This window comes from Vanellus vanellus (genome assembly GCF_965231255.1).
Source record: "Vanellus vanellus genome assembly, chromosome: 25".
Taxonomy (NCBI): domain Eukaryota; kingdom Metazoa; phylum Chordata; class Aves; order Charadriiformes; family Charadriidae; genus Vanellus; species Vanellus vanellus.
The window spans coordinates 3,729,249-3,872,172 of NC_138930.1; the positions used below are offsets into that span (position 1 = coordinate 3,729,249).

Genomic DNA, 142,924 nt, shown 5'->3' on the forward strand with positions numbered 1-142,924 from the left:
TTGTGAGGTTCCCTGCCCTTTCCTCCCCCTGGTTATTTAGCAGTGTTGCCGTAGCCCATGGCCAGTTTCTTCTGTCTCACCATCTCTGCTTTCCCCTCCAGGAGCTCTCGGCCTGGGCAGGAGCGAATCCCCAGCTCGGCGTAGCAGCGCCGGTGGCTATGGAGTAACGCGTGCCCTGGGTGCGTGGGCACGGCGGGAGGCTGAAGCTGGCTGCCCGGGCACCGGGGCGGCCGAATGCGCCCTGCCCACACGCTCCTCGCCTCTGCCATGAATGATGCATCGACGATGGATTATGAACTGCTCTCCCCCTCCTTGGTTGAGCACCCAGCCGGCGCTGCGGGTATGGATGCTGAGCAGAAAACCGTCTTTGCCTTTGTCATCTTCCTCCTGGTCTTCTTGGTGATGCTGATGGTGCGCTGCTTTCGCATCCTGCTGGACCCCTACAGCCGCATGCCCGCCTCCTCCTGGACCGACCACAAGGAGGGGTTGGAGAGGGGCCAGTTTGACTACGCCTTGGTGTAGAGGGCAGGGATGGGGCGAGCCTGGGTGCTCTGTGTGCCTCCCACCCCGGCTGGCCCCGGCCCCGGCCCCCCCTTCCTCTGTGGTGTCGCCCCGGGCCAGCAGGGATGCTCTGGGCAGGGAGGTGAGGTTGGGCTCTTGTCCGGGGTGGGTTTTCTAGGGGTTTCTCTCTTTTCTAAGCACTTTTCAGTCCTCTTCGCAGTCTGCGGGACTCTTGGAGAGATGTGTCGGAGGGGTGATATGACTCCGCGTGGTCCCTGCTGCCCACCGTGGCCCCGGGCAGCCGCGCGTGCTGCAGTGAGGGGCAGGAGGCGATGGGGCAGGGCATGGCGGGACCTGCCCTCAGCCACGGCCCCCGGGGCTCCTGGTCTGGGTGGCTCTGCCTGGTGCCAGGCCAGAGCTTTGACCCCCACCTCCTCCTGCCCCCCACGTCGCCCCTGTCTGTGTCCACCGGGAGGTGCTGACTGTGGTCCAGTGCGTGTGTGTGTGCGTGTGTGTCCGTCCCTGTAGCTGAGCTGTGTCTCTCGGGGGGTTTGTAGGCACCAGACCCAAGTGCTGGCTTTGCTCCTCTCTGTGTGGCAGCCCCAAGTGCCCCCCACCACCCCCCAGCGCCACAAGTGAGGGGGAGATGGAGACCCCCCTACACCCCCATGCGCAGCCCCCTTTCGGCATCCAGCCCTGCAGCCTGCTCTCCGCTTTACACCGCAGTGACCTGTCCCTGCCCAACTGGTGGAAATGGTCTGAGCAAGGTGCAGTCATGCAGCTACCTACAGACCCGCCTGGGTGGCCCTGCTGGGATCCCAGGAGGGATCAAAGGTCCCCACACGACACTTAGGAGATGCCCCTCGGCCAGCCCAGACCTGGCAGCCTCCCACCGGCATCCCGCCTTGGCCAGTCCCTGCTCCAGCAGGAGCTGAGTGGCCTCCCCATGTCCAGGGGGTGGCCGGTCCTTCCCTGGCCATCCTGCATTTGGGTAGCAGAAGGGCTGTGTAAGTTGCCGAGGGGAAAACAAGGCTGTCCTCCTGCCCCCTCTGTGGGAACCATGCCTGTTGAGTAGGGGGTGCGGCAGCTAGCCACAGGGCTAGCAAAAGCCATGGTGGGTAATGGCTGTGGGCCACTGAGAGGGTTTGTACTAAGGGATTGGAGCCCGTGGGGGGAGAACCTCTTCCCCCACCATGGAAATAAAGCTGCACTGTGCTAACCCCACACAGCTCTTCTTCTGCTCTTTGACGCGTCCCAGCAGGCACTCGGAGGCGTACTGGCTGCTCGCCGGGCAGTGGTGGGCTGCCCCATCCCTCTCTGGCTGAGCCAAGACCCCCCACATCTCCCAGCACAAGCTGGAGCTGCTCCGCAGGGGATGGGGACCATGTGGGACAGGAGCATCACCACCAGGCCACGGAGCTGTGGGTGCCCCATACCCGGGCACGTGCTCTGTCAGGGACATGCGGAAGGTGCCCCTTGGCCAAAGCACGGCACCGGGGCAGTGTTGCTGGGCAGGGACAGTCCCAGCCCGGCCACGTCCGCTGTGGGATCCATGGGCTGCGCCTGGTTGTGTCTTCTACGTCAGTCTGGGTCCGCACAGGCACAGCAGGCAGCAGCCCAGTAGGTTCTGCTGCATCCAGAGAGACCTTCTGGATGTGTGGGTACAGGTCATCCCTGGAGAGCCCCCGGGGTCGCATGAGCGACACGGAGAAAGAGGCAAGGAGGTGCTGCAGAGATGTGCCTGGCAGGAGGTGGGTACCCAACGCAACCTGCTTTGGTGCCTCCTCTGCCACCGCTCCCCAAGACTGCCACCGCGCACCTACTGCCAAGCCCGGGAAGCCCTTTGGGGGACAGTTTCCAGCTGTCTGAGCTCAATGGGGGCACGTTTTCCCTTGCCCAGGTTTCATCGTGTGGTTGTCCCCCCCCGCCACCCAGCGGTGTCCCTGCTCTCCCACCACCCAGTAAGGCTGTGGGCTCCCTCCCAGTCGCAGGGATGCTGCAGCCCTGCCTGCCCTCTTGTGGCACATGGCTCAGCGTCCGGACTGGGAGGCCAAGAAGAGCTTGCGAAAACCCAGAATATCAGCCCAGAACTTGGGTTTGAGCTGAACCCAACCAGCTGGACCCTGACGCCTGGACACATGGCACGATCTCTGGCCAAGCGCCTGTACCATCACGCACCTTACACATGCCACAGTCTGGACAAGCGCAACCTCCGCTCGGCACAACCACCGCTCAGCGAAGCCACCGGCAAGCGGCACGCGTGGTGCTGCTCCTCCGAGGCGGATGAGCCAAGGGTGGCCACAGCCCAGGCAGAAGCAGTGTCTTCCCTGACCGCAGCACCAGGCAGGATCAGTGCTAACAGGAGGTTTGCCTCCGGTCTCCTGCATCCCTTCTGCCTCCTCTTCCCCCTGCCCTTCTCGTCCCCCCATCCCTGTCCTGGCCCCTGTAACCTCTCCCCAGCCCCACAGCAATGACGGGCTGCAGCCACCCCTCCGCTGGGCTCAGCGAGGTGGTCTCCAGGCTCGGATCTCTGGCATCACTCTCCTCCTGCTCCCCATGCGGGGAGAGAGCAAAGCACCAGGAGAGACTTTGGTGATGCCTCCGTTCCTCCTCCCTCATCTGCCTTCTGCTCTGAGGCTTCGGGGAGGACCCCGTGGGCACCCATGGGTGCTGTGGCAGGCAGGGACGGGAGAGCCGGGTGAGGTGTAGGAGTGGAGCTCTGTCCCTGAGGAGTACGGGCAAGACACCAAGTTGGGCTTCCTCATGTTGGAGCTTGGAGAGGTCCCAGGCCGTCTCCACCATGGGGTCCCCACCGCCCCTCGGCCCCGGCAGACGGGCAGGGGGCCGCCGCCGCTGCGCCCTGATGAGGAGGAAGACACAGACCCACTTAACCCAAAATAATTTTATTGTTGCTGTTGCTTCTGATACAAAAAGGAATTCCACAAAGAGCCACCTCTCTGTGCGGGACAAGGGAGGGAGGGGGGAGGGCACAGGTTTTGGGTTTCAACGCTTCCCCCAAAAAAAAACAACCAGCAAGAAATGTCAATATAAAAAAAAAAAAAAACCAAAACAAAACACCGCACCAGAGAGGAATGAAGGAAACCTTGAGTTTTTTCATTTGAGACTTTTGGCTCAACACACACACACAAACCCATCTCTGCTAATTTATTATTATTAATAGTTCTTTTTTTTTTTTTTTTTTTAAAAAAAAAAGCACCTGTTGGAAAAACAAAACCAAACAAAACAATAAAAAAAAAACCAACCCCAATCATCAGGCCACCCATCCTGTCACAAGCTCTGGGACTCTTGCAAAATCCAGAGTCTGGAGCTGCACTATGCAAAAAGAGTTTTCAAGTTTGACGTTAGCCCCAATACAGTATACATACGCTTCCCCCACCCCACGCGGCGGCAGCGTACCAGGAAAAAAAAACCCGAAACACAGCCTCCCCCCCCACCCAAGTACCAAAAAAAAAAAAAAAAAAAAAAAAAAAAAAGCTACAGGAATATGCACTCCTCACACCAACGAGCAATCGTAACTTTGGTGGTTATACATAAATATGAAAGGGTGGATGGATACAGTGCACTAACGCTGACGATTCGATACCAGCACCAGCTTCGGGAAGCTGAAAGCACCTTCGGTTTGTCGATAAGGTAGTCTTGTGTGTCACCAGAGTGAATTAGCACCTTTCTCGCCTGTGGCGATGCGCAGGGCTGATGCAGGACTGAAAACGGATTCATGCAAAATTCGGAAATGGCATTGCAGAGACCAGAGCTGTGTGAAGAACACTCTTGAGGGAGGAAGAAAAGCCCACCTGGACAGAAGGGTCTGGACAGGCTACTCGAGGCAGCAGGGAGACTTCCATTCACTTAATTAACATTTTCCAGACTCTTTCTAGTGCATTTCATTAACCAGAGACCGTCCATCGCCGTTGTCCCCTCGGACTGACCAAGATGTACGCGACAACCAGAGGGGAGCGACTTGCAGCCCCCCCTCCCCCCCCCTCCCCATTTTCAGATGTGCTCCTGCCTGGGGGGGACGTGGCCGTGGGCACCAGAGTCACGCGGATGGGGCGCCTCGGAGTCAAGGACTGTTCCCAAAATGAAGCTCTGCCTCTCCCTGCCTCTTTCCTCCCACCAGGCTGCAGAGATACCCTCCCCCCCACCCTCCCCATCCCCCGTCTTTGCTCCTGCTGGTGGGAAATTTTTCAACAGGATTTTCAAACGCATCGGTGGTGGCCGGGAAATCTGCCCCAGGCGTCCCGCCAAGCCCTCCATCCCCTCTGGCACGGGGAAGCACCCGGACGCTCGCCACCAGACTCACGACATTTTTCCTGCCAGTTTAGTTTGTCCAACCACGCTCAACAATGCAATTATTTGCCTTTCCCCAGAGCTCCTCCTCATTTAGAGAAGGACACCTTAACCCCCGGACTTGCTGGAGCTCTGGGAAAGCCCTTCCAGCTCCAAGCTTTGGAGGGCGTACACGTGTTCAGCGTGAAAACCCTCGGGTCCCTACGGGAGCCCATGGTGCCGGGACGTGGCTGCTTCGCGGTGTGAGGTTAGCAACCTGAACTGCCCCTTCGCTCGGAGGTGACCTTTTCTGTTTGACAGAGGAGCCCAAAAATGACCAGAGGACACGGAGAGGACAGAGAGAGACAGAGCACAGCCAGTGTAGGTATGGAATGGTTTCTGCAGCACCATCACGACAACACAGAAGCAAAGGGGGAAGGAGGGCTGTTGGGAAATGCGCTGATACCACACCGTGCCACAGCTCCTTCCAGAGCTGCCCCCGGCCCCCCCTCGTGTCTCCTGGGCTGTGGGGTGGTATATGGCCTGTGACCATGAAGGACAGGCGACTTCCCCGTGGTACCGCCCTTGCCAGCTCGGACCACCAGTACCTTGGTCAAAGGAGACGGGCAAGAGCTGAGCAGAGGGAGGGAGTCCCTGCTAACAAGGTTTGAGCCTTTGGCAAAGCTTTCACGAGCTCTTTTGCGGTGTGGCTTGGTTTTGACTCAAGCACCCCACGAAGCGGAGTACCCCTGCCCGGCCAAGGGCAGCGCGGAGCCCCGAGGGACATTTCCCATCAGTTGTACAGTGCAGTGGGGGAGGTGGTGGCGGGGTGGGGGGGGCAGCGAGAGAAGAGGCAGTTGTTTCCAGGTGTGGATGGCACGGCTAAAAGGACTGTACTGTCGGTTGGGTGGGTGGATCTCATGGACGTTAGTAGAGCTGGAGCTGGAGCTTCATCCTCAGTGCTTGGCCCAGCTCCCCCGCTAAGTAGTTGAGGTGGTTCTTGGCCTCTAGTTTCTGCAGTTCCCTCTTGCGGTACAGGGGCACGCTCACGATTTCCAGCAGGTAGGTGCCAGGCACTATTTTCTTGCGGCCGAGGTGCAGGTAGCTGAGCCCCTCTTTTTGGTGGATGCGGAAGTAGCCATCCTCATTCCCGTGGGAGATTAGGTACCGCACACGGTTCTCCAGGGGCTCCACAGCTGGCAGGAGCTCCAGGATGTGCTCCTTGTGAGCCAGGTCAGAGAGGTTCAGCATCATGGACAGAGGAGCGTCCACATCCATGCTGGCCAAGTTCACAGTGTGATCCTTCAAAAGGAACCAGGCATGTTACTTACAGAGACCAAGAAAAGCCCGTGGCCAGGTGAGGGAGGACTTGATCTAGAGGAGTTCTGCCCCATGGGCCACCCCAAAGAAGCTCTGAGAAGTGGATACGACTTCTACGGTCCATGCTTTCCTTCAAGTGTTTCTTGGTACCCCTGTTTGTGTCTCTGAGACTGAACCAGCCAGTACACAGCCCTCATCTTCAGGGGAAGACCCAAGAACTTCAGAGGCGTTTTCCTCCCAAGGCCTGAAGGGCCCACAATGATCTCCCAGTCCAATCTGTCCTGCCCAGGCCTGTGAACTTCTTGGGGGAGCCTTGGACAGAGGCCAGAACTTCCCTCCAAGGAATAACCTGTACTTATAGTGACGGGTCCAGTCTGGAGTCAGACAGTGAGCGCTGACAGTCCTCTACGGCCCTGTGGGGACTGCTCCCCCATCAGCTCCCCTTGCAAGGAAAGAAAAATGCGTCCTATATTTCTTGGGGGCGTTTATCTCCAGCCGTTTGTGGCCAAACCGCACAAGTGTGTCTCACTTATGGTTGTCCTGACCTCCTCTACTATATTCTGAAAGACCTTCCATTTCTGCGGGACGTCTGGAGTCAGTGGCACCCACAAACACCCAAGCCCCCAGCACGGGCAGGCACAGAGTGAGCTGCTCGCTCTGTCTGGACCGAGGCAGCCCCACAGGAACGGGCACACTGCACGGGATCCGCTCCAGGCGGTTCCCCCCCAAAGTGACCCAGCTCTTGCCTTGCTCCACCCCATCCAGGACCCCATGAATTTCTTACCTGGTGCTTCTCAGTGCCATTGACACTGCGTCGCTGCCGACCCCTCTTGGGGTAGCCGTTTATCTTGCACTCATAGCAGGTTTCAGGGGAGAGCAGGTTGTCTTCATCTTCTTCTTGGGGAGCAGGAAGGTAGGAACCTTTCCCAAAACCCAAGCCAGAAATACAGTGTCTGGTGGCAGAAAAGCAGAGAGACCCATCTCAGAGTCATGCTTCAAGAAGGAAATCTTACCATTGCCCTCACAGGTTCTCCATGTGGCACCAAGAAACACGTGGAGGATCATGCGTGGGTACAGGACACGGCTTGAACAGAATGGCTCGTACACAGGACATGCCTCAGAGACATCAGGCCACATCTTGTTTAGATGTGACCTTTAGGTTTAAACTGTCTGCACCCTGGAATGGATGGATCTGCAGAGCATCTGCCACAGTGCTAGCAGCTGCGCTAACCACCGGATTAGTGAAACAGGAGAGGAGATGCACGTTAGCATAAGGATCTTGTGATGGGTGAGGAACAATCTGGCATGGAGAAGCTGAGGACTCATGTGGGAATAGGAATTTACCGGCTCCTGGGGCTCCTTCAGATTATATTGGTGGCAGAGAGCGGAAGCGTGGTGATGGAGCATGCCTGGGGGCACCACGCACTCGGCAGCCCGCAACATCCCCAGGAATGTAGAGGTACCTGCTGGCTGCTCTCTTACCCTTGTCCCGCTCGGAAGTAGCCTCCAGGGCAGCCGCAGAGATACCCTCCATCAGTGTTGGAGCAGCCGTAACTGCAGGGGCTGCCACCTGCTGAGCATTCATCCACATCCTGGCACCCACCAAAGGCTTGGTCGAAATCGAAGCCGGATGGGCAGACGCACTTGAAACTTCCCAGAGTGTTGTAGCAGGAGGCAGAGCCGCAGGCAGTGGGGCTGGAGCACTCGTTTTCATCTGCACCCAAAAGACGGCAGAACTGGTCAGAAACTTCGTGGCAGGGAGCTCCTGCGCCGCCGGTGCTCCCCAGCGGGCATGGCCAAGGCCATCTGCCCACGGCCAGCAGCAGGCTCCCTTCTCCCCGCTCCCCTGCCAGAATCCATCCCATGCAGGTCCCTGAAGGACTGCCTTGATTTTTTTTTTTTTATCCTCCCGCAATGCAGGGAGCTGCTGGCGTCAGGAGCACTGGGAGCTCTGGAGAGCAGCTCCCTGATGTTCCCCATCACAGAGAGGACCTGGGGCAGGGCAGGGGCACCGACTCCGGGCACAGGCACGGTCTGCCTCTGGGGCAAGGGCAGGAAGATCAATGCTGGGTTAGCAGAGATGAACCCGGAATCCAGTGTCCAAGACGGCCAGAGGTGGCTGAAGAGGGACTTGGGTCTTAGCTGACCTCTGTCCCCCATCCCTACAGCTACGGGACACAAGACGCCGCATCCCACACTCACCCACACACTGGTTCCACTGGTAGTGCTGCACGTAGCCCTGCGGACAGCCGCAGCGGTAGCCTCCGAGCACGTTCTGGCAGCCATGCTGGCACCGATGGTTTCCATCACACTCGTCCACATCTGCAGCAACGTAACACAGATGGTGGTGAGACAACTTCTCCCCGTCTTGTGGGCAGCACAGGGTGTGCAGGGCCCACGTGCACATGGTGCATGCCTGGCAGCCAACATCCTTGAGGGTGCTCATGTGGGTGGGCGCTTCTCCTGCCTAATTATGGCTCTGCAGTTGGAATTGAGTAACACCTTCAGCCCCAAGGCCCACAGACAGCCCCTTGCAGCCCCTGCTTGGGTGTTCTTTTGATTTAAGGTCTGGCCTGGACCGTTACCAGATCTGCTGCGCTTGAGGCTGCCTGCGCTGAATGTAGGCTTTTCTTTAGCACACTACATGGTGGGTTTTGGCCAGCACGAGACCTCCCCTGATGAGCTACAGGACCATTCCTTTCCTCCCCTTGGCTGCTACGGTTGCAGCACTGAGACCTTCATTCATCTACTTGTTCAAGAGCCAGTATTTCTCCAGGCAGGTCAGGCACCGACCTCTCCTTTGCACCAGGGCTTCCCATGTGGGTTTCTGGTGCTCCACAGTACGGAGTAGTCCCTTCTTGGCTGGACTGAGTTGCCTTAGAGACTGTGAGTAAACCAGGAACAACTCCACATGGAATGTGTGTCCATCAAAGCCCCAGAGACAAAGACCCACCTTCGCAGTTGACGCCAGAGCTGTCCAGGGAGAATCCTTTCTGGCACTCGCAGTTGTAACTGCCCGGCGTGTTCAGACACTGTCCTTTGGCTCCACACAGAGAGGGCTGAGCTGTGCACTCATTATTGTCTGCAAAACACCGGCGGCCGCCTGTAAGTCCATCCCCAAGGCTGTGGCTGTGCGCAGCTTTGCAGACAGCGACGTGACATCGTGGAGCTTAGCCCGGTCTGAGCAGCAGACAGACAAGTCAGACGCACGACCCCAGGGGAACTGGAGAGGAGCAGTGCTCTAGACCCAGAGCTGGGGGGGGGGGGGGGGCTGGAAAGACTCTGCTGGGCTTAAAGCTGACCCACGGGGACCTCGCTGGTGCTGTACAGCAGAGCAGCGAACGCCTCTACTCACCGATGCAGGACGAGTGGTGCTGGGTGAAACCTGGAGGGCATTTGCAGTTGAATCCTCCGATAATGTTCACACAGAGGAACTGGCAGTTGTGCTGCTTGGTGGAACATTCATCCAGGTCTAAAGCAACAAGCACAAGAACATCTGTCTCACTTTATCATACTGAGATATCTTATATTTGTGGTCTGAGTCTGTGACACCCACACGTCCACGGTGATACACGGTGGTCCTGGGCAGACCAGGACCTGACAGGGACCAGCCTCAGGAACAACGCACACAAAATTCTTGCATGAGAATCACAAGTCCAGGGAGCCTCTCCCCACCCCAGCTGCTGATCAGATACAGACATGTTTGGAAGATACAGAGATTTTTCTCTGCCTCTCTTGTGATCCACAAATCCCAGACTCTTCCAGATTCTTAGGCCACCTTAGGCCTTTAGGGTCCTGCACCGGGGGAGGAATGACCCCTGCACCAGTACAGGTTGGGGGCTGACCTCCTGGAGGGCAGCTCTGTGGAAAGGGACCTGGGAGTCCTGGTGGACAACAGGATGCCCTGGTGGCCAAGAAGGCCAATGGCATCCTGGGGGGCATCAAGCAGAGCGTGGCCAGCAGGTGGAGGGAGGTCATCCTCCCCCTCTGCTCTGCCCTGGGGAGGCCACATCTGGAGCACTGTGGCCAGTTCGGGGCTCCCTGGGTCAAGAAGGACAGGGAACTGCTGGAGAGGGTCCAGCAAAGGGTACAAAGATGATGAGGGGACTGGAACGTCTTTCTGATGAGGAAAGGCTGAGGGACTCGGGGCTTTAGTCTGGAGAAGACTGAGGGGGGATCTTATCAACGCTTATAAATCCTTCAAGGGAGGGTGCCGGGGGGTGGGAACAGTCCTTTTTCAGTGGTGCCCAGTGACAGGACAAGAGGGAACGGGCACAAACGTGACCATAGGAAGTTCCACCTCAACCTGAGGAGGGACTTCTCTCCTGTGCGGGCGGCAGAGCACTGGCACAGCTGCCCAGAGAGGGGGGGAGTCTCCCACTCTGGAGCCATTCCAAACCCGCCTGGACGTGTCCTGTGCCACTGCTGGAGGTGCCCCTGCTCTGGCAGGGGGTGGCACTGGGGGAGCTCCAGACGGTTCCTGCCAACCCCCACCGTTCTGTGATTCTGTGGTTCCTCGCAGCCTGACACATCAGCACCGTGAGAGGTGGGTGAAGCCCCAGCCCAGCAGCTGCCAGCACCAGGAGAAGCCCTGATAATGCCCGGCCCACCTGTTGGAGAGCTGCAGGTTGAAGGCTCCCAGAGCTCAGTACAGCTTGGGATATGCTGTGGACTCTGTAGGAAAGGGCAAGGAATGTTTTGGTTTTTTCCCTGATACGATAGATCTAGAGTGTCTGTAGAGGGATGAAACCCCGATGCACCAGTCCCCGAGGGTCCAGCATAGCACCTTTTTCCATGTCTAGCTTTGTCCTGTGGCCGAACAGAAAGACTTGACTGTTCTGGCACATGTTTTTCAGCTCTTTCCACTCCCCGCCCCCACTGCTGCCAGAGCTGACACGGGGTCTCTGCTGCCTTCTCCTGGGTGAATACCTTTGCAGATCTTCCCATCTTCTTGCAGAATGTACCCTCGGGGGCAGGAGCATTGGTAGCTGCCTTCTGTGTTCTTGCAGATGAAGTTACACGGTTTAGGGGACTGGTTACACTCATCCAAATCTAGACTCGAGAGACAAGACACATCAGCATTCACAGGCTGTGCTGCTGGATGGTGTCCCCACCACCCCTTGGACCATTCAGTCCACCAAAGGCCTCCTCAATACAAGGTGATCCCAGGTGTCATGGTCCCACACAACTAAGTGGTGAGATGGCCCTATGGATCCTGGCACTCTCTGCCCCACATAAATGCATCTCTCCTGCTCTCCAGGAAGCAGGTGAGCAGAGACAGGGGCTCTGAGGGACCACCTTGGTTTGAGCCAACACAACAAATGTAGATCTCCTGCAGGTAAAGAGCTGAATTGCCTCCCTGCTCAGACACGGGATGTTGTGTGCCCTGGTGGATTGGAGTGACATCTTGCCCAGCCCCTTCCAGGCTGAAGAGATGGGTAGATGCTCCTCCTGAGTACTGGGGACATCGGGGATGGGGCCAGCTCTGTACGTCTGAAGCTTTGTCACCTCTGCCCAGCAGGAGGGGAGCAGCCATGGCTCTGACAAAACTTTGAGCCCAGCTGGAGGGCACCCAGCTGGAGAAAGAGCAAGGTTGTTTAAAGAGGAATCCTGTCCTGGTGCTCAAGGTCATATCTGCTCTACTCCTAGGCACAGAGCTTGGTTTCTGGGAGCCCAGGCCTGTAGGACACACAGCTGGCATGGTCCTGAGTACCATCTCAATACTGGAAGTACAGCACAGGCTCAACTCCTTCGGTATTTCCCCAGATGCCTGCTGCTGGGATGCCAGGGGTTCCTTTTATGTCAACATCTGGATTGCCAACGCGGTACTGCAGCTGGATAGAACCAGCTGCTCTGCCAAGGAAAGGTCTGGCTGCTCACAGACCTTCATCTCTGGATCACACTCCCTGCCAGTCCCTGTGAGGCCTGGGGCCGGCGGGAGGAGACAAGGAGCCTGGGTCTTAAGGAGTTAAACAACACGGAGTGAGACTTTGATGTATAGGGGACCACACAATAGGGCAAAGCATCCAGAGCCCCGCTACAGATGTGCAGGACAGTATGGACAGAGGTGAGGACAGGTCCCGGGTGGGGGTTAGAGGACCTTCTCTTTGCAGGCTGAAAAGTAGGGACGGAAGCCCGCCGAGGGTTTCCTTCTCCTGACTCACCCACGCAGGCTGTGCCCGTGATGTCCGCGGTGTAGCCCAGCCTGCAATGGCAGCGGAAGGAGCCGATGCTGTTGATGCACTGTCCGTTCTTGCAGAGGTTGGGCAGCACCTTGCACTCGTCGATGTCTGCGGGAGGGAGAGAAGGACCAGTTAGTGCCAATGCTGCCTCTGTCCCCACGCTCCTGTGCCAGCACTGGGCCAGGGCAGCTCAGACTCTCCCTGGGATACCAGAAACATTTAGGGAATTGTAAGACAACGTCGCAGAGGCTTCTCGTCTCCTCCAGGCACTGCGAAGGTCCACCCCAGCCAGCTCCCGGGGGAATTCTGCCCGTACCCACAGCTCTGCTTTCTGCCATCTGCATTGAAGGCGATTTGGGCCCCAGCTCACCTCTCCCGTCAGTGGAGTACCCTGGCCCATGAGGACACATTTTCTTGTACTGGGCGGTTCCGGGAAGGGGACAGAGCTCGCACTGGGGGCCCCAGCTGCGCCCGCTGTTGCAGCAGCACTCAGATTTGGTGACCAGGTTGCGGTTGGTGGAGGACATCTGGCACATGGTTTGAAGTACTTCAGTGAAGCAAAATCCTTGGCGGGTGTCTGGCCAGAGAGAGTGGGGATACAAGGTCAGGATCTGAGACAGCGTCTCTCCAGTTCTCCCCAGTTCAAGGAGGACAGGGAACTAACTGCTGGAGAGGGTCCAGCAAAGGGCTACAAAGATGATGAGGGGACTGGAGCATCTGTCTTACAAGGAAAGGCTGAGGGACTCGGGGCTTTAGTCTGGAGTAGAGAAGACTGAGGGGGGATCTTATCACTGCTTATCAATCCTTCAAGGGAGGGTGCCGGGGGGATGGGAACAGTCCTTTTTCAGTGGTGCCCAGTGACAGGACGAGAGGGAACGGGCACAAACTTGACCATGGGAAGTTCCATCTCAACCTGAGGAGGGACTTCTCTCCTGTGTGGGCGGCAGAGCACTGGCACAGCTGCCCAGAGAGGGTGGGAGTCTCCCACTCTGGAGCCATTCCAAACCCGCCTGGACGTGTCCTGTGCCACTGCTGGAGGTGCCCCTGCTCTGGCGGGGGGTGGCACTGGGGGAGCTCCAGAAGTCCCTTCCAACCCTCACCAGTCTGGGATTCTGTGACTCTGTCGGCACCAGGGATCACCGAGCAGCCTGTGCAGCCTGTGCCAGTTCCAGCATGGTGGGTAGTGTGTTTTGGATAGTGCTAAAGGTAAAGGTGATGTCCCAAAAACCTTTCCCCTCAGAAACCCTGAAACACCTGAAAAGCACCATCTGCTACTAAAGAGAGACTGCTCAGGACCCACCAGGACTCAGTACTCACCAATACACTCTGTGCCAGAGGGACTGACTTCAAAACCTTCGTTGCAGTCACAGCGGTAACTTCCCACTGTGTTGATGCAGCGGCCGTTGGGGCAGATTCCAGGTTTGGTGCGACACTCGTTCTCATCTAGGGAGGAAAGACCCACAAAGAGCTGCTGTCAGGCATAGGATAAATTTCAGCTTTCCATGAGTTCCCAACGCTACCACTCAGTTTGAAGCACCCTCAGGTAGTCCTTGAGGACCACTTCCACATACTTAGGCAGCTGAGAAACACATGCGCATGCCCTGGACCTCCCCCAAAGCAGGGTGGCTGAGCACCCAGCTTCCTGGGTTTGCACACTCTCCACCTGCAAGTGCCCGAGCCGCTGGGGCTGGAGTGGAGCTGGGCTCGTTCTGCGTTCCTGTTGTGCCTAATAGCGTGCAAGTCCGGGTTGTCCAGCACCGGCCTTTCCAAAAACAGCTCAGTGCAAAGGAGCTTGACACAGACACGGAAAGACTCAACAGAAAGGACACATGGCACAATGCTGCGTCATCCTCTGCTAGAACTGTGTAGACCCGTGGGGCCAGAGATGAACAGAGGTTTTGTTTGTGCAGGCATCTAGTAGGACATACAGGAATTTCTGACGCAAGGGAAACCCTGGAGAGGAGCTGTTTGACAGAAGGACATAAAATAAAGCTACATGGCCAATGCCTAGAAGAGGAGGATGGTCTCCTGCCCCACCAGGAACCCCTCCCAGCCTGGTCCTTAGTACCTGTGCAGCCCTCTCCATCGGGCCTGCGCTGCATTCCTGGTGGGCAGATGCACATGAAGGTGCCAATGAGATTCTTGCACAGCATCCCTCGAGTCTCGCAGTCGTGCAGTCCCTCCGCGCACTCATCCAGATCTGCAACCGAGAACCTCGTGAGACCACGTCCGACCTGCCAGCTCTGCGGCACTGGGGGGGGGGGGGAACTAGGAACCCAGTGCTCCCATCTGCGCTACTCCGCCCAGTCCCTACTGCTTTGGTGCGGGCTGGCTGGCACCCGGCACAGACACCAAGGTAGGCGAGAGTGAGCAGAAGCCCAGGGATACCAGCTCTGAAATCCCGCCTTCCCTCTGTACGGCACCAGACACCGGCTGAGCGCGGGGGCCCGGGGAGAGTGTGGGAGCTCCCTGATGGGTGCAAAAGGGGATTTTACCTCTGCACATTCTCCTGTCTTCTCGGAGGGCATATCCAGATGGGCAGGTGCACTCGTAGGAGCCAAAGGTGTTGATGCAGCGGAAGGCGCAGAGCAGGGGGTTCAACGCGCACTCATTGATATCTGGGAGGCAGGAGAGAGGAGAGAGCTCAGCTCCGCGCTCTCAGCAGTCAGCTGAGCAGTAACGGTGGTGGATCTCCCCAGGACAGACTCCCTCCCTCCTCCTGCATTCAATTCCTGCGAACTTTGTTCCACCAAGGCTTCCTGTCATGGTCTTCAGTGGCAGAGGGAGAGACACCTGGTGTCTCGGCAGCTTTGATGGGGACAGGGTCCTGGCTCCTTGGTGAGGCAGCTCCTCCATTTAGGCAGGTCTCCAGCCCTCCTCCTGGGCTCCAGCCTCAGAGGAAGCCAAAGGGGACCAGAGCTGACGTACACACTCACGTGGAGAAGAGTCCCAGCCGGCTTATCTCCACTGTCCATTGGAGGCTGACCTCACTGCTGCTCACCCAGTGGGGTCACACATATGGCCCAGTATGCGATGGGGGTGAAGGGATTGCCCCACAGCAGCATTACCTTCGCATGTCATCATGGGACCTGGCTCAAAGCCCTCATCGCAGGCGCACTCGAAGCCTCCCACCACGTTGGTGCAGGTGCCGTTCCCACAGGGGTTGCCAATGGAGCACTCATCGGTATCTGGAGGAAGCCCAGGACCACGTTAGGTGGATGAGCGAGGTAGGAAAGGCGCAGGCTGGTCTCTTCTTGCAGCCAAAGCATTCAAACAAGCCCAGCAAAGCCAGGAGCCGGGGGGGAAAAGCAAAAGGGGCAGGAGAGAAGCAGGTTCCTTCTCTCAACACACACACCCCCATGCACGTGCTCATAGCCTCTGACACAAGGAGGACAAAAGCAAGAAGGAGCAGGTGCTCCCCCGGCAGACCCTTACCCACACAGTTGACTCCTGTGTAGTCCAGGTTGTACCCAAAGGGGCACTCGCAGCGGAAGGACCCATCAGTGTTGATGCAGGCTCCGTTTATGCAGACACCCAGGTTCTCTGAGCATTCATTAACATCTAGAAGGGAAACCAAAGCAATGAAACCTCAAGTGAGCACGCGGCCAGAGACGTATCGCTGTCCTCTCAGGACTGACCCTGCAGTCAGCTCTCTCCAGAGCTGGGGGCTGAACCTTTGGTGAGCAGTCAGAGACCGTGAGCTGAGGAGGGAACCCAGTCCTACATCCCTCCACTCCTGCCACTGGGACTCAACCCTGCTCTCCAGGCAGCCCAAGTTTGGTGGCTTCTAGGCAACCACCCCCCGAAACAAATTTCTTCTCATCCCTAGATCAGACCTTACCTTCCCGGGTGTCACCTGGGCCTGGGATGGCTCCATGGCCATATGGACACAGCTCCTGGAAGGCAACTGCAAGAAAGCAGAAAAGTGAGATATGTTTACAAGTGCTTCTACTCACAGAAGCTGAACTGTCCTTTTGGAGGCTTCTAGAGCATGGCTGAGAGCTTTGCAGCTCACCGCCCATGGGAGGCCACAAAAGCCCAGCTGGTTGGAAAACACTCGTGCTTGCCTTGGATCTGGAGGCACTGAGATTCTTTTGCCTTATCTAAAGCCCCGCAGAGAACCGAGAGCAGATCCAAAGCAGAAAGAGCAATCCATTTCCCAAGAGCCCAACTGTGGTTGCTGGAGATCCACGCAATACTGCAGTCCCGTAAGGGCTACTAGGTTTCAAAGGCAGTACTCTCCAGATGGAGGAGCCCACTTTGGTGGATGGCTTGCATTGGTGGTTGACTTGCCTGACCTGCACACCTTCCCCACACCCTGCACGTGTCAGAGACACAGGCAGCCATCTCTCCTGTGGAGCTCTCTCCCAGCACACCTACCGTTTCCCTCCTGCGGGCACAGCTCGCAGGGGTCTCCCCAGCCTTCTCCTGGCATCTTGCTGCAGCAACACCGAGCCTTGGTGGTGTTGAAGGCTTTGGGGACAGAGCACTTCCCGTTGTCAAAGCGAGTGAAGCAGAAGCTCTGGCGAGTATCTGTAGGAGGATGGGGAAACGCACAGGTCATTGCAGACAGGCAGGATGGTGATGGTCCCCTCCCCACCCTGATGAGCTGCACTCACCGAAGCACCGTCGGCCGTTGTCAGACAGCACAAAGCCCGGAGGGCAGACACACTGGAAGCTGCCAGGGGTATTGGTGCACGTCCCAAAGAGGCAGATGTTGGGCTCCTCTTCGCACTCGTTGATATCTGGGAGCAGCAGGGACATACTACTTACACAGCAGCCAAAGGTCGCTCCTTTCATCATTGTATTAAAAGCAGCTGAAGTTGTGATGTCTGGGGAGCTCTGATGCCTGCAGGACATCACCTCGGCCCTAACCCTCAACCCACCCGCAGGGCAAAGGGGACAACGAAGAGGCCAGGGCACAGCAAAACCACCGAGCCTCCTCCGTCATGGGAGCAGGCCTTGCCTTGCTCCACGTCCAATTGCTTTCAAGAAGATATCTGGGGGTGGCGATGCATGCCCCAGCCCACTCAGGAAGAATATGGTTGTTCTGGGAATGGTCCAAGGTGACCGCATGCTGTGCTGGAAATGGAGGAGGCAGAGAGGCAACATTACCGATGCAGTTGTCGTTCTGCACCTCGTACCCAGGGGGGCAGATACAGCGGAAGGAGCCCTCCAGGTTCTGGCAGGTGCCCGGGGAGCAGGTCCCAGGCAGGCTCACGCACTCGTTGATGTCTGCAGAGGAGGAGAAATAACCAGCGGTAGCGTCTGTGCTCAGAGGACTTTGGTGCAGGGTACCTTGCTGCACCCAGGGCCAACCTGTAGCTGAGCCCTGCTTTGCCCAAAAGACGCAAGGGAAGCAGATAAGACATTTTCCAGGACGCTCTGCCTTGCGTGCCCTGGGAACGTGGACTCAGCCCTGCAGGACCTGCTGCTGCAGGAGGCGGAGTGGTGGCCACAAGTAACCGGGGCACAACGTGCCTGTCTGCCCCCACGGCCCCTGCCTGCAGGGGGGTCCCCAACGCACCCCTGGTACAACTCTCCATGCTTTAGGGGTATGGACAGGACATTTCTCCTTGCTCCCTGCATGTCTCAGCACAGGGAAAGGGACTGGCTTGACTGTTCCCTGCATTGCTGGAAGGGAGATGCAGGCATAATGGGGCCCAGTCCAGCTTTCCATGGGCGGTCAAATGACCAGCCTTTGGTTCCAGATGACTTGGGGTCTTGTGAGTGGTTCTGGAGAGTTCACTGCCTGGTTGCCTCTGATGGTACCAGCCTGGGGATCAGGTCTCATAGCACTGCCCAGTGCCAACCATGCCAGCAGACAGCTCAGCTCACTGGGAAGGTCCAGCCCACTGCCCGGACACTCACCTACACAGTTCTTCCCATCAGGGGTCCGGTCATACCCCTCTTGGCACAGGCACTGGAAGGAGCCGATGCTGTTGATGCACTGACCGTTCCGACACACCTGCCCCACCAGGGATGAACACTCATCAATGTCTGTGGGAGGGAAACGATAAGCACAGCGGGAAGAGATATGCACAGCGTGAGTGTCAGCGTGCCGCCTTAGCCGGCCCTACACCTCTGACACATACAACCACCCCTACAGCCACCGCCAGGTGACACCCAGAGCTGACCTCCTGCATGCCACTGTGTGACACCCCGTGCCCCACAGCCATTGCCACGTTGACCCCAATCAGCAATCCGCACGGTCAGGATTCCATGCAACTCACCCATGCAGTCGTTATTGTGCGTTAGCTCAAAGCCAGGGAAGCAGAGGCAGTTGTAGGAGCCAACTGTGTTCTTGCAGGTCCCGTTTCCACAGGGCTGTCGGTCACACTCATCAATATCTGCGGAGAGAAGGTCAGAGCTGATTCAGGGGCTGAGTGAGCAGAAAGTCCCTGTCTTGGGTGTGCAGACAGGGTCCAGGCAGCTGCACAACACCCCTGTGGCTTGCAGGTGATGCGGGAGCCCTTTTGGGGCAACACAGGGGCAGCTGGGGATCAAGAGGACACCGTGGCTCTTGGCTGTCCTTGGCACTACCCAGCGGGTGCTGGAGAGAGCTCACGTCCATCCTGATATCTGATTCCCGGCAGGGCCGTGGCAGTCACACTGACCCATGCACATGGTCTGCTCCCCCGTGGCCTTGAAGCCGTTGTGGCAGATGCAGACGTAGCTGCCCTCGGTGTCCACGCAGTCCCCATGGCTGCAGACGTTGGGGATCTCCTGGCATTCATTGCGACCTACAACAAAGCAAAGAGGACACTGGTGAGAAGAAGGGATGGACCCACAGTCCCCACATTTGACCAAAAAACAGGAACCCACACATGGGACTGGCATGTCCTTCATGCCGTCCTTCCTCAGGTCCACCCAGGGTGGTCTGCAAATGCATCGGAAGCACCTAGGCAGGGGTGTCAGTGCCTCCCACACGTGTCTCTGGAATAGGTAGCAAAGAGCTCCCATCTTACCCACGCAGGCTCCGCTAGGCGACAGCTTGTATCCGGTTGAGCATTCGCACCTGTAACTGCCCGGGATGTTGATGCAGTCAGCGTTGCGCTGGCAGAGGTTCTCCCCGCTGCTGCACTCATCGATGTCTGTGGGAGGAGAGCAATGCAAACCCGGAGTGCGCAGAGGGCCAAGGGCTCCCCCAGGCACCCGCCATCCTGGTAGGGCCGGAGTGGCTCAACGGAATTTTAACCCTTGGTTTGCTCCAATCGGGGTCAATTTTCAACCTTTTTCTGTTGCTTTGCAATAAAGTAATGAATTTCAGTTTCAAGTCAAAACTTCGACAGACATTTGCAAACTTTTTCTAAAAAAAAAACCAAACCCACCCCGAAACAGAGGATGGGAAAACCAGACAGGAATGTGAAAATCAGCAATCTTTGTCCAACTATTGATGCGGAAAATGAAGATGATTTCAAGATGGCTGAGAACAGGCAGACTCTGTCCCTGTCCAGCCCTTACCCTGGTGCCCCATGAGCTGGGACATGTTGGGAACCCCCACCCTGCTGGGCGCCCTTGGCAGCGCTGCCCTGGCTGCCCCGTTACCTTCGCAGATGAGCAGGATGTTGTTGTAGCTGAATCCAATGGGACACTCGCACCTGAAGCTGCCGATTTGGTTGATGCAGACGCCGTTGGTGCAGATAGCAGGGATCTCACTGCACTCATCAATATCTGCACAGAGACAACAGCTCTCAGCATCCCGGGAAGGCAGCAGTGAGGAAAGCATCCCCCAGAGCTGGGAGACTGCTGCCCTTGTTCGTTCTAAAAAGAAGACCAGCAGGAAAGGGCCACCAGACAAACAATGGAGGAACTCTTGGAGGATTGACACTGGCTCCTGCAGGTCACACCAGGCTAGGGCCGCTCCGCAGAGGTCTGGGTACCCAACAGAGCCGCACAAGGCTCCAAGTCACAGGAGCCATGGGGCTGCTGGCAGAGCCCGCACAGCACATGCTGGGAGGGATCCTACCCAGGACATCCACCTTGTTTCCTCCAAGTGTGCCTCTGCAGTAACGTGGGCACCTGCTCAGGCTCTGGGACCAGGCTGCAAAGTCCAGGGGGCCACTGAAATATTGAGATGGCTCCAGAGTCCCTGACTCTGTCGCTGTGCCCAGCACAATCCACCACCAGCCCTGCACCGATATCCTCTGTCGCACTTTCTTCCTGGGAGTGGAAGACGAACTCATCTCCCTCCTCTTCAGTCCCCTGGCTGGCACTGCCATGGCCAGGTGAAGCAATGAATCTGTTTGTCTCACAAACTACCAGCGAGTCCATCTTTCAAGACTGCAAAACATCTGTGGACAGCCCATAAATCCCAGGACACTCAACAGCTCCTCTGGCTTTCCATCTCCCAAAACACAAACCCGAAACCTTGGCCCTGCGTGGTGCCCCGCTGCCGTCAGGTGGGCAGCGCGGGCAGTGTGAGCACCAGGGCTATCACGGGTCTGGATCTACCTGGCCACTGGCCGCTCTCTGTGGTCACTGGCCACCTCTCTCTCTCTCCTGGTGGGACAGAAACCAAGGCACAGTTGCAAATGAGAGGAGGTCCGAGCAGCCCAGCCACTCGGGACATGGGCTTGAAGGCTCGGCCGGCTGCTTGCAGCCATGTCTGCCACCTCTTCTCCTTGTCTCTCCTCTGCTCAGGGCTTAATTTACTAAGGGAGGGGAAGGGAACGAGCTCACAGGCACTGTGGGAAGAAAGCAGAGGGGCAGAGAGAAGACCTGGCTCCACAGGGTGTGGGGGACTCTACTCACCGATCGGCTTCCCCGTGTGGATGTCGATGATAAACCCGGGGGCCTGGTTCCCGCACAGGATCTGGTACTCGGCTGCAAGGGGAACAGCAAGGTCACGGCCGTGCCCAGCGGGCAGAGCGGGAGTTCTCCAACACAGCTGGAGTGAGCGGAGGGGGGGTCTGACAGGCAGGAGGGGATGGGCATGGTGCTCGGCTGGGGATTGCACGGGGGCAGCATATGGGGAACCCCAAGAACGCGTACGGCACCAGGCAAAGGGCTCACACACGCCCGCACTGCAGGGCACCTACACGCACACTAAAAGGCACATGCGCACACGTGGCACCTGCGTACTGGTACAGACTCAGCCCGACACGCAGCGCTCCCCACTGCAACGCCGCCACCCGTGCTCAGCCCGCACATCACCTCCTCTCCGCAGATACTGTCCCGATCCCCTGTGTCCTTCCAACGCATGTCCCCACAGCGCTCACCCACAAGCGCTGCCCATCGGACACCGTGCTCTCCCTTCTCCCCCTCTATTTCGTTAGCGCTCTGCCTCAAAGCGCACGAAATTGCTGGAGAAGCGAAGGGGCAGCCGGGATATGAAGATGCCGTTCCAGAAAGGTTGACTTACGGCTGGCTGGCGTGGGGCAGGGCTCACACGGCTTGTTCCAGGCTTTGCCAATGTTGTAGGAGCAGCAGCACATCTTCTTGGTCATGTTGAAGGAGAGCTCGTTTTCACACGTGTCATTGTAGTTGCGATAACACACGCTCTTCCTCATGTCTGCAAAAGCAGCCCAGACAGTGTCTCGTACCAGCCCGGGGAATGGGTGCTGCTTACCCCAGGAATGGGTGCCACCAGCCCCAGGGCGCTCATTGCTGGAGATACGCCGGTCTGCCCTGTCCTGGTGCTCAGGGACTGCGGGTGATCCACAGGGGAGCCCAGCAAAAGTGGCTGCAGTGATGGGCTGAAGCTCTGCTGCAGTAAGTGTTGGGTCCTGCCCCATAGCAGGCAGTGACAATGCTCTGGTGGGTCTCCCACCGCCCCGTGCCAGCTCCTCTCCCGACAACTGCTGCCAGAGCAAGCGTCAGCCCCGCTGGCACGGGCAACGTGTGCAGCGTAGGGACAGGGACGTGGTGAGGCACTGGTGAACTCAGGCATCCCGTGTCCCAGCCCTGGCTCCAAGCGCTTCTGCTCCGTCCGCTCAGCCCCGTTGCCCACACCGCGCTGCCCACAACCCCGGGGCTGGGCACAGGCAGGGCATGGCCAGACCCCTTCCCGCGGATTCGGACCGTGCCGTACCCATGCAGTTATTTCCTCCGTTGACTTGCATGTACTCAGGGGGGCACACGCAGGTGTAGTTGCCGAGGGTGTTGTAGCAGGTCCCGGGGCCGCAGATCCCAATGTGAGCAGAGCACTCATCAATATCTGCCAAATAAAGGCAACTGGAGGTCAAAGCACTGCGCGCAGGTAAAAAAGGGCCTGACACGGGGCTGGGGGTAGGCTTGGCACAAGGTATGGACGGGACTTTGTGCAGTGGCAGTATCGTAGCCCATGAGGTTAATTCAAGGCGCAATTATTGCTAGTTGAATTATTTTTTTTTGACAATGTGCGGTCACAGACCAGAAAGCCACCCGCATCCTGAGCTGCATCAGAAGCAACGTGGCCAGCAGGGCGAGGGGGGGGGATTCTGCCCCTCTGCTCCACTCTGGGGAGACCCCACCTGGAGTACTGCCTCCAGCTCTGGAGCCCCCAACATAGGAAAGACATGGACCTGTTGGAGTGGGGCCAGAGGAGGGCCACAGAGATGCTGGAAGGGCTGGAGCCCCTCTGCTGGGACGACAGGCTGGGAAAGTTGGGGGGTTCAGCCTGGAGAAGAGAAGGCTCCAGAGAGACCTTAGAGCCTCTTCCAGTCCCTAAAGGGGCTCCAGGAGAGCTGGGGAGGGACTTTTTATAAGGGCATGTAGTGATAGGATGAGGGGGAATGGCTTCAAACTGGAAAAGGGGAGATTTAGATGAGATTTGAGGAAGAAATTGTTGACTGTGAGGGCGGTGAGCCCCTGGCGCAGGTTGCTGCATCCCTGCAGGCTGCCCCCCATCCCTGGAGGTGTTCAAGGCCAGGTTGGACGGGGCTTGGAGCAACCTGGGCTGGGGGGAGGTGTCCCTGCCCAGGGCAGGGGGTGGGACCGGGTGATCTTCAACATCCCTTCCAACCTAAATCATTCTATGATTCTACGACTGGCACAGGGACCGGGCAGGCCTGGCACTGGGAAAGGGGACAGGGTTTGTGATGAGGATGGGAAGGTTGGAAAAGGGAAGGGATTCTGCCAACTGGTCCTAGGGCAGCCCAGACACACGTAGAACCCTGTTGCACACACACGCATGCACACAGACGTGTGCCATACACACCAGGCACACAGACAAGCGCAGGCACCAGGGTGTAGCTACCTTCGCAGATGCGTGTGTCCTCATTGAGGTAGTAGCCAAGGGGGCACTCACACTGGAAGCTGCCAAAAGTGTTCACGCAGTTGCCGCCCTGGCAGAGGCCCGGCAGCTCCTGGCACTCGTCGATATCTGAGGAGGGAGAGCAGGCGGGAGGTGTTCACTGCCCGTCAGACCAGCCCAGGCAGTGCCCACCACCTCCAGTTCATCCCACCACCTCCAGCCCTTACTGGTGCCCAAGCGGCTCGGCCAGGTGGCCAGAGCACATCCAAAGAGAGCATATGCCGTTTATCTTTCAGTGGTGAGGGGCTCAGCGGGCATCCAGCCAGTGTGGCACCATGGCAGACAGTGCCCACACCCAAGTTCCTGGCGAGGGGGCACGGGGGCCAAGGTTGGCTTACCTTCCAGGATGACAGTGATGGGGTTGGGACGGAAACCTTCTCCTCCAGGGCACAAGGTCTTGTACTCGGCTGTGGAAAAAGTCAGACAGGGGGATCCTGAGCTGAGCGGGCTCCCATGAAATAGGAGGGGTAGGGAAAACCAGGAGAAACCCAGGAGAAACAGGCCATGGGGATGGTCACAATGGTCCAGATGGTGCAGTCTGACTCCCATCGTGTGCCAAGCAAATTTAACCATCCTGTCTCTGCTTGCCCACCCCCCTGATCAGGATTATTCTACGTCCCCTGCCCTCCCCCAACCTACTGTGACCAGGAACAAAGGATCCCAACCTGGACATCCCCCCAGACACAACCAGCCTAGCCTCTCCCACCTCTCCCCTGCCCTGGTCCACCTGTCCAGCCCTGCACTGACACAACAGGGTTGCCACCTTCTCCCTCAGCTTCCCTTGTTCCATCGTGATGATAGGATATGCTGGACCAAGAACCCCCAGCCCGAGTTGAGAAGCCACAGGGAAGCGGTCCCGTCTCTCTTCTCTGCTCCGTGCTGCCCATCTGCCCATGCCCAAGTTGAACCCAGACATTTGCCCAACTCACTTGTGTTGGCTGGAGGACAAAGCTCGCAGGGGTTGCCCCATGCTCGACCCAGCGAGCAGCAGCAGGATGCCCGAGTGACCCCAACTCCAATTTCTGCGCTGCAGGAGATCCCCCCGTCTCCTCGATCCTGGGTGTCCAGGAAGCAGTTCCCAACACGGGTATCTGCACAAAGACAGTAGTGGATGAGCAAAGCCTCTCCAGTAAAGACTTGCACGCACAGGAGGAATGAATGGGACTATGGCCTCAAGAAGCACAGAGAGGGATAAGGCCATGGTCCTGTCGCAGATGTCCACGCTGTCAGCTACTTGTGTTGTAGTAAACCACATCCAGACTGTCCTTGCAGCTCATGACTTTGGGAACCCTTCAAGAACAAAGTGTGCCCAGCTTGTTTGGTAAAAGCCACACTAGATCATTCAGAGGTCGTAGCATACTGGCCTGTCTTTGGTGTGGCTATCAGTAACCCAGGGCCTTTCAAGAAACAAACACCTAAGAATAGCTGTAGAGGTGCCCAGGAATAACACTGCTTCAACCAGGAGAGCACCCACACTGGTGACACAAGGTGGTCCAGGCTTAACAGGAGGCAGGTACTCTTCTACTGCTGCAGGGTTAAAGCCCATCATGGATGGCCATGTGTTTGGCAGAGCAGATAGTGGTCAGTCACCCCAGTCTGGTAGTGGCCAGTTCCAGCTATGTGGGACCAAGAGGAAGGACCACCAAGCTCTTGGATGGAAGGTGTGCTCTCCACACAGGTCCCCACTCACCCACGCAGCCCACACCAGTGGGATTCAGCTCGAAGTCCTGTGGACAGTTGCACAGGTAGCTGCCAGGGGTGTTGACACACAGGCCGTTGATACAGTTCACAGGGTCTGCACATTCATTGATGTCTGAAAAGATGAAAAGATGGAAAGATGAAGACTGAAGAGAAAGATGAAGATTGCCACAGAAACCGCGGCCACAGCCTTAAACTCTGCACTGTGTTCAGGGTGTATCCTCATGACCATGGTGTTTCTAAGGCTCTTCGCGTGATGGTAGGCAAAGCTGTTCTAGAAACAGACCTTGCTTTGTCCTACCTCACACCACCCTGCCCAGAGTCAGCAGAAAGAAGCAGAGCCAGACCGAGCTTTCCCTCCTACCCACTGAAGTCCCACCTTCCAGCAGCATTGAGGCCTTGCCAGGAGCAAAGAGACATCACCGCATCTCCCAGGGATGCTTAATTGGCTTTAGGCTGCTAATGCCACTCCCCGTCATGGTTGGGGCAAGCTCACACCAGAAGACCACAGAGCAGTGATCCTCATCCAACAGCCCTGTGAAAGTTCTATACCTGTGCAGTTGCCTCCACTCCTGTCCAGTTCGTAGCCATCATCACAGGCGCAGCGGAACATCCCAGGCAGGTTCTGGCAGGTCCCAAAGACACAGATATTCTGGAAGGTGCATTCATCAATGTCTGCAAAACAAGGAGAGCTGGGTACTTAGGATCTGGCAGAGCGAGGGCCAAGACAGGCCTCTCCTGCTCCCGTCACAAAGCAGAGCCACAGCCCAGCTGTGGGTAACCCATCTGCTCAGGGTAGTTCTGGTGCCTTAGGACACCACCTCCTGGGTGAGCAGGATCAGGCGTGCTGTGTGTATGCCCTCTGCCCTCAGCCCTGTTTTGCTGATTGTCCACATCTGGATGGATCTTTGGTTTAGCCCAACCTTTCTCCAGGCTGGAGACCAGCTCCAGTAAGTGGAAGAGCTAGCACCTCAGGAGCCTTACACCACCAGGTGATGGTGAATCTTGCTTAGGTGGGTCTCGCTTAGTAATGGATCAGGTGGTGACAGTGCAGCGGAGAGATCAAGGACAGAAAGAATGTGGACACTGGATCTCCTGGAGCAGCAGTCAAAACTCAGGGCACTTACCCTGGCAGGCCTTGCTGTCCTCTGTGGGATTGAAGCCCATCTCGCACTCACAGCGGTAACCCCCAGGTGCATTGAGACACTGTCCATTCTCACAGAGGTTCACGTTGTCTGCACACTCGTCCACATCTAAAGAGAGTCAAGCATAAAACTGACATGGTGTCCACCCAAAGATGGAAGCTTCCCTCAGCTTGCCCAGAGAATTCCCGCAAGCTTATTCCCACCCCTCTGCTGGGGGGTGAGGAGGGGGCTGCAATGCTTCTCATCGCCTCAATCCTCCTCAACCACCTGCTGAGAAGAAGGTGCGTCTCTGCTGAAGGCATCTGAGCAGGCTGTGGTGCAGGGCAGTTTGGGGGACATCTGGTTTGGGGAACCCCAGACATGGGTAGCCAGATGCTGGGCCAGGCTGGTGGTTAAGAGGGGTTGACTCCATGTCCCGGTAGGATGCCCAAGCCACGTTCCTGCTGCTAATTGAGTCTACAGGCCTCACCTGAGCAGGAGAAGCCATCCCCATTGAAGCCTTCTCGGCAGGCACAGCGGTAGGAGCCCGGTGTGTTGACGCAGTTGGCATTCAGGTTGCACTTGTGCTCTTCAGTTGCACACTCGTCCAGGTCTGGACAAGAAGAACACCCTTGTCAGTGTTTTGCCTCTGACCTTCCCTCTAAGCCTGGGCAGCTAGTGTAGGGCTCTGGGGGGCACGCAAATGGCCCAGGAGACTGCAGCCTCCGAGCACTTGGAGCACTTGTGAGGCTCCAACACACCTCTGTGAGCCTCAGTGGCCATGAGACACTCCCCTGGCAGCGCTGGCACAGACAATACGGCAGCGAGACACTTTCACACGCACATACCCCCATTGCTAACATCTCCCCAGTTCAGACACACGTATCCATACACATACCCTTACGTCCCTTCGTACGCACCACACACGTGCCACTAAGTCCCTACACTCATTTACACACACCAACACACCCTACACACCTCCCACACCCGTGTATCCCTGCAGACGTACCGCACCATGCCCCACCACATCGCCACATCGCCAATCTGACAATGACATTCATCCACGCTCATCTCGATACCATGCCCACACACTCCACATCCCACAAATACACACCCTCGCTCCCACATTCATGGCTTCACAGACGCGGTTGCAGATCCTGACAGCGCAACGTATGTGTGCCCACACCGAGAGTCCCCCTCTGCCACACACCCACATCTCTCCACGCTTCCATAAATCCTCATGCAGAGTTTCTGGGGTTCAAGAGCATTTTAAGTGCAAGTGTCAGCTCAGCTCAGCCTTCACAGGTGCCCACAGAGCACCCGGACACACGAACATCGTCTCCTGGGATGAGGACTCACCGTTGCACTTCAGCCCATCTCCAAGCCAGCCTGTGCGACACTTGCATTTGAAGCTGCCGGGCACATTGATGCAGGAGGCGTGCATGTCGCAGTTGTGAGCCCCGATCTCACATTCATCAATGTCTGCAGGAAGGAAGGACATCAGAGGTGACGCAGCTCGGCTCCTCCAGGAGCCAATCCTGCTAACGGGTCTGGGTACCAATGGCTCCTGGGAGTCTGAGCCCCAGGGGGTGGGAACAGAGTGCTCGGGGAACGGGCTGCCTGGGGTTGTGCCCTCGAGCTGAGGAGCTGACGTGTGCTCAGCCCTGGAAGATGAAGACAAAAGGAAGGGCAGACCCATCCTTGGCTATAAACTAGGGAGGTGTCTGTCCCTGCCTGCAGCCTGCCTTCCTGGCAACCTGCCTGCCCAGGAGGGGTTCCCAGGTTCCCAGCACACAACCACATCCCCGCTGTCCCCAACATCCCCCAGGACAGGGACGGTGTTCCCTCCATGGCAGCTGCGGGTGTTTGTGAGGGCTCCCACCAGCACCCCTAACTCCAGGTCTGGTGCGTCCTCACCTGTGCAGCCCGTGGTTCCCTTCTTGACGAAGTAGCCCAGCTGGCAGTGACAGATGAAGGAGCCCTTCGTGTTTTCACACTCGCCGTGCAGGCAGATGTTAGGGTTGAGATCACATTCATTCACATCTGCAGGAGAAAAAGGACTTGCTCGGAACACCACAGGAACCATGACATGACTCTGGGGCACCCCTCTGTATCCCTTCCTCCCTCTAAGAGCAGCCTGGGGATGCAGCGCCGGCACGTGCCCGGGGCACAGCCTTGTCCTCACCAATACAGGTCTTCATGTCCAGGGACGCCATGAAGCCATCGAAGCAGAGGCAGCGGTACTCCCCAGGGATGTTGGTGCACTGCCCACCGTCACAGATGTCTGGATTATCCTCACATTCATCGATATCTGGAGAGAGGAGAACGTAAAGACGTTAGAGCCAGTGAAAGGGTATTGTGGGAGCAGGAGGGAATCACAGGAGGGGCTTCGCTCCAAATCATAGTTACAGGAATCTGGAGCCTGTGATGAGGGGCTGGACATTGCAGTGCAAAGCAAAAATATCTGTCCAGGGAAATCACCTCTCTGGAAGCGACTTTATAAGAGACCCCCCTCACCCTACGGCAGCCTGGCCATGGGTGCAGAGGTCCCCGGGGCAGCACCTCTGAGCTGACTGCTCACCTGCGCACGATCTCTTGTCTGGCATCAATGCGTAGCCTTCACTGCAGCTGCATTCGTAGCTGCCCTCCGAGTTGGAGCAGTGCGTGTCACAGCCGCCGTTGGTTATGGTGCACTCGTCAATGTCTGAGGGAGAAGGGAGAAGTCAGAGAGCTGCCGGGGGTGCAGGGTGGGATACGTGCCTTGCAGCAGAGCTGCTCAGACACAATTTGGGTACACAGAGACAGAGTGGGAGAGGTGCTGAAGAGAAAACAAAGCTCCCCCCAGCCAGAAGAAAGCACATCTTGCCTTCTCTGTTCACCACTTGCAGCTCAGAGCTGATGACAGCCCCTGACCAGTAGTGCCAATCTGGGTGTAGCGCAGCCGGGAGGTTCCCCCCTCGCCTCACCCTCAGGCACCCCACCCTGCGTTATAAGAGGAATGAAGCCAGGAGGGTTCTGGATGTGTACCGTGGCCTTGGCATGGCTACGTGGCAAAGGCGAGCACTCACCGACACAGCCCTGCCTGTCCAGTGTGGCCTGGAAGCCCGAATCACACGCGCACTGGTAGGTACCGATGACATTGACGCAACGTCCGTTGCGACACAGGTTGTCACTAAGGGAGCATTCGTTGATATCTGCGGTGAGAAGAAGAGTTTGAGCAGCCAGCCATGCTGATGTCACGTTAAGAATCATTCGGTACCCAACGCTGGGTAGCCCCACCTACTGCCGTCGCCACACTCAATTTGTCATTGCCCCATTGGCCAGTCCCAGAGGACAGCAGGTAGAACAACAGACATCATAAATGCAATGAAACCCTGGGAGTGACCTCAGTCCCTCCTGGATGAATGTTTTCTACCCACACATGGGATTGGAAGGTGAGATTCGTGTGCCCAGCATGAGCTCCAGGTCTCCCTGTAGCATTACCCTTGAATGGGCTCTGGTCATAATAGAGCTTTCCATCATCTCACCTATGCAAGTGTTCCCTTCAGAAGTCAGCTCGTGTCCAGGGGGGCAGATGCATTCAAAGCTGCCATCTGTGTTCATGCAGATCCCACCTCGGCACAGCAGCGGGTCCCGCTCACACTCGTTGATATCTGCAGAGAACAATATGAAATATGGTGGATTCTCCCCTTCAGCTGGGTTTTCCAGGTAACGGGGTGGTGCTGGTGCCGTGCCCTACAGTCCCATCACCAGAGATATATCCCAAAACAGAGGGGCATCACAAAATTAACAGGGCAGCAAATTCAGGGCTTGGGTGAGTCCAATGGACTTGTGGTTGAAGTACGTGTTTTGGGAAATCGCAACTCTTGCCTTGATCTCAGTAGAACGTAAAGTGTAACGTCAGGAGGAAAGAAGTTCTTAGCTTTGCGCAGGTAAGCCAGCAAGGACTAGAAGGATAGTTCCTCGCTCACGCATCCCACCTGTCTTAGTACATTTTCACAAGTCCCATCAGCAGAGGGAGAGTTCCTCGGAAACCGTGTATTTTGATTGATAGAAGAGCGACAGACAAGCTTTCTTGGTAACAGCCTTCGGGCTAGTTCCAGTATCACACACAGGGCTGGGAAATAAGTCTTTACATTTCTGAGAAAAACACATATGGACAAAGGGATCGAATATACTAGGAACTGGAGAAATTCCTGAAATTGGTGATACTGCTGTGAGAGAGATGTGAACCAGCCAAACAAAGATGAAACCAGGCTGCTGGCATTAAAAAATGAACAAAAGCGATAGAAAAGTTTATAAACGCAAGACTAAAAAAATATACACACTCCCAATGGAACCACTGGAATGGTGCACTGGTGATGGTTGGAAACTAAAACCAACAGCAGGCGGAGGTGAAGCACTGCAAGTACCGGAACTGAGAAACTTCGTTATCGCATCATTATCTGTAGTTCCTGGAGAAAGCTCTTTGTGATCTACTATGACATTACACAGGTAACAGTCTTTGTGATACTTGCCGTGTTTCACAGCCCCAGTTACGCTCTTTGAAAGGGCAAGTGCTGGATGAATCCGATCCTCTAACTTTGGAAATGAGAATCTGAGAAGGAGGTTCTCTATTTTGGTCCCAGAATAGATTTTGCATTCTTGCACGCCTCTAGAATTGATTCAAGATGTCCCACACTGACAGCGAGAGCGCAGAAAAGGAAGAGCCTCCCTGGAACTGCGTGGAGAATTCATCTCTCCGCGGCTGTCCTCTGAGAAAGGTGCGTTCAGAATACAAAGCCACAGAGCATGAGACAAACGAACTGAGAGAGCTAAAAAAAACCCACCCCCAAGAGCCCCTTAGTGACAGCGGACAAAGGGAGTGATGTCAGACATAAAGAATCCATTTTCTTCACACGTGTTTACTTTTTCTGATTCCAACCTTGTAATTAAGAGTGGAATCTTTCACCTTACTCGGATAAAACGCTCTGTTGAGATTTTCAGCTCATCTACAGCCAAAGTGGACTGGACTACATCTGACAGTGGGGGTGACGGGCCCTTATCAAACTGTCCCGCGGGACCAGTGCTTCCACTTCTCCATGGTGGGAGCTTGTTCCTAATGAAGTGCAGGATGCAGGTCCAGTGCTGATGTTGCTGATTGCCAGGGGCTGGCGAGAATTCCTCCACCACGAGGCCGAAGCCAAGTTCTTTTGCCAAACACAGGCAGGAAGAAGTTAATCCTTGACCACGGGAAACGCCAGAGTGTCACAACACCCTTTGGTGTGAAATGACTCAATCCCCTCTCACCTCAAAAAAAGGATAAAGGTGGAATCGTGCAGGTAATAGTGAGCATTAAAACAAAAGACCAATGAAACGCAACATCCTTATATAAAGATATCAGAAACCTCATTACTGAAAGAAGTTAGCGGGCCGTCAGTGGGGACTGTGACATTCTCAGTATCTCAGAAATGGAGGAGGAGAAGGGGGAAGACGATCAGCGTGAGCTGCGGTAACCCGCACTACAATTTGCATGGAAAAGACCAAAAACCACGCCAGGGCAGGGTGCTGATATATTTTAAAGAAGCCAGAGAATCAAATATGAAAAATAAATAAACGGTGTTGAATCCTGCCACAGATTGATGTGGTTTGAAAGTCCAAGCCAAAGCAGAAAGAGCAGAATATTAAGACTAGGTCAGTCAGACAAGTTAGTCTGGCTAGACAGACGGGGAGAGGAACATGGTATGCCAGGAATTAGAGGACAGCAACAGTCTGGCTGACTTGTTGGAGACGAACTGAGGTACTGAGGTCATTGATGGGATTTTTTTTAAGCTACAAACAAGAATTATTAAATTGAAAACAGATGAGAATCTGACAGAACAAAAACAAGCCTCGGCCAGATGGGAGGAGCTGCAAAGATTTATCTGAGGATAAAGGAAGATTAAATGGGCAGGTGAAAGGGAGCCATTACAATTCTAACTGGAAACAGGGTGGGGTAGAAGAATGCAGGTGGTCTACCAGAACTTCTCATGAAGGACTTGATCTGTGCAAGTGTTTGGGGAACTGGACAGGGGCCTGACTGGTGGTTGAAGCTGGTATAAAGTTGCTGTGGATTCCCATCCCAAGGAAAGATGTTGCAGAAACAGCAACAGTTGATTAGATACCACATACGAGTGAGACCAGGTTGAGGGTCATTTTAGAAAAGATTCTGTGGAAAGCAGCCCAAGGAAAACTGGATGAATCAGCAAGATTCAGAGCTAGAAGAGACACAAGCTATCAAACAGTGAACCTCTTGCTGAGCAAGGTATGACATATCTCCATGTTCTCCTGCCAGTGGAAGCATCTGCTTTAATGACCCATGGCTATAGGATGTGCAATGAGAGCAGGAGGCCAAGCAGCGCTATAAAGACCAAAGCTTAATATGTCTCCTAATATAGGAGAGGAAATAATAGATCTACTAATCTCAGCAGTGATCTAATGATGATATACCTGACAGCTACTTGCAGGGAACATATATTACCTAGAAAAGGGACCAAGCTACATGTAACTGGATTAAAATGACTGATGCGGTATGTGAGACAGCATTTATGGCAGGTAGATGTACCACGTTAAGAAGATAACTATGGATAGGGGACCACACAAAAAGATCTACAAGTTGAGAAACATTCTGAAATGGTGTTTGAAAATACATGGCTTAATGTAAGGGTTGAACATATGATATTAAAAATGTCTGGAGATGGGTGCACATTTGGAGTGTGGATATGTAAATAATCAGTGGCAGAATAAACAATAGATGGGCAACACAAGGCTGTAAAAGAAGTAGATGGAGATGAGACATCGCACAAAGGAAAGAGCCAAGTGTGTATGAGAACTGGAGCTCACAGCCACTGAGTTGAAGCTGCTGACCTGGCAGAGCTCCGCTGTCTACTAGCCAACCCCCAGTATAAAGGTTGCTGCCTCCTTATATAGCGGGAATGAAAATACCAGGCATGGATCCTGTCCCAGCTCAGTGGCAATGCCAGGCTCAAGCTCCAGCTGCTGGTGGCTGAAACAAGAGGAAAGGTTAGTGGCCAAGGTTTGGTGCGAGGGAAGGTCCAAGTCAAGGAAGAGTACAAAATGAAGAAGAATGAACATTGTACAAGTACAAGATGAAAAAGGAAATACAAGGCCTTAGTGTTATGTAAAAAAAGTAAGGCAACATCGCACTGGGGTTGCAGGGAAATGCCCTTTGGGTATAGCAAGCAGGAAAGGGATGGGAAAGAACTTGAGCTGGTTGGTGGCCCCATGGGGTCCCAGCATGGGCTCCCCTGTGGGCTCCCACAGCTGAGGTAAGGGTAGCCAGGAGGTGGCAGGGCAGGACCAACGATGTCCCAGGAATGTCACGGTAGGAAGAGCCCAGGATGCTCCCCTGGGCCAGGCGCTAGACCCAGAGCCCTCCCTGCTGCTGCCCTGGGATGCCCATCTCCCTCCCCAGCTCGTGGGGCACCACCACCCCAGCACAGGCTCTGGCCTCTGGTCCGCGAGGTGCTCATGAATTGAGGTGTCTGAGAGAAGGCTCTCAGTTTTGACCCCAAGTCTGGCAACATTTTCACACTCTGTCTTTGCTCTGCACGGTACAGAGCCCTGGGGCACCGCTAGCAGAGACAGCACGGGGCCCATCACTGATGGGCTGTTGGCCCACACAAGGCACAGCATCCACAAAGGAAGCAGAAGCTACAGCTCCATCTCTTTGCCCTCCTTCTCTGGAGGGGTCTGGGGCTCAAGCGAAGCCTTGCTGGGAACGTGGCCTCTCCCTTTGCGTCCTCCAGCTTAGAGAGCCCGTGCTGCATCTCATGAACCCCTGACTTCATTTTGCATCTGCAATGCTGTCCTCCCAGGATCACATCCGTGATGCTCTCAGCTACACACACAGCGCTTCCTCTCTCTACAAGCGCTGCCCTTCAGCCCAGCTCTGCCTCTGCAATCAAAGCACAGCAGAAGACTCACTGCACTGGGGCGAGCAGAGGCTGCCAGGGCTCTCTGCAGCCCAGGGACTCCCACAACTCCCCCAGAGGGCAATGAAGAGATTTGGATTGGTACCAGGGAACAGAGAGGCAGACAGGCAGGTAGACAGACAGCCAGACGTGTGGAGAACAGCTCAGCGTGAAGCCCTTTGTCAGGTCTGACACCAGCTACTTTCTTCCCCGTTGCGAAAGACTAAGGGTGCTGCCCTACCCCGGAGACATGTCCTTACCCATGCAGTTCTTCATCATCATGAAGCCACTCTCGTAGCCTTCAAAGCACTCACACTCGAAGCTGCCCGGCGTGTTGACACAGGTGCCGTGGCCACACAGGTCTGGCGAGATGCGGCACTCATCGATGTCTGTGGGGATGAAGACCAACTAGTGAAGGCAGGACAGGCTACAAGCACCACTACAGCTGGCACTGGGCTGCCTGCACTGCACATCAAATTCATTGAACAAGTCTGACCCAGCAGACCAAGGAACTCCTCTTGTGAAGGGAGAGACAGCAGTTAAACTTTCTTTCTGCTGTAGGACAGATCCTTCACCCCACAAGCAGGAGGAGCCTTCTGCTCATGGTCCTGCCCTTGGCTTCTCAACATGTCCCCAAGATAACTTCCATGACTCCTCTGGGTACCACCACCGTGCTAAGCACCCCACTAGGCAGGCAGGGCAGCAAGATGGGCAAGAGCGGTCTGGAGGGGGACTATTCTTCCCTTACCTGTGCAGTTCCTTTCCTCAGCATCCAGAGCAAAGCCGTTGCCACAAAGACACCTGAAGCTGCCAATGGTGTTTCGACAAGTCCCATGAGTGCACAGGCCAGAGAAGACCTTACATTCATTCACATCTGCGGGTGAAGGCAGAACAGGAGTGTTTGAGGAAGGGGACGGCTGCAATGAACCCAGGCTCCCAGGACAGGCAGCAGGTTCCTTGGGATGTAGCTGAGATGGGCTGAGCACAGCCCACAATCAGCAGCTCCGCTCTTTCTTCTCACCTTTGTAGAAGGGCCTTCCTGAAAGCACGTCTCCTCGGTTGGCAAAGCCAGGTCCCCTCGGGCAGATGGCCTTGTACTCGCTGGAGCCGACTTTGGGACATTCTTCGCAGTCGATGCCCCACGCTGAGCCCACAGAACAGCAGCACATGTCGATCCGGTACTTGCCTGGCAGAGGCTCCGTGCACTCATCTTCATCCCATTTCATGTAGCACTGTTCCACACGCACGTCTGGTGAGAGAGCAGAGCTGAGCCCTTGCCTGCAGCGCCTAACCTCTGGTAAAGCTAGAGAGATCAGTTTCTGTGACACAGTTAGCAAGATTCCTGCAACAGCTTCGGCTGGGGCATCCTCCAAACAGTGCCCAGGTACGGGCCAGTTGGATGCGGCCACCGTGGTTGGGATGCCACGAGACATTTAACAGTATGGACATGGTCAGCCTGTGACTGTTGGCAACAGGGCTAGAGAATGGACCCTCTATGGTGTAGTCAGTAGGGCAGATGGCCCCTATGAAGGGCAGAGGTTTGTCACTGTGTGCCCAGAAAGCAGCCAGGAGTTGTTTTAGGGCTGCTGGGCCGTGTCATTAACCAGTTAGGTTATCTACTGAAAGTCTAATCCCCGTAAACAGAGTCAATCAAGATCAGAAGCAGTGGACCCTTGAAAATGGAGCCCACAAAACTGGCTACCCCTGAAGTCCACCCAAGGAGAATAATTGCACTACAGGCTGGAGCCGGGGACATGAAGCCGTGGCAGCCTTGCCTTGGTTAGGCTGTTGGGTTTGGCGGCCCCTCCCAGTGCCATCACTCCATTCCCAAGACTGCTGCACGTGGTTGTGGGTAGGGGGTGGTTAGACTGCTGTAGAGAGGGCTGGACAGAGGCTAGGGGCCAGGCGAGATGAGGTGTCCTTACCCACACATGTCCTAGCAGTGCCGTCAAGAGTCAGACCTTCCGGACACTCGCACCGAAAGGAGCCAGCCGTGTTCACACAGCGTCCGTTTGGGCAGACACCAGGGAAGACCTCACACTCATTCACATCTGTCGGCACAAAAGCAAGAGACGGGCATGAGAGAGGTAAATGGCCAAGCCTAGTATGACCTTGAGGGGCTCCTGGAGGAGGCAGAAGGAGCCCAGAGCTGCCCACCAGAGTAAAACTGGCAACTTGTCGCAATGAAAAACACATGCTCCACGCGCAAGCCACAGCCGTGCCCAGACACTTTTGCAAGGAGGCTGCGTTGCAAAGCCTCGGCAGAGAGGGACAGACAGGGTGGTCCTGCTGCACAAGTCCATAGTCAGCACAGCGCTGGCAGAGCGGCACCAGGGCTCACAAACATGAGTACTTCTGATGGAGCAGCTAAACCTGGAAACCCATTTCCAGGAACACGAATGACAAGAAAATCATCAGTAGTAGTCAGCATGGATTGACCAAAGGGAAGTCAGGCTTGATGAGCATGGGGCGACAAAACTGGTGAGGGGTCTGGAGCACATGTCTTATGAGGAGTGGCTGAGGGACCTGGGGGTGTTCAGCCTGGAGAAAAGGAGGCTCAGGGGAGACCTTCTCGCTCTCTACAACTGTCTGAAAGGAGGTTGCAGAGAGGTGGGAGTTGACCTGTTCTGTCAAGTAACAGGTGATAGAACAAGAGGAAACGGCTTCAAGTTGCGCCAAGGGAAGATTAGACTGGATATTAGGAAGAATTTCTTTACTGAAAGGGTCATCAGGCACTGGAACATGTTACCCAGCGCGGTGGTGGGGTCCCCATCCCTGGAAGTATTTAATGGTCATGCAGCTATAGTGCTCAGGGACATGGTTTAGTGGTGGGCTTGGCAGTGTTAGGTTCATGATTGGACTAGATGATCTTACAGGTCTTTTCCAATCTGGGAGATTCTGTGATTCTGTGGGATTCCTCGATAAAATTCTACGATGCAATGACTAGCCTGGTAGATGAGGGAGGAATGGCAAATACCATCTCCTTAGCCTTTGGTAAGGCCTTTGCACTGTCTCCTGTAAGATCCTCATAGACACGCTGTCGGTGTACAGGCTGGACGAGCGGACAGTGAGGTAGATTGAAAACTGGCTGAATGGCCAGGCCCAGAGAGGGGTGTTCCGTGGCAAGGTCTAACTGGACGCCAGCAACTAGCAGTGAGCCCCAGCGGTCAATACTGGGTCTGATCCTATTTAACATCTTCATTAGTTATCTGGATGATGAGGTAAAGTGTATCATCAGAAAATTTACTGATGATACAAAACTGGGAGGAGGAGTGGCTGATATACCAGAAGGTCTTGCTGCCATCCAGAGGGACCCTGGCAGGCTGGAGAAATGGGCCGCCAGGGACCTCATGCAGTTCAACAAGGAGAAGTGGAAAGTGCTGCACCTGGGGAGGATGAACTCCATCCACTAATATATGTTGGGGGTCACCCAGCTGGAAAGCAGCTTGGCAGAAAAGGACCCCGGGGTCCTGGTGGACACTGAGTTGAATATGAGGCAGCAATGTGCCCTTGCTGCGAAGCTAATGACATCCTGGGCTGCGTTAAGAGGAGTGTTGGCAGAAGGTCAAGGGAGGTGATCCTTCCCCTCTACTCAGCACTGGCGAGGCCACACCTGGAGTGCTGTGTCCAGTTCTGGGCTCCTCAGTGTGAGAGAGAGATGGACATACCAGAGACAGTCCAACAAAGAGCCAAACTCAAAGATGCAGGATAGCAACAAATAAGCAATAACCACGTTCCCAATTAAAAAAAAAAAAAAGGCGTCTACGTCCTGCAGCACTTTACCTTCACACGTGACACCCTTCATCCTCGCATATCCCCGGGGACAGGCAGTGTCTGCAAGAAAACAGAGGAATGTCAGTAAAGAAATGGGCTGCATCCCGCTGGCCTGATGGCCTGATCTCTGTGCCCAGCAGAGCCTTACCGATCTCACAGCGCTCACAGGGACTGCCCCACGCCGCCCCCAGCGTAGCACAGCACTCCGACTTCAGCGTGGCCCCGTTGATGTTCACCTCGCAACGCCCATCCTGGATGTTCAGCCAGCACGTCCCTTTCATGCTGTCTGTAGGGGCAAAGACAAGGCGTGAGTGAAGAGCTGCTCCTTGGCACAGGATGCCAGCTTCGTGGCGGCCAGGACACCATGAGAAGCAGCTAGGAGAAACAATCCCTGAGCTGCAACGCGACTTTTGCTCTCTGGTGTTCTTTTAGGCTGTGGGGCCAAGCACTTTGCAGGACGGACACAAACTGTGCTGCTCCCTAGAGCCCTGTCCCACTGCTGTGCTGTGGAGCAGCATTTCTGCACTCTCTGATACAACTGCTATCACATCAGTTCCGTGTCCTGCCCTTTCCCTGGTCCCAGCCCGCTCCTCTTCTGGGTAAAAATAGTCCTTTCTCTCCAGCTGCCCCTGTGATGCTCTGCAAGGCCCTGACCATGTAGGAGTGGGAAGTGGGTACCTTCTTATCATCTTGATGAGAAGGAATCTACTTCTCTTGATGTGCCTTAATGTCAGCACACTACAGCCCTATCTGGTGAGTGAGGACCCACCATCCTGATGCCCTGCAGGATCTCCTGGGACCACGTGTCTGTGCTTTATCTTGCTGCAGCACAGTTGGGCATTTCTGTGCCTGACACACACTGCTCAGAGCGCTGCCCGAGGTTGCAGCTTTTCAGGCTCCCTAGATGCGTAAGAGAGACGTTAAGTGTTGCCAACAACCAAGAAAACACTAGGTGAGAGAGAGAGGCCTCAAAGGATCCCCATCCCTAAGGCAGGAGCATGGGACTTGATCCAGGTGAACAACAAGGGGTGATGATGCTGATATCAGAGCTGCCTGTGGAAGGCCACATCCTTACCCACACAGATGGTGCCACTGGGGTCCAGCTTGCTCCCTGGGGAGCACTCGCAAGCAAAGGAGCCAGCGTTGTTCCTGCAGACACCGTTCACGCAAGGGTTAGAGGTGCACTCATTGATATCTGCGGGAAGAAAGGGACTGCCGCTGTAGCGAGTGCCACAGGACACGGCTTTCTGGGCTAGAGACTGGGGGAGGTGAGAAGCAAAGAACACAAGGAAAGGAGTTTTTCAACTGTTCAGGGGACCACCAGTCCAGCCCACAGGAGTCCTGCACGTACAACTCAAGTATGCGCCATCTCAAGGGGGTGGGCACCCACAGCAGACACCATGAAACTGCTGAGCTGCTTCAGGGCTGAGGGAAGGGATGGGTTGAGGCTGGTGCCGCTACGGGGGAATGATGGACTCACTCGCTCGGGGCTGCTCCTGGCTAAGATGGGAGCAGCCACAGCGCTGAATACGGCTTTCGTGTACCAGAACATCTGAACCAGATGGGAGGCTACGTAGCATTTGCCATTTTTCACCTTCTTTAAGAAAATCCAGTTTTTTCTCTAAACAGATATTTATGTGCGAAGTGCCAGTTCTCAAATGTTTGAGGACTTTGTGGTCAGGAAACAATTTCACCCACTCCAAACTGTAAGCTTTCAATCAAATCCCCCAAACTTGCAATTTTGGTCAGGTTTTAGTTAAAATTTTGGGGGCCTAGAGGAAATCGTTCTGGTTTTCAGTCATTGAAAAGCCCAGATGTTCTGGATTTGGTTGTCCACTATTTTGAATGAAGTGTGAAATTTCCCCCCAGGAAAAAAAAAAAAAACAAACACAAACCCACAAACCCAAAGCCTGGACCTGCTCCAGTTCAAACCACTGTGGTGAAAAGGGAACCAAAGACACATTAGACCTTGAGCTCCCTTTCAGGCAGGACCTCAGGCCATAGCTCCTTACATCGTGTGAAGATGTTCTCCGTTGCCTTCAGAATCACATTACCTTCACAGGTATCTGTCTCTGTCCTGAAGACAAAGCCCTTGGGGCAGGTGCAGGTGTAGCTGCCGGGTGTGTTGCGGCACAGTCCGTTGTCACACAGCAAACGATTGACAGTGCATTCATCGACATCTGTGGGCAGAGAGATGGGGTTTCTGAGCTACACCACCAGCGTCCGCTCTTCTACTCTGCCAGCCCTACAGAGCTCTGGCAGCACCGTCCTCAAAGCTATACAACATCAAATGTAGGTTAAATCACAAACGCGTAGTCTCTTGCACAGTACCTTGTGCTCTTCCATGTGACAAGACAGCCCTGAACGGGGACAGTGCCCGAGGGCATCGGCTGCTGTGTCACCTCACGGTGCCCCTGGCTCCCAGCCTCTTCCGCTGAGCGCCTGCCACCCTCTCCCCACCAGCACTGACCTCCCTACGCCACACTGGGCTGCCCTGAACTCACCCACACAGTTCTTGCCCGTGGGATCCGACTCGTAGCCCAGGTTGCAGATGCAGCGGTAGCTCCCACGCAGGTTCTCGCACATGCCGTTGGGGCAGATGTCCGGGTTGAGGGCACATTCATTGATGTCTGCACAGAGAGAGAAGTCAAATTAGATGGGCCGCAGCAAACGCAAATACAGAAAACTTCCACCCCCTAATTCTTCATTGCTCCTTGGTGTCAATAACCTGCTGGGGCACCCCTCTGCAGAAGTCCCTCCTTCTTGTCCTCCCAGTTTGACCCAGTAGGCCCCGGCTATCCTTGTTCCTCTCCTCCTGGTGCTGGGGAGCCAGGCATCTTTGACCTGGGGATACACAGCTGATCTAGCATGGGGCTCTGAGCTCAGGAGGAGAGAACTGGATAAGGGGTCGAGAGAAGCCGACTCAGTTCCATATCAACGGCTCTCAGGTCCTTCTGTTACGTTCCCGAGTCTCCTTACGGTATCTCTATCCCAGGTACTGAGGTCAGACCATTTCATTATCCCTCCCTACTGGAAAAGGTGGGAGGAAGAAGCTGTTTGTAAGGTGCTGTGAGCAGGATGCTGGGGCCAAGCGGGGTGAGGGCAGAGCAGGATGGACAACCTGCCTGTGCCCATGCAGCCCTCCCGCGTGGGACCATCGCCGGGGGCAGAACAGGGCAAGGAGTACTCAGACACACTGGAGAGCACGTTGTGGGCAGCTGGGCTGGCAGAGGGTCACGTCCGTGGCTAGATGGTCACAGCAAAGCACCTGTATCTCCTAGCCCAGGCATTGTCCCCAAGCTGAGAGCTTGCACGGGCTCCCTGACCACACTGCTGCCAGGCTGGAAGAAGCCCCGATCAGGCCAAAATAAATGTCCTTTCCCTATCGATCACAAAAAGAACCGTCTGAAAGCAGCTGGGGCAGCCTGGGAAGAGCAAAGTGAGGACCTGTGGCCTCTGCCCAGTTCCTGGCCCTGGAGAAGATGCGGTGGTGGTAGGGCAGGGACAGAGGAGTGTTATGTTTGGGTGAGGGCAGAGCCCAGGACAGGAGCCAACTTCTGCAGGATGTCAAAACCTCCGTTTCAAAAATTTGCAAAGTGCCTTGGACAAACTTGCCCCAAACCGAGAGATTTTGGGAGGGTTCTGCAGCAACGCGCAGCGGGTACCCACCGCTCCTGCTGCCCGTGGACGTGGTGGTTGGGCTCAGGTCCGCAGGGACAGCCCTGGGCACCTCTGCCATCCCGCATCTCCTGCCCAGCCCCAGGTGCCCGGTGTGTGGGTGCGGTAACCCAGAAGGGCGGCAGCCACGTGGGCAGCATCTCTTCCTCCGCGCCAGCATCATCTCACTGCCTTTTTGGAGCGGAGCTCTGGTGCCCAGGCAAAGAGTTTTCACCAGGGCGAGAAGCAGCCTCCCCGCGGAACAGGGCAGGTTTGCATTTGTACAGCAGCGTCCTCGCGGTGCTGTGGTGCCAGATGGCAAGCAGCCCAGGCCAGGGCTTCCCAGACACTGCTGGCCTTTGTCTCCGTGCAGTCGGAGTTCAGTTACATCCCCCGGGAAACGCAGCCCTGGAGAGCGCTGAGCGCATATAACCCTGGCTGCGGGCAGCGCCGGGCTGACCAGCGCACGTGTGACGTTAGCTTCTTGCTAGAAAGCGTCTTATCGTTAGCCTGAGACTGACTTCGGCCAAGACACGGTGCCCTGGACGGAAGCCCAAGAAGCCACCAGGGTTTTTGCCTCTGGCTCATTCCCACTTGGAAAGTTTTGAAAGGCCGTCGCTATCTGGCTGCTTCGTGCTTTTCCTGCTGATCCCAGCACTGCCCAGGGCTGGCAGCGCAGCCGCCTGCCTGACCTCTCGCACAGCTGCCTAATTCAAAGCAGCCCCTTGGCAACACATCCCAACACGCGCTTATCACCTCCCTCTCCCTCCCTGGAAGATTGCGAACCCTCTTCTCCCGCGACCGAGGGAGCTGGAGGGCAGAGGAGGGAAACAAGCAAGAGGATGCAATTGGTCACGCTCTTCATTCCCATCAAAGCAGGGAGTAAAGCCAAACTCTGTGTGTGCATCCCCCGAAATGGAGCTCTCACAGGGTGCCAGGAATCAATCACTTGATTCAGCCCGCGCTCCTCGGGGATGCTTGCTCAACGATAACTCGTGGTGCTTTAGGGAGGAGAAAAGACGCCCAACATCCCTCTCCCGCTGCGCCCGAGCTCACGTCCCACCCGCAGGCACTGGCTAACGCAGAGGCAGGTTCTTACACGCTCTTACACCCACCCAGGCTGGGCACGCCACCCTGCGCTTACTCCCAAACAGCTCTCGTGTACACGGGCGTAAACGCGTTAACTCTCCAGCACACCCTCCGCAGCGCCAAGCCTCTCACGGCACACGCTCCCCCAGGCACACAGAGGCACGCACACTCCATTAAAAGCAGCCGAAAGAAAGAGCTGAGAGTGACATTAGATGTTCTTCTCTAGAATCTGGTACACGGGATGCACATACCTCTGCCATCAGCTGTTATCCCAATGCCGCTGCTGCAGAGAGCCTGGAATTCAGCTGTGTAGAAAGCACAACAGAGCCATTAGCTTTTCTAGACAGTTCACACGCAGGGACATTAATTCTGGGTAACGTTAGATTTATTGTTTGTTTGTTAAAATGTCATCTGTGGGCTTCCAAGCAGTGTCTGTTTATACTTATGCGGTGTGTATTTTAGAGCTGATACTCGCAGTTCGTGGTCCAACACTGTGAGAATCCCTACAATGAGATCAGCATGAGTTCTGTGGATCCATCCTAAGTTTGCTGACTGCATGGCATCCCTTTCCCCCTGCCTATGGCTCCCACATCACTGCCACACTGCCTACGCCACCTCAGGGACCTGTCACTGACCCAGAACGTCTCTGAGCACCTTCCTGGCTTTTTGCAAACTCAGATGGAAGGGGAGCTCACCAGAGTTTTTGGCCGGACAGGGTTGGCAGGGCTCTCCGAAGCCATGGTCCGGGTTAGCACAGCAGCACTCGGACTTGGTGACCGCTCCCGGAAAGGGACGAGCGCACGTGCCCTTTTTAATGCCTCCGTAGCAGGTGCTGCGCATATGGGTGTCCACACAGACGCGTCCATCCACCCCGATAGCCAGGCCCCCGAGGCACTCGCAGCGGAAGGAGCCCTCTGTGTTAATGCACCAGCCGTTCATACAGATTCCTGGCGTCTCGCACTCGTCGATGTCTGAAAGAAGAAGCGCAAACTGGCTGTTACCTACCCACGGGCAGCAGGACACACAGACGGGGGCTTTGGACTATTTTGCATGGAGACTTGGAGACTAAGAGGGAGCCAGAGGTGCAGTTTAGAGCATCACATCCCCTGCACGCTCCGCTGACTGGCCCTGATACTTCAAGGGAAGGAACGGGGACCTGGGCTTCTTTAGCCTCCTGAGAGCCGGCCCCTTCTCGGAGGAGCAGGGTCTGGTCTCTGCTCTGTTAACAGGGCAGTGACCCAGAGAATTCATCCTATGTCACAGCAACATAGTGAAGAAACGCTGCCTTCTCCTCCTCCTCCTTTCTCCATTCTGCCTTCACATCATTACCTGCCCGACTTTGGGAGGTGGCACACAAACTGTGGTGGAACGCGCTGTAGAGGCTGGGAAAGCTGTGGAGATGACTGCTGCCAGCTCACGTTGGCCACACAGAGCTTCACAGCCCTGCAGAACCTCCGTCAGAAAGGGAATTTAAGCTCCAATTTGTGCTGAAGTAGTGGAGGGGCAAAAACATTTTCCCTCGTGCCCATTCTGCTGTGAGGGGGCAATTTCTGGTGGCAGAGCAGGAGACGCCTGGCAAACAGCCTTGGTTTTTCTCAGCTCCCCTTGGAGCTCAGAGACATGGCAAGTCCCCAGGAATGTGGATGGCGGGCTGGGAAGAGATCAGGGACCAAGCTTGGGGACCTACGCACCGACACAGTACCGCCCGTTGGGAGCCAGCACAAAACCGGGCTTGCAGATGCATTTGAAGCTGCCGTCCTCATTGATACACATCCCGTTGAGGCACATGTTGGTCGTGGCACATTCATCATGGTCTGGGGAAGACAAATAGAAAACATGAGCTGAGCCCCGAGAGCTGCAGCAAGACTCTCCTGTGTTCAAAGACTCTCTGTCCCCCATTTCTTGGTCAAATTGCTTCTTACGGCAGCAGGCGCTAATCCTCGAGGCAGAGTTCCCACTGCTTCTCCTGGTGCGAGCTGTCCTGCTGTGTCCCTGCCGCTCTCGGAACGCCAGTCAGCCGGTGCAGCTCGCAGCAGGGCTCAGACAGTGGCTGCTGCAGAATGTCATGTTTCCAGCCCTGCTCGTGCTCCTGGACCCCAAAACCTACAGCAGCCCTCCAGAAGCACTAGCACCCTTATAAAAACCCCTTCCTATTTCAGTCCTCTCCACAGTGGGATCGAGTGCACCCTCAGCAGGTTTGTTGATGATACCAAGCTGTGTGGTCAGGTAAAATAAACACGCTGGAGGGATGGGAGGGATGCCATCCCGAGGGACCTGGACAGGCTGGAGAGGTGGGGGTGTTCAGCCTGGAGAAGAGAAGGCTCCGGGGAGACCTTATTGAGGCCTTCCAGTCCCTAAAGGGGCTGCAGGAGAGCTGGGGAGGGACTTTTTACAAGGGCATGGAGTGATAGGATGAGGGGGAATGGCTTCAAACTGGAAGAGGGGAGATTTAGATGAGATACGAGGAAGAACTTCTTGGCTGCGAGGGTAGTGAGCCCCTGGCGCAGGTTGCCCTGAGAAGCTGTGGCTGCCCCATCCCTGGAGGTGTTCAAGGCCAGGTTGGACGGGGCTTGGAGCAACCTGGGCTGGGGGGAGGTGGCCCTGCCCAGGGCAGGGGGGGTGGGACTCAATGATCTTCAAAGTCCCTTCTGACCTAAACCATTCTATGATTCTATGATTTTAAGATGTACTCTGCCCCAGAGATGAAGGGAGTACAGCACCAGATTAAAGTAACCACCAATCCCCGGGGAGCGGCTCAGTCCCAACCTCCCCACAGCACATCAGGAAACAACTCACCAACGCAGTTCTTGCCATCAGGGGTGATTTCAAAGCCAGCGTTGCAGATACACTGGAAGCTGCCATCGGTGTTAACACAGCGGCCGTTCCTACACATCACTCCGTTCATGATGCACTCATCAATATCTGGCAGGGAAATAAACATAAGAAAAGTAGCAGCAGGTGGAGCGAGAAGCAGTTGCAGCTTAATCTGCTCCGTGGGAAAACATGGCAAGTGCTCTCAGACACTGAGAGAGTGCCCTGCTCCGGGAGCAGACTCTTCCCCTCCGTACAAACCACAGGAGATGGAAAAGATGTGGAAAAAGCTTTCTGCATGCTCTGGAAGCGGTAAGACCTTTGGGAGGTTACAGCTCTGGGATCTCAGGCCCTCCATGACGTCTTTATCAACCTCCTGCCCCAGGGCCCCCTTTGCAACTCAAATTATCCTAGGGCTGTTTGAGCCCACAGGAGACAGCAAAAGCCCTCCGACCACCAGCCATGCACTCAGGCGCCCCACAGCAATGTGGTCCCAGTGCCTCAGCAAAATGAAGTCCAGGACAGAAGTTGGGGCACAACGTGAGTGAAGTACGGCAGCAATGGAGGTGCTGCGTTGCACATCAAGAACGTGACATCCACTCGCTCTGGGAGACAGAATGAGCTGTGGAATGCCTCTGGGTAAAGACCAAAGAGGAAAGGAAGAGGACTATCTCAGGCAGGGGGCTCTTACTGACCCTTTGTCAAGCACTGGGGAACACAGGATGAGCTATTTTATGAGCAAATTACAGAAAACCAATAGTCTGGCCCCAGGAGCAACGGACGATCCAGACAGTTTGTAGACTTCTCCTGACGTGAAGATAGCTTGAGAGCATCCTGGCAGAAAAAGGTCTGAATCACAGATGAAACGGGGTGGCCCTGCACAGAAGCAAACCTCCTTTTGGGCTGTATCAACAGAAGAGCTGTGTGTAAGGCACATGGGGCAGCTTCTTGTCCTGACAGCTAGAGAGGCCACAGCTGAAGAATGACATCCCATTTTTGGCACCACACATTAGAAAAGATAAAGACAAAATGGAGGAAGTTGAGAAGATAAAAACCAGGACAATGAGAACCTTAGAAACGTTATCAACGAGAGGAGATTGAGAGACTCGCAGTTGTTTAGTCTAGAAGGGAGATGACAGGGGGGTTACAAGTTGCAGTGTCCCAACACGTAAAAAATGTTGTAAAGGAGACAGCGATGAACCAATTTTCACAGCCAGAAAGAGAACCGCAAGAAGAATTCAGCTTGAAAGACTTAGTTTGGAAAATTAGGAAGGCCCTTCACGTTGCCAGGCAATCAGGGGGCGTCCTTTGGAAACCCCTTCATCAGAAGCCACTTGACAGAAAAATTAAAAAAAAACAATCAAAGGTCAGCCACTGACAGGGAAATCTGCCTTTGCTTCTTGTTCATATGGGAAATTACCTTCCCATCACTCTTTTTTAGCAGTCCCTCACCCAGAGCACCATCTTGCTGCAAGACACTGACAGAACAACTCTGCTAGAAATCAGTCCCCACATTGATACAAACATTCCCCCAAATCCTATCTTTTGTCAGAACAAAATGTTGTCATCTTTAAATCGACTTCTGCTCTTGAAAAGGACTCCTTAGGTTCCTTGATTGCCACTAGCCCATTTTAAGGTAGAGGAACCTTCTCCTAGACAGATTTCAGGACACTGCTGAACAACTGAGTCGTTCTGAAATCCCATCACACACCTGGCTGGGAGGTTGGTTGGTGCTGGGGACTCCCCGCTCTGTTTCCCCTTTAAAACCATTTTCCTTTGGTACGTGGGTCTCTGATAACCCTGCGGACACTCTCGCAGCACGCTGTGTCCTCCCAAAAGGAGAGAGAGAAACTACTCACCGATGCAAGCCTGCTTTGTGGGGGTGCTCTGGAAGCCTTCGTGGCACTTGCAGTGGTAGGAGCCAGGTGTGTTCACGCAGTCGCCGTGCACGCAGGGGCTGCTGGAGCACTCATCCACATCTGCAAGAAGAAAAGCCTAAATCTGTGAGTCACCATTATAGACAGCAAGCTACCAGGACAGGCAACAAAGGCTGCATCCCGTGAGCTTGACACCGCTCATCGCAGGTTTCCACTTGGACACTGAGCCGTTGACTGTAACCCTTTGGATACAGTCCTCCAGCCAATTCCATATCCATCCAACAGTCCGTCCACCAAACCTGCATCACTCCAACTTAGAGTTAAAAACATTGTGGGGACCTATATCAAAGGCCTTACAGAAGTCCACGTAGATGACATCCGTAGCCCATCTCTTTTTCACTGACACAGTCACTCTGTCATCAAAGGCCACTACGTTAACTCAGGCACAATTTGCCCTCGGAGAAGCCATGTTTGCTGTCTCTAATCACCTCCATCTTCCATGAATTTCATATCTTCCCTTCTGAGCAGTTTATAGCCATCGATTGCAGTGCTCCAGTCATGTGATTAGTCCCACCACACTTCAGTGCAGCTTTCCAGCTGCACAGTGGCTTCCAGCTCCTCCTGTTTGTTCCCTGCACTGCCTGCATTGGCACAGAGGCACTTCAGCTTTTCAGAGGAACACACCCTCATTCCTCTCAGGCATTTCACAGGTGTTTCCTTTTTGGTTCCTAATACATCAGCAGCCCTTGGCTCTTCTCTGTTGCTCAAAATTCCATCCCCTTCTCTCACTAAATCTAGTTTAAAGCTCTCCATATAAGTCTGTCCACCTTTTGGCAAAGACCTTCTTGCTCCACTTGATCAGGTGAATCCCATCAGCTCCCAACAGAACCAGCTTCTCAAAGGTAGATCCGTGATCACAGAAACCAAAACCTTGAGTATGGCACCAGGCACACAGCCAGCCATTCATCTGTTCAAATCCTCTCCTCCTTCCCGAACCCCTTCCTCTGACTGGGAGGACAGAGGAGAACACCACCTGTGCTCCAGATTCTTTTAACACTGTTCTTAGTGACATATAGTATCTTTTGGTGGTTCTAGGTTGCCTTTGTCGCAGTATTATTAGACCCTCCATGGAACAGTAGAGTGGATGATAACCTGCAGGGTTCGCCAGTCTCAGCAGTCTCTCAGTGCTGTTGCAAATGTGAGCTCCTGGTAGGCAGCAAACCTCTCTGGAGAAATCCAGGGGGACCTTATAGTGGTCTTCCAGTACCCAAGGGGGGCCTACAGGAGAGCTGGTGAAGGACTTTTTGCAAGGGCATGTAGTGATAGGACGAGGGGGAATGGCTTCAAACTGAAAGAGGGGAGATTTAGATGAGATATGAGGAAGAAATTGTTGGCTGCGAGGGCGGTGAGCCCCCGGCGCAGGTTGCCCCGAGAAGCTGTGGCTGCCCCATCCCTGGAGGTGTTCAAGGCCAGGTTGGACGGGGCTTGGAGCAACCTGGGCAGGGGGGTTGGAACACGATGATCTTCCAGGTCCCTTCCAACCCAAACCATTTTATGATTCTATGAAATTGGATGGTAGTTGGGTGCTTCAGTACCCTCCATAAGGAATCTGCAATTACTGATACTTTATGTGCTTTTCTGGTGGCACTGGTTCTAATGCACGTTGGGGGCTGAATCAAGGTTGCACGGATTGGCTTTTCCTGGATCTTGCCTGTTACTCACATGCCATTCATTCTCCAAACCCAGAGCGTCATCTCTCTTACAGAGGAGCACTTCAGAGGAAGGTTTTTCCTCCTGCCCTGAGCAGAGACAAGCGTCCAGTCTCCCTCATCTTCTGAGTTACTTGTGTCAGTCAACTCAAGGATGACTACCTCCCCGTCGCACAGCCTTAAGGTAGGGCTGTCACTCAGCGTGGGACAGCACACAATACCACGTGCATCTCCGTATAGCTCCTTGCAAAGGGCTGAAGCCTGTGAAAATGCACGTACCAATCTCTCACGTTCCCAGACACTGCACTGGCTGTTGAGCTCCTTTTATAACACAGCTACTTGTTTGAGAAGTTCTTCTAGCTGGGCATACTTCCAGCTATGACATCCACCACTGCCTCCAGGGGCTAAGGGGACTTCCAGATGCTGGATCTCCATGCAACCTAAGGTCTGGACAGTTACTTCAGCCCTTGGGACGTCTGCTTGGGTGGAGCTGTCAGCATAGGAAGGCTGTTCTTTGCAGATGAAGTGGGGGGACACCATTTTCTTTCAGCAGGACACAGTCTCCTTAGAGCTCTCAGAAAAAATAGCCCACTTACTCATCAAATGGTAATTCTTTTGAAAGATGCCATCCTTCTAATTCTAATTCCTCGGAGACCTCAAGCTTCTGAGTAGGCTTGCACAGCCACCAGCTAGCCGGGGTGGCTGTCGGGGCTGCAGCCTGCGCCTGCGGGGTAAGGAGAGCAGGCAGCAGCCCCATAACTGGCACAGCGTCCTCCCCAGGGGGTGGTTCTATGGGGCCTCCCACAGAGTGAACTGGCCACCGCTAAGCCAATGGGAATGTTGTGGCTACCAGAGTTGTCCCCCTGGGTGTTCCTTGCGAGGCAGACACATCCTTTCCACCACGCTGCTTCGTTACCGGACACAAGCCCTCAATCTCCAGCCTCTTGTGGGGAGCTCTGACTGGGATGGGGGCTGTCAGAGCTGTTAGGAGCAGGCGTGGGGCACAGTGGGAGCTGACCCGTGTGTGCGTCGAGCAGAGCCTACTCACCAATGCATTCTCCGCGCACGTCCTGCTTGTAGCCCATGTTGCACTCGCAGCGGTAGCTGGACGGGGTGGGGATGCAGCGTCCGTTCAGGCAGAGGTTAGTGAAATGCTTGCAGATGTCGATGGTCTGATTCAAAGTGGCGGTTCCTGGAAAGCACAGAGACAGCATCAGGTAGAGGGTTACAACTCCCTTGATTCCCTGGGGACGGAAGCAGGGTCGGGAAGTCCACACACCCTGACGGGTGGTGATGCTCCTTGGGCCCTGGACAGCCGTGGGGCTGCAGACACAAACTCAGCTGCCTCAGAAATTTCGGCAGGCTGCCGCATGTTCCCACCCCTCTGACATGCACAAGATGGCCCAACCTCTCAGAAGCAAGGTGGGAATCGATATTTATTGACATCCAGTGCATTTTCATAGGCTTCAGCCCTTCGCAAGGAGCTATACGGAGATGCACATGAGCGGGGTGCCCAAGGCGGTGGGAAAAACAGTTATGTTTTGGGGAGGCAGAGAGTGAGGCGGTGACGTGAAAGCTTCATTCCTATTTGGTAATTAGAAAGATATTCTGTACCGGAGCCAGCCTCGTCTCCCTTGCTCTGCCAGCAGACGTTGTTTGATCTGCTTCTGGGCTCAGCATCCTGCACAGCATTAGTGTCACATCCCATCGCTCCCCCCCGTGTCAAAATAAACCTCGTAGCTGGCGAAGAGCACGGGCGCTTTGCTCATGTGTGCACGGCTCGGGGGAAGCGGGCCGGCACGCAGGCAGACACGCTGCCCGTGTTCTGAGACAGGCGGCCAAATTGGGTCAGCACAGTAAGAAAGTAATTTTAATTACCAATGCTTGAACTTCCTGGGCCCATTCCAGGCAGACCTGGGATCCCGCCTTGTCCATTTGCCCCATTTGGTCCGATGCCTCCAGGCCCGTTGAGTCCCGGCCCAACACCATTGGGCCCGAATCCAGGAATTCCTGGAAAGCTCCCAGGGAACCCTGGCACGACTGGGAGACCTTCGATGCAAAGCCTGCGGTACTCATCTGAAACGAAACAGCTGCCTTAGTGCTTTTCCAAGAGTTCCTGAATCCCCCTCCTGCCTCTGCCAGAGTGCAAAGAACAGCGGGATGGAGATGTACCGGCAGGGAGCAAAGAGGGTGGGTGCTGGTGGGAACAGGGCAGACGGGCGAGGAGGGCTTTAACACCCTCCACGCCGGAGCAGACGATGAGACACAGCTTGCCGGGCTGTTTGGCAACAGCTTCTCGGGGTACGTGGGATAACTGGTACCGTGGGCTCCCTTCATGCAGGAAAGGATGGGACACAGGAGGGTGCCAGACACTGTAAAGCTCTGCCCTGCTCAGAGCTGGTGATGAAAGAAGAGAGGCAGAGAGATATATCTACAGTGCTGTCCCTCCTCAAGGCCTCCTGTGGCCTGGGCTCACCCTCATTTGGCCCCAAGGTTCAGTTATGGTGGGAGCCAACGCGAGCTGGAGGTTTAGGAGGAAAGGGATAAATTCTTGCCTTGGCTGAACTCATCTGGCTCAACTTCAGATGAGACCCAGGCAGGAGAGCCAGCATCCCCATGTGACCTTTCTCGGGGTGTTATGTTGATGATTCTCCACGTCAAGCCTGGGGTACCACTAGGGCCGTCAGAGCCACAAGTTGGCTCAGCAGCAGGTGGAGGTCCTTTGTGTTGCACTCACCAGAGCCCCGGACGGGGCACATCTCTGGAGTCTGGCCAATGGCCCAGCAACGCCCCGAGTCACAGCAGCACTGCATCTTGGTGTACTGGCCAGGGAGGTCCCCAGCGCAGCGGCCCCCGATCAGAGCAGAGAAACACGTCCCAATCCGCTGGTCTGCAGAGAGGGAGAGGAGAAGGAGACGCGTTCACCATGTGTTATCACCATACTCTTGGTCAGGTCCTGAGTGGCCGTTCCCAATGGTGTCTCTTCCGGCTGTCCAATGTCCCAATCTGACCTCCTGTTCTGCCTCATCCTCCCAGATCATGAGGTTCTCCAGCACCTCCATCTGGAGCACAACAAGGCTGTAGGGCCAGGCTTTATTCCCCAGTATTAGATCTCACATTCCCATTTAGGCTCCTAAATACTATAAGCAGCCTGACCGAGAGCCAGAGACAGGCAGTAGGTGGGCAATGCCTCTCCATCGGATTCTCCACTGGGAGCTGCCTTTCTTGCCCTGCAGGAAGGACAAGCTGACCCAGCAGATTCTGGCTGAATTCACCGAGCAGAAAACAGATGAGATCCCCCACCTCATCCCATCTTTCCTCACCTTCCCAAAGTCTCCTCTCACAAGAGTTCCTGTGCTAATGAGAGATGTCAGGGATGGGTTCCCCCAGTGACCCAACACACCAGCTGGGAGAGGAGCAGGCTATGGGGAGGCGGTCTGCAGGAAACCACTACGAACACTTGACACTTCCACTACTGGACAGCCTGAGCCATCCCCTCAGCGGGGACAGATAAACTGCTCTGGTCTAAATATATTATTCAACAAAATTGCATCCTGGGGCCGAGATCTCCATTTTTCAAGTTCCTCCTCTGATGTTAGAGTCCGTCTTGCTTATTTGGATTACATTTGTGACCAAGGGTTGGCCATCAGCGCCAATATAACAGTACAACAGGTCCTTGAACTTGGCCACAAGGAATGGCAGTCTTCTCCTCTCTTGGGCTGTTGGACCCAGCATGATACATTTTCCTCTAAGTTCTGCCACTAAAAACACTTCCTTGTGATAAAAACAACCCAGCGCTGCCTGCTACTATTTTGAGGGTTCCCAGACAGTGAGCGGGCATTCCCCAGCCGGGCCTGCTCTAGGCTGAAGCCTTGGCTGCAACACTCCTTTCCCTTCTTCTCACTTGCTGCAGGACAGAGCCGGCAGAGCGAGGCGGTCAGCCGTCTCCTACACCACTTTGGTCAGGCTGGGCATCCAGTCGGTGATCCCTGATGCTGTGCTAAGCAAGGTCCTTTCCACAGCCATCGCTGCCTGGTGTGGTCCTGCACACCTCAGGCCTGGCAAGGACCTGCCTCTCCTTCCCATGGCAAATGTCCCACATCACAGGCTTCCCATGAGGAAGCATTCCCTGCCAGGTCCCAGCACCTCTCGCTAAACAAATGGAGCTGTTCTCAATTCCACATCCCTCCAGCCTGATCGCTCCCGTTCCCAGTGGATGCCTGTTTCAGGTCATGGGTTAGTTCCCACAGCCTGGACTGAGCTGGGAGAACGAGCCCTGGATGGTGGTCAAAGTCCGCGCACCCGGCCAAAGCCACAGACACCAAGCCTGGCAGCGGTGTTTGGTGTGTGTGGCTTCTGGACAAGGCCCAGGAGACTGAGGGTCCTTCACATGTCTAGCAGGCTCTGTCTGGCACCAAGTCCTCCAGGAAAACCTGGAATCTTCCACTCATTCATCTCCTGTCCTTGTTTCTCAAGTAAATTAATGAGGGGGAAAGTCTGGTCTGATTTGTCATCTGTGCCTCTCAACTGACATTAGCCAGCAGGCTGACACTTTCCTGAAATATAATTGAAATTAATTGCATGGAGCTGTTTGATCTGTGGGCTGTGGTTACTTTTCTTCTCTAATCACAGCTCAGTGACTTGCAGAGGACAGTGACCCCATTTAAAGCCAGGGTGACTAAACCAGCAGGTTTTTCTCCCGATATATCCTTTTCCGCCATTCTGCAGCACCGGGTTCAGCACAAACTATTCCGTTTTACAAAACTTTCGCCACCAAAGAGACTCGCAGAGAGACAGACAGACTCGGGGAAGGGAAACTGGAGCGAGGGGATGGAATGCAACACTGGATTAGCTCCTCATCCTAATGAAGTACGAGCCACACGGGTGTTTGGGTCATCCCAAGCCCTCGATGTCTGGCAAGTGGCAAGGGTGCAAGAGCAATGCCCACATCTTTGCAGGTTTCAGCGGCTTCTGGAGTGTAGAAGAGGGCCGTGTTTCCACAGCACATCGCCAGGTTGATGTTCCATGGCATCTCGTATTCCAGACAGCAGCTGCTCTCTGAAGAAGCCAGGGCACGATCGCGGGGACATTTGGAAAAGCTGCAGCTCAACCCCTCGATGGGAGTTCAGCTCAGTGAGGGCTTAGCACTGAGCTTAAATGATCTTCTGGATTTGAGGGTGGTAGTGCGGAATAAACCCTTTGGGCATCAGAGAGGACGGATCCCACCCGGCTCCTTCTGTTCTTCTGTGGGATGCTTGCTGTCCCAAAAGCTGTGAGATACGGTGACAGCCAGCCAGTTAACGGGCAAGGAGTGATTTGGAGAACACAACCTCCTTCCCCACAGCCAGCTATGTGCTGACAAGTTTGACAGGGTAGGGAGGTCACAGCAGTTTGTGTAAGGGAGGGAATGGTCCAGCCCTTGTTCATCTGGACAAACGTTTATTAAATTCAGCTGTCTTTGCTGCAGTTTGTAATAATCTCTCTCAGAAATGAAGGTCAGAACTAATTGAAAACTCATCTGGAGCTGCCTTGGGCAGAGAGAGGGGTGGATGGAAAGAACAGTGGGTCCCTGCAGTCCCTCTGTGACCTCCTGCAGGACCACCCACACGCTGGAGGTAGGAGCACAAAGCCGTTGTGGTTTTGTTCTGCCTTCCTCCACAGCTGTTAAGGGAACAGGTTCGCACAATAACCTCAGTAAATCAGAAATGCTGCAGGCGAGAAAGGAGGTAAAATTCCACATGAGATTAGGCAGCACGCAGAGGTGGGGGAAAGAGCCACAGGTTTGCCTGAGGTCTCCGATTCAGAGAAGCTGTGGATGCTTTAAGAGGTCCTGCCAGGAACCGTAGAGCAGGAGATTGAGTTTGGCCTCCCTTATGATTGTGGGACAGCTGGGCCTTCCTACTGGGGTCTGGCAGAGTCTGCACCCATCTACTGGGCCATGATGCCCCGAGGTGTGGGTCCTGATGCCCAGGAGAGGCCCCACACCAGGAGCTGCACCCTCTAAGTGACCATCCAGCATGGCTGATCTCTATCTTCCCTTTCAATGTGGGCATCTAACATCTGCTCTGCACCCACAAGGGATTTTGCAATTTTCACCCTGATGAAAACCAGGTTTGTTTCTTTGCTGGTGGGGTAGGGGTAGGGAGAGATGGAGGAACAGAAAGTGTGGAGAGAACTTTAAAGGGGATTTCTCTCACTTGTGTCTTGTACAGAAACTAAGAAGCTCAAGTGACCAAACCCAAAAGTGGTTGCAAAAGTCAGTTGGCTCTGACTACAAAGGACCTGAGAGTCCTTCTGGAGTGCTGTGTCCAGCTCTGAAGCCCCCAACATCAGAAGGACATGGACCTGTTGGAGTGGGGCCAGAGGAGGGCCATGAAGATGCTGTGGGGGCTGGAGCCCCTCTGCTGGGAGGACAGGCTGGGAGAGGTGGGGGGGTTCAGCCCGGAGAAGAGAAGGCTCCGCGGAGACCTTATTGAGGCCTTCCAGTCCCTAAAGGGGCTGCAGGAGAGCTGGGGAGGGACTTTTTACAAGGCCATGAAGTGACAGGATGAGGGGGAATGGCTTCAAACTGGAAAAGGGGAGATTTAGATGAGATCTGAGGAAGAACTTCTTGCCTGTGAGGGCAGTGAGCCCCTGGAGCAGGTTGCCCCGAGAAGCTGTGGCTGCCCCATCCCTGGAGGTGTTCAAGGCCAGGTTGGACGGGGCTTGGAGCAACCTGGGCGGGGGGGAGGTCTGCTTGGCACCATCCCCAGCTCCCTCAGTGCCTTGGGAGGTGTCGGGGTGTTCTGCTCAGGGTCCCTCCCCAGCTCCTTATCAATCTATTTTGAGCCTACGACTCTCACACCACTTCCCTTTTGTCATTTCTTGCCCTCATAAATATTATCTCCTCATATTTCCCTTTTCCTCTTGCTCTTTCCTCTCCTGGATAATGACCAAAGCGGGTAAAAAGGGTCCTCCGGGCAGGTGAGGTCCTCAGTAATACACTCACAACCTTCTCTGAGCCCAGGACTTTGCAGCGATAAGCACGATCTGGTCCTACCCGGAACTTTAGGCAGTAAATCTGCTGATGTTGCCCGAGGAGAGACAAGACCCAAATCTCCCAGAGTTTTGCTGCACTACCAGGGAAAAAGAGCAAAGAAAGCAATGCGCAGGAGTGCTGTCTTGCAGCAAACAAGGGAACACGATGTGCACGTCTGGAAACGCACCTGAAAGGCCATTTTTCTCATTTGAAAATTATTCTGTTAAGCTGTTCTTGCAAAGCAACCCATTGTACCAAAAAAAGGAAAAAAAAAAAAAAAAAAAAGCTCCCAGCCTGCTGGAGCAGATCCTTCTGCCGCCTGCAAAACACTGAGCCGGTCTTTTACAAGCATAAATGAATGAAACTGTTATGAACATGTGTGGAACTGGATTCTTTCTGTCAAGCACAGGTGGCTGAATCATTCAATAAATGTTCGTTTCAAACTATGACGGACTTTCTCCAGCTACGCGGCTGTTTGCATTTCACCGAGGAAGGCAGTGAAAGCAGCTAATGAGATTTGGGATCAAGTCAAGCTCGGTGTCGTGCTGTTTCAGCTGCAAAACTCCAGGAGATTATTCAAATGCAATAAAAAGGTGTTTACTTTACTCAAAAGGGAGGGGAAAGGGATGGGAATATATCAAGGCTGCCACCATAAAGTCACCACGTACCCAGAGCTGGTGCCCCATGATATATGAGACACTGCGGTCACTTCCAGTCTAAACACCGGAGAGGTGGCAGCGTGACAATCCCTTCTGCTCTCTCCTGACGCTGTTCGTGCTTTAAGGCCGGCCGCGTTATTTATTATTTTTCAATTTTACAAACTATTTATTTGATTTATTTCACAGGGTGTAAACTGTGAGCTTTAACTGCCACAAACTCTCCAAAGGAGCAGTAAAACCCCCTCAGACGCTAGAAGCGGGGTTTGCAAAATACGGATCCCGGGGCAACACCGCCCCGATGGTAACTCTGCGTTTTGCCAGAAAAAATATTGTCTGTCCCAAAATGTGACAGCACACTAGCAGCGTATATTAGCTCAGAGAAATGGCTACAGCATGATGTATTGAGTTCAGATGGAGTCATAGTCCACTGCAGCTAACTAAGCTTTGGACTATTTTTAAATTTGGGCTTTCTAATTTTATTTAGTTTTCATTTCTTGAAACACTTGGTTTCAAGGAAAGTGGAGAAATGTCCATATGACTCATCCGACAGCCGTCACACCCCTCCGGGCTTATGGCAGGCTCTGGGAAACGGGGTGGAAAAGAATTTCATTCTCATTAAAATCTATCAGATTCCCAAACAAGGTGACTCGTACGTTATACTTTACAAGGCTTTTCTTTCCGGAACTAGAACATGATTAATTTTTACTCTGGGTTCTGCGGATATAAAAGAATGTGGATATTATTTTTTTTTCCTGTATGAATTACCAGGACTTTCAAGAGAAAGCTGTACCTGACATTTTCCATAGCACTAACGATGATCTTTGCCTTTTCTGTTACAGTTCCTCTTTGCAAATCCTCGCATCCTTGCCTTTCGAAAGGCGAAGGAACTTTTGGATCAGTGAGACAAACCCCGGGATTCATTTCCACTGAAGTAAGTGCCCCTGCTGCGAGCAAGTAAACAGAGCGCTGATCTATTTATCACAGAAACTGTTGTCTGTTACAAAGAGAAATGGACCATCAAATATTTACAAGGCTTGGAAAGGAATTTTGATGTGTTAAACATGCAAGATTCACTCCAGGCTCTGTAATCTGGAGGCAGGAGAGCTCGTCAGTCCGGGGAAACTTGCCTGGAGTCAGGCGGGTTCTGGGAAGCTTTGAAATACGGTCACCTCGAGCCAAACTGAGCCAGGGAGGAGGGAACAGGTACGTTGGAGCCAGTGGAGCGGCACACACCAGCCCCACCAAGCCCTTCATGCAGTCTGCAGGATGGGGACTGCAGGAGTGGTGATTTCCACGTGAGCCGGGGAGTCGTTGTGTGGCCAGAATCGGGATGCTGTGGGAGGAAGGTGGGCTACGAGGTCATGCGCTTAGACGACAGCCTTGGAAAGCTGCAGGATCAGCGTTGGGGGAGGAACAGGGGGGTGCGGTGCCCCGGGCTGGGCTTGGGAAGCACCTCTACGGGGGGATCCGGACAACCAGCTCAGTGCAAAGCAACTCGCTCCCGAAAGGCTGAGTTCAACGAGATGAAGCCGATGGAGTCCACAGCCCTACTGATTATTAGCTTTGGGGCAGTAGAGTTTTATGAGCCGTTACCTGCGGCCTAAGCAGGAAGGAGGAGGAGATGATAAAAGACACCGTTTATTTGCATTGGTTATGCAAACACTGGGAGTAAACCTTTCCCCCTTCAGCTCTGCAAAGCAAGTGGATGAATGTCATGGTGGTGTTCCCCATCACTGGGTCTCTCTGCAAAGGTCTGCAAACCTTCCCTGGGACTTACACCCTCCACAACTGCACACTGTGCCTGCAGTTCAGTTGTAATGGGGGTACTGGTGCCTCCCTCCAGCTGACATCTACTGCAGGAGAAAAGGGGTAACGTCTGGGATTCTCCCACTCGCTGCTGCCGTTCTGCTTGTAGGAGCGCACAAGGATCCTTCTTCAAACAGACCACCATCCCAGCCAGACACTTTCCACCCCAGTCTGCCTCTTGGCGGCTCCAGCAACCCCTTGTCAAACACTTCAAGCACTGAGACACCTGCAGTCCAAGTTACGGAGATGGAGAAAGCCCTGGTCTGCAACAGCATCAAAACCTGTGCCCAGGACAGACCACGGTCGCCATGGCACATGCAAGCACGGCACATGGAAAAGAACATTTTCCAGCTATTGCAGAAACAATGTGCCCTTTGATTTGCAAATCTGGTGATCACCAGATAGTGCCTTGCAAATCACCAGATTTGGGTTTCAGAGTGTGATCTCTCCCTGTATTTGGGGTCCTGAGATCTCTTTAGTATCTTACCAATGCAGCGCGATCCATCAGGGCTGGTCATGAAACCGCGAGGACACGTGCACACGTAGCTGCCCGCTGTGTTGGTGCACTCGCCGCCATCACACACGCCTGGGATTGCGCCACACTCATCCACATCTAGAAAAGAACAAACCAACAATGACTATGTTTCCCTGAAACCCATCTCCTTTCCCATCTGCCGTGCGGATCCAGGCCCAGAGCTGGGATCACAGAGGACGGTAGCTGCTGTTACGGGTTGTCATGGGATGCTTGAGAGCACAAGCGGCCTCCCAGCAGCGGATCGGCACAGAAAACAAGAAAGATGAGTCCCCTGGATAGTGGCTTCAGGGAGTCCTCTGCTTATCTCTGCTGACAGCACAGCTCTTTGGGCAGGCTGATCTAAAACGTTGAGCTCCTCGGAGTACAAAGGAAGGGTCAGGACAGGAACGCGCCTGTGCGGGTGCAGGACTGGCTGGACAGCAGGTCCCTCCGCGTGACTGAACGCGAAGATGCAACATCAGAGACAACATCATGTTTTTAAAGAGCACCGGGCTCCTGCATTATTCACCGAATTTCTCCATAGAGGAAAGATTTGGTTCATTTTAAGACAAGTACATAGTGGCGGAAATGCCTCTGTACGATCAGCCAGGCAAGGGGGGTCTGGACATACCGCTCTGTGGGTTCAGCCCCTCAATCAGCAGTCCCTATTTTAGTGTGAACTGATTTGCACAGCAACACCACAACCATGCCATAGTTTGAACTATTTCTCTCCTCACAGGGAAGATTAGTGAGCCAGAGATATACTTTGAGTCCTTGGAGAGGTCACGCCTAATTATCCATTGGCAATCAAAGAAACCCCATCGCCGTCAGCAAGCCCTGCCACACGCTGCTTCTGCGGCAGCCAGCTTCCCCAGCCACCCGCTGCCATGTGCGTGACCGCGTAACGTCCCAGTGAGGTGCACCTCGCTGCGTTTAAGAGCATGGAAAATAAGGACAACGCAACAAGATTTCGTCAAGGCGCAACATCTGGACTCAGACATCAGAGGGACGGGACAGCCCCACTGCCCAGAGGTATGGTAATGACTGCAGAAGGGTTACAAAAGTACGGGAATTCTGAGGCAACCACCCCAGTGATGTAGCTCCTGTCATTTGAATTGACGATATGCTCTACAAACATCTGCCTGGTGTGGAGATACGGCAGACCCTCACCAAAATCTGCACACGGAGACTAACCCCATGGCCACGGTCCTGGATGCCCCTGAAACAGAGCATCTCTACTGGAAATCTCGCTCAGAGTTAGATTTTAATCCACGCTGGAAGAACCGAGCTGGAAAGATGAGATGCTACAGGGTTTGCTTGAGAACTGTAGAGTTCTCCAAACTTTCCAGGCCATTTTTATTACAACCTTGAGAAAATTCTTGAGTTAATTATTTCTTTGGCTCTTTTTATACTGAGTATTTAAAGAGCTTCATATCCTTGTGAAAGGTCTGGTTAACAACTGATGGGAAACCACACAGAAAGCCTGAAAGCTGCAGTTTAACGAAAGCCAAACTGTGACAGAAAAGGGTGAGAACAGAGCAGAAAATTCAACAAGTACCTATACAGATGGTACAGAGAGAGACAGCCTATAAATTCTGTGTGCAGCTGTCACTTGGGATCTGAAACTTGAGAAAGCAAAGGGAACAGAGTGGCAAATCAGTGATTTTGAAAATGGCAATCTGTTGTCCACAAATTTTGACCAAAATTGTCAATATAATTAAACGTATAGGGCCCAGCCGTGCTTGTGGGGCACCTGACTCTGAGGACTTGTCTGAGAACAGGGTTGTAGGGGTTTTTTCTGCCAACTGAAACCTGTTTCAGAAGAAATGGAATTAGATACAACCGCTAAATAATCCACCCAAAACAGTTGGTTGGTGGTCATGGTTCAGGTGGTGGTAAAAGACAGAAGGAATATTTGCCCTAGAGTTTTTACAGCGGCAAACAAAAATGTGTCTTGGCAATTGGCAAAATAAATTCTTTCTGTTAAGCTACTTTATTTATTGTCTTTTAAATCTATCATTCTGTTGTGAATGGATGAGGGGATTTTTATATGCAATTCAGATGCTGCCTGGGGCTGGCAGGAAAGTAATGAGAAGGAACTGGTCAAAGTCTGCTCCTTCGAGGGGGTTTTTCTGATGTGAACAGCCTCCCACAGCCTGACGGCATTAGCATGTGTGGTGGTTAGAGTTGCCGCAGGGCAAAGACTAATCTGCAAAAAAAAAGAAAGGCAGAACAGCACAGACCTCTCATCTGGGAGCGGGAATGGAGGATGCTCCCACTCTGGAGGCATTCCAAACCTGCCTGGATGCCGTCCTGTGCAACTGCTGTAGGTGACCCTTCTCTGGCAGGGGGTTGGACTGGATGAGCTCCAGAGGTTCCTTCCCACCCTGACCAGTCTGGGATTCTGTGAAGAGCTCATCTAGCAGAGTTCAGCGATGAAGGCAGCATACACACGTCGGAAAGAGTTCCCTGAACCCACCTCATCAGGCCAAGGAAGGGACCAGAAGAAATCTGTGCTGGGAGCCAGAAGACCTGGCTGTGATGATGGATATGAGCCACAGTAAGAAATGGGCAAGAAATTTTTGTAAGGAATAGGTGTGGGCTACCCAGAGGGGTGGTGAGCTGTGTTCTGTCCAGGGTGAAATTGAGAAAAATTTGAGTTTGGAAGGAAATCGTGAGACCCCATCTGTGTCCAGCTCTGGAGTCCCCAACATCAGAAGGACATGGACCTGTTGGAGAGTGTCCAGAGGAGGCCACAAAGATGCTGCAAGGGCTGGAGCCCCTCTGCTGGGAGGACAGGCTGGGAGAGTTGGGGGGGTTCAGCCTGGAGACAAGAAGGCTCCGCGGAGACCTCAGAGCCCCTTCCAGTGCCTAAAGGGGCTGCAGGAGAGCTGGGGAGGGACTCCAGATCAGGGAGGGGAGCGATGGGATGAGGGGGAACAGGTTTAATCTGAAAGAGGAAAGATTTAGATTAGATATTAGGAAGAAATTCTTTTCTCCGAGGGTAGTGAGCCCCTGGCGCAGGTTGCCCCGAGAAGCTGTGGCTGCCCCGTCCCTGGAGGTGTTCAAGGCCGGGTTGGACGGGGCTTGGACCAGCCTGGGCTGGGGGGAGGTGTCCCTGCCCAGGGCAGGGGGGTGGAACTGGATCTTTAAGGTGCCTTCCAACCCAACCATTCTGTGATTCTAGATGTCTGACTGCAATCTCACAGTGCCATGCAGTGGCTAGCGATGCTAGTGCAGCCCTGAAGCTGTATGGGAGAAACACTGAGCAGAAGCAGGTAGGTGATGTTACCTCTTAACCAGGATCATTCCTGGATGCCACAGCTCCATGCGGTGCCAGCTCTTACAACAGGGGTTATCAGAATGGAGGGGTTCAGAGTCCAGGGGGACGACTCGGGGCCTGGACAAACCCACCTGACCTTAAGGGAGTAGCAAGACTTAATTACATTTATCCAAGAGACTGTGAGGATGTGATGGGATCATAGAAAAGAGACACACAAAGATGATGTTGAGAGCACAGTGCAAAAAGAGAAGACGAAAACTGAAGCTTAGACATTATAAATTCAAGCCGGAATGAAGCAGACAGATTTTCACCAATGGTAAATAACCTTTGGCCTACATACCCAGGGATAGGATTAGTTCTCCAAGGCCTGGGATGGATTCAACTCGCCCAGCAATGTGAAAGGATTCCCTAGCACAGGCACAAATCCAAGGGAGGACAAGGGGGCATGACATCTGGCTGCACAGAGGTGACTCTCACGGAGTAAGCATTGTGCTCGATCCTCCAGAAACATCCTCACAAACTTCATCCTTCTCTCTAAAATTAGAGAGGCTGCCAGGAGCCTTCTGCCGTTGCGTCCCAGGCACCATGACCCCACTATGCCAGCCTTGGCTGTGGGTTGGGATAGCCACAGACATCTCATAATGACAGTTAATTTGCATCACCACAAAGCCCCCACCTTGTTCTGAGGGCAACGAGGTATAAGAGGGTCTATACTGTTTGACCCGTAGAGGAAAAGACTGCAGAAATCATCTGGGCAGTGGTGCACGTTGAGCTGTGGTCAGATGTGTGAGGTGGTTACGGAGCAGGCATCTCCATCAGAGTTTTTCTAGATGCCATTTACACTCAGCAGAAAGAGATAATCTCATCCAGGCAGCAATTCATCTCATCTGAAGGGAAATGTCTAAACAGAGCTGAAGAGTTGTGCCCTGACAGTGATGATTTTTCCCTGCAAAGTGAGACATGGTGAAATTCATCCCACTCAGCTCAGCGATAGACACTGACATTCTATGTGTTTAAGTAAGATGAGCCGAGCTGCCTTTTGAAGCCAGACTTATGGTATGGACAGAGACCTCCCATGGGTGCTTCATGTGGTCAAAGCAATAATAACCTTCCGCCTCTCCTCCTTGCCCACACAACCTGTAACAAACACAACTATCTTCTGTTTTACTTTGGCCGCAACCCTGAGTCCGGAGGAACCACGTGAAACCTCCATTTCAACACGCACAAAATTAAGCCCAAGTGCATAGGGCAGGTTTACACTCATATATCAAGAGGGGAAGAAGCATTCCTCTTTGCCTTCTTAGGAACTCTAAAACGAATCTTTCAGCTAGCCAAAGATTTCAGCCGCCTTTTGCAAGCAGCGGAGATATCGCCTCTGTCCTTGCAGTGCTCCTTTAGCTCTTTGATGCTCAGAGCCCCTGCAAAAGACAGACGAGAGTCGAAACCTTGAAAGGCAGCAATGCAAATCTACAGAAAACACTTCCCCCACCTGGGCCCCTGCAGCGAAAGAGATTTTATCACTACAGCCTACCCTGTCATTTAATTACAGGCCTGTGTTTGGTTACAATTTGCAGAACACTGGAAGGGAAAGAGCTTTATGAAGCAAAGGCTGGTCGTACTATTAGAAATAACAGCTTAAAACTTCTGCGTACCTCCCCTGAAGTTTGCTGTACCAGAGATCTGGAGCCCAGCTGACAGGCGGCATCTTATTAGATCAATACCTATGACATAGCGTCAGTCATCCAAGAAAAAGCCTACGTGTTTGTGGGGGCAGCAACCACATTCCATTCTTAAGGAAAAACAGAGTTAATTCAAAAGGTTAAATCGAACTGCAACTTTCTTCCCCCTCTTGAAAATCCTAGCTCGGATGAGAGCAGTGTCAGCGACCCAAAAAGCAGAAAAAAAAGCGCCAGAGTTTCTCAAGCCTCCTCGCACATCCTGTACTTTGAGAAACTGAGCTCTGGGCTTTGTTGTTGTTTCAGTTCTTCCCCACCACATTCTTTATTTGCTCTTTGTAAAGTGTCTCATAGTTTTGATTCATTCAGAGCCGAAGCCCACGGAGAGCCTGACACGGTGGGATGGATATGTACACCTCTCATTAACACCCAGCTGCCAGCTCCGGGCAGGGCACCCTTCCAACTCCAACCTGGCTACTTCAGGACTTTTCCAACCCTCTGTTAAAAAGCAAAGCAATATTCTGTGCACTCTGCTCTTCAGACAATGGCAGAATTCAATGCAAACGTTGATTTTGGACCCGGTCTCCAGCTCGCTGGGTTGGAGTTGGCCTCATCCTTAAGGCTGAAATTGCTGGAAGCCAAAGGCTACAGAGCTTCAGAAAGAGAGTTGCAGACTGCAAAGCCCATCCAAGTCGGGTGCCCACAGACATGTTGAAACCCCAACCTTTCCGTCTGCTAAAAAAAACAGGACTTGATGGAGAAAACATCTCTGTGTCACGTAGCAGAGGTCATGCCTCATCAGCCCTCTCCCGTGCAGCGCACGGGACTCTCAGACTTTCCCTTCCAGAAAGCACAAAGAAACCACAGAGGAGAGTAATGGAACCCTCCAAACCACACCAAATCCATGGAAATGAGCTCTTAATGGATCCAAACAATGAGCTCTTCTGTAGACATTTTGTAAGAAAATTGAAAACATGCTAATAAAATGGCTATCGTGTTCCATTCGTGAGGAAAGGGGGCCAGCCTACCCGCTCGGCTCATGGAAAACGCAGGAAAGCTCCCTCCAATTCAGAAGCATGAATGAGAGTCAACAGAGTAAAAACCAGCTTTGTCTTCATTAGCTAGTTTGGAAATTTGTGCGGTGGTGACAAGAGACTAGCCCATAGGGACGTAAGTAGCATCTTACCTGTCAGCCTACAAACGCTAAATAAAGGGGCGAGTAGGAGGTGAGATCTGTAATTAAAGGATTTGTTCTCCCTTGGCAGAATCTCCTCCTGGAGATGCCAAAGGCCATCAAGAAGGATCTGCCCTGGATGGATTTGAACAGAGCACAAAGCATGAAGCGCCTTTCACTCCTTCACCTGGTGTTTCTCTGTGTACTTTTTTGTATCTTGTATGTTATCGTTCTGGAACAATTTTGGATGCGAGGCACTTACTCCTTTTGGGGCATTGGAAAGCATCCGGGGTGAGGCACTGGCAGTACGTACCCCACCGATAACAGAGCTGCCCTAGCACTTTGTTACGCAGCAGAGGAAGGGCTATTAAGAAAAGAAGTTAAATTATTGGCGAGGAACCACTAAAATTACGGAAGGAAAAGCTTTATTCAGTCAGCGATTCCACCCTTAAGAACATGCCACGGAATGGCTCCCTTAAGTGTAATTTTTATGGTCGCTTCCAGGATAATTTAAAAATGTCACTCTGCGTAACAACCCCCCACTTCCCTACGGTTTATCGAGAAAGGTCTTTGTAGCAGGAAGATGTGTCTGATTTCAGCTTTGATGTTTCCTTTCTTCATTTTGCACCAGTTTTGCCAGGAGTGCTTTCTCGCGCCCTCCTCCATGACGCTTTTCTGCCAGCAGCGTTAGGAATTCAGCCGGATGTAAGCGTGCCCTTCTCGCAGCGCTCGCACACTTCTTCCCCTGCAAACCTCATCAGATCCTGCTCGTTTCCAGTTTCCCCATAAGGTAGGCACAGTATCACGTCAATGTAGCCCTAAACGGGCAACATCTGCCCTCCTTGCTCATCTTTTCATACAAACGATGCAATAAACGCAACCCTCTGGCACTCGCAAAGCTGGCCTCGGCCCGGCGCTGGTTGAGAGTGGCCTGCCCCTTCCCCACCCTCAATCTGACCCCCTCTGCCGCCGTGTTTCTGCCTCCATCTTTCAGAAAGCGAGCAGGCAACTCTGTGCCAGCGATTTCTCATTATATGTTGCACAGCCCCAAGCTCAGGAACTCCCGATCCCTCGAGCTCCCTCAGAATACAATGAACAAAAGCATAAAATAAGCCACTATTTGAAAGTATCACATTCATTAGAGACGAGCTGCAGAAATAACTCTGGAACTGAGCAACCCTGAACTTGGAGAACATTTGGGTTCAAATCCAAACTTGATGTCGTGTGCGCGTTTTCACGTTTTGCAGATAGAGAAAGGATACAATTTTCCTTCTGGGGTTGACCAAAATTCATCCAGTGGATCCAGCTGCAGCCCCCTCACGTGCTTGGGAGATCAGGGCCTGAACTGGCCTCCGCTATCAGCAGAGAAGATCTCGTGTAAGAAAAGCATCTTTATTCTTCAGGGATTCAGGGACTGAAAATGGAGCCTTAATTCCAGGTGCCATTTGTGTTAAGAGATAAGTATCACTATGGGAAACGAACAGCATTATCTCTACTCCCACCTATTCCCACCAATAAACAGTCCGGAGAAGATTAGTGGTACACGCTGCTGCTGTTAATGAGGGAGACATCATTAATCAGCAGACGGAGTGACATGGGCTCTGACCTTTGGCGTAAACGCAATCCCATCTGCTGACTTCACTCCCCAGGAGGAATCTTCTAAGCAGAAAATACAAGCTCCTGGGAACTAGGGAAGAATTTAACATAGACGTTTCATCTAGTTTTAATATTTCCTGGATGTTGGGCCTGGGTAAGGAATCTAAAAACAAGAGGAAACTGTCTGCTCTTCCTAAAGCGAGATGGTCTCAGTGCAAGCTGAGAAAGCACTCCGTTCTCCAGCTATAAAGTCAGCGCAAACAGACGCAACGAGGGAACTCCTGCAGCTTTGAGATTTTCGGCTTGGAGAACACCTGGCTAAAGAAAATATCTTCTTACGCTTTGTGGTCCTTATTTTGGTTAAAACCCTTGGCTCGGTGAGGAGGTTACTTGGACTGATACAGCGACTTCGGCAGTACAGACAATTTCAGCAAAGCAGGAATTCGGCGCTATCAGCTATACCAAAGAGTTCGCTCCCGATGTATCAAAGCATGGAGCAAACTCTGAGACAGGGCCCAGATCCTCCTGTGTTTATAAAGCATTAGCATCAGATGAACTCCTTACAAGATGCTGGCTCTCTGTTCTCCCCCGTTCTCATAGTTTTAGCGATTCGCACGGGGTACACGTGCAGAGGGGAGCAGTGATAACACAGACAAAGGCATCTTCTTCACCTTCTGGCTGCCTGGTGGGGACGTGCTGGTGATTCACGTCTGGGAAAAAAAGCCCTCAAAAAGGCTCTCAACCCGGTCAGTTTAGAGCATCCCTCATGTTTATGTCATTCTCACAGAAGGTCCCTTTGGTCAGTAAATCATAGCAAAGGAAAGCACCCTCTTTTGGTGGTCTCCTTAGCACTTGAGGTAAGATAAGTGATGGAACAGACACCGTAGATGCTGGAGATGTCTCTTTTTATGGCCATCCAGGAAGGAGAGTGAAAGGAAGCTGTTTATGGCCACATCATGCTGCTTTTGCAGGCGTTCTGGGAAGCGGGGACCTACGCAGAGGCCCCTCGCATCTGGATGACAGATTCGGACAACGGATTGTTTTTAATCTTGGTATATAGGAGATTCCAGCCAAACTGATTTCATATGTGCTTTGCCTGGTCCCCAGCCAGCCCGGGTGAAGCAGACCAAGGCAAGACGGATTTTTTTTTGCGTGTGTGTGTGTCCTGAGGTTGGGCCCGTGGTTCTCGTGCAGTCCAGCTTTAGACCATTGGCCAGTCAAACTGGCACGGGATATCATTGGGTATGGGGAACTGGTTCTTCACCCGAGATGCACGTAAAAAGGCTGGTTTGGCTTCTAGCAGTTCCAAGTGCCAGAGCACTGCGAGAAACCCTGCTGTTAAAATTTTAGAAAGTGTCCTGGCATCCTGCCAAGGAAGATCCACTCACACAAATGTCTTCTCAACATAAAAGAACGTCCATCCCCCACCAAAGGATTAACCTCTGTAGCTGGTGTCTCGCTTTGGAAGAGTTTTTCTGAAGGGCTGAACCCAGGTCACACGGCATCCACTGACACAGAGACTACCACAATTATACTAACAAGGAAAACGTCTGGATTGCAAGGGGATGGAGGTACGGGAAGTCACCTGGAAGCAGGGATGCTCCTTTCCCCGAGAACTGACTGTTGGGAGAATCCCCACGGGACAACGTGGGCTGTCAAACCCACCATGCCATGGGGGTGGGTTGCTGTGACGCTGACTGCTTTAACTGCTCTCTCTCTCTGTGTAACTTTGCCACCTGGAAACAAATTCCAGGTTAAACATCTGGATTCTGGTGCATTCATCATGCCTTGTCTTGGTTACAAGAGAGCCTTGGAGAGGAATGAAAGGGAAGTGGAGTTCCTGAAACCCAGCTAGGTGGGATGCAGTCACACCAGCACAACAAACACATTTTATCCCAAAAATGGCAAACGCAGGTCAGCAGGGTTTCATTAGGGTACGTGGGAAAGAGCTTTAACAACCAAGGCAGGAAAAGTTTAATGCTGTTTTCCTTTTCATTTGCCAGATGTTTGGAAAATACAACAAATGCTTAGTCCCCTACTGCTGAGAGGTGCGGCCTGCCTGGCAAGGTATGCCAAGGTCCACGAGAACTGCTGCAAAAAGCCTGGGGAGAACGTGTCCTTCCCATAGCGGTCTGCACACCTCTCAGAGACGTGCCCAGCAGGGATGAAGGAGATGCTGGAACTGGAACCAGACTATCACAAAGACAGCTCAGATTGGTGACACTGTGAATGTTTAACATCCAGACTGCACCTCATCCTGCCTCAGCTCTGCACTTTACACTTGGTCTACGGCATGGACCAAGACACCAAGACATTGCCTCTCGCTGTGTAGGCACGTCCGGAATTTAACTAAGTAATACAGTGGACCAACCTAGCCCAAGTCCAGGAACAAAGAACAGTTCTAGGAGCTTCCAGAACCAGGAAGAATTCTGCCTTAACTACCACAACTGGTCTTTACGTTGTTAAATTTTCACACCTCGGATGAAACTCATCCTCTGGTCTGAGGATCAGGTATTTGGCCATTTCTAAGCAACTCCGCTGACCACCTGGAAAGTATTTCCCCTGAAAATGGCAGAGCTCTCCGCACCATTTTACCAGACCCTGCTGGGCTGTTGAGACCAGTCCTTTCCGTTTCCTGCAGTCCTACCTCCAGACCCGGGGATCTGCCTGCCGACACCGCAGATCAGCTTGCCCACATGTTCAGAGCAGAGCTGCACCTGCAACTCATCGTCTGGGTCCTCCACTGAACTGTTTTTAGACGGTAATTAATAGTTAAACTCCTCAACTTCCATGCTGAAGAAGAGGCAAAGAGTAGTTTCTGCCAAGTTCCCTTCCATCAGGTTGGGAACTTCTCCAGAGGGTTTGAAAGTCGACTGCACTCGCCAGGTTGCCCACAGCACCCGGCTAAGGCTGATGCTGCGATGAGGCAGACCGCATTCCTCGCTGCTTGGCTTCAAGCTACAGTAGCTCCGTAGCTACTGCTAAGGCAGAAATGTTTGCGAGCATCCCTAACTGCGAGCACAAACCGGGCCTCTGCAGCACTGTGTCATTTCCAAGAGAGATGCTGAGGCTGAAAAGGTCACTCCCATTTACAACTCGGTTGAAGATGAGCAAAACGCATCCTACAAAGCAACCAGAAGGACGGGAAAAGCAGGCACAGCAGGCAGGCCGTCTGCGGACCACCCTGGACTGGCAGGGAGGTATGGTCCCCCTGTGGGGCCGGGATGGTATCAGGCCACTGGCACAAAGGAGGGATGCTCACAGGCGTGCTGCTGACTGGCATTTCAGTCCCCAATACCAAATCTTCCTTTGTGCCTGGCTTTGTAATCAAGGATGAAGTTCAGGTTCTGGCCAACACATCAGTTTGGAAAAATATCACCAAGTCAGTGAAGCAACACTGCATTTACTTGCTCCATACCCTCATCTCACGGAATCAGACCTTCTGCAGTGCACAGAGAGCCACGATGTTATTTCTGGTTGTCTTATTCCATCACCATCCCAGCTAGTCTGACTCCACCTGCTCTGCCTTCCTGCCAGTTACTCTAGTGAACTAGAGGCAACAAGTTGCAAGCGGCAAAAAGATAAATATCAAGTGGATATAAGGAAAATATTCCACATCATGATAGCGGTGTAACCCTGGGACAAGAGCCCAAAAAGAAAAGGCCTTGAGTTTTCAAAACTCAATCAAACTGAGCAACATGAGCAACCTAATCTAGCTTTGACGCCAGCCCTGATCTAAGCAGGAGGTTGAACTAAAGCCCTCCAGAGGTCCCTTCTGTTCAATGAGTCTGTGTTGCCATTATGAAATATCTTTCAGAAACATCTGCATGAAATAAAGAACTCTTTTCTAGTTTAAGAGAAGATCGGGCACCGTCTAGTCCTCATTTCCTTGCCTTGGACTGTGGGAAGCAGATAAACAGGTCAGAGATTCATATTGCAGTACATTTTCTAACACGCCTTGATGCCTGCAGTATTCCCTCCTACCTGGAAGCTGGGATCGAGGCTGGCATGGGAGCTCTTTCCCACCTCTACTTCGCCAGCCTCGGAGATGCCCTGTGAGCAGAGAGATTCTTGAGTTTTTAAATGCCTTTGTGCTCTCAGAGCGTATCGGGGAGCCCAGTGCAGAGCGGTCTGGTAAAGCCGTGCAGAAGTCTGCTATCTTACCTTCACACCTGTGGCTGGTCTCGCTCTGCTTGTGTCCCGCCGGGCATTTGCACTCATAAGAACCCACTGTGTTGATGCAGTTACCACCTTGACAGAGGCCAGGGATGGCTTGACATTCATCCACATCTACAGGAAGAAGAGCAAAGCCATTAGAAAGTGAAGCCATTGCAACAAATGAAGGTTCAATCCCAGCACGGTGGGCGGTGCTGTAAGAAAGAAACAGCTTTGTTCCACGTAGGTGGATTTATATTTTGTAAGGCAATTGGCCATCAGATTACATGAGAGATAAGGTGAAGGACAGAAAATGGATATAAAGGTATTGCTGGCTTATCTACGCAAGCAAGAGGGAGAGAAAAGTATAGTCATGCTTTCCAAAGCAAACAACAATGTGTCTGCCCCGCCATGATTCATTCCAGGTTGGCAGCTGAGTTGAGGACGAGAATTGGTTCGGTGGGATGTCCTCCTGCAGCCGTCAGAGAGCAACATCTGCTGCAGGGCAGCGAGGGGAACCCATGGGCTGCAAGCTTCTGCTCTTCAGCCCTGTCCCAGGAAGGCTCTCCCTGCAGCCGTGGTATCCTCATCTGCGAGGAGACACTCTGCTTTCCAAAGCACCTCAGGAAGGCCTCGGTGCTTGCTGCTAGAACCAGCACGTTCCTGCGCTGCGGATGTTATTTATACTCCTGTTCTGCTTGCAGTAACAGTGAGTGACAGATCTATTAAACAGGCCAAGCTCTCCTGAAGAGATTGGGGCCGTAAAACGCAGATTACAATAGACAGTAAGAGAGTTCTCCCCTTCAGCCTTCCCAATTTTATCCTACAGACACCAGCCAATGTGGGATTTGGACTGTAATTTTGGCTTTTGATTGTGGCAGGTAAAGGCTGAAATTAGTTGCAGGTGCAGAAAGGAATTCATGCAACTCTACAGGGAGATCTCTGCAACCCATCAGTGGGAAGAAGCAACAGCAGCTCCAGAAAGGCCGCCAGTGGGATCTGCTGACGGGAACTCAGTGGATGATTCTGCTATTTTTGTCTGGGTCTCCTAGACATTGAATGCAACCTCTAAGCATGTGATTTATGTACATTTTAATTGCTTGTGTGATCTCAAAGGAGTTATGCCTTCTGTTTTGAACCAATAATACAATTTGCAGAGCACTAGTCACCTGATACAAGCACCGATCACGCTCCAGTTCTGGGACAGAAGCTCCAACAACAACAGCAGCACCACAGAATGAGGGTGTCTGGAAGGCTCTAATTTAGTTTTAAACCTGGAGAAACACCGGCCTGATTCACTACATCTTGTGGGGTGGAGGAATGTCACAGCATGGCCAGAATATTTAAGTGAGCTAAGATGATCTTAGGTCATGGTCCATGGTGATGCTCTGGGACATACAATGATGGATTTAGCAAAGTTTACACAGAGAACTCTTCTCTGTATTGATGCTCCTGGTAGGCATTCATCACTTGCCCTCTCAGGGCACATCAGGATGGATAAGGGAAAACCCTCTTAGATGTTCACAGTATTTACCTTGACAGGCTCCAGTACGAATGTTGGGAATGAAACCTCGGCGGCAGGGGTGAGGTTGGGCAGGGCACATCTCACACGGGTGACCCCAGGCCCGCCCAATGGTGGCACAACACATGGTCTTGGTGCAGACGATCCCACTGAGTTGGCCCTGGCACATCTGGTTATTTACTTGGCTAAAGCAGGGACCAGTACGATAGTCTGAAGGAGAACAAAAACATCCACAGGTTAGATCAAGACAAAACCACAAGGTTTTCTGTCTAACACACAGAGTGCCTATTCCTCCTCCTACCAGTACAGCCATTCAAGTGTAAAGTCAACAAATTCTGGATAAAAAAAATCTGCAATCATAAAAAGAACAAAAATTTAAGCCCAAGCTGGAGAGCAGCGCTGGACGTGGTAACCTTCTTTCTGCTGTATGCTTCACAAGATCACCTAGAGGTTCTCCAAGCCAGCTCTTCCTGGTCTCCCTCAGGTTCATCCCATGAAATATAGTTATTCTATGCCTTGAGCCAGTCCCTTTAAGTACTGGCCCTAGAATGAACTCAAAACATGAAACATCAGGCAAAAAGGCAATTTTAGGGCTGCAAGTTCACCCATTCTGTGGAACTGCTGGGGTCAGACTTCTGCAATCAAACTTCAGTTTAGTTAGGGGCAGAGATTACTATGGAGATGACGCAGTACGAGCATCTCATGGACAGTCTTAGGGCCTGACAGTCCATGTAACCTAAACATAGAGGATGATGGAGATATATTCCTGCCGGATCTCTTCTACTTGGCTTGCAGCCAAAGAGTCCTACATCTCAGCCACAAAATGTTCTGGGAGAGAATTTCCAAACCTTCGCCCGTGATGTCTACTGTAAATCCTGCAATGGGATTTCTACACTCTCTGACAGCCTCTGTAAAAGCAGCCTCCTACAATAATACGCATCATTGTGATTAATTGCTTTGGTTTAACTCTTAAAGGTCCCCTGGCGATTTAAACTGGATCTTTAAAACCCAGATGCTGCAGAAACGACCAGCCTGTTTCTCATTCCCAACAAGGATTCTCCTATCCCTTAAAACCAAAAGGATTTTGAAGGGCTTGTTTGCGCTAAGGAATGTGGGTTTGCCACTGTCTGGGCTCTCATGACCCTTGATTAGGGATATTAGCACAGCAGGCATTCATCAGGAAGCAAAATTCTTAAACAAGAGGGGTTTTTTTCCCTTCTACTGGGAATAGATGATTGCATGCAAGTGTTTGATCTGCGGCTGGAAAAAGGACCTTTAACCACGTTATTGCCAGACCAGAAAATTGCACATTAACCGTCTAAGGAAGTTAGGTGTTGGTCAAATAGCTGTTATTTCAGATAGTCTGGCCGAGATTTGCAGAGTTGCTTAGGGAATTTCGATGTTGGAGTGCCCGGTAATTAGTAATTGACTGTGAACCCAAATCCCTGCATCAGTACTCAGATTAGCCCACGGCTGTCTTTGCAGTGCAACATTTGGATTTGACATGTGAAGCAACAAAAAACTTGTGTGAAAAGTGGCGATACCCAAATCCTGAGCCACGGGCAGCACTGGCACCCACATCCACTGACTGATAGGTCTGTTTCCAGAAATGCCTTAGTACAATATCGGCTCTCAACAAAGCAAACTCCATTTCTTGGCCTGCAAATTCTCCGATATAAGTCTTTCCACACATGATCTTCGCAATCAACTGCCTTCTATTTAAATCCCGACACACATGTGCAAAGAATAAAAAGCAAGGAAAAGCATTACATAGGCGGTTTGAGACAGAAAGCTTTCTCCCTGAGGGTATGTTTGCATGATAGCCGCATTGGCAGAAGCTACAATGGCATGAAACCATGACAGAGAGCCTTTATTGGGCTGTAAAAGATCATCTGGAATCTGGTAATTACTGCAGGCTCTAGACTGACAATGCCTGTGTTGATGTGCCTTCCTCACTGCTGGTGTTTGTGCCCAGTCAAAGCCGCCTGAGGTTGTCCCACCTGGCAGTGGGGTAAGCATAAGCTATATGGAAACCACACAAGAAACCCTCCTCTGTCTCCGGGAGAGAACCAATTAGCACAATAATTGCTTATTTCCAGCAACGCTCCCTCTGATTTGTATTTCTTGAGCAGTTGGGAGCACAGTCATACTTAAAAACTAACGCTGATAAAAGCGTCAAAAGAAGTTTGGTCTGTGGATATCACCAAGAGGTAAACAGCAAGAGGGATTTGAGAAATAAAAAGGGCAACAATTTTGAAGTCACGTTGGCGTAAAGGTGACATGATCTCATAAAAATGCCTTTGTTTGGAAATCAGAACAGAAATATGTACTGTGTTTGCAATGTTGAGTTACCAACTAATCATATTTTGGGGGTTTTGACCCAAATTTTAGCAAGATACCAAAGCACATGGTTCTCATCAATGTCTCTTGCCATGCCAAGTTTAATGCTTTAGTTACTTCTAGTTTATTCCTAGAAAAGAAACAAAATTTGTGTTGTCTCACCCACTGTCTTTTTTTGTAAAACTGAGAGGCTCTTGCTTAAGTTTTCAACTTTGAAGAAAAGACCAAGGAGAGCTCTTTATAACCACAGCAGTCACCAATTTACATCTCCTCGATAACCATACCCAAAGAACCATGAAAGAAATCGCTTCGTGACCCTATTTCAATGGGGAAATGAACTCTATAAAGACAAAGACTGTAGTCTTTAGTACAAAGACTGTACTAAAGCATTAGGAGAGGAATAAAGAGCAAAAGACAGAGCATCATCACTAAACTCACGGTTTGCTTCCATCCTGAGGGCTGCTGGCAGCCCTCGCCCCAACTCAGAAAGCAGCCAGCAGAACTGGGAGAGGAGGAGAAAGGGCAGGAAGAATGCTCAAAGGTGGGGAAGGGTTTATGCGTGAGGAGCAGCTGCATTGGTTTAGCAGTCTTCAGGCTGAAAAAGAAACACCTGGAGGAAGACCTGATAGCAGGGTGCAAAATCATGAGTGGCTGGAGGTGGAACGGCCTTGTAGAACCAGGAGACATCACTGGTAGACAGGAAGCGATGCTGGCTCCGGATAAATTGAGGGATGTGGTTCTTCAGGCAACACACGAGTTAAGGGGAATTCTACCCATGGAGGATGTTGTGAATTGTCAAAGATTGTGAACTACTGGTACCAGGAGCCTGGGAGTGTTTTATGGAGGAGGATCATGTGGGATTGCCCTGTTCCTGTGCTGTTCCCCAGACATTAGCTTATGGACACTGCCGGGAGCTTTGAGGCACAAACTCCTCTCAGGCAGCGGCCCTCGAGCCAACCTCGTACCACTTTGTAAGCCATGCAGGCAAGTAAATTTTAGAGCTGGTTTAGGCTCAGCAGCATCACTGCCGCTGGAGCCTCGGCGTTAGGTAGCTGTGGTCAGGTGGGCTGCAGCTCTGATTGAATGTGGCAGCACCTATGTGCTTGTAGTGAAACATCAGACATTTGATGAGCTATTCTGAAGCCTTGTGAACCCTGGGATGATGCAGAAGCACCTAATAAAGAGGGCTTGCTTTCCCCCTTTCCTAGTCAAAAGGAGCACGGAGAGGAACACGTGTCTGACGTCATCGTGGTTGTACCTACAAAGGGCTCTGATTGACTTGGAAAGTCGGATCACATAAATGTTTAACCCAAAATCGAGGCACGGCAGCACTGTACAGAGAGGAAAGGGGTAAACTTGTGCCTCCCACGTTATCCTGCCGAGGCAAGGCTGGATACACTGCAGCAAGAATTCCTCCGGATTGATAATGAAAGTGCGATTATAAGGAGAACACCCCCTTTTAAACAAATAATTGACAAAAATAGATTTTCGTATGTAGATTACTTCTTTGGAGGGAATGAAGCCAAGGAAACTGCAGTCTGGAATCCAGAGAGCCTGGCTGCACTCCAGCTTCCATCTGTTGCTAATTCTAATGGTCAAATTATTAAATTTTTAATGAGGCACCAATCAAATTTTATTAAGGAAATATGCATGCTGAGGAGATGTCTAAAGCCCTTTTACAGTCTATGTACGGGATCCCATCTTCCAGGAACCCTGTCGCAGGTAGTTGTCCATCCGAAGTTTGGTCTTTGCTTTCTTAGAAAAACAGAGAGGCGGTGGCTTCCCCGCTGAAAGCTGAGATTTGTTCCTGTTCCCTCCTTCAAGCTCGCTCAGCCTCACAATAACAGTGGCCAGTGGTAGGACGTGGATGAGTTCCACCTTTCCATCTGCAGGTGAAGTTCTCAGTAACGAGAATGCAAGAAACACTGGATCAGGCTTTATTTTGGGCATCAGTCAGAATCTTTTCACCTCTACGGAAGAGGCTTTTAACCCAGCGGGGCCAGGCACATCTGGGCCTTTACCAATCACTTGTAGCTGCAAAAAGCAACATGTCAGCTCACTGCCTGACTTAACCTTTCCAATCACCATTTTTCAAACGGTAAATACACGGCGTAGGGCAGACATCAGCTTCTCTCCCAGCATCTATCATCAGCCTCATCCGTGCACTGATCTCATTTTTCTTTCTCGCCCTATTAATTTCGAAGTCGACTGTGCTCAGCGCATTCAGTCGGTAGATTTCTTATCGCCGTGGAATTGGGTTACTATTCATGCCTACTTGTCTTGAGCAGCCAGCAAAGAGTGAGAGCTCTCAAATTGCACAAGGCACCGAGGAATCGGAGTTGAAGCGTCAACGTGTTTGCATTAACCGCAAGAAATCTGACTCCTTGCTATGCTCTTTGTTTCCAAGCCCTCGCCTCCCCCCACGAATGAAGCACCACCTAGCCTGGACCCGGGATTCCTGCAGATGCTGCAGAGTCAGGTTGGGGCTACAGTGAGTCTTATCTACCCAACCCTGCAGCCAACACAGGCTCCAGATGTGCTCAGAAGATGAAGCGTAACAGGAATAGACCTCGTTCCCAGTTTCCATGTTTGGCTGGTTGTCACGGAGATCGTCAGGAACCCCTATAGCTAATGAATGGTCATTCCTGACAATTCCAAGCCGCAGACCCTTGGGGAGTTAATGGGTGGGATCTATGCCATGACATATGCTCTTACACTGAGCAACGCTATTCTGCTTGCAAACAGCTTCCTGAAAATATCCCTGCAGGCATTTTTAACTTTCCTAATTAGCGCGTCTAGGGTGTAAGCGGAGGAACGATTCACGGTTGCTGTGGACATCTGCCTTCACCCACGTGCTGCATGGAGTCCTGCTGGAAGGGGTGGGACATTTAAGTGCAGTGAGTGGGTTGAAATACTTCTGGTCCAGCCGAGCCAACACACAAAACCTCATCGTTTCCCCATTTCCAGCACTTGGGGTGCTGGGCTGAGCGGGGATACTGCCCGGGCTTTGCCTACCCTACTTAACCCAAGATCACCTTGCCAAAACCTGGTCTCACCTCCTACAAGAGGTAACAAAGATGGATGCGCTCCTCTATGACAACCACGGCTATAATTTATGCCAGAAATGCAGCTTGGACTCATTAAAAAAGAATAATCAGTTTCAGACTATTTAAAATTCCCACTCTGAGGCTATCAAACGTTTATGTACAAGAGTTGGAAGGCACCTTCCCTATTGCTCCGTTTCCCCAATGCTAAATGAAAACAATGGAATCTTCTGTAGGGCATGTTTCCCCGGGATATACAGCATAACTTAATGCCATGATTTTGCAGGGAAATGTTAATTTCAGCAACTCAGTCTGATTTCTTTGAAGGAGATCTCAAACTGAACATTTCTATAAACAAGGGCATTTTTCAAATGTTTTGTAACACCTGAATTTGAAGCAGTATCTGAACCTGAAATATTTACGACTTTATTTCATATCCAATTTAAATTATTGCTTGGCTTTGGGGAGGGGGAAGAAAAAGGCATTTAAAATTAACATTTTATTCCCTTTCAACTGGTTCTTACTATCCCTTTGGGAAAATGGGTAGGTTTTGCCGAAGAACTTTTGAAAAAAAGCATTTTGCTTGAAAATCTTCACCAGAAAAAGCATAGCTCCCCCCGCTTCTGTAACTTCCCTCTACCCAGCAGGGCGCCACCGAGGAAATTAATGCTCGCAATGGGAATTCAGCTCCCGGGTGAAGATGCAGGAGCAGGAACAATTGCGCTACTTTCGTTGCTGGTTAAAACGCAGCCCTAGAACCACGAATATGCCTGACGTGTCAGTAGAGCCGCGGAGTCCAGGCTAAAAGGAAGGTGAAGGGACTGAAGAGCTCTCCCCTCCGCTCTCAGCCCGGCGTTCAGCCCGTCCTTTCTCTGGCTGGAATCCCCTCGGGAGACAGGCCACGGGCTGGGCGAATTCCTTCTTTACCAAATAAATAAATAGAGCAGCGAGGAAGAAGAGATATTTTTTTTTTTCTCTTTGCTGAAAATCAAATTCCTTCTCATAATAAACAATGCTTTCGCCGAAGGCTTTTTCTTGAAGCAGTAAGGACAAACGTTGCTTGTAAGTAATCCCCGGGGAGCTGCGGACCTCGCTGGGATGAGGTCACTGCAACACATGCCCCAGGCTTTGGCAGCCTTCCACGGTGCTTTCTAAAAGCTCCAGTCACCGAGTACAGACAGGAGAGCGAGGAGAGTGGCTATCAAGCCCCATATCGCAGAGTCCCAGACTGGTCAGGGCTGGAAGGGCCCTCTGGAGCTCCCCCAGTCCCACCCCCCGCCAGAGCAGGGGCACCTCCAGCAGTGGCACAGGACACGTCCAGGAGGGTTTGGAATGGCTCCAGAGGGGGAGACTCCCCCCATTCTCTGGGCAGCTGTGCCAGTGCTCTGCCGCCCGCACAGGAGAGAAGTCCCTCCTCAGGTTGAGATGGAACTTCCTATGGTCACGTTTGTGCCTGTTCCCTCTTGTCCTGTCACTGGGCACCACTGAAAAAGGACTGTTCCCATCCCCCGGCACCCTCCCTTTGGGGATTGATAAGCGTTGATAAGATCCCCCCTCAGTCTTCTCTTTCTCCAGACTAAAGCCCCGAGTCCCTCAGCCTTTCCTCATCAGAAAGATGCTCCAGTCCCCTCATCATCTTCGTAGCCCTTTGCTGGACCCTCTCCAGCAGTTCCCTGTCCTTCTATTTTTCCCTTTTTGATGGATGATTTCCATCAGCAGGAGACGTGGTCCCCAGGCCGCAGGAGCGCAGCCTGGCAATTCTTTCTGTCTGTGACCTTCTGGGCTTTTGGAGCAAGGCAAAGAGCCAGCTCTGGGAGAGAGCGAGAGCTCCTGCAACCACAGCAAGGCACTGAGCTGGCTGATCCATCGGCAAACTTCTACCCCAAGAGATTCCCACACAACTCCGGCTGCCTGTGATGGGGCTGCTCCCTAGAGAGCCCACGGAGAAGGCTGTGCCTTCTGGGACCTGCCGGGAGAGCTGAAGACTTACAAATTAAATGCTTAATGGAGCAATTAGATATAACATAACTGTAAAACTAGATATAAGGAAGAGATTTTTTTATGCTGAGGGTGGTGAAACCCCGGCCCAGGTTGCCCAGAGAGGCGGTGGCTGCCCCATCCCTGGAAACATCCCGGGTCAGGTTGGACGGGGCTCCTAGCAACCTGAGCCAGTTGAAGATGTCCCTGCTCATGGCAGGGGGTTGGACTAGATGGCCTTTAGAGGTCACTTCCCACCCAACCCATTCTGTGATTCATGCCCTACTCATAGCAAGACCATGAACGAACGGGAAAGCGCACAGGGGGGCAGCACCCAAAAGCCACCAGCCAAACAACGAACCTGAAAGGAGCCAACCCCAAATCCTGCGATAATTTCTGTTGCACTAAACGTGATTGCAGAGATCTTACAGCACTGACCGTAGGTCTCGGCAGACAACGCACCTCTACATTTCTGCTAAGCCTCTCCGGCTGCGGCGACACGTGACAGCTTTGGGGGGGGGTGGGGGGGGTGGATGCAGGGAGAACAGTGTGAGGGTCTCAGTAAAGCACTCCTTTCTCATGGAATACTTTCTCCACCTAGTCATTTCCTTACCTCATACAAACACAGCCGCATTCCTCATGTTTAACTGTTTGGACTTTTGCAGAAAAGAAAAAGCTGGCGGGGACAGTTTATAAGGCCAGACATTCCAAGTGCTGAAAAAACATATTCAAAGGAAATAGTAAAGGGAGAACTTTTTTAAGTTTTCCTGTCCTATTTTTACAGTTTCCTGTCAAAGTCTTAGCCTGATGAAACCTGAGATAGAGCTCCATGCACAATCCCTTCTCCAAGGACTCTCCATTCCAACAGCATCTGAGGCACAAAGCACACGCTCGGCGACATGGGGCCAGTAGCTCCAGCAGTGGAAACGTCTGGGAGGGTTGGAGCAGGGGGCTGGCACTGCCACGCTGTGTCCCCCTTCTGGAAGAGACCATGGGGTCAGAATACCGTGAATCACCGCCTGGTCAGTCAGGGCAGAGATGGAGGTGCAGGAGTGGAGGTGCTGGGGGTGGCATGGGGGTTTGATAGCTCCAGACTCGTCCCCATGCACACGCTTGCCCCAGGTGGAAGCCTTGCACCTCTCAAGACTCCTTTGGCAGAGATCTTGGCTGTGGGCACGCTCCTGGATTTCGGGAGAAAGAGAATGGGGAGACGGGGGCTGGGCTGGGCTGAGCTATGACTGAATTTGGGGGGTTCCTCCTGGACAGCTGATTGCATGTTCCTGATAGCACTGAGTAAGGCAAGGAGACGCGTCGGCCAGGTGGGAAGCATTTTTGGGTAGAGGGTTTGTGGACTTTGCCTACCTTCCTTCTGGGACAATGAGCTTGGAGGAGGCAATGGCAAGGACGCTACTGAGCAAGGACTTCCAAACAACATGGTTGGTTTTACAGGTCTTGCCGGATTGTATTAATGTTACTGTGCAAGAGCTGCAGTCATCATCATCTGTCCATTGCTGCATTCAGCAAAGGTTTTGTGTTTCAAAAGTGGCAATGAAGCGCACGGCTTGTGCTAGGGAGGGCAAGGTGTTCTTTAGAAGAGGCTTATCCAAAGCGAAAGTATCTTGAAACGGAAGGAAGAAGTCTCAGAAGTGGCCAAGCAGACACAAATAGCATGTTATCAGATTCTTCTCAGAATGAATTAATAGAAGTGGAAACATCGCACTCTCAGCATCTTCTTATCCCAGTACACTCTGGCAGGCTTTGTCTTTGCATTCAATGGGAAGTGTTCCAGGTCTCTGCCACAAATGGGTATGTGGACCCTACTTGGTAGGACAAGCCTGGAGCTGCTAAGCCACCACGAGCTGAGCACCCGTTAACAGAACTGCCCAAGGGCCTCGAGTAGATGTGGACCAAGCAATGCCTCTCCTGCCAGTCTGCGTTCCTCCTCGTCCATCTTCATGGGCTTACAGAGAACAGAAGTTGATGCGCAGCCTTGGGTTGATATCAGTGCACCTGAACTGCAGATGTTCATGCATCTACCTCCAAACATGCGCCACCGAGCCTGTGACTGTGACGTGATGTCCCATTGCACTCCTACAGTCAGCTGGCAGAGGGCTCCTTACAGCCCTTGCAGAGGGAATCTCCAGATTTGAGTGAAAAGCGAAACCGGGCATTTATCTTCATGCCACTTTTCTCCCACAAGGATCAGCAGGTTCAACAACGTCAGGGTACTCTTGCTCGTGGACACCCCTCCCCGCAGTGAGAATGAGAGAGAAAAAGCCGCATGTCACTGCATCCAAGAGCGACGAAGATAAGACAGTCACCTTTCTGCCCAACCCAGAGCAGGCAATGAGGTGCCCACTGCAGAGACCAGAAGGTCCCAACCCATGCTGGCCATGCCTCCTTGGCTCCCGCAGCTACAGCTGACTCAAATGCTCCTTTTTCTCAGTGGCAATGCAAATGGCTTGCCTTTGGATGAGGTTGACTCCTCCATCTCTTTGCAAAGACCCTTTTTGCTGTTGCTTGTACCTTCGCCAAATTTTACCTATTGAGGCTGAAACAGGTTTGTACCCAGGCTAAGCAGTTTCGGAAAATTCCAGTCAAAACATTCCTGTCAGATGTAAAGATAAACTCTTGGGAATGCTGTTTCTGTGAAGGTCTCTGGAGGAAATTAATTCTGATTCCGGAGGCTGGTTCCCATTGTGCGCAGTGAACTGGCCTCCGAGCCACATGCTGAACGCCAAGCAGAAAACAAAGGTATTAAGTAGCTGTGCTTTGGGAGTGCTGCCCACCCTCTGGCAGGGGGAAAAGTAGTATGTGATTGTCTCATTAAAGACCGTACCATAAAGCCCACGGGCAAGCAGGAAAATTATATGCGCAGGATGCGTCTACTTCCCACCAGTACTCCCAGCAGACTATGACTGGCTTTCTGCAGAGATCAGAGGGAACTGTGGTTTCACAAAACTATAATTATTTTATCAAGTAAACCTGTCTGCAGGAGAAAAATGGCAACCTACAATTGAGTACGGAATTGAACTCCACTCATGGTGAAATTTCTGCCAGACCTTTCTGCATAAACGCAGGCAAGTTATCGCAGTAGAAGTCAGAGCTCTTCGGACTACAGCTGATTATCAAAACGCTTTCTCTGCCACAATGTAGGGAAATGGGAGCTTATGCCTCACCTTTGGAGGCAGGATGAGGAGAAGGAACTCCGTCACATCTCTCAGCTACGAGCTCTGCTTTATGTCTCAACATCTGGACTAGCAGAGCGCTAGGAAAAACCAGCCGAACGCCTGGTTTCTAACGATGATGAGAAATCCCTTTGTAAACACAGTCTTCTATTAAAAAGCTCATCTGGGGGTGGTGGTGGGGGAAATCTTAACCACTGCCAATAGAATTCCTCTATAAGATTTTTTTGGTTGAAGTAATTTCAAGCTTAATCTGGAATTGATAGGAAGAACAGCTTACCAAGAGTCGGGCAAACTCCTGTCTCAGCTGCGTACTATAGTCCCACCACCCAAGCGGCTCTGAGCGGTCACAGCAGAAAGGAGCCACCATCGCCAGGGCTCTCCCTTGTCTTTTTCCTACCCCAGAGAACTGAAACTCAAGAAACGAATAAGAGTTCCTGACACCCTGCACCAGCCTTGCATCTCAGGGGATGCATGTGGCGGTTCAGGCAATGCAAATCTCAGCTCGGTCTCAGGAGCCACAGCCCAGTCCGTGTTTCTGGGATCTCTCCATTCCTCTGGGAGTGTTGTTGTGTGTTGCTCTTCTTTCAGGAGAGCAGCTGGACTGGGGCTCAGTTTCAAAACATGCGTGGACCTCAGGCATAGCCAGAGGTTATACGGAGGAGATATTTTTGCCAACCTGACATTTATCACCAGAACAAAAATTCTACCGGGCAGCTCAAATTAATGAATTTGATGTATCTTCAACTGAAATGCAAAGGCTGAGATTATCATAGAATCACAGAATCATAGAATGGTTTAGGTTGAAAGGGACCTTGAAGATCATCGAATTTCAACCCCCCTGCCCTGGGCAGGGACACCTCCCACCAGCCCAGGTCGCCCCAAGCCCCATCCAACCTGGCCTTGAACACCTCCAGGGATGGAGCTTTAAAGACCTTTCCTAATTATCCCAGATATCGTGGAATTTCCATGAACTATTTGTGGTCCCTTTCTTGCTAGCATGATGTACGTTCTTGCGTGCCTGGGCTCTGGGGGAGTTTCTAGCTAAAGGTATGAAATATGTACATCCCTACCGATTACATCGCTAGGAGCAGCACTTTGGAAGTTCAGGCTTTTGCATGCATGCACGGGGATCAGACACATCCTGTGTGGCTGCTTCGTTTCTCCTAAGCCTTCCAAATTAGACCGAAAATTTAGAGAAAAAAAAAAAATCATTATGAAGAGGAAACAGAAAAGCTGAGACAAAGCCACTCTTAATAACTCTTCTCGGAAGGGGGGTTGGAGAAGCTTTACAAGCAAGAATAATGGGGTATTCTGCAATATTCCCACCATCTGGAAAGCTGAGTGGATTAAAGTGGAGTTTATGCTGAGACACTCACTCGCATCCATCTGTATGTCACAAGATGGTGGTTTGGATCATGTATTCTGTTTATATATGGCCTGGGGTGTCTGTCACTAGAAAAGCTACGGCTGGAGGGAACACTAGAGATAATTTGGGATTTCTCCTTCCTTTAGACATGACTGACTACCAGAATTAGACCTAACTAATAACTTCGCTCTCAAACACCTACAGATATGAAAATCCACAGCCTCCTTACACAATTCATCTAACGGGACAATGGATGAGCGGCCGTTAGACTGATAGAAATTAGGTGAAATTATGAGGATGAGAGGAACTGCTGTCCTGTACTGTAAGGATCTTTGAGAAATTGATATAGCATATAAAATTATGTTCATCTGGGGACTTGCATTAGTCCGACTCATTGTCAATGGAGATTTCTTCCAGGACTGGAATTGTACCAGTTGCAAGGAACCCTAGGTTCACTAGCACCCCCTCCCAAAAGACATCCAAATCCTTTTGAAACTTAGAAGAATCTATGGACACAGACATGCTACGGAGACTCAGAAATCCTCCCTGAGTGCACATCAAAGGAGATTTTCATGTTATGTACATGCTAAAATCTAAACAGGTGTATCTTGATACAAGCAGAATAAGGAAGATGCAGGAAGAACACAGAAACAGATGAGCAACAGTTTTAAAGTAAAAGGTACAGAGTAGTAATTTAGATGCTGTCTGTCCCTTGCACTATGTCCTCATGTATTATGCCTCGGACCTGCTTTTGCCCACTCTGGGTATATCCCAAGGTCCTGATACTTATGGCGCTTCTGGGGAAGCACTGGATGCGCAGAACATGATCTGCTCTTCACCGACTGTTGCTGTGTTTCATCTGGAGACCTGCTGCAAAAGACTGACCGAGGCTCTGCCGTGGGATGGGATCAAGGTCCACACACAGGCTCCCAGAATTCCCCTTTGTCATGTGTTTAACCCCTCTAAGCACGGCAATTGTTGAAAGCCCACGTCCTCCCACTCAATGGTTGACAGTCCCTGAGGTATTTGGAAAGAAATAGGAGAAATAAGAGTCTCCTGAAAACAGCAGTGAATTGTTGAAAGACATGGCTTCTGTTGGTGAGAAGCTGCTGTTTGGGAGGAATGTCACTTCAATCCAACCCAGTCCTGGCCATGGTTTTGGAAAGAGCGCAGTGCAGCAGTGACGACTATGGAAGAACAGGAGATACTCCCTGCCTTTTCCATAGACACTGCATGTCTAGGACCTGCTGTGGCTCTAATCCTTGCTGGTTTTCCTGTGTTCAAAACACTGTGCGCAACAATAGGGCTTTGTTTTCTTGTACTGGCTAACGAAGAGCCAGAGCTCAGACACTGGATGCCAGTTTTAAGTTTGCTATTACCTTTACAGGGACACAATCCCTTCCAAGGCTCTTCGTGAGACGTGGGAACAACTAGGCAAGGCTTCAAGAGCACAGCTGGCTTCCAGCCCAGCTCAGAAGTGTTTGCACTGACGAACACCACCCCAAGAGTTGGTTGGTTAAACTTTTGGAAACCTTGTACCATTAGGAGGAGAGGACATGCAGACCTAGAAAGGGCCTTCTGAACTGGACAAATCGTATGAACCACAGACAGTGTCCACAAAGATCAAGAATGTTACTCTAAAAATCTTTTGTTTCCAAAGTGAAAGGAGACGTTCTTTCATGAGAGGTAGCAACTGGCATCCACAGTGAAGACTTCAGCATTTGGATAGGAAAAAAAAACAAATTAAACCTCATCCTTGGAACACAGGAGGAGCTTCCACACCTTCACCTGAGTCAAACGTTGTCACTTTTTACAACAATTTTTTTCCTACTTGAAGAAGGATGAAAACAGAGACATGACATCAAAATGTTTCGTCTTTTTCTGTAAAACTATTAAAAAAACATCGGCCTCTCTCCCCACAGATTCATTTTTTCTGTACTACAGCTTTTACTCCAACACTGATGTAATGTTACTGAGGGCTGCTGGGGTTATACAATATATTCACTAATTCTTCATCCCTGAAGATGTCAAGCAGAGGGAGGAAATGATGCTAAGGTTCTCTGAGTACCTAGCTATTAAAGTATTTACCTCTGAAGTGGAGTATTTCCTGAATGAAGTGTGAAGGCAGTTAGATTGCTTCCATTACAAAGCAGCCTCTTACTGGAGCCCTAAGCTGTTGAACATGCAGCTTGTTGAGCGTTGGGCAGCAGAAGGAACTCAGTTTATTATAGTTTAAAAATAAAATTATCTCTTTTTACAATTATAGCAAAAGAAATCCAAAATAAAGGAAAATTAAAACCCCAAACAAATCTGTAATCTGGTCAATTTGTAGGGTTTGAACGCCTTCTTTTCGTCAACACAGATGGGCACATTTTTCAGCGCTCACCAGTCTGAACTGACACCCCAAACCCTATAGGAAAGCACATCTCCGGAGAGCAAAGGAGCAGCTAATGGCCACACTAGAAGCAACAGCAATTGTACAAAGCTAATGAGCTTTCCTGAGAATCCTGGCTTCTCAGCGCAGATACTAGCTGGACTAATGCAGCTCTGTGTTCTTTCAAATAAGTTCGTATCTTTGCGTGGTGTTACCTTCTGTACATACAACAATCTGAGAGCGTGGCACCGCGCTGTGCCTTGCAGCAGAGAGAAACCTACAGACAACCACCTTTACACTGTTCAGGCATTTACAGATTCCAAACCTGTAAGAATGAATTGGTCTGAAGTCCAACATCAAACAAGCCAATGCATGACAACCAGAGACCCTTGCCTAAACCCTACAACATATGGAATAGCCACAACACATCCTCAGGAAGCCCTTTCCTCCTGATCTGAGGACTCCAGAGATGGGATTCACGTGGTTAAATGTAGAGAAGTCCATAGTCCATATGTCTGCGGCAGAACTGACCACCCCTCCGCGTGCATTCATCCTAAAGGCAATGTCTGCGTTTGGTCAGTGAATCCTGCCCCTCTGCTGTTACCACTCCATCATCTAGAAGGTTTCACGGTGTGCTGTGCTCAGCTGGACACATCTACCCCACAGGAGCGTAACATAAGGCAGGAGGGTCCAGCATGTCCCTGTGGAAGACAGCCAGTCGGACGGGACCTCTGGAGATCATCTCCTCCACCCCCCCTCCCCCAGAGCAGGGGCACCCAGAGCAGGTCGCACAGGATGGCGTCCAGGCAGCATTTGAATCTCTCCAGAGAAGGAGACTCCACCGCCTCTCTGGGCAGCCTCTTCCAGTGCTCTGCCACCCGCACAGGAAAGAAGTTTTTCCTCATGTTCAGATGGAATTTCCCATGTTCCAGTTTGTGCCCATCACCCCTTGTCCTGTTGCCAGGCACCACTACAGAGAGCCTGGCCCCGTCCTCTTGCCACCCGCCCTGTAGATATTGATAACCATTGTACATATGACATTATCTCTGCTTTCTTTCCTGAAAGGAGGCTTAAACTACCTGTCATTTTCTTTGCACTCTGAAGCCAGGACAGCCTCGTTTTGCGCTCTGGAAGCAGGAGACACAAGGATGCTGGAGCGCGTTCTTCCTGCCTAATGCCAGAGTGCTGCAGAGTTCCATGGTTCCATGGAACCATGCTGCAAATGGTTCCTCCACGAGAGACATCACAGTAGCTACTCTGCGCAGGAAGGAGAAAGGTGAATGACGTCTCACTAGACAGTAACTGGCATTACTGGAAGCTCTCTGCCTGCAGAGACAAAGGCAGGAATCCGAGGAATTTCCAGAGAACTCAGCCAGGTACCCAGCCGTGCTACGAGAGCATCACTACAGAGCCTTGGGCTGAAACTCGTACTTCCTACATATGAAGCCACTGCGTTTCAGGCTCTGCTTTGAATTAATCTCTCTTCAAAAAAAAAAAAATCTTTAAGAACGAGACTCAGAGCTAAACTGAGAGCTATGGATGATCTGTGTTGCTTCTGAGCCTGCTACTTGAGTCTCCTGGTGCTGGAGCATCCCAAGGATGCTTGTAAACATGTCAAATACCACGGCTGCTTTCAATGGAGAAACTGAGCAGAAATTCAACAGTGGTCATGTCTCCAGTAAGTCTGGCGCTTTGGGACTTCAATCTTAACAGGCCCAGTTGATGGAGCAGGAATTCATTTTCTCCTTGGAAGGGTTAAGTTCTTTGCTGTCAGGCTAATTATTCTGGGTAGGTCAGGCACAACCACCTCACCTGGCTGCAAACTCCCAGGCTGCCCAGCCAGGAGCCTCTTTGAAAAGTGTAACTTTTAACATCTCTTAGCAAAGCAAACGCTCTGTTTGTCTTGGCAGGGAAGACCTGTGTATACACAGCTGGAGAGCTTGTTTTGTCTCTTAGTACAAGTCTGGACTAAGCCAAATCTCTAAAGGCTTTGTAAAAATGCTCTCTTTATTTAAAGAATTTTATACATTACAAGATGTCTCCAAAGTCTGCCCCTGCTCAGACCCCTTCTTTCCCTGCCCCTCTCCTACCACGCACACACAGTCGGGACAGTTGGATTTTTCAGTCCCTCCCGGCACTGCTGTATCCAGAAGTTTCTTTTCAGAAATTTCCAGCTTTCTTTTCAAACACAGCCAATGTCCGTATTGATTTATGAACCTCAATATTTCAGATCCCCGGGAGGTAGAAGAAAAGAAAGCAGCTCTACAGACGCAGTTCTGGAGCTCAGGCTTAGGGGTTTAGGGGAGGAAATCTCGCAAGGCAGAGCCTTCAAAAGAGAAGGGCCGTTATCATAATACCTTTCCGTAACTAAAGCAATATATATCTGCATACGCATGTGTGTTAGAAAAAGACAGGGAGAGGGCTTAAAGACTATATAACTGCAGTTTTCCACCAATACCTGCGTTTGTAGGAGAGTACAAAGAAAGAGGCTGGAACAACGAAAGGTCGTTTCAGTAAATGTGTGTGGAGGCTTTCAAAGAGCTTTCCCGTCCCTGCATCCAAAAAATGCGAGGCTCAAGCCACAGCAGAGCCTTTTTATGGGGCACCTGCGCCATTCGGTTCGGTAGATACTTCTGCAACCCAGGGAACATCGCACTGCTATGCTGAGTTCTGCGTATTGCTGCTGGCCGCTCTTCAAGCAGGGCTGACTGATGCCTGGGCTACCGGAAACCAACTGCTATTCCTATCTCACCCTCTAAATCACGTTGCCAAGAATCCCCAACTTGGAAAAAAAAACAAACCCAACATTAAAGGCAAGAACAGTCCAATCCTTGGACATGGAGTTAAACAGAATTAGCCCAATCTCGGGAAAGTGAGAAGCTAGAAAAGCAGAGTATTTCCACGGTGCTTTGATCTTAATCCTGCGAGTTTGCACATTGGCTTCGTGTTTCAGTTTCATTTCTGCTCCGTGCCATGCTGACCCTTGCCAAAAATCATATCAGAGCAGCGTCGTGAGATGTCCATCTAAGCCAACAGGAAAGGGAGAAATTTCCTGTCTCAGCCAAAACCTCAGTCATACCCACACTGCCCAAATGTAAATCTGATCCAGCCGCTCAGCAATCGCTGCCTGGACGAAATACAGCAAAGCCACATGTCACTATATTCACCATATTCTGAGCTGGTGAAAACTGTGGTTCTTCATGGAGCTGTTTCGATTCATACTGGGTGAGCAGCTGGCATCGAGCGGCGTGAGGTTTACAATAAACCAGAGTTGGCTTATGTTTCCCTTCTAACGTTTTTACTACAATAAGGCTCTTTCATGGAAAACCCTAAGTTCTGGTCATAATTTTCAAGGTTTTTCAAGTAAATATAGTACTAAATCATAAAAGTAAATTTGCAGAGGATGGAATATTGACTTTTGGGGTTTCAGGTCGATGTTCATTTGAAAATTATCATCTGTTAGTGTCGGTGCCATCATTAGGTTTAATTTTTGATGGTACATAGCACTGACCTCCTTCACCCAAAAGGGCACACAGGATGGGTCGAATCCAGGGAATTAATCAAGTTGCTGCAGGAGGTTGATTCTATACAGTGAGAGAGAGGAGGCTGCAGAAACGGTCTTACTGATACAGGAGCCAAGTGCTCGCCTGGTGAACTGCCGTCTCCCGTGTCTGACGGAGTTCCTGTACGAGCTGGCCAAGTCCTTAAACCAGCGTTTTGCCTGTGGTCCCTAACTGCGTGTGGTCCCCGACTCCTCAGGCATCACTCCTCTGCGAGAGCCGCAGTGAGTCGTACTTGCGGTGCTGAGCAGCATCAGCGAACGCCGAGCACCCTGCGAGTCCAGCTCAGGGGAACTCAAGATGGGCACCAAAATTAGTTGGATGTATTGGATCTGGCTGGGATGGAGTAATCTTTCCTCATCGTGGTGCTGTGTTTTGCTTTTGGTTGGTTCTCCAGCTCCAGCCTGGGATTCTGGGGCTGGGCAAGAGTCTGGGAGGGGGCACAGCAGGGACAAGTGACCCAAACTGACCAAAGGCATATTCCGTGCCGTATGACATCGTGCTCGGCAAGAAAATCTCAGGGAAAGAAAGAGGAAAGGGGGATATACAACAGTTACGGTGCTTGCCTTCCCAAGCCACCATTATGGGTGCTGAGGTCCTGTTTCCCAGGAACTGGCTGGACGTCTGCCCGCTGGTGGGAAGTAGTGAATTAATTCCTTATTCTGCTTTGCTACCACACGCAGCTTTCGCTCTCCTTATTAAACTGTCATCATCCCCACCCATGAGTCTTTCTGACTTCGTTCTATCTTCTATGCATCCCGTGGGAGAGGGGAGTGAGAGAGACGTAGGATGGGTGTTTGGCTGCTGCCCGGGGTCAGCCCATCACACTGGCACATTTGAAAACGTTGGCTCAGTTTTCTTTTCCCTTCTCTCTTGGTGTTTAGGAAGGGACTGATGGTGTCACCTTCCCTTCACGAGGGTGCTGTAGTAAGGGGCTTCCTGGAATTTTTAAGCCCCTCTCAGGCTATGAAGACAAGAAACAGGGAAATGCCCAAGAGAAAAATACCCTTTTTGTGCTCAGCACAGGGGTTTATTAGCGTTTAACAAACAGCTACCAGGGGCCATGCATGGAGAGGAGGATCCAGAGACACCGAACCGCCGTGCAGTCAGCAGGCACTTCACACCCTGCACGTGTAATAACCGGGGACCTCAGGGAGTGCTTTGGGCACGAGGTTGCCGTTACAGGCTGCATCATCAGGCAGAGGAATCGAGCAGAAATTCACATAAAATTGAGTATCCATAATACACGTGGCTCAAATATACAACTCCTGATCCAATGCTCCGTCAGCAATAATATCCCAAAAACGTGTTCCTTACCTCTCTCACACTGGGGACCCGTGAATCCATAGACACAAGCACAACGGTTTGGTCCGATGCACCGACCTCCATTCTGACAGCCGTTTTCACAGACAGCTATTTGGAAATAGAAAGAGAAGTCAGTGATTTCTGCTCTTAGTGAAACCACAGTGTGAGACGTGTGGTGCTGGCAGGACTTGGAATATCGCCTACTTTGTGTTGTTCACCCATCAAGAGTCTCCTGCACGCAGCGAACATACAGAGAAAAGTCTGATATTTTTTCCTAGAAAATTACTTCCTGTTTATGAATGAAGCCATTTATAAAAAGGCTATAAACTCTTATTTCACTTGAGGGGATTTCCTGCACTCTGGAATCTCAGTTCATTCAAGTCAGCATTGGGATTTAAATGTCAAGGTCAAGACGAACTGATACGAATGAGAAACTGCATAAAGGCAAATGTTTAACGTATGAGCACAGTGAAACGTGAGGAGAGGAGACTTGTTTGCCATTTAATCCCACATACCTGAAGCAAAGAACCGGTCTGATCAGCACACAAGTATTCATTGACTTAAAATTTGACCTGCTACCCTTTGTTGAAAACCTGCGTTTAACAGTCTAGGACTGGAGTCGAAGGAGCAGGTTGGTGATTAGGTCCTGGGTTGAGGCTGAGCTAATGGGACAGGATGTAGGAACACTTCTGTTCATCAATGACCTGGATGAAGGGATAGAGTGTACCATCAGCAAGTTTGCTGGTGACACAAAACTGGGAGGGGTGGCTGACACACCAGAAGGCTGTGCCGCCTTAAAGCATGACCTGGCCAGGCTGGAGAGTTGGGCAGAGAGAAACCTCATGAAATTCAACAAGGGCAAGTGTAGGGTAGAGCAGCTGGGGAGGAATAACCCTATGCACCAGTACAGGTTGGGGGCTGACCTCCTGGAAGGCAGCTCTGTGGAAAGGGACCTGGGAGTCCTGGGGGACAACAGGATGCCCACGAGCCAGCAATGTGACCTGGTGACCAAGAAGGCCAATGGCATCCCGGGGGGCATCAAGCAGAGTGTGGCCAGCAGGTGGAGGGAGGTCATCCTCCCCCTCTGCTCTGCCCTGGGGAGGCCACATCTGGAGCACTGTGTCCAGTTCGGGGCTCCCAAGTTCATGAAGGACCGGGAACTGCTGGAGAGAGTCCAGCAAAGGGCTACGAAGATGATGAGGGGACTGGAGCATCTTTCTGATGAGGAAAGGCTGAGGGACTCGGGGCTTTTCAGTCTGGAGAAGAGAAGACTGAGGGGGGATCTTATCAACGCTTATCAATCCCCAAAGGGAGGGTGCCGGGGGAATGGGAACAGTCCTTTTTCAGTGGTGCCCAGTGACAGGACAAGAGGGAATGGGCACAAACGTGACCATAGGAAGTCCCATCTCCCACTCTGGAGCCATTCCAAACCCTCCTGGAGGTGTCCTGTGCCACTGCTGGAGGTGCCCCTGCTCTGGCGGGGGGTGGCACTGGGGGAGCTCCAGAGGGCCCTTCCGACCCCCACCAGTCTGGGATTCTGTGTGATTCTGCATGTGACGTGAGCAATTGCTGGTCGTGACAGATGCCATTGACCTATTTAAACCTCAGCAGCTGTAATGACTAATGAGAGCAGTAGTGTTATGACACTTCCTAAAATTCCTATACAGAGCTTTACCCTCAGCGCTTCCCAGTTGCCCAACACCACCAACGCATCGAAGATGAGAAGAATATAACCTCATGAAAGGTGAGGTCCACAGCAACCTTGTGTGACCCCCACTGGTCTGGTGCCAAGCTCTGAGCTGCGGAGAGGCCAGGTACTGCTGTATTTCACAGCCTTCAAAGGCTACACCCAACTTAGAGCTGAGGAAGCCGAAATCTGCTCTGCTGGGATGCTGCCAGCGGGACTCTCCATTGTTCCCCACCCTGTCAGTGATGTCTTGCCAATATCTGAACCGTTATGAAAACTCTACTGAGGATATTATAGGTGGAGCTGGTAGCAGCACATAATTAAGGTTGCCTAGCGCGTTCCATTATAAGCCCCGGTTTGCTGTTACTTATAATTTTCCCAAGCTTTAGCTGTTCAAAATGAAATTTTCCATATGGTGTGTCTGCCTTTAGTTGAACTTTTTGGAAAGTTTCCGCAAAAATGAATCAGTCGTAGCTGAGGATAAGTTTAGGGGAAATATGGTGTTTTGCCCATCTTTAAAAAAAAATTCTCATAGACTTCACTGAGAAGTGTAGTGATTCTCACATTGATTCAGGGATCTGAAATTTGCCTGGAAAGTTCCATTTGATCAGAGATTCTTTCAAAACTATTGTTCATACTTGCTTACTAGACACTTCTTAAAGATGGCACCTAAGCTGTTTGGTTGTTAATTCTACAATGCGCATAAGCAATGATTTAAAATTGCCAAATATCTTTCATGGGAAACTAGAAGGAAAAATTAAATTCCTCCCTATGAAAGGTATAGGTGCTTTGACCAAAAGAGAAAACCAAGTCATAAAACATTATAAACTTTCTTTCAATGACTATATTGAGGTTTCTCTATAGAAAGTCAGTGTTGTCAAATAAACAGAACTAAAATTGAACACCCCCCCAAAATAACCTGCCATAATTTGCAATCAAAAAACGTTGGGTTTTTTTTTAGTTTTTTTTTTCTTCTTTTAATTGGGAGAAGAATTCATTTGAGCTAAAATGAAGGTTTTCCACAAAAAAAAAAAAACACATACCCAGAGAACGCGCTGTTTAGTTTATCTAAAACTATTTACTATATTATCTTAAACTATTTACTGTTTAATATCTAATATTTTTTTAACAGGGAAACTATATCTATATATCCCCTAACGAGAGCGAGCTGAGCTTCCAGTGATGAGGAGAATACAGCAATGACATCAAAGAGCACTTCAGTGTGTGCAAGGTGACCTCCCTCGTCATGCGGCTGCGTGAATCTAGCCTTGCCCTTGAGCTCACCGTGTATTCAGTAGGTGTTGCAGGTACTTACGCTGTCCACAGTATGTTCCAGTATAGCCTTTCTGGCAGAGGCAGGACTCCTCGTTGCAGCTCCCCCCATTCATGCACCTCACATTGCAGGTTTGCACTGCGGAGAAGAGCAGGGAAATATTACACGATGGCGCAACAAATTGTCTGTGACAGGAGGTGAACACCTCACATCTAACGGATGTTCAAAATGATGTTCTTAATCTCTTCTTGTCTCAGTGCAGAATCTAAGGGTGATGTTCAGCGTCCAGTTCCCTCACGTTAAATGGAGAGACTGCTGACTTCCCACGGCAGGATATGAGCCCATGGTGTGGTTAAAGGCTTGAACTTCAACTTTGAAGTACTGCGTCCAGCTCTAGAGCCCCTAACATAAGGAGGACGTGGACCTGTTGAAGCAGGTCCAGAGGAGGCCACAAAGGTGCCTCGAGGGCTGCTGGAGCCCCTCTGCTGGGAGAGCTGCGGGGGTTCAGCCTGGAGAAGAGAAGGCTCCGGGGAGACCTCAGAGCCCTTCCAGTCCCTAAAGGGGCTACAGAAAAGCTGGGGAAGGACTCTTGATCAGGGAGGGGAGCCACAGGACAAGGGGGGGAACAGTTTTACACTGTAAGAGGGGAGATTTAGATCCACTCTGAGGGCGGTGAGCCCCTGGTGCAGGTTGCCCAGAGAAGCTGTGGCTGCCCCATCCCTGGAGGTGTTCAAGGCCGGGTTGGACGGGGCTTGGAGCAACCTGGGCTGGGGGGAGGTGTCCCTGCTCATGATCTTCAAGGTCCCTCCCAACTCTAACCATTCTATGACTCTACAATTCAATTTTTACCGAGGTATAATTAACCCAGAGTTGCTTACAAAAGTAAATACCATGGGCTATTCTTTATTCCCTAGAGGTAAGACATTTTTGTTGTTCCTGTACCTGGTAGTATTGAGCTGCTCAGCTGGCGGAAAGCCATGACCACGATGGGCAGGGTGAAACTACCAGCAATTTAGGGAACGTGATCCTTCACATCCATCTCACACAGGGCAAGGTGTCATTGTTCTCTTACGGCAAACAGGTTTTAGAGTAATATAAATATATCTCATTCCACAGAAGCCAAAGGCACTCATTTCACCCCAATTAAACATCTGCAGCTTTGTCCTTTCTACAGGATGTCCTGTTATAGCTCATGTGACACATTTCCAGATATCTCCCTTTCTTGGATAACTTGTTCTAAACAATTCTTTCTTTTAGGTTACTACACTTTTCAAATATCTTCATACTCTTTATTATTCTTTTTGACTATTGCTCCATTTTCAAAATATGCTTTTCATATTCTGCCCTGTCTAATCTCTAACGTGCCTTCATGTTAGAAGCATGTTAAAAGACCTATGAGATGCTTTGGGGATAGAATTTCTTTGGCGGAGGAAAACCATCAACTTTTAAATTATTTCTTTTCCTTTTACAATCACTATGTGGCCTTATTGGTGAGATTCATTTAATAGGAGAGGGTTTTTTTTTAAATAAATCTGGAAAAATACCCACACATCATCTATTCTTCTTTCCATGTCAGAGCTCAGCTTTCACACTAGATTATGACACACTGAATGTGACTAATGCACTGTAGGAAAACAATAGCAATAAACAAGATTGAGGAACTTTAATACTGATGTAGACACAAAGGCAGCCTTCGTTTTAACTGTTTCATCACTATTCAAATTTTTAAGGAATGTGGAATTGAAGGAGAAGAGCCCAAAAGGGGAGATTTACTGCTGAACGCTGAGTTACAAATACAGGTCAAGCAGCTTTCATTCTCTACCAAAACGCCTGGAACAATGCATTCTTCCTTTGTAAGATGCGACGCCTCAAACTGCAAGTGCCTGAGGTTACGGCAAGTTACGCGAAAACTGTTTTTCGGCATGTACACCACACAGTTCATGTCTGCCAGGGAGAGGAGGGGCCGTGACTTGGCAGCTTGAAGAAGGAGGGGCTGGAGAGTGCGTATGTGAGGGGATGCTCAGCTGTGGCTTGTGTCTCCTCTGTGCACGCAACATCAGTTCCAAGCGGGGTAGAGTTGGGGCCAGTGCAAGTGAAATGTCTGTCCAAAAGGTAGTAGGACTCAGAAGTGTCCAAGAGGGATAATTATATGGTTGACGCCTTGTTCATAGGAAGCCTGAAAGGAAGGAGGAGTGGAATGGGAAGTCTCAGAGCTTTGCATTCAAAACGCTCGGCACACGTGCGGTACATTTAATCCATGCATTGCTCGTGTGGTTTGAATTAGTCATGATGTCTACTATCCTTCCTATTGCTCTATGGCCAGAGATCAGGCCAAATTTAGATGAAAGCTTAATCATTAAGGAAACTAAGCTTGAGGCTTCAAAGCATCGCCCAGATTGTCAGACATGAGACCAGTCTCTCTGGGAAAAAGCACTGTTTCCAGCACATGCTTACCCCACACCCCTCGCTACAATTAATCAGCCCTGGGAAAGCAATTACATACAGCAAATCTGGGAGGGCTGCCCAGAGACAGAGGTAGATAGGAAGTGTCTGTCTGTCAGAGCTGTCCATCTGTCAGAGCTCTTCCCTGCGCAGCACCCTGCGCCTCGCGTTCAGGGCATTCAGCGCAGGGTAAGGTTTAGGGAAGCAGAGAAATTTTGGGAGGTCAGGGTCTGGAGATAAGAAAGAGCCCCAGTGCTCATTCAGATACTTTCCAACTAATTAGCAAAGACTATTCCAGCACAGGGCAGGTCCCACTTCTTACGTCTGCCATGATCCCAAAGACCCTGAGGTCCCATCACCATCTGACTTATCTTCAAGTTTGGCACTGTTAGAACCCCCTGCGGATATGGAGTGCAGAAGAACATCTTTCACCCAAGAATTTAAAGGCCTGTTACTCTTTATCAGGACTTTCAGGGTAGCAGAGACCAAAGGTCTAGGAAAAAGCGAATGACAGCTCACCCTAGTTAATTTTCCCATGATTGGATTGGATTAGTTCTACGATTTATTTTTAAATGATCAGTGGCTGCAGCTCTTCTGCCAGCCATCACTAGTGGAGTTTGCAGGCAGGTTTTCTGTCTGCTTACTGCCTACTACTATCTAAACACTCACTTGCAAATTACTCCTAAAATATCTTTACTCCCCCAAGTAGGAAACCAAGCTTTTTGTTATGACAGAGAGAGGCAGAGTGGCTTTTATTGCCTCTGGAATGCGCAATTTGTCTGCTTTACCTCCCTGAAGCATTCATGATAAATGCAGATCCAAACATCCCCACAATGAATGCCAGATTTGATGAAGCCCCTGCAGAGAAACCTAGCCCCCACCCCCCCCCAGCGCACGCTGAAATCCACCCCAGGCTCAGGGGAATGCCAGGTCTGTGCCCAAATGTATATACTGCTTACAGCATTCCTTGCATTCCTCCCTGATTGCTAACATATGGACCCTCACTCCAGAAACTTTTGTGTCTCCGGCACCTTCCTCCCAGGGAAGCGCGGGGAAGGGCTGCGGAGCTGCGCACACATAGGCTCTGGTGCTGAGCACTTGGTGGGGACATCTGCAGGGCCGTAGGACAACGTGGCACTTTGGAATCAGATTCTGGGAATTTCCTTCTTCGAGTCACACCCTGAATGCGGTTTTGAGGTTTGGGGGGGCTGGTTCTCGCCTTCAGTCAGATGCCTGCAAGTCACATTATTAACAATAGCTTCCCTACAGATGGGCAATAATGGAAAATAAATTTCTGGGTTGTCCCTAGCAATGGCCATCTGAGACCTTAAAAGACTCTATAAACTCTCATTAATTTCTGCATTTCACATCGGGTACTAGCAAAATCAGCCTTCTTAAAACAATACCATGTCACAGCTCTGTCCCTTTGCCTTTACAGGGTTTTTTTTGGGGGCTGGTGTGTTTGAGTAGTGTCATCATGTATAGGTGGACTGCTCATACAGTCAGGTGGAAACCATCACCACTATCGTCACCCACATTTGGGGATCTAAAATGCAGGCCAGCCCCCATTCACACACGGTGCTCGCTTTAGAAACAACTGAAGCCCTTTCGGGCAGACCTGCACTGACCCAGGACCCCGGTGGGTCTCTGTGCCGACTAACAGGCGCGTGGGTGGAAGGGCTCCGCTGGACGTCTCCATCCAGCCTGCCCCCAGACCAGGCAGGCTATGACGTTGTCTAGCCAAGTCTTCAAACCCCTCAAGGATGGCGATCCCCACCCCAGATCTGGTTACCTGTCCCAGCACTGCACCAGCCTCCAGCATAAGAAAATTTTCTCCGTGCCTGAAGATCCCAAGCGTGAACATCCCAAGTGGCAACTTGTGGCCGCGGAACTCTGTTACATGACTATTGACTCGTATCCAGCCTGGTGTCTACGATAAATCTCAGGTCCTTTCCAGCAATACAACCCAGTGAAAAAAGGGGCACAGAGGAGCAACGATTCCCTTCCAGAGAGTACACAAGACCAGTAGCTATGGGGATTTAGACTCAAGCAAGAGGAGGGTTTTCTGTGCAGAGCCACACGCTGCAGGGTAATGGAGTGGTTGCAAGCAGGATCTGGTCTTGAATACGTCCCTGCAGGGATTACCAGAGAGACATGGGAATTGCTTTCTGGATATGCGACTTGTCACGCTGCTGAGTCCTCCATAGTGTGTTTTTCAGAAACCTCAGCCACCCAGTCCCTCTTCTCAGAGCTTTTCAGATCTTTGTTCTGAAGGTCTGAGATGGGAGAACAAAGCAAAAAAAAAAGTGGCAATGCAGTTTCTGCGTTCCCAGCTCTGCCAGCGCCTAACTTCATCGTGTCACTGCAGTTTGCTAAAAATGCCGGCCAATTCTCCCCGACATCCAGATCACAGCCTAAGAAAAACGGCATAATTTTTCCATTGGAAAAAAAATATTTGTTTGGTTAACAAACGCAGTGACAGATTTAATTCCACTTCAAAGAACAGGCAGGGGTGGGTGGAATCTTTGGCAGCAGTGTTGCTATTTGCTGCTGTGAGGTGGGGTTTCTGAGCTGCATCCTGTAGGATTTCTCCCACCGAAGTGGAAGAAATTGCAAACAGGTTGCCAATATTCTCCAGGTATCAGGGGCGGCGAGGACCCTTAGTAAAAGCACCACAAGAAATGAAAGATTTTGTGACTACTGCCCAATTCACATTAGAACCTGGCTGCCAAAACACAAAATATTTCAGAGATTTCCTTTCATTGTGAGCGGGAAGTTTTTAAGAGAGCACATAACTACTCCAGAGGGAGGAGAATCACCAGTAATGTTCTCTTACCTCCAGCTGAGCCACAGTTGGGAGAAAGTTGTCCATTGGAGCACGTACACATGTTTGGCCGTGAACAAAATCCATCACCACAAGAATTCCTGCAAATTGCTGGAGGAAGAGAAGGACACAGCGATTAGCACAATGTGCTAGTCTGTGAACTTGCTCGCAGATGTGTTTTTGGCTGCCGAGAGGGTGTGAATTAATCTCTTTTAAGAATAATAACCTGGGGGGAAGCTGGGGCACCTCTTGAGGACCCTGGCGCGGGCGGTGCAACAGTGGGAAGGACCCACTCGTTCACAGGGAGTTCCTGGGGACATCTTTGTTTTATCACAGACTGGCTAGTCCTGCTACCACATTGCTTTTTCAGCAGCAGAGGACAGGGAAGGCACATTTCACTACTTTTGCCTGCTAAAAATGTTTCTCAGCAGAGACAAGCGACATTCTCCCTGAGCCAGGTTGTTCTCTTCCTTAAATCCTGTGTGCTTCCATGGAGCATTTTGCAGTCCACGGTCTGGCATCGAGGGAACTGCCTGTTACCGAGACGCGTCTCCTGATGAACGAGGAGCCGAGCCTGAGTCAGCCAGAGATGCATCAGCAGGATGCCCTCATCTCAATCTCCATCCTTTCTTGCCTGGGACCCCTGCTAACCTCTTCCCCTTCCTGTGCCATGGGAGCCAAGAGCATAGCTGGCAGTATTGTTCCACCTGTGTAAGCACAGATTTTATGCGAGCCCCACGAAAGTATCTCATCTCTGTGTGTTTTATAAATACAATTACAACGCACAGTCCCCTGAGGACCTCCAGCCCAGATGGCATGTTTTACAGTTATGAGAAAAGTCAGCAGACAACCCCCAGTGTCGCTAACCCCGCATGCCACTGAGCAGCTCTTTGGCTGCGAGTTCCTTAACCCTTCGCTGCAGGCAGCATTAAACTCAAGCTTTGTATCCTTCGCGGGGCAACCACTGCCCGCGGGATGGCGAGGAGGATTTTGGGAGTTTCTGTGTCTCTTCTCACGGGGAAAGGAGAAGGCACAGGACTCCATGTCTTCCCATCACCTTGAGTCATCACCACCTCTTGACTGCCCTTCTTAGTGAGGCACTGGTTACTCATTGTGTGCAAGGACACATCAACCGGCCCCATCACTCATAATACAATAGACACCACTTCCTTTGAGGGGAGAATACTGAGCTCTGGGCTCAGTTTTTTTACATTGGAGGTCCCAGACAGCTCTATTTTAGGAAACGCAAGGCATTTCTCTCTAAGATGATGAAGGTTTTGACTCTGAAGGTGGAATTACTTCTGAAATGTGACCTGTATTGCGTGGGAGATCCTGCCAGAGGAGCCTATTGTTCTCCTCAATTTGAGACCTCCCAATGTCAATTAATTTTAGGCAGTTTTCATACACAATTCCAAGTGTGCTCTAATGCAGAAGATTTATTTAGAAAGCTAAAATCCTGGGAGATAGAAGCATCCCATAGTGCTGTCTGCTATTCTGTGTGTCCAGGTTACGGTTCATATCTCCAGGACAGCGCGTGTTTACTGTGTTTCAGTATGAAGCGTGACCAAATGCAGGTACAATTACCCCTATTGTCTTGAGTGAGAATCTCATTTATTTACTCCTGAGTTGACTTTCACTCCCAGGGGGAGCACCGTCCAAAGGGCAAGCTCCCTCATCTCCCTATAGCTCGTGCCTCTAACCTACAGAAATGCAAAACATCAGCCCCTTAACGGATTTTATAGGCACATATCAGCACTTGAGAGTCCAATAATGCTCTACTCCAAATAAGAAAGCCACCCGCCAAAACAGAGGGGTGGTTTATCCAAATCAGCATCCCGCTTTGGATGGTCACTCAAACGAAGATGCAAATTCCTGCTTGCGGACACTGTCTCATGACATCATGTTTGCAACGTCAGCATCTCGCTGTTGTTCTAGCAACTAACTAAACTATTTCATCTAAACGAGCAGCTCTAAAATCACTTTTTCAGGAGTCACCAATAGCCTTCCTTTGAGGCTAATCTTCTAAAGCAGGCGCACAAACTGTCAAGCAACAAGGAACACAGTGGCAATTTGGCGGAAGATAAAAGGCCGTGCGCTAAATGAGACCAATTGCAGCCACCCTGCTTTAGTCAGGACTAGCAGAGATGAGAACTCCCAGCAATCTCTGCTCCTGCCCCAGTGGATTATGCAACGTTCTGTCATCTGCTAAAGTGTGAGATATGCATTCCTTCCCATGTGGCAATTAGTTCCCTCGGTGCTCTTAACAGGAAAATGGATACTCACGGACAATGCACTGGTTCCCTCCGGGCAGCGTTTTCCAGCCGGGGCAGCAGTAGGAGTGGAACCTCGAGCCACAGACATTGGGTCTGAAAATTAAAAACAATTTTTTCTCTCTGTTTCTGTGTGGTGCCATTGGATAAATTCAGCATGTATCACTGCTGTAGGAGAGCAGCTGAATAGCTTCTTCTGTCACATTTCTCTGCCAAACTCCATTCCCTCCCCGTGAGCTTGAACCATCCGTGTTTAATTCCCACCAAAAGGAGCCACCATATGTTATTTTAATAACTGACTTTTGACCTCCCTGTGCAGAACGCTTTGGGGCTCCGATCTTACAGTGACCCTCTTAGGGCTATAGGGAGGAGTGAGGAACTGAGGCACAGCCAGGTCTACCCTGACACAAAGCCACGGCATGGGACCATAGCCACAAGGTTAGACACAGCCAGTTGAAGACCTGCATTTCCATGTGGGATGAGAGAGACCTAGATACCAGACAACCCCAGAGACCACAGGCAAGTGAATGTTTTGATAACCTGAACAGGAGGAGGAGGACATCTGTCCCTTGGGAACATAGCTTAGCAGTGCTGTTTATGCATAAGGTGGACAAAGTCATAGAATCATAGAACGGTTTGGGTTGGAAGGGACCTTGAAGATCATCCAGTTCCAACCCCTGCCACAGGTAAGGACACCTCCCCCCAGCCCAGGTTGCTCCAAGCCCCGTCCAACCTGGCCTCCCCGGAGCCTTCTCTTCTCCAGGCTGAGTCCTGCTCTTCCTTTCTGATTCTACAATTAACAAACTCCTGCACACTCCAACTTGTCCATCAGACAGGCTGCCCATGGTTTTCTTTGTCTCCATTTGCTTGTTGGATGGTTTAATCAATGTCACATAGCACAGAAGGCAGGAAACAGCCCAAGCACATGCCTCAGCACGGCATTTACACCACATTGTGCCATGCCACATACCCGTATATGAACAAACAGCCTTCCCCCAAAAAACTCCCAGAAGAAAACACAAACCTATGTAATGTTCATACTTTTGTGACGTTGTCAAGTGGGGAGTCATGAGAACGCAGCCCCTTGCAGAGATGCTGGGGCTCTAACACAGGAGCAGACAGACGGAGGAAGGCAGTAGAGAGGTAAGCGTGGATGGAGAGTTTGCCTAGACCCTGGCCAGCAATCCCCCTACCTCTTCTTGGAGGTTTGCTGAGGGATCACATCTTTTAGGAAAGCACGAGAATTTGAACTAAAACCACCAGCAAAAGAGCATACACTTTGGAGGTTTTCTAGTGAGTAACAATCCCCACTGTTAAAACTCTATGCTTTATTTGGGGTCTGAGTCAATCTAGCTTCTACTTTCAGCCATTAGATCTGGTTATTTCTTTGCTGGCTGGATCGAAGAACCATTCGTTAGCAAAGTCTCTTCCCCCAGTAGACCTGTGTAGGTTGTTACATCACCCTTTAATTTTCTCTTCGATAAGAAAAGGAAAATATCAGATTAGTTTGTCAGGATCCATTGTTTAAAATTTCTGTATCTTCATTCTAATTTTTACTAATTAAGTTTTTCATCAACCACTTCAGCAGATTGCCTGGGGCTGGTGATAGTAACAATCTTACTTACTGCAGGACTTGTCCTTCCTCAGATCCTGAGGTCTCTCTTATAATACGTGTGCCATTAGTCTGCTTTCTTGAACTTGTCTGTGTTTCTGCCTGGAAATTATACTTGAGTGGTGGGGATTTTTTTGAAGATTTTCTTCCCTACGGTTGCCACTCTCAGGTTCCTGCAGCAAGCCAGGAGTGGGAAGGCGCAGGGTGCCGGGATGGCTGCGCGCCCCAGGCACGACAACCACTGTCAGTGGCACTCTGTGAGACCCATCTACCAGATTCCAGCCTGGATTTTGGCAAGAACTTGTCACTACAAGGCCAGCAGATTCCTTTTCTGGCTGGGAGAGGCTAGTGGATCCCAGAACACCCTGAAGCCAGTACCCAGGTATACGCGAGTCTTCCACCTTCCACATGATTGCAGTAGATGCACAGGAGATACACAGAAGACATGCAGCAAAGGTGAAGCACATGTACAACGTGTGTGCAGAAAACAACAGCAAACATGAAGCAGATACGCGGCAGAGATGCAGGGGACGCACAGCAGATGTGCACGTACAGCAGTCCCAGTGAAGACGTGCCGAGCGCATCCAGCACACGCAGGGCAGAGGCACAGCAGACACAAAGCAGGGATGCAGCAGAAGTGCAGCACATGCGCAGCCATACGCCGCAGATGTGCGGCAGACATGCAGCAGCTACACTGCACCTTTCCAAAGCGGAAGCAGGAGAATGCTTTCCCATGGGAAAAGGAACTGGGCAGTGTTTGCATTAATGACAAAATCGCCGAGCTGGACTGAGAGCAAACTTTAAGGAACCCTCTCCTGAGCAATGATGTTCCCGTGTAAAAGCAATCTTAGCTTCTGCTCTTCATGGTGACTAGAAGATCCCTGAGCAGCACACACCATCTCGGATGACTTTCTGTGCAATGAAGGGTGCTGCTCTGCTTCCCAGTTCTAATTTTCCCAGAGCACACAATGACCTGCGTAGAAGCTGTGGCAACTGTTTTTCCATGACCTGCATTTACCCAGCGCAGCCTCCTTCACCAGCCCTGCAAACACAGAATCCAGGGCTCTGCTAAAATAATTTGGTGCTATGGTCGGAGGTGGAGAGTAAATCTGTATTTTGATTTCAAGAGAGCCTACATTTTCCACGAGGCTGGGCATCTGTTGCTTCTCCCGGGCTTAGAAGTTAAAAGGAGACATGGAATGCAGAGCTGTTTCTGCTGGTACGAATTAAGGTTCCCTGCAGATGGGGCCACATCTTGGGTTGCCGTTCCTGGTTGCATTAGGTTGGATAAAATACAAAGCCAGCTAGCACTGCCACTGATGTTCAAGTGTAAATCTCCAGTTAGAAGTAGACATATGTCTGTGGTTGGCATTAACTGGGAAGATAAGTTCACGCTGAGCAGATGGAGGTCCTGTAAAGCCCAAGATTCAGCCCTCAGGTTCCCAGCACGCAGGATGGATGGGCGGATGATGTAGGACTCTCCGTGCAACGCGTAGGCAGCCCAGACAACTCATAGCCAGGCACCAAACATGGCAGTTTGACTTCCCCCTGAATCTATCTGCTGGTCCCCCCCCTCCCCCTCCCCGTGTCAACAGAGGGATGGGAACAGCTATGCAAGGAAGGCTGCCATAGCACACCCTGGCCTCAGGCTATTTCAAGCCTTGTTGAAGACTAAAGACTATTATATAGCCATTTTATCAGGCAAAAGACTAAGAGGGGTGGGTTTTTTTTTTGTCAAAATCAGTGAAGGAAGAGGTATCTGACATCAAACCCGTAGACTAAAACAGAAGAAAGTGGAAGTTGAATGAAATTGATAATGAAATGTGTATTTTTAACTATGGTGGGGAGTACCACCTCTTGTCCAAAAGACAGTCAGCCAAGACTCTTCATCCAGCTCTGTGCAGGGATCCTGGGAGAGGTCCTGGGCACCCTGTTACACAGTAGGCTAAACTGCAAGATCACAATTGTTCCTCCAAAACTGAACCTTTTTAAGCATATGCTAAAAATTAGCAGAGTTTCAAAACAAAACATGGGGGAGATCCATTTTGAATGGGTTGAAATTAATGGTGTCACAGAAATGACCTAGAGGGAGAATGAAATTAGATTCCAAAGCAACTCAGTAAGGAGGATGCTGTTTTGTAAGAAAAAAAAAAAAAATGTCTTCAGCAAAGTTGTGACAAAATTGCTTTTTAAAATTAATAGCAGTTATCTCCATCCTGGGAAATAAAAGCTGGAAACCCGTATTCTCATCAGCAAGAAGGTGCGGATAAAAGGCACGTCATTTAGTTGTTAAACAGAAAACTACAACCATCGTTTGTGGTGAAGAGCTAAGAATGGAAAGGTCAAGGCTAGAGGAAAAAGCATTTAATTCAGTAAGCTTGCTCACAACCTTCTGATTATTAGCGATCATCGAAATCCACAGACATTTCAGAATTATCAAGAAACTTCAAAAGAATAAGTCCTCAATTAAAAATCAAGAGGTTTTTTCACCCTACTCACTTCTCAGCTTTGCCTCTCTGCTAGCCAGCAGTAGCAAAGGGCTCTTATCCAGACATGATCCAGTCCTGGAGAGACGTTGTACTGCTGAGATGGTGCTAACGCCTGCGTGACTTTTCCTTTGGGTGTTAGAGCCACGGAGATAAGAGCTGACATGTTTGTGCCAGTCCTTTCTAGCAATGCTTTCTGGCAGAGGATGGCATTGCTGGTCCACCCCCCTGGTTCAGCTGATGCAAAAATAGACCCGCCAATATGAAGCAGATCTTCCTTATCACCTTCTGTGCAGCTTAGGAAAAGGCTGAAAGAGCTCAGCTGCTAAAGAGAACTGTTTTCATGAAAGCGAGCAGAGCCAACAGAGGGATGCTAAGAAAGGACAGAGGGAAAAGCGATGCTGGCCATAGCGGCTTCTCTGTCCACGTTAAATAAACAATAGGATTATAAAGATAAGCAGGGACAAAGTAAGCCTGAGTTTCAACTGATGGCACCAAATGCTGCCTGCTGGCAGCAGCTCCATCTGAGAATTGGGAGATGCCAAGAAAAAAAAAAAAAACACCACTGGAGCAGAGCAGAGCTGTGGCTATGGGATGTGAAAACGCATGGCTGTTAGCGAGAGAAGCCTTTTCTCCTAAATCCACAACGGAGTCGGAGGCACGAGCAAGGACTGGGAGACGGTCCATACCACAAGACTGCCCGCAGGCTCGGGGTGCCAGCCCGCCTGCGGGGACAGAAGACAAGCGGCATCTGGCTGTTGCTGCAGCAGCCTGGGAAAGACAGCCCGGAGCACTGAATTGTTGCCTACTGGGCTGAGCAAGCAGCCAAAAAGGTCCTGCCAATTATTGTCAGATGCCTAGTGTGACCCCAGCAGAATTGTACTCATTGTTAAAGGTAGGAGAGGGCAGACAGCACAGCGTGTGAAGTCCGGGCTGAGAATGCTTTGCAGACACGGATGCTAGCCAAAACCGAAGTCAAGTCACCCCTGAGCTTCCTGCTCACCCACAGCTGTGTCCTCAATACATGCGCAGGCACGCAGGTCCTTGTCCGCTCCTCCAGCCGCGGGAGAAAGAATACTCAGCTAGAATGAACCCTCCAGACCTTCTTCCGAAAGCTCTGCACAGTCACTAAAGGGCTGATTTGTGCAGTGTCCTGCAAGGAGCACTGCTCCTGCCATCCACAGCAAGACCCACAGCTAATGAATCCCTGGCTCCACGTAGCGTGCGCTTTCCGGACAGCAGGAACAGCAGCCCAGGATTTGTCTCCCCTGTCACGAGCAATCAGTGTACCTCAGTTGTCACTGGCCTTCAGACGTGGTATTTCCATTCCCCAAATTAGAGGAAGACAGAAGTGAATGAAAACTGGTGGCTTGCCAGGGCTGGGATAATTCTCAGAGATGCTCTGGTCTGCACAGGGATTGCTCCCCTGGCTGCTCACGTGTTCTCCTTCTCACTGGCCTCATCCAGGGGGATTCAACATATTAATTCAGGGAGAAATCACTGTAGTTCATTACTTTGGGCCAATTTCCTGCTCTTCTCACCAAGCAGAGCCCCTTGACCAGCGACTGAGATTCCCTGAGCTGCGACCCTGCAACTAGTCTGCTCGGGTGCGTGATCGGCAAACGCATCTCCCAGCTCATCGCTTTCTTTGTGCCTGCCTGAGCACGGGGCCCCTTTTCCATATTTATCACAATCATTCTATATTTCCCTCCTTGATACAGCCCAAAGCTGCTTCCTGCTGGGTGAAAACAGATCCTCAGTGCTGTGACTGTCTCCTGAGCACTATTTTCCAAGATATTCCCTGTTCAATGGGAAAAGGACTCTGAGCTAAGAGGGTCCAGCTGCACGGAACTGCAGTTCTGTAGACCAGTTCGAGTCTCTTGGTAAGGGCAGAGATGCCAACACTTTACACATCTTGCAGGTCTTCTCCACTCTCTTTAGGGTGATGTAAAGATGACAGAGTAGGTGCTCTCAGAAATTCATACTGCTTCATTTTTTTTTGTAAGCTAAGACTTTGTTAATAAAAGCAGGGCTGTACTTTTACCAGATCCCAGATGTAAGTTAGGCAAGTGACCAAGCACAAATTCCTTTTTCTCCGAGTGTTTCAAACAAAACACTCAGTAAAAACCACCCCGCTGCCCTGCCAAGGTACAACCGTGCAGGCTAGTAGTAGGGCTGGAGCCCAGCGCTTCATGAAAGGGTGAGCAGCAACTTTCCCACCAGCACACGGGATCAACACCTGGTGATTTCAGGATGAGAAGCACCGCAGCTTAACTATCCAGTGACCAACCTAATAATTAAGAAATAAGAGACTTCATCCATGATACCGGTCCTCAAAACGGGTGGGAGAAATCCACAACAGCAGCAGACCACCTGGGCTAGATTAGGAGAAGCATGGCCAGCAGGTCCAGGAGAGCTATTTCCCCCTCTTCTGCTTGAGCACAATCTCCTAATTTTAGGAGTCTATTAAGCTTGCCCAATCTCAATTTTTCTTCTGCTCTTCTCTCTTTGTATTCTCCAAGTATCTTGAAAAATCTCTCTTCTGCTCTGCACACATATCCAGTTTGGGGTACCGCAACTGTCATAATTTACACGGGATGAACGGAAACCCCTTGGCATGCTTATAGTCCCTGTCCCTTATTTTCAGGTTTTTTCCTGTCTTGAAGTTTCAGCTTAGAAATCTTTATAGGGAAATCAAACCATCCAGCAACAGATTTAACCAATTCTCAATTCACTTCTACTCGTTCAGCCTTCGGAACGGCCATCAGCCCAAACACTGCTCTAGATTTCCCCAGACCGTTCAGCGTTACCCTTTGCTGTAAATTCACCAACTCCGTGACAATTTAGCTAATGCCATGCTAGTGAGGATTTCTGATGCGATACTGCAAAAAGGAGGGCTGTCTCCGAGCCACAAAAGAGCTATCTTAGGGAAAGACATAGAAGTTTCTTTTTAGATTATTTGCCCCACCTGCAGCCCTCCCCTTATCGTGAAATTCATGCCTATGCAGAGAGTCAAATAAAATGAAGGTGTATGAATATCACCACTACATTCTCTCGTCTTATATGACTTAAGTATGTGGCTTTTCCAGGGACAATGATCCCACCTCTCCATCTGAGCTGGAAATTTTTCCTATAATTCAAGATTCTTTTTGGTTTTGACCTTAGCCTGATTCTTTGCTGGGCCCCAGGGATCATCTCTCACAATAAACTGGGGAGCACCGTTGCAGGCATCGGTCACCCTTGGCCTCAGTGGAGATCACCAGGGGGACAATAATTACTGCCAAATGTGACAGTGGTTTTTGGTCTTGCATCTCCCCACCCAGAGGGATTTGGGATTGCGTCATGGCATGAGAACAGATTTGAAACAATGCTGACTTCTGGATCCTCGGTCTAAAGGGGAGCACGTTTGTGTGCGCCTCGTTCTTGACTTAGTAGATCCCTCAAATGTACTGCAAGTATTTATTTCCATGATTTATCAGTTTTACGAGCCTAGGACTATGCTGTCTGTACGTTCACTGTTTACTTCCCCAGGCCTATATGTGTTCATGCAATGGATACAGTTTGATAAGTAATTTGCAAATGAGAAAGTAGAGAAGCCAGCTCTTCCCATCCAGGCAGCCCCCGGGTTAATGTAAGAATATTGCCTCAGTCCTGCAGAGGAGACGCCGAAACCTCTCCCACCTGCAACATCATCCCCTTACCCTGCACAGCAGCCCAGCATCTCTTTAGCTTTTAGGAAGGAGTTCAATTCCCAGTGATTTCAATTATTTTCGGTTCTAAGAATTCAGTTTTAAAGGTGCAGAGGCGCTAACTTACTGTTACCACCAGTAGAAGTCACACACCTTAAAACTGCTAACAGCTATTTTGCTGGGTAACGTTGCAAGCACAAAAATATTTAGAATTCAGACATCCTGCAGTTGTTTGCTGAGCCGAGCTATGGACCGCTTTCCTACGGCTCGCAGCAATACCTGTAATACTCGACGCAATAACACATCTGTGGCAACAGAAACATCTTTCTCTGATCTCACCAAAGCCTCAGACTTACGGTGTCTTCACATTCCTGCTGGAGACCCTTTACTTTCCCTGGCCCCTGGAGCACCCCCACCTCCATCCCCAGGGGTAACAGTGGTGTGAACTGGTGCACAGCTCCTGCCTGAGCAAACCCTGGTAGCGTTAATGAGCATCTCTCAGCTGTGCTAATTAGCAACACTGACCTGGTCTCTGCTTGAGCCCAGACCAAGGAGTCTGGGACTTGGAAGACTTTGACATGAGATGCTCAAAGCAAGAGGAGCCTTTCAGGCACCCAAATTCAGCAGTTGATCCTTCACTGAGGCTCCCCTTAAGGAAACGGGGAGGTCTGGGAAGAGGTGGAAGAGTGCATCACTAACTGCTCCTCCTCCCAGAACCCAGGAGGGGCTCTAGACAAGAAAGATCGATTTAAGGGAACAGAGATGACTTTTTCTTGGTTATTTTAGTTAACAGAAAGGAAGCCTTAACTGAAGTAGTTATTTTCATCTCTGTTTTTATGTTTTAGATATCTTTTCCTAGAGAATGAATAATCTGAAACACCTAATTTAGCACTTTAATTAACCAGGAAAATGCATGACATCAAAATATGTACCATTTAACTGAGCAATTATATAGTTTCAAACAAAGTTACTCAGGTGTTTACTGTTTTCATTTTTATATTATTAGAAAAGGGGGAGAAAACATATATTAGAAGTAGAAATGTAATAACCATCTGGAAAAAATATTAAATTGCCTTTGGATTGAAATTGAAACAGCATTAAATGGGCCTATTTAACGTTCAATGGTACTTCTCCTGTCTCTGTGCCCAGGGTTGAATTCCCTACCCTAATTTAGAGCAGAAGGCAGCTTTGGGTGCCTTGGGGACAGGCCATCTCCAAACCAGAGATGCAGTCTTGAAAGATTACAGATCTCTCTATCTCAGCTCCCTTTCCTTCTGCTGAGATGCAGCTATCGGTAAGGTCATCAGTAAGGTGACGGAGCAAGAGCCTACAATGAAGGGAAGTCCCACCAGGGACCTCCCCAGTACAAAACCACAGCCCTGGCTCCAAAAATCCTCCCTGCCCTCAGGCAGAGGTCTCCAAGGACCCCTTGCACACGTGGACTCCAGACACACATACATAGAGAGAAAGCCAAGCTGAGAAGGTTGCCTGGCTGCCACCAAGGTGGCTAGCTCCCACCAAAATAAAGTCTTACAAAGACTGCATAGGGTTTGGATTCCATCTACTTAGGTTAATGCCAAGTTCAAGCCCAATAATGTTTACAATATTTTAATTTTTTTTTAGCAATGGGGGGGTCTGTAAAATCTTTTGTTATACAGCTTTTCTTTGTCAACAATACTATTTTTACCCTTTTATTCCGATCTTCGCACATTTTATATGAGTGACAGTAGAGAAACTCTTCCCTTATTCATGCACATTTAAGTTTAAATCCTATATATCAGCAAGGAACCATAAAGAAGACTTTCCTTTGAAAAACACTAAAAATGCAACTCATTTCCAGGAACTGCTTAACACTTTCATTTGGAAAGGAGCATTACCAACTCTTCCATATTTTTTTTTCCCCTTAAGTTCTGAAATAAATCAAAACTTCAAAACCAGTTCTTCATACTTCCAAACAAAACCCATATAACCTATTAACTTCTATGCCAGATAATCTTTTGCCATGCCAATACTTGCCTTCATGTTTTCTGCCAATAACAAGAGAAACCGGCCTGGGCCAGAAGTCCAAGATCAACCATTTCACAATATAAATCAAGACACAGGGAAAATTTAGGAACAAGAGTCTTAAGACAGAAGTTTCCAGCTGCTGCCTTAATTTTGTTCCTTCTGTTGTTCGTAGCATTTAATCTCTGGCTCTGTGAATAAATATCAAGGTTTACATGTGTGGTGTATGCAGACATGGAAGCAGCTGAGATGTGCTCAAGAGGTGACTGGATCACAGTGACAGAAGCTCCAGATGTTCCCTCACCCTAAACTTGGCTTTAGCAAGCCTTGGAGCATGGAGACCCACGTCCTGCCCAGGGCAGAAATGTGGCGGAAGAAGACAAGAAAGCTTTGCTAGAATTTGACCATGTTCTTCCCTGATAGGTTCTTCCTTGTCATTTCTAAGCAAAGATGCCCCAAAGCTACCTCCTTGAAGATGGAGAGTCCTATGAACATGCATTTCACCATCTTGTAAGGAAACCAGTATATAGAATAGAATATTTCAGTTGGAAGGGACCTACAACGATCACCTAGCCCAACTGCAACGACGTGGGCAATCACAAACAGCACAGTCCATTGCAGATAGAAATTTTTAATAAGTACTGGAGTCCTGTTGTTACTCCTTGGCTACACATGCGTGTAGTTAGTGACATATCCCACAAATTTGCTTTTTTAAGTATTTAAATCGCCATAGTTACAGAGTCTTTTACACAATCAACCCACACAATCAGTAGGACAGAGTCTGGTTGCCTAAACCATCAGAAAGAGGACATTTTAGCTTCCACTGCTTCTTAGCAGCACCTTGGTTCTTACTCTAACCAGGGTTTCATTTTCAAGGGAGCTTTCTACAACTTCAAGGTCAAGAAGTTTTTTTTTTTTTTTTTGTAAGGAATGAAAGCTGAGCTTCTGCATTTAAAGGACTCCACTCTGGGACTTTGAGGAAATCAATACCTCTCACTGGATTTACAGTAGCAGCAGAGATGGTAACGCTGCAGAAAAGATTTGCTGACTCCTACTTGGGCTTATTCCTTTCAACGAAGTCAACTAAAATGTTATGCTTCAACTTGGCAGAGGCAGAATCAGGGCCTGAATCATAACATCTGACAGCGCTGGTTGTGTTTTGGCCATCAGCTCTTTTTAAAGGCACACATTTCTGATAAACCTAAAGCGAGAATTAAGAAAATTACAATTGCTGCTGGTCCAAAAAAACCTTTTTGTAATTCCTGTACTAAGGTGCTTGTGGAACTGCAATGGCAGAGATGGAGTCAGGTAGAAATGCTGGAAATGCATGGAAATTGCATGCTGGAAGTCATCTGCTCTCTGCGCACACCTTGGAGTGAACGACAGAAGTGGTGAAGCTCATCTCTGCGATGACCAACCTCCCCTTGACAGTAAACACCATCCCAGTGTCAGCTCCAGTTTAAATTGGTGCCGCGCAGCCCAGAATCACAACCCGTGGTTTTCCCTCTCTGCTGCATATGAGCTTCCAAGCTTAGGGAAGAATTCATCTACATCCCAGCAGCCTTTAGCAGTCGCGATGTGCCTTTTCTCTCCATTCCCCAATGGCAAGTTGGAAACTAAGAAGGTGTCAAAAAACTACAGGAGAGCAGCTTGGAAACTCCTCGTATTCCCCATTCCCCACGATTAATTTAGACACCTCTCTGTCCTTTTGCATAAGTCAGAGCAATGGAAGAGGTATGGCAAATGCCTTCCCAAACATCCTCTCTTCATCCATCTTCTCAATTGCAGTGGCCATTTCATAATTAATGGGCTTGACATAATTAGTTGCGTTTAAAGTCAGGCTATAGCTGAGCCTTTATTCTTACTTGAAAAAACAGGCAGCCATGAACTTGCAGGAAATCGCACTGCCAGCGAACAGCTCAGCTGGCTGCAGACTAATCATCTTTTCTTTCCCCTTTGTTAAACACATTCTTGCTCTTGGAAACTGTTCAATAGTTCATTAAACTAATAATCCCATTCAAATCCTGCCTCATAAATGGATTTGTCAGTGCTGTTCCTTTCAGGAGACGGTCATTTTAAATTGTCTCTACTTTAATGAGTTTAAGGACAGATTAAATCATGGCTTTGACTGTGATTTATTGCTCCACATTGCTTTATTAATTGTTATTTGGGGAGGCATTGGTGAATAACAGGCTTGTTTATTTTGCATTTATTTCATGCTTTGCATTTACTTCAGACTCTTCCCTTTAATAAAGGGGACCAGGATGGGAACATACCTCCAAATAAATATGTTTCCAGCAGAAACATATACAATCTTTCCTTTCAGGCGTTGCTGAAGCCTCTTTTACCAACAAGACATCTACAACTGTCCTCATGGACAGTGAACGCCAGACATGAGCAAGGAGAGCTTGTGTTGGTCATTGTTGGAGTTACCAGAGAGCAGTTTCTCACTATGAGCTCTATGATATTAAGTGATCCCGTGCATACCTTAGTACTAACTGACTAAGACTTCACACAAAGTACCCCGCTACCAAAGAGAACAGAGATCCTGTGCTACTTGGCCTTGCTCAGGATGGTCCTGGGAAACCCACAGGAAGTTATTTCTGCTGTCCATAGGAGTAGAAGATATTTAAGAGAAAACAAAGGACAGAGCACCAGACAGGATTGGGTATTTGATTATTCCAGAGTTGGTAAAAGTTCCCCTATAAAGACAGCTGGGTCCCACTTCTCTGTGCAGTTCCACCATCATTTTCTTGTCCAAATTGTGGTACAACACAAGTTCGAGGTGGAGAGAATCCATGGTTTCGCCCACCCAAGAGAAAAGGAGGCACATATAAGAATAAATGGTAGAGCAAAAGCCAGATCTATCTTGTCAAGCTAGGTGGCCGTCCTTTAAGTCCTCTAATGTATCTGTCTGTCATATTTCACTTTGGGAGCATAAGTATTTCTGCCATGGACAAAATGAGCTGCAAGTGGCATGTTAACATTGTAAAAGGCCTTGCGATCTGGCAGTATGGAAGGTATCGAGCATGGTGTATGAAGAGAAAACAATTAGTAACTTGCATTGGCAAAACCAATGATTTCAACGAACAAATAATCCAGGGTTACAGACAGTCCAGAAGCCCTGAGCAGAAGGTTTCCACAAAGGAGAAGACTCTGCACTGAATCACCATTAGATCTAACCAGCAAACCCTCAAAGTCTGTTTGTCCATTTCCCTCCATCCAGAACCGATATACAAACTTTTGAACATTCTCACAGGAACCAGAGTGTTCCGGAGGGTGGCTGGGGGTGGTGGCCCAGGGCTCACCAGGGAAGCTGCCAGCTCAGGCCCATGTGATGCAGCTAAGCTTTGCTGTATTTTAATTCCAGTTCTATTTAAAATTCCTTTCATGCAAGCCTCAGAACCAAAGATATTTCAGATGAAAGTTAGACTGAAATTAGTCTGTCTCTCCGAAAGAGAGAGTCGTGGGTCTATGAAAGCAAACGCCAAAGCAAATATTTGAAATGGTGTCATAAATCATTAAAACAGACACCACAGATAAAGATGTTTAGATATTCAGATGTGTGTTTAGGGGTGTGGCATTGTAGAATAGATGATTCCACAAATCACAACAGTCAAGATAAGCCGTTGACATCATAAAATAACACCAAATTTAAAAAACCAACCCTACTTCCCTTCACATTTAAAGTTCCACCAAGAAACTCACGGTTCATTCATTTCTGTTGCTAGTACAGCACTAGTCTGTGAGTAAACCGAAACTTAAATTGTGACTTAGCTGATTTTCCCAAAGAAGTGTATCCAACTCAGTTAAATTTCACAGCAGCGAAGAATCCCGATACCTTAAGGCAGCAAAACCCAGGTCAGGGAAGATGTTGATCCACAACTGCAACTCCAGAATTGTTCCAAGGCAGAGCATAAAGAATGAGGGACTTGCGCTGTTTGGGGAATCTTCAACAAAAACTACTGGGTCTGTGGCTCTGCAGGAGACGCCTTTCACTGGCTGCCAGACCCATCTACAGCATTACAGCTGGTGACATCTGTAGCTGCTTTCTAAGGCCAGTAGACATTCTTTAAAACATCACTTTTCAATAGATTTCTCATCTCAAGTGGTTTTTATCTGCTTGTAAAATAGAGGTTTTAAAGAGCGAGACTGCTGAAGGGTTGGAAATCCTGAAGGAGAGATTTGGACACAAAACTTAGGAGACCGTCAGGGTCACTTGACACAGAGCATGGGAAGCGCCTGGGGCAGAAGCTCCAGCCACTGAGTTTTGCCAGCTTCCCCTGTGTTGCCCACCATGATTCCCTCCCTTGAAACAAGACTGTTCTCCCAAGGGCCAAGAAACAATGATTCTACAGTTGGCTTAAATTATAGTTGCACAGACTTCCTTAAACAGACCCTGCTCTTATCCCAGTGGGGTTTTTTCTTTTCCTACAGCAATTGCTTCAGAGGGCATGAGGAAAGCAGAAGAGAAGCTGAAGGAGGTAGCAGTGTGGTCCTCAGCTCCCTGCAGGGGACTGGGAGCCAGACACTTCGGGCCTGATACTGGTTGTGCCTCAAACTGACTGTGTGGCCTCTAAGAACTTACACAACCGATAATTTGGTATTATTTTACTTAAATGTTGGTCCATGTCTGAGGCTTTACAGTAGAGAAGGGTTTTCAGAAGTAATTTCTAACTTGGGAATCTTTATTTTTAAAACGCACTTGGGATTCGGACCCTTCAGACTCACCAAAAGTCAAAAGGATTTAAGCTGTAAATCATTTTTGAAAACAGGATCTGGTCACCCAAGTCACTGAGTACCAGAAGACCACTGGACACCAGTGACCTTCTCTGGGGTCCCATGGGGAATGGAAACGCTCATTGTTTCCTTGCTCTGCCCTTCCTTTCTCTTCACAGGGCTGCATGAGACAGGACTATCCATGTGCACATCAACTCCTTCCCATCCTTTCTGTCCCCATTACGAGCACAGTAATCAACCCCACATAGCCCTGGGCAGGCAGGCTGAACAAGAGTCTCTGGGTCTGGTAGACTGTCATCCCATCCTTTTCAAGAAACAGCCTTCACCCCCAATAGTCATAAAGATTTGGGATGTTTTATCTGAGGGATGATGGACTCAAGGAGAGAAGCATGGCGAAAGTACTTATGGGTCATCTTGGGGGAGACCCAGGGTGTGCCTACCCTGTGAGTGAGCCGATGGCTGCTTTGGGTAGCTAGTTTTGAGAAGACCAAACCCCCAGGACACTTGCTGTCCATCTTTCCCAAATCCACCGTAGCGGGAGGGAGTGGCCACGCACGTTTGAATTCCAAGAGCAGATGCGGCCAGCCCCACAGCCCTGCCCCTGGCAGCTCCTCAGCCAGGCTCTGTGTTCCAGCTCCAGCCCAAACACAGCACATTTGACTGTCTGGGCTGAAAGCACGGCACTCCATCCCATTCAAGAAGCATTCCCCAGCAAATGCCGGAGAACTCTGGCACAGCCCAGGCTTCGCGCGTGTATCACGTTCTGCTCCGATTCTGCCCACTGACACAGGAACACTTTCCAAGAACTACAGCCAGGCAGACTTAAAATAACCCAGAATCAATGCCGGGGCCAGGAACCATCTTGAGAGCATGCAAACACAGCTGAGCTCCGGCACTGGCTTTGGGATTTTCTAGCTGAGCCCTGTCTCCCTCCTCAGGTGGAAAACACTCACAGGCCCAGCTCTTGCACCAGTTTGTCTATAGGCAAGACCACAAGCCACAACTATGCTGCACAACAAGGGACAGTGTGACACCTTCCCATTAGCCACAATCATCATGTAAAAACAGCCACCAGAGGCAATAACCTCTCAAACAGCCCAGAGCATTGACAGGGAATAGACAGCCGAGGGCGATTCCAGGGTCAAAACCTGAGTTGAGAGCATCCCCACTAGCAATGGTGGGAAGCCCAGCCACAGCCAGCCCTCCAGGTAAATGCCCAGCAACCCTCCCACAAACAGGCAGGGTGTGGATGACTCTTCACAGTCCTGGCAGGTCAGCCCTAAGGTGCCGTGATCCCCTTGCAGAGCTCAGCACACAGCTCGGCTCATGTGGGAGTCCTCTTGGCTGTCCCCTGTGGCATGAGCTTTCCTCCTACCGCTGGTCTGCAGAGCAGACTCCTTCCTGAGCTCAAGGAAAGGCGAGTCTGTGAGCATGTGCTACGATAATAACCCAAGTTTTGCTTTGTAAAATAGAAAAGAACATTAAACGTACCCTCGTAAAGTGTCTTGGCCTCTTCTTCTCACTCTGTTTGCTGGCTGTCTTTCCTCGTAGCCTGCAAATCTGTCTGTCTGCAAGTCCCCTTCATATTGACCCTGGGCTTGTTCCACATACATAACTGCTGTACATCCCAGCATGAACCTGGCCAGCCATAATACCCCCATGATGGCACGGATTCCTCGATTCCCCCGGCTGCCCCGAAAACTTCTTCCAGCTGGAGGGTCCCCGCTGCCTCAGTGGAGGATGGGATTTGGCAGCAGCCCCTATGTGCCGAGGTGCCGTCCTGCCGTTCTCTTTCTAGAAGCAAAAACAGAGGAAAGAGAAAGAGAGAGACACAAGTGTTCTTAAAGGCTTTCACATTTTTAAAGTGATTGATCATCCCAGGCAGCGCCTCCCTGGAGTTAATACAGTGGGGTCAGACAGTCACACCCAGTTTGACTCCTTGTACATGCAGCCAACATGTTCACAGTGTCATTCTTTGCCACAGCATTGCCAAACCTTTCATTCCCAAGAGCTGGGAACCAAGAGATCTCCAAGAGTCACGGTTCTACCCATGCATCCATTTCCCTGCCCTCCTGATGGAGAAATGAAGAGTGACAAAAGCACATCTGTCCTGGGCCTGCCTATTGTGGTGGGTTATGATACCAACCTCAGCATAGTGCCTTGGTTCAGAAGAGCAACAGGAGATGTGAGGCTATGAAGCAAGAGGAGAACTTCAAGAAAGAACAGATCCTATTTACGGACCATGTTCTGAGGTCCCACAGCTGTTTTACTGCATCATACTCCAGACAGACCATGGCATGGAGATCAGTTGCTGGAAAACAACCTCCCCAATACCTGGTAATTCCAGCTGGCTGAGGGGAGCAGTCTGCTGGAAAACCCAGCAGAGGGACATGTAGACCAGTGCCGAGGCAGGCAGAAGGGTCACTGTGGGCTGGAGTGAGATGGAGGACAGTGCGCTAGGGCTAGAGTATGAAGACACGGTGCATTAAGCTAAGGAGGGTGAAGGCACAGAGGAGAAGGTGGAGGGCTGAGCATGCTGGAGGGATGTAGGAGAGCTCCTGAGCTGGGACAGGCAGCCAAGCATGAGAGACCGTGGGGAGGGAGGTGATAGAGGCTCCAAAGCCTCTGTAGAGGGGAACAAGTGGGCTGATGGAGGCAGCAAGGAGACCCCTCACAGCTCTGGCTGTGGACACACTTTGGGGCGAGCACAGCATGGCCAACTCTCCAGGGCTGGTCCAGCAACTGAGCCTTATGAGACAGCCATAGCCAGGCAGGGGCCAGATGCAGAGTTTGGCCCTGAATCACACCAGGTCAGGTCCTCAGCCCCCAGAGAAATTCCCTCCTGATGAACAAGGCCCTTTCCTGAGGAAAAAGGCAGGAGCCCAGCTTCCCCCTGGGGACAGCTGACATGGCGGAGGGGTCCCGTGGGCCCAGTGCAAGCAGAGCCAAGGGGTCAGCCTGTGCCGTGGGGCGCTGAGGGGAGAAGGAGCCCACGGCCACCTGCGGAACAGCTTTATCTTAGTCCTTACAGCCATCCTGGGTCTGAGAGGCTGCAGGCACCGGGGGAGGGGCAAAGAAAAACAGGGCAAGGGGGTACGGACCCCGGCCCAGCAGAGACCCCCGACTCAGGGTGCCATCTTGTGGGGGGGGGGCGGCCTTGTCCTGAGGGTGCTGCTGCAGGGTGCCAGGAGCAGGCAGGGCGGCGAGGCCGGGCTCAGGCTGAGGGGCCAGGGAGGCGAGGAGAACACACAATGAAAAGGCTCTGTAAAATTGATGGTGCTCCACAGACTGTACCCTTTCCTCCTGCTCCCTCATCTTCCTCCACACACCCCCCCCCCCCCCCCCCCCCCCCCCCCCACACACACACACCCTGCCAACCCCATCACTCCTCCGTTCCCCAAATCTCCCAGCCCCGCACGTGGAAACGGGGAAACCTTCCTTCCTCCTCCCGGCTGGCAGAGGGTCAGGAAGCATCTCTCACCTCAAGACCCCCAAAAGTTTGTTCCTTCAGGGAGGAGGAGGAGGAGGAAGAGGAAGAAACCTCCCGGGTCTCCCCTCCCAGAGTGGAAATAATCGGCTGCTTCTGCGAGAGGCTTCGCGTCCGCTCCTGCGCCGAGGGACGGGGCCCCCGAGCCTCCCCTTACTGTCCCCCTTGCTTTCCCACAGCAGCACTTTCCCATTCCAGCCCAGCCCCAAAGCAGGCAAAAAAAAAAAAAAAAAAAATCAGCCCAGACAAGGCAGAAAATGTGTCTGAACCAACAACAAAAAAGAAAAAAAAATAATAAATAAATAAAAAAAAAACCACACTTCTCCCAGTGCCCCAGCTGGGAATCTCTCAGCTCTTGAGGGCATGCATTTTTCAGGCTCTAATATTTCAAATGAGGTGAATGAGAAAGGCAAGAGTGGGAAGGGAAAAGGCAGGGCTGGGAGCGGAGGCAGAGACAAAGAAACTGCCCGTCCTGCAGCCCGAAGAGCTCCGCTGCTCCGCCACGCACGCCCGGCTGCCCACGGCTGCCCTGCCGTTATCGCCCGCCAGACAAAAGAGAGAGCGTTTCTTCTGCTCCCAGAGCTGCCGAGGTGGAGGTGGGATGGGGGGGAAGAAAAAAAAAAAAAAAAATGAAGTCGTAAAAAGCATAAAGTTTTGCACTTCGGGAGACTTCCAGCCTTCGTGCAGAAATTTAAACGGAAGAAAGTCCAGATGCATCCATTTCCTCACGGAGAAACCGGGAGCATGACAAATGATCGATACACAGGCACGTACCCTGAGAGCGTTCACACACGTCTTACTGAGAGAGTATGGAAAAGTCATTTACACCATCAAGAGAGAGTTTTTTTTTTTAAAAAAAAAAAACAAAACACTTAATTATTTTCAGCTCTGAGAAATTCCATCAAACACCACTTGTAAGAAATACACTGACAAAGCAAAGAGAGAATCAATCACTAAATCAGATTTTAAACTGATTTGCAAGTTTGGAGGGAATCAGGAAAGACGTTTCAAACCCATGCCTTTGAGTTTGCAATTTAAATCAATCAATTAAAAAAATGTGCAAAACAATAAAATACAATTAGGCAGACAAACAATTAGGCAGATAAAGAGAAAGAAATCAGCTCTTAGGTATGCAGCTCTGGATTTAGTCTGAAACTGTTTAAATACCTTTACGTCCTGGAACTGGTGATGTGCCCAGAGCTCCTTTGTTTAGTGGAGATCTGGGCAGAAAAGAAGGGAATAAAACCCTCACTCTTGAAGGAGAGAAGAAAAGGTACAGCCTCATCCAAATTGGACAGGGGGAGGGCCTTGCGGCGGAGAAAGGGGTGCAGGAGGAGTGGGAGTAGCGAGAGGACAACCCTACCGCATTCTTCAGCCAAAAGTTTTTAACTTCAAGGAGGGGCTGGGGGAGAGGTTGGGTTTAGGCAGAGAGGTCTGAATGCAGACATGATTATCACCTAGCCATTCCTTCCGAGCCCAGGATTCATTTGGTTCAGTTAATTAAGGGACCGCTTTCTGTTCAGCTGGATGCGGTGAGCGCTTGTCCCAAATTTCATCTGGAGCTGCAGGAGGCAGGAGGGCATTAGTAACAGTGACTTCACATCAAAAGAGTTGGGGAAAAATAATTCGGTTTCAATTTGGGGAGTTATTCTTCATTTCTTTTTTTTTTTTTTTTTTTTGGAAAAATGATGGTGTGTTAACAGAAGGGAATAACAAAAAAATTTCAAGTAAAAAGCACTTTTCTTGCTGATCATTTTCCTGTACTTAGCGCAACTGCTGTGAAACAATTAAGGAAAGACAGATGGCTTGAAGGATAGGTGACCCAGCCCAGGACCTTCACGCTCAAAAGTTACCTCGGCTCCAGAGGAGAAAAATCTTTGAAGTTAAAAGCATTTTCTCAAAATACATGTATTAAAAAAAAAAAAAAAGTATGTTGGTGATATTAAGTCTTTCTTCCAAGGAAGACTTTGTCTGAATGTCAGCTCTGAGTCTAATTCCACTCTTTTGCTCTGTGCAAAAAAAATACAAAACAAACAAACAAAAAAAAAAAGACAACCACACAACCCCTTTCTCTGCCTCTTGCTTTAGGAATCATTACTGATGGCTTTTCTTTAAATAAGACATAATAAAGTGCACATGGCCCTCCTCCTCTCCGAGCTCCCCCTGCTCTGTGCCACTGCACCCCCACAGCTCCTCCAGGAGGTGGAAGTCCCCCAGCGTGGACAGACGGCAGTGCCAGAAGTCTCCCCGGAAAGCCCAACTCAAGCTGCTTTTCAGGTCAAAGAGGTTCAGAGAAGTTTCTGCACCAAACGGAACCCAAACGGCTGTGCACAAGGCAGCCGGTGAGGCGAACGCCTCCTGATTATCCCACCATCTGGCTCGGAGCTCCGTTACCTCTTCACACTCGGCAGAGGAGGGTTCAAATGCAGCTATCGGACCGGTTCCCAGAGGTGCAGAAATTCCAGGGCAAGCCCCAAGCTGACAGGGAGACTGTCATCTCTTCTCCTCCCGCCTCTCTTTGAAAAGTCCTCCCTGCCTCCTTTGTTCTTTTCGCTCTTCCTAATCAACCCCCTACCAGCTTTATAGAAGTCAGAATGATGCTCAGCCTAATTAACAGCCAACTCGTGGAGACTCACAGGGAAAAGGCAGAGCTCGTTTCCACAGGCAGCCAATAATGGAGCATTGCAAGGAATGCAGCGCTGTCAACACGTCTGCAGCGCTCTGCAGAGCTCAACGAGATACCAAAACTATTTCCTGGGCCCGATCCTGCAATACCTATTTCAGTTTAAAATAAACGTGGACTTCACCTGGTTGAGAATGGCAGAACAGGGACATCGTACAGAGCGGAATAGCAGGGAAAGCTCAAAAACCTACATTTTCCTCTCTCAAAGGCACAGCGAGTTTGTGACAACTGCTGCAGCAAGAGATCCCCTTTCCAGTCTGGTCTAGTTTAATCCTTGCTAACTCCTGTATTGTGATCATCACGTTGCTTATGGCGATCGTTAAAGGTTTTCTGACACCTAACAACGCACACGGGGTCTTTGTTATATTTGCAGAAGCTCCCAGAAACCTATCTGCAACTTTTAACCAACAAATATTTAAAAAAAAAAAAAAAACAGACTTTCAAGTGTCCAAAGCAGGTGATATTACATGAATGGAGAAGTTTTCTTGTTTCTTTTCCAGGTGCTAAATCAACCACAGATCTTTACTTTTGGAAAGCATTTGTAGTGTCAGTTAGATTTTATTTGGGTCCACAGTCCAGGATATCTGGGCTAGTAAGACTGTGCTCCCTCTCACCTCTGGCACGATCCTGCTCAACCCCACTTCCACTGTTAATTCACACGTAACTGATCTCAGAGAACATATTTCATTAACAATTCCTGGGTACGTTTGCTCTCCTCTCCCTGCAGGCTCTCCAGGAGGGCTGCAGTGGGACACAGCCCTACAAATGACTGGCACGCAAGGGAAAAATCATCCCCCCCCCCCCCCCCCCTCCGCATTCCACTTTGGAGGGTTAAGAAGCATTTTAATCCCTCCAACATATGCAAACCTCTACAAACACGATGCTTTTAGCTCCCTCCCTGATTTTCTAGAGCAGGGCTTTTCGGCACAGCTGCATGTGATTAGGGCATAGCGAGCCCCAGGATTCAGGCATCCCAGCAAGATCTCCTTCAAAGTCTCATTCAAGCCTCCAACCAGTTCTTTATGTCCCTGCCATCAAACGCTTGTTGCTGGCCACAGGGAGCAACAAACACTTGTATGTTTGTGTAGCTCCCCATCCGTTTTCCCCCCGGGTGGCTGGTGCTTTGGTGTTGCTTTTCTGCACGGTAACATGTTCACCCCAATGGTTCCTGGGTCTACCTGGTCCCAGGCAGTGTGGAGAAGGTGACTGGACCTGTTGGAGCGGGGCCAGAGGAGGCCACAAAGATGCCCCGAGGGCTGAAGCCCCTCTGCTGGGAGGACAGGCTGGGAGAGTTGGGGGGGGGTCAGCCTGGAGAAGAGAGGGCTCCGCAGAGACCTGAGAGCCCCTTCCAGTGCCTAAAGGGGGTCCAGGAGAGCTGGGGAGGGACTCCTGATCAGGGAGGGGAGCCATGGGATGAGGGATAACGGCTTCAAACTGGAAGAGGGGAGATTTATATGAGATATGAGGGAGAAATTTTTCACTCCGAGGGCGGTGAGCCCCTGGCACAGGTTGCCCCGAGAAGCTGTGGCTGCCCCATCCCTGGAGGTGTTCAAGGCCGGGTTGGACGGGGCTGGGAGCAACCTGGGCAGGGGGGGTGGAAGTGGATAATCTTCAAGGTCCCTCCCAACCCAAACCATTGTAAAATTCTATGAAAACCCTAAAGTGGGTAACCTACCTCTGCTCTTTGCATCCAATAGAACTTCACAGCAGACCTCTTGTTGGGGACAGGAGAGGGAGTTGGAGGAAAGTCCTCTTTCTTTCAGGCAGTACTGGGGTGCACATCACCCCCTGAGAAATGAGAAGCAGTGGAAGAGTTGCTGTTTCTCAGCTGGATTGCTTCATGGTCCCAAGAACTCTGCAAAGGAAAAGCCCTGAAGTGAGAGGCAGTTGGATGGCTAAATACACTCCCAACCAGCCCACACAAAATTACCCTAAATAAAAAGCAGCTGGGCTTCTGCAGTTTTTAAGAGTCAAATGGAGAATCCCTGTTTGTAGGAATAAAAGCAGATAAGTATCAACCACACGACAGATCCACCTGGAGCAAAGTTTGCTTTAGGACCATAACCACTATTTTAGCTAAAGCTGCCTAACTAACAAACATAATTAAGTTAGAGAAATTTTCTTAGCTTGGCCATTGTGGCTTCCAAATCATCCCCAAAGGCCCAAACTTTTTTGAAAGTGTGTGAACTGCTGTAAAATTAATATCCTTGAAAAAAAATCAGTTGCCAGCCTCCCAAAATTTGCAAATATTTTGTCATGCCAACTGCACTGCGTGTAAGATCCCTGCCTGTAAAACAGGATAACGCCTCGCCTTCGTTCACAGGGCTGTCATGAAGATAAACTACTTGTGAAGTGTTTCAGTTTTAACATGTGAAGCAGAGTGGAAAATGCTTGTAATTAATTATTATTATTAATTATGTGCTTAGAATAGAGCTCTACAAGTAATTGATTTCTTTTTTTGCTGCACTGGACAAAGTGAAAAATTAAGGAAGAGAAAGGAAGAGGCGTATAGGGGTGATTTGATGAACATTTTAGCTTGATGTGAACATATAACTTGACTTTAAACAATGCACTTACTTTTAGTTTTGGAGGGGGGGTTAATTAATTTTAAATTATTATGTCTATTCAAGCTCCTAAAATGTTGTTTTGAAAGGAAGAAGTATAGCATATAATTTTACAATTAGTGAAATGAAAACTTTGCAAATAATAAATTATCTGTCAAAACTATTTGACAAACTCAGTAGAGATTTACAAGTTTTTCGGAGTATCGGTCCAGCAATTTTTGCCATGTCTCTTGTGCGCCTAGACTGAACTGCCGGCACTAAATAACGCATATGACCATCTATCTGACTGGGTAGAGAAAAAGATCACATCATTTTGGTGAGCTCCAGGTACCACGTGCACTGCACGTGACATTCCTATGGAAAAACAGCACGAGATTCTCATTAATTAATGTCATTGTAATCACAAAAATGCACAGAGGATGTTTAAACTTACCTTGACAGTTATTAACTTCAACTTTCTTTTTAATGCTGGACTTGGCTATCTCATGGCTCTTTGGGCAGTATGTGATATCAGGATCTTACAAATATAAGTCTAATGAGAGACAGTAATTTGGCCTTTTCTGTCTCTCTCACCAGTGTCAGTTCTGATGTTACACATTATTACACCTCTTTCTCATATTTCTGCATTAAAAGATGTAGATGATGTCTTCAGCCATATCAGTGACTGTCAAAAACATACCACAAAGCTCAGTTAAAGTAGCTTTTTTTTTTTTTGGAATGGAAATGGAAATGGAAACTTTTCCATTTCTGACTTCACTGAGTGTAATCTAAAAAATGCACTTGCTAAAATTAGTACATGTTGCTTCTTGCAAGATGACACAATTGCTGTCAGGACAGCAACAGTTCTTAATCGTGATGTCATTTAAAAAAAAAAATAAATAAAAATCAAGCTCAGTCTCTTGTGTTCAGATTCTCGCTGAGAACTGAGGTCAGGGAATGTGGGATTTATGCTGCTGCTCCAAGCTCCCTGCAAGGCTGTGTCCTGGCAAGCCCAGAGCTGCTTGCTCCAGCTTCAAAATTAAGAAATCAAGAGATTTTATTTAAAGGGAATGGTGTGTAATGGTCTGAGGATGATACGGTGCAGTGGACATGGCTGATAAACCTGCACTACCTGAGAGCTTCGGTGGTGCCGGGGTGGGGGATGCTGCCAGCAGGCAGAGCGGTGATCACTAGGAGCAGCTATGCAGGTGATGGTGATGGAGGAGGCCAGGAGAAGGATCCTCAGAAGCCAGACAGCCGCACCTGAGCAAGGGTGACTGTGGGTTGCACTCTTCCTTGGTAGGGAGCCAAAGATGCTCTGTCCTGGATCAGCGGTGACACCTGGACTCCTCCTGAAAGACATGCAGATGTCCCTTGGGGCCAGAACACCCTGCAGAGCATCCCTTCCTCCCTGCGGCCGCTCCAGAGTGACCAAGTGTGGGCAGAGTCCTGTCCCTCTAAGAACAGGACTTGTCCAGAGATGGACCAGGCTCACGTGAGCTGGGTAATGGAATCACTGCGAGCTAACAGAGCTCCAGGGCTGTCTCCCAGGCCAGGTTTGCTGGCAGTACAAACCAGTAACGCTGCGATTCAGGCTCTGGCGTGGCAGGAGCCATGCCGCCGGCATGCAGGGACCCATGTCCAAATAAACCAGGCACAGTAGCGGAACATCTGATAGTCTGGGCAGATGGCCTGCGGGCAGTCTGCAGGGCAGACACATGGCAGGGACATGTGCTTTTCCTGTGGCAAGAGGCTCCTCAGCATTCCCCGAGAGCACGAGTGCCACATAATCGAGCTTTTGATGCTGTTTCTGGGTGCTCTACAATATAAGTGATTTTTGTGAGAGCAAGACAGAGCCCAAGACACAAGTTCCATCTTTCTTAAGGTCTGCTGAGGGACAATCTTGACATCTCTTCATGCTTCAGCTTCTGCGCCCCCCGATGGGGGCGTGATGCCATCTTCCTTTGGAACGTGCTTCGGCAGTGAATCGGAGTCAAAAACAGATGCAGGGAATTTCCAGAAACTTCTCATCAAATTTCATAACTTATTTAAGATCAAAAGCGGAAGCCAGCAGCACCACATGCAGCATTTAAAGACAGTCAGGAACAAATTCAGACAAAGGTTTCCTTAGGGAAATTGTTCTAAAACATTAACCGTTTCACTTGCTTTGGCATGTAGCATACAGTCTGGATGGTCAACGGGGTTTTAACATCAAACCAGACAGTTTTATCATCTTATCTGACATTCTAAACAACACAGCCCAGATCACTTTGCTGTCTCACCTTTGGCTGAGTCCAGAAACACTTGTTTGCCTAAAACATATAGTAAAAAAGGTCCCGTGTGGGCATCAAGGCACTAGGATTCGCAACGTGAACTCTCCACTCACGCAGCCAGTGGAAGGGAATGGATGAGCCGTGGAATGTGGATTAAAAGAGCTGGAGGAGCTGCCCGGAGCGAATGGCCGAAGCAGCGTAACCTGTGAGGGGAAGGGTTAAGTGATGTTCAGTACCTTGCCTTTGTCATGAAAATGTGACTCTCTCTGATCTCCACCTCAATGAATCTACAGCCACCCCCAGAAATGTTCTCCCTCATTAATCACCCTCTGATGGAGCGGACAGTTAATAGGAAGCAGCCACCTGCCTCCGTCAGGGACGGCTCACGGCCCCAGAGGGATGGAAGTGGTCTTGCTCAGGTCCTGCTGGAGTCATTTCAGAGCGATGAGAAGAGCCCAAGTTTCCCTCTGCCACAGGACAGAATCCCGCCTGGGCGGTGTGTGTTGGCTAGCAGGAGACAGCCCTGTGCTCTGGATGCCTGGGCAGGTGACACTTGCCAACCGCTTCCTTCCCAGGTTTTTCCTGGTTTGCTGCGGCCGAAGCCTGTGACATCTGAACAAACAGACATAAGGCAGCGGACACGCTGACACTGCTGTCACACTGCTTTGCACAAGTCCAAAGAGTCGCATTACCTCTTTGGTGGGAATGAGAACTTCAGTCCCAGCCCACCTCTCCACCAGCACCCCTGGCTCAGCCCTCTGGGGCAGATGGAGGAAAGCTGGGTCCAGCTGGGCTGTGAGCCGTGGCCCAAGCACCAACGAGACGCACCTCGGCTCTATCAGCTTTGCCTGAATTCCGGGTGGATTAACTTGGATGAGAGCCTGTACGCCATCCCAAGACTCTGGGTTTCCATCAGGGGGTTTAGACAGCACCGGGTCAGAGCCAGATCCTGATGGGGTTTTGCCACTGGAAGTCACGGGAAGCTCTGAGTTGACCTCAGGGACGGGGGGGCAGAGGGCCAACAGAGGCGATAGGATCCTTACTGCTTTCTGCCTTTCCCAGGGCTGTAGAAATATTCCCTAATTTTGCAGACACGAGTGAGGCATGATGTTCCTGTGGGAATTGGGATGTGTACTGAACCGGCCAGACCCGTCTGCTTTGCCGGACCCAACAGCAAGGATCAAACCCAAGGTACCCCCTCCTGATAAGCTGCTATCAGTGTCCTGCTCAAGCCAAGGCTCCCGTCTGTGTGTGAGATTTGCAGCCTTAGAGCCTGTGACCACAGTTGCAACATTCCTTTTGTTTTCTAGGAATTCGACTCCACCAAGGAGGGAAACCACAGGGAAATTGTTTCAGTGTGCGCTCTGGATTGGGAGAGAAGGGATGGGGCCGAGGCATGATGTATAACACACAACTCAACAGCCAAGTGTTTAAAAAAACACACTTTTATTTAAACCTAAGGAAAGTAACTTTTTTTCTCTTTAGCTTGGCAGGCAGCAGCAGCCGTGCTGAGCCCAGGCAAGTGTAGATCAAAGCCAGGCAAGTCTGCTGCGAAAAATCAAGCACTGGACATTTATTAAGATTTTATTCATAAAAAGCCATGCAGTGAGTGCAGTGGGATTTCACTGTGGAACTTTTGACATGGGAGCTGCCTTATTTAGAACGAAAATTGCCTCTTTCTCCTGCCAGGAGTAAGGCGATCCCTCCATTTCCTGTGAAATTCAAATCAGGGATACAAACACCTTTCTTGTTGCCCTCAGGTGGGCTGGGGTCTGCGTCCAGCCCTCGCTGGTGGAGGGGAGGGGGTCTCACAGCCATGGAGTGGTCATCTCCAGGCAGATGTGAAGTCTCCCCACCACAGCTGTCTGCTGTAGCCCCAAAGAGGCCCACATTATTCTCTTTTCCCTTGGTTAGATTCAAAGTCCCCCATTTTCAAACCTTTTTTTCATTTGTAGCTCTTTTCTCCCCTTGGTGCAATCTGTAGCACAGAAGTTTAACTTGGCAACGATGCTGGAACAGATGGAGAACACTGGACCAACTCCCCAGATCCCAGGAACTTCTGCTCAGTGCAGGATTTCCAGCCACTTACTGCTTAGATCTGCCAAGGCAAAGCCTAAAAACAATTTTCAGATAGAGGAGCTGGAATTTTCTTTAGGACATCAGCAATCCACAAGTCACCACATGAGCGTATTTCCCCAGTGGAAGGTCCAAAGTCTGCAAATTCCATGTGAACTAATTTCAAGTGAAAACAAGAGGATAATTTTAGGCAAAGCTGTAATATCCCTTCCTACGACTCACTTCATAGAAGTATTGGTGTGGTTAAATCCACAACGAGCTTATCTTGAAGACAAAGACCAGGCAGAGCTCTGTACCTGCTTTTCAAGCACATCCACACACTACCGAGCCCTGCCATGAGCAAGGCACAGGTTGGAGTCGTTCCTCAGGGGAGAAAACATCCTTCTTTTTTTCTTTGAGTGCAAAGAAACGAGCAAAAAACATGTTCATGCTTATGCACAATCCAAGCCCAGAGCAGTTGGCGCAAGGAGACAGAGCAAAGGAATGAACCCACAGGGACTGGAGAGGTTCAGGAGGGTAGCAGGAAAGCAAGAGCTCCCTCTTTTCAATTGTAAGGTGGTTGCTGGTCTTTTTACAACATGCATCAAAGAACAGATTTGTTAAAATTATGATAAGCACAATGTCATAAAGTTTGCAAACATCTGAAGTGGTGATGGGTAGAATTTTCCTGTGGAAAGCAGATTTTCTGAAAAAAAAAAAAAATGCTGTTTGAAGTTCTGGAACCATCCATTCTTTCAGTCAAAACAAAGGATGTGTATTTTTTGGAAAGTGAGAACTTCAAGTTTTGATATTTCTTAGACTTTTTTTTTTATTTTCCAAAACAAAAATACGCGGGTGACCAGATGGTATGTATCTGAAGGTGCTGATGACGCTGGCCAAAGTCGTCGTGAGGCTGCTCTCCATCATCTTTGAAAGACCAACCACATCATGGGCTGTATCAGCAAGAGTGCAGCCAGCAGGTCATGGGCAGTGATTATTCCCCTCTATTCGCCACTCGCGAGACCACATCTGGACACTGTCTCCAGTTTCTGGCTCACCAGTACAAGGAAGACACTGATGTACTGGAGTATGTCCAACAGAGGCCACCAAGATGGCTAGGGGGTTGGAGTACATGATGTATGAGGAGAGGCTGTGGAAAATGAGTTTGTTCAGTGAGAAGAAGAGAAGGCAAAGGGAGGAGGATCTTGTTACTGTCTACGACCAACTAACAGGAGGGTACAGAGAAGGCAGAGGCAGGTTTTGTCAGCGGTGCACGATGAAAGGTGCAATGGACACAGGTTGGAGCAAAGGAAATTCTGCTTAGATATAAAACCTTTTTTGTACAAAGACTGATCAAGCACTGTGAAGAGGCACAGAGGGACGATGGAGCCTCCATTCTTGGAGGTAATTCCCACTTGACACGGACTGACAATGTGCTCAAACTGGACTTGCTTTGGGCACGCGGTTGACTAGACATCTCCAGAGGTCCCTTCAACCTACACAAGACTACGGTTTTAAGATTAAAAAGATGTCTCAAATTTTGTCTGTCTTATTTAGGATTGTTAAAATATAATGTGAAGCCACATGCATTATTTCATTTTAGGTCAGAGGGCAAATTTCAGGGTGACCTTAAGTAAAACAGGGTCAATAAAAAAGTAATCGAAAGTGTATGTGCTGTGAATCAAAATGGATACATTTGTTCTATTTTGCAGAAAAACTGCAGAAAATCACACTCCCTGGTGTGGGTGGACTCTGAAGTACTGAAGGGTCTGAAATATCACCCAGCAAAACCTGGGTAAGAGTGTGTGATGAAGAACTACATAATAGCCAAGAATTATATTCTTGTATTACTCGTGGGGACACAAGAGAGGATAGCTGGCATCTTCCCATAGCCCTTAGCTGAGCAGCGCTCAGTGATGAAAGAAAAATAAGGAAAGTAAGCAAAAATGTCGGAGAAAACCTTGTTTCCTGTGTGCAAGAGTCGCTTTCAAAAGCAGACGAGCTGGTTTTGTATCTAATTAATTCAAGCAGGAAGGTGAACAGGGAAACATTATGGATAGACAGAACATACTGGACCCTCCATGTGAAGAAGCTGCTGGGTTTTTAAGCAGAAGGGGCAGCCTCGGAGATCAACTGGTGACCAAAGGCTGAAGAGCCGCTGGTGGGTTTGGGAGAAGGAGTAAATGAGAAGACTTGACCAAACTCTGTGTCCTGTCATGGTTCTTGGGGTCTGGATAAAAGTGCTGTGTGAGCTGGGCCCAGGCCCAGTCCACCACTGTGTTATGGTGACCTGTGCTACAGACCTGAGACTAGTGTGACATCCCTGTCATGAACATCACCCATGTTAGAGAAGCAGGATTTTAGATATTTCAGGATCTTTGTGGTATGAGAGAGTTCTCACCAGTCTGCAGTCCTGAAGGCACCTGCTGGAGGGTGTCTCAGACGTCTCAGTGTTGAGCAAGAGTGGAGCAGAGATAACCACAGATTCAGAAAGTCGCCTGTGTGTGTCCTGAGCCTGGTGCTCCTCTCCCCACTGGCTTTCAAGGCACCATCAGTCTGTGTGACTAATGCGTGTTTTCCAAATGAGGTGCCACCTCACACCTTGTCCAGTCCCACTTCCAGACTGAACTCACATCTTCATGGACTGCAGAGAAGCAAATAACAAGCATCCCATTATGCAAAGGTGGAACCAGCTGCATTAATTAGGTATTTATTTGGAGACTAAAAGCTGTCTTGTGTGTGATTTGGGTTTTTTTCAGAGGGAAAAGACCTGTGATGTCATCTGCCATGTTCTCTGCCAATGCATGATGTTATATTATATTTTGTTTTCCTTTCTCAGCAGACAAAACAATTCAGGCTGTTGGGACCACTGAGCTCTGAAGTTTTGTTCTTCTTGGTTCTGCACCGTTCAAACAAGGACTCCCAAAAGCAGGAGCAGAGTATGAACTGTGCAAAGTGAATAACAAGCCACGAGGGATGCTCCCACCATCCTTCTTTGGACTGGCAATGGGTGTTTCAATTGCAGACATTTTCAACCCATCTCAACCCAGTAAATTCTGGGAATGTCACTGAAAAGAAGGTGTCCTAACACTCCGACCCAGCACTACAGCTTTCAGCTGACTAGCAAGCCCAGGTCAGTAGAGGGCTTTAAAAGTAAATATGAAGCACTGTATATTTATGTTTAATAATTTGGGGGGTTATGCAGAACACTGTGTTAAAGCAACATCGTTCTTCCTTAAATAGATCCCACCCTGTAACACTGACTCTTTCTTGGGACCTCTACTCCCCCTCAAGCAAAGGCAGGATGCCTTTTAATAATTTTCTTTCACATGATGCCTTCTTGAACTCTGCACAATCTCTACTCAAAGCAGAGAGTTTTAAAGAAAGTGCTTTTGGAGCTCTATATCTGCGCTGGGATGCACATGAGATGAATCCCTGGGTAGAGATGTAGATGTCCCATGAAGGTTTTACACCATGGTGAAGGTTTTACACCATGCTTCCTACATGTTCACACGCAGAGGAGTCCCCCTGGATACCTTATGTTCTATCTCGGCCTTTCTTCAGTCCTGCCCAGTTCTGACACAGAAGATGGGAAATCCTGTGTGTTTTCACGCAAGTCTTCCTATCTCTGAGCAAATTATTTATAATGCAGATTTCAGCTCCCTGACCATGGCAAGCTAAAGAAAATCATACTTGTCAACTTCTATTGCACATAAGGCCACCAGGCTCCCACATACCACCGAGACTGTCAAAACATGTTCAGCGTCATTCGCCCATACCCAGCCAGCAGTCCGCTTTCGGCAGTGTAAGTAATGTTGACCAATCATCCTAAAAGTGGCTTGACCACAATCCAACTTTGCTAAAAGCACCTGCTTTTTCCCCAAGCACTTCTTTCTGCATCTCCTAAAACTGAAGGCAATTATCTATGCTGTCAAATAACTGCAGTCTTCCACCTCAGAGCTGGCTGTATTTTAAGGTCAGATTAAAGTATTTTTGCATACTGCATGGAGCAGTGCAGAGCACTGCAGACAAGCTTAAATGTATGAGCTTATTCTTTGCAAAAACACAAGGAAAGACTCATCCTGAACTATCAAATATTTAGTCCAAAAACTTCATCTAACGGTTTACAGATGGAATGGAATCATCTCTAGTTTTGCTAGATGACCTTTTGTTTTCACCAGCTGAACTATCACAGCATCTCAGCAGCTTACAGCTCCAGAATACAAGAGACGGGCCCTTCCATAGCCTTCCTGAATAACTAGAAAATCAAGAGACACACCAGAGTGGAAGTATGGCGGGGTTACCCTCCACAGGTCTGATGGGAGCAGGTTTAAATGTCTAGCGAGCGAATGGAGCAGAGCAGAAGGGCAGTGGCGGAGTTTTGCGTGGCATTTCAGTGACTGCATTCAACTGCAGGGCATTTTGCTTTATGTGGAGAAGGACTAGTCCAGAAGTTTCCATGTGAAATTTATGTCCGTTATTTCTTGGAGCTGGAAACCCCGTGCAAGTTCTCAGAGGCTATGTCCACACTAGCAACTAAAATAGACTGGGTACTATTCTGTGGCCCCAAGGCTAAGTGGTGTGGCGTGGCTTGTGTCCAGTACTCCGCTTCCAAAAATTGTGTGGCTGCATCTAAAGGACCTGTTGGAATGGCTGCTGGACGTGTTAGCCCTGCTACGTTCATTCAGGTGGAGCCCTGCACTGAAGTGTCCACTGGGCTACTGGGCCTGAAGCAACAGGACAAGGGGCAATGGTTTTAAACTGAAAGAGGGGAGATTCAGACTAGATATAAGGAAGAAATTTTTTACGATGAGAAACCCTGGCCCAGGTTGCCCAGAGAGGCGGTGGATGCCCCATCCCTGGAAACATTCCAGGTCAGGTTGGACAGGGCTCTGAGCAACCTGAGCGAGTTGAAGATGTCCCTGCTCGTGGCAGGGGGTTGGACTAGTTGGCCTTGAAAGGTCCCTTCCCACCCAAACCTTTCTGTGATTCTATGATATCCCAGCCAGCTCATTCATCACCGACCAAGGCGGCATGCATGGCTCCATGCAGCTGCATTGCCCTGGATGGATCCTCTTTAATTCTTCTCCGGTGACATGTCATTTGTCATACAGCAGTTGGTTTGTTCTGTTCAAAGGAGGTCCACAGATTTTGATTTGTTTGCCTGTGCAGTATCAGTTGGTAAATGCAAACGTCTCTCAGGTTTCGTACTGCCCAGGCATTCCTTTCTTCACTTTTTGTCCTGAGATTTGCCTCCACAGAAGGTGCTGCACAAAACCGCATCTGTATTACGAACATTGCCAGACCACACAGGCAACACTGGAGCTGGAACAGTACAGCGTGTGCTGGAACAGTCTCACCATCGCGTAACTGCAGCCCAGTGCCACAGACAACAAACCACCCCAAGCAGCAAATTCAGCCCTGTGCTCTCCCTGCAGTAAACTGCAGTACTTTAAACGCCTGAGCAAAGCCCCATTCTGCCACCCACAAATCACGTTAGAACCAAAAGGGGGAAGCAGCTCCGTTCAAATTGATATAACAAGGACTGTTCTCCCGCCCTGAAAACAACCACCATGTCATGGATCATGCCCAGATCCGTAAACTCTCTTCCTGCCCCAGGACAAGGCAGTGACATCTAAACTGGACCATGACCTCACGTATCCCCTGAACGGCGCATGGTACTTGGCTGGAAGACTCTTCATTGACTTGCTCCAAACCTGGGCACTAGCGGTGTACCAGCTTGGACTGTCACAGAGCAATGGCCAGCCCCACGCAAGGGTCTGTCTGGTTACTGGTCTAACCCTGTTGTCTTAAGAAGAATCCAAAATCTTCAGGATACAGTTGAAATGAATTACTGAAAAACACAAAAAGACCAAAAGAGATGAGAATAAATTTGGGTCCACCAACCACTCCGTGATAGTGGCCATTCACGAACGGCTGGCAGCCCAAGGACGCAGGGTTCCTGTCTCAAACCATGAGATCAGTGCAGCCCTTCAGCATCCTCATAAGAAACACACACAGCAGACGTCTTTGTGTCTTGGGCTGTCTGGCAGAAGATCATTCTGTGTCCCTTGGGAGTTGCATCATTATTTTGTCCTCTCACAAATATTATTAATATTTCAAGGTCTGGGGAAATAGATTTTCCTTTTTATTCTTTTGGCTCATTAACAGGCTCTGCTTGTCAGGGTCGTGTGCGAGTCACCATCACCCTCTGTTATGAGTTAGTCTATCAGCTGATGTCATTGTTTGGCCATCGTAACCTGAATGTCTTTAGTCCGTCGCCTGCAGGGTGTCTTTTCCAGTTCAGAGTAAGGAGAGAATAAACCAAGAGCCAGCAGCAAATCTGTTTCCTTTTAACATATATAGATTAGAGCTAATAGTTTAGCTCTTACTTCTTTGCCTTCCCTGGGAGGTGCAAAACACCCTCTTTCTTCTCAGCTCTCTCTGCCCAGTGCCAGCTGTGAACTAACAGTAGAAGCGAATTTTCCTCAGTGCCAACACCTACATGACTTATTCGCTTGAAAAAGGCAGTTCACGGCTGACGTGTGACATGGTGCAGGCGGTGGACGTTGGCCTCGGAGAGTTGGTGCAGCTGGTGGAGGGACCAGGAACTCTGCCAGGAAAGGTGCTGGTGTGCACTGACACCACTCCTGTGAGTCTTTATTTCTGGTCCACGTTCAAGACTTTCACCGAGACAGGGAATTAAAAGCCTGAAGGAACAGAATGCAATCAAAGAAGACTTCCCGAATAACACAGGCTTAACGGCATGGCCTGTGTTGCTCCCCGTACTGTCTAAAGACCTGTGGGAGTAATTTAATGACAGGTTAAAGGGCAGTGGTTCAGCCAATATCAGTCAATATGGCTGAAGCTTGCTGGACTACGAAGGTTTCATAAACAAGGTTGGTTCAAGGACAGTGTAGACGTAACAGGGAAAATGTTGGCAGAGCACATACTGCACGAATGGCATCAGTAGGGTGTGTGCTAAGGTTAAGAGTTAAGACAGTCATCGATAAGGATCATGAGCGTATAATGATATTTACGGCACTGTGACCTTTCATGCTTTCATCAGAGTCATAGATAAAAATGTAAAAGTACTACCAGGAACATTTGTAGGCCCCAAATTGGACAAATTTTCAACAAGGGTAAGGACAGAGCTATCAAAGGGAGCGAGCTGAGGCACAGGGGCTGTAAAACAGAGCTGCAAAACTGATCAAAGGCCTGAAGAAAGTCCCTGGCCACACGGCTGGAAAGGCTGATCTACCCGGCTTATTGAAACAAAAGGGAGTCTGAGGGATAAATTGTTTGCCATGCATGAAAATCACTGGGGGAAGGGGAAAATATGGGATAAAAAAAGAGTTCTTTACCATTGGGGAAAAAAACATAATCAGCTGGATGCCAAAGTTGGACGATTGCAACTAAGAAATAAGGAAAGCATTTGTAACCGGTACAGTGATTTGCCATCGCAACAAGCTGCCAAGGAAGTCATGGATTCCCCAGTCCTTGATGCTTCTGAGCAAGGCTGGATGTCTTGCAGCAGAAAATGCACTACTCAGATTGAGTGATTAGGCTCCGTACCAGGAGAAATGGGTGAAAACCAGTAATCTCTGATATATATGAGGTCGCTCTAGATGATGTCATGTCCCTTCTGGCCTCTGGCTCTGTGAAGCTCTATCACCATGCAAATGCCATCACACCTGTATGTGTGACGACTTCCTGGTGCCTCCCCAAGCTGTTCATCCACATAAAAATGACAGCTGTGGCATTGACAATTTCAACTAAAAATATCCGAATACCCATTTCCCCTGGGTTTCCTCCTCTGAACCTATTTCCCTGGGCATTCCTGTCCAAATCTGTACTCCAAACTTTCTTGGTGTGTCTGTATTTTTAATAAAAGACTAAGACCAGACTCACCAAAGCTGCTGTTGTAGCTACGATAGCGCAGCTGTGCTCCCTAAGTGTTCTGCAGCGTGCAGCGGAGCCCGTCAGTGCTCACGAGCATCCCTCTACAGCAGCACGGAGCAGAGCGCTAACAGGTAGATTACCAGCAAGTTCCCCACAAACGCTGTTGGCCACATCCTGTGCTAATGCCCCAATGGCTTCAGACAGATTGAAGATCTCTGTTAAAGACCAGAACTGGATATTCCTCTTTGCTTGTGCTACTGAAGAGTTCATAATGAGCTCCCCTGTCTATTCCAGGGTCAGCCTCCTCATTTAAGAAACACTATTCCATGTGTGTGCATTTCAGCACAGAGTTCTGAGATACTTCCAAAGCTGCCACCTACATGCTCCAACACACCTGCCCTCAACGAAAAACTGAAGTCTGAACCTCCCTGATGCAGCTGTGAACCATTCCCACGAGTCCTGTCCCTGGATCCCAGGGAGGAGAGCTCAGCACATCCCTCTCCACATCCCCTCCTCAGGAAGCTTCAGGGACCCATGAGCTCGTCCCTCAGCCTCCTTCTCTCCAAACGAGAACAACCCAGAGTGCTCAGCCGCTCCTCAGGGGATGTCTTCCAGCCCTGTCACCAGCTTGGTTGCCTTCCTCTGGACACCTAATGAGTAGTGGAGACCCCAGAGACCTGCTGACTCTCCTATGGGTCCCAGCAGAAGGTGAGGGTGATGTGCTTAAGCCATAAATAGACATCGCCAGTGGCCCAAGCCACTATGCCTCACTGGGTGAACCCACACTGGACAGGATTGCTCCAGATTCACATGAGCCTTAGGGGACATCTCAGGGAAGAGTCTCAGTCCAGAGCTTGAATTCACACTTTCTGCAATGAGCCAGAGGGCTCCTCTTTTTTCACTCTGGAATTTTCTCTTTCCCCATTTCCTTTCAGTCCCATCTCTTGTGTTTCCGTGGCTGTTTCTGCAGGGACACAAGCAAGGCCATTCTGCAGGAAGTTTGTGTCTTTCCTGCAGCTGCATATCACCCAGTGTGAGCAGGGTTTCCTGGTCCTACTCACTGGAGACATGAGTTCATTCAGGCTCCCTCCGGCTAATCACTAACAGGCATGGAAAAAACCCCTCACACACCAGAGGAGAACATAAACATCAATGTGATGTGCACAAGCTTATGAAGACAGGACTATGGGAAACACATGGTTCCGTTTTAATAAATACTCTTACATTTCCAGTGCCTTTTTTTTTTTTTAATGGCTTGTTACTGAGCTGTGAATAGCAGTGCTTGTTTTGTTGTTATTGTTGTGTTTTATGAGGACAATACCATGTCCATAGCCGCAGACATCAGATATTTTGGTGGGGAAGATGATAAGCTTCCGGCAAGAGCTCTTGGCTCCTGCCCAGGTTTCTGTTAACTCCTTCTGGGATTGCTCAGGGCCTGACAGCCGGTGATGGGCAACAATGGAGTGGTCAAGAAGCCCCATATGCTCTAAAATATTTTATCTAATCTCCCTCCTTAAACAATTTCAGCCCCTACAGTTGGATTTTTCAAAGTCCTTCATGATTTCTTTGTGCTCACGAGCAATTTCCTGACTGCCTTCGGTGTGCAGGGAAGAGGTTTGTCTGCCCGGCGGAGACAAAAGAAGGTGGACGTGTGTAGCATAAAGGCCCACATAGCTCATAAATCTCTGTGAGCACCTGCCTCAGTGAACCGGTGTTAGACCAACTGTGAGTGTGGATGGGGGAAAGTAATGGGGAAAAGATAAATTTTTCTCCTCATTAACAGCCTCAGTAGCTACAGGGGTGAGGTTTGGAAGGGCAAAGTGACACACGGCAGGACCAGATGTGGGGGCTGGACTCAACCTGCCTGAGCTTCAGCACAGGGGACTTGGTGTCTTCAGGTGTGACAGTGATTCTGCTCTCCTGTCCAACATACCCCTCCAACACCTTCCTCCTCTACGGATGCACCAGAGCTTATTGCAGGCATGGGCTAGGACCAGGTTCCTCTGAGCTGACTCCTGGATACCTGGAGACAGTGCTGGGAAAGGGAAGATGGCAGAAACATGGGCAGAGGCCAGTTCAGTGATGAGCAATATGTCAGAGCCCCCAGCACGGCAGCTGAACACTGTCCTGCTTGGCTTCTCCCGGTCAACCTTGATCACAAGGCTCAGGATGATCAAGCCTCTTCTTGAAAGGCGGGACGTGGGGCTTTTCAGTCTGGAGAAGACTGAAGGGGGATATTATCAATGCTTATAAATATCCAAAGGGAGGGTGCTGGGGGGATGGGAACAGTCCTTTTTCAGTGGTGCCCAGTGACAGGACAAGAGGGAACGGGCACAAACTTGAATATAGAAGTTCCATCTTAACCTGAGGAGGGACTTCTCTCCTGTGCGGGCGGCAGAGCACTGGCACAGCTGCCCAGAGAGGGGGGGAGTCTCCCACTCTGGAGCCATTCCAAACCCTCCTGGATGTGTCCTGTGCCACTGCTGGAGGTGCCCCTGCTCTGGCAGGGGGTGGGATGGGTGAGCTCCAGAGGTCCCTTCCAACCCCCACCATTCTGTGATTCTCCAAAGAAGAGGAGTCACAGCCTCTGACGGGAAGCCCAGGCAGTCTATTTTCAGGTCATTTGCTTTATCAGGATGTGAACTCTAGATGACATAAAGGTATGGACTGTTTTTTTGAAGGGAAGGGAACTCAGCACGCTGAAGTTCAGGGTGGCTATTTGGGTACAAAGTCATGGGACCGGCCTGTTCCTCCTCCTCCTCCTCCTCCTCCTCCCACACGTCTGGCCACTCTGTGTTTGCCAACCTCCTCCATCACAGCAGCATTGTTTCCACTTCAAAAGCCCCACCAAATCCAATCCAGCCTGCATGAGCCCTGGTCTACAGCAGAGTGTAAACAGGCAGACCTCCTTCCAGGCAGGGCCAGGAGACCAATTTGTGAAGACATCCCAGGGATAAGGAATCCTGTCTGAGGGCTAAAGCATCCATGGCTGGAGGGGTGGAACCCCAGAAAAGTCACGTTCTCTGAAATGCCATATTAATTGTTGTTGCTTTTAACACTGGGGCATGAAATATTGTCTTTCTGGGTTGAGATTAGACAAGAGTTTGCAGATAAAGACCAAATGGAGAAAGCGGTTATACTCAGTGGAGTAGGACGGTGGGACAGAGGGCCAGTAGATTCACAAAGGCAAAAAGATGGTCAGACACATCACCAGCACGGTAGAAGAGGGGATACATAGGCTGCAGAGAGCCTCACGTACGCCTGATTACGGATTCCTGAATATCCCTCCTTGCCGTTTCTCATTTAGCAGCCAACCTCCTGCCGGGAGCCTGGGATTCCAGCTGCCAGGTGAAGTGAATGAGCATGGGCGTTCAAGAGAAAGAAAGAAGGAAAATTCAAACTAGACCTAATCCCGCTGCTTCGGGACTGTCTGAAACAGCTCTGCCAGGGGTTTTTAGAGGATCATGGGTTACTTGGGGAAAGGAATCAAATTAGGCAAGAAGCAAATATCAGAGCATGATTTTAATCTTTCCCAGTGAGTGGATGAAACCTGGACTAGCACAGAGAGAATATTCAGACACCCAGAATTTTATTAGCAATTTCTGCATGCTGCCATTCCACTTGCATCTTCTGCAAGACCTGTCACCCCCACCAGCCTCTTTTTCTGCTTCTTGTTTTATTCCTGTTACATTTTCTTGTTCGTAAGCAGGGAAATGAATCTGCTCTAATTGCTTATGTTTTCCCCATCACTAAAAAGAAGCGCACTGGAACAAACCCCAGATGCTCAGCGCTGATCCTGGAGTGTCTCTGCCCAAGTGAAAAGGGAGAGAAATCCCTCAATAAACACTCGTAGGAGCTCGAAAAGGATTCGGGTCCCGTCCCAGCTCTGCTGAGTCCTTTGGTATTTCACTGCGCTGCATCACCTCCAGCACTCGCTGGGCTGAGATACGCAACCTTCTCCTACTGCGCTCCTTTTACAGCTGAGCCCCATCCTCTCCCCCTTCCCTCTTCCCTCCCATGTTGGACGGTACTATGTTTATTTTGGTATTAACTAGAAAAGCCTGTTCGCCGCCGGCTGCAGGGAAAGAGGGTTGGCTGAATGAGTGGGAAGGGGATAGAGGAAAGGGCACAGGTTAAATGGGGGGCAGTGGGTCTCCTAGCCCGAAACATCACCCAGACATCGTGGGCTGTTGTGCCACACTGGCATTCTGAGAGACCACAGGCAATCTCAAGGGGAAATCAGGCTTTTCCAGCTTCCACCAAAATCAGTAGGATTCTGCCCACTTCCTAGAACATTCCTGGAACTGAGGATTGCAGAGGTGCAGTTCTCCAAAGCCGTCACGTTCCATGTGGAGAGCTGCCACGGCGTTGAGCTCAGGGCTGTGCTCCACTCGGAGCCCAGAACTGCTTCCAAGCTCTTGGCCACTTCCCCACTCCACTCGTTTGGATCTGCGGGGGTTAGTCTAAGCATTTCTCCCTCAGTGCTAGGGAGAAAACACAGAAGTCCTGTTGCGTCTTTTTTCCAACAGGCCACTGCGACATGGCACACCAGCTTGCAAGCGATGCAGAGCAACTCCCCTCACAGCTCACGCAGAGAACAGCCCACTGGGGCTCAAGGAGCAGCAGCCACAGGTATTCATAGACTCATAGAATCACAGGATGGTTTGGGTTGGGAGGGACCTTGAAGATCACCCAGCCACAACTGGGCTCGTAGAATGGTTTAGGTTGGAAGGGAACCTTAAAGCTCACCCAGTGCCACCCCCTGCCCTGGGCGGGGCCACCTCCCCCCAGCCCAGGTTGCTCCAAGCCCTGTCCAACCTGGCCTTGAACACCTCCAGGGATGGGGCAGCCACAGCTTCTCGGGGCACCCTACCCCAGGGGTTCACCACTCTCAGAGTGAAAAATTTCTTCCTCAAATCTCATCTAAATCTCCCTTCTTACCGTTTAAAACCACCACCCCTCATCCTATCACTACTATTGCCACCTCCCAATTACGCCACACGAACTCTGCAGTGGTGCCCACGCACAGTCGAGATGGCTGTTCCTGATCCACCGTGACTTCAATTTAAACTAACCCTGTCTTTAATAAATCATACAAGGCGGACACATCCTGTTGCATATATTGGGAACTGGAGAAATACGACAAATATAAATTACAGCCTGACACATCAAGATGCGTT

The 142,924-nt window shown here is 50.6% G+C and overlaps 2 protein-coding genes across 2 annotated transcripts; one reads left to right on the top strand and one right to left on the bottom strand.

Annotated features, from left to right (window-relative positions):
• The first annotated feature begins 119 nt into the window (after positions 1 to 119).
• On the top strand, positions 120 to 824 carry CTXN1 (cortexin 1). Its single transcript, XM_082495270.1, has one exon. It carries the CDS (start codon positions 235 to 237, stop codon positions 520 to 522), a length of 288 nt encoding a protein of 95 aa, XP_082351396.1. The 5' UTR covers positions 120 to 234; the 3' UTR covers positions 523 to 824.
• A 4,891-nt stretch (positions 825 to 5,715) lies between these two features.
• On the bottom strand, positions 5,716 to 118,462 carry FBN3 (fibrillin 3; the record flags this gene model as incomplete). Its single annotated transcript, XM_082495420.1, has 64 exons — positions 5,716 to 6,090; positions 6,893 to 7,061; positions 7,591 to 7,822; positions 8,311 to 8,430; positions 9,062 to 9,190; positions 9,464 to 9,580; positions 11,038 to 11,160; positions 12,273 to 12,398; positions 12,661 to 12,867; positions 13,608 to 13,733; positions 14,359 to 14,490; positions 14,786 to 14,908; positions 15,359 to 15,478; positions 15,726 to 15,851; positions 16,132 to 16,197; positions 16,671 to 16,823; positions 16,910 to 17,035; positions 17,406 to 17,525; positions 18,162 to 18,290; positions 18,524 to 18,640; positions 18,908 to 19,033; positions 19,259 to 19,384; positions 19,839 to 19,964; positions 21,045 to 21,116; positions 21,655 to 21,804; positions 22,324 to 22,449; positions 23,470 to 23,595; positions 23,865 to 23,933; positions 24,456 to 24,617; positions 25,217 to 25,339; positions 25,777 to 25,899; positions 26,352 to 26,477; positions 26,839 to 26,961; positions 27,708 to 27,830; positions 28,266 to 28,391; positions 28,534 to 28,659; positions 28,930 to 29,052; positions 29,417 to 29,542; positions 29,876 to 30,001; positions 34,561 to 34,689; positions 35,049 to 35,174; positions 35,322 to 35,549; positions 36,226 to 36,351; positions 38,084 to 38,134; positions 38,223 to 38,360; positions 39,150 to 39,269; positions 40,129 to 40,254; positions 40,579 to 40,704; positions 43,072 to 43,125; positions 43,516 to 43,791; positions 44,512 to 44,634; positions 45,617 to 45,742; positions 47,491 to 47,610; positions 50,266 to 50,409; positions 51,096 to 51,293; positions 51,955 to 52,107; positions 59,188 to 59,313; positions 71,108 to 71,233; positions 72,633 to 72,830; positions 91,787 to 91,882; positions 94,777 to 94,872; positions 100,013 to 100,111; positions 102,284 to 102,366; positions 118,293 to 118,462. The coding sequence occupies 64 exons, from the start codon at positions 118,460 to 118,462 to the stop codon at positions 5,716 to 5,718; spliced, it is 8,622 nt and encodes a 2,873-aa protein (XP_082351546.1).
• Between the last annotated feature and the right edge of the window lie 24,462 nt (positions 118,463 to 142,924).

What these genes read in the sequence shown, in the direction of transcription:
- CTXN1 (XM_082495270.1), top strand. Translation starts at nt 235, where the DNA reads ATGCGCCCTGCCCACACGCTCCTCGCCTCTGCCATGAATGATGCATCG.